Consider the following 121,896-nt stretch of genomic DNA (forward strand, 5'->3'; position numbering starts at 1 on the left):
GATCTCAATTACAGGAGAAAAACTATTAAAAATTCCAACATATGGAGGCTGAACAACATGCTGCTGAATAACCAAGAAATCATAGAAGATATCAAAAAAGAAATAAAAAAATGCATAGAAATGAATGAAAATGAAAACACAACAACTCAAAACCTGTGTGACACTGTAAAAGAAGTGCTAAGGGGAAGGTTCATAGAAATACAGGCATACCTCAAGAAACAAGAAAAAAGTCAAATAAATAACCTAACTCTACACCTAAAGTTGGAGAAGGCAATGGCACCCCACTCCAGTACTCTTGCCTGGAAAATCCCGTGGATAGAGGAGCCTGGTACGCTGCACTCCATGGGGTCGCTAAGAGTCGGACATGACTAAGTGACTTCACTTTCACTTTTCACTTTCATGCATTGGAGAAGGAAATGGCAACCCACTCCAATGTTGTTGCCTGGAGAGTCCCAGGGACGGGGGAGCCTGGTGGGCTGCCATCTATGGGGTCGCACAGAGTCAGACATGACTGAAGTGACTTAGCACACCTAAAGTAACTAGAAAAAAAAGAACTGAAGAAACCTCAGGTTAGTAGAAGGAAAGAAATCTTAAAAATTAGGGCAGAAATAAATGCAAAAGAAACAAAACAGACCAGAGCAAAAATCAACAAAGCCAAAAGCTGGTTCTTTGAGAGGATAAGTAAAATTGACAAACCACTAGCCAGACTCATCGAGAAACAAAGAGAGAAAAATCAAATCAATAAAATTAGAAATGAAAAAGGAGAGATCACAACAGACAACACACAAATACAAAGGATCATAAGAGATTACTATCAGCAATTATATGCCAATAAAATGGACAACTTGGAAGTAATGGACAAATTCTTAGAAAAGTACAACTTTCCAAAACTGAGCCAGGAAGAAATAGGAAATCTTAACAGACCCATCACAAGGATGGAAATTGAAACTGTAATCAAAAATCTTCCAGCAAAAAGCCCAGGTCCAGATGGCTTCACAGCTGAATTCTACCAAAAATTTGGAGAAGAGCTAACACCTATCCTACTCAAACTCTTCCAGAAAATTGCAGAGGAAGGTAAACTTCCAAACTCATTCTATGAGGCCACCATCACCCTAATACCAAACCCTGACAAAGATGCCACAAAAAAAGAAAACTACAGGCCAATATCACTGATGAACATAGATGGAAAAATCCTTAACAAAATTCTAGCAATCAGAATCCAGCAACACATTAAAAAGATCATACATCATGACCAAGTGGGCTTTATCCCAGGGAGGCAAGGATTCATCAATATCCGCAAATCAGTCAACGTAATACACTACATTAACAAATTGAAAAATAAAAACCATTTGATTATCTCAATAGATGCAGAGAAAGCCTTTGACAAAATTCAACATCCATTTATGATTAAAAAAAAAAACCCTACAGAAAGCAGGAATAGAAGGAACATACCTCAACATAATAAAAGCTATATATGACAACCCCACAGCAAACATTATCCTCAATGGTGAAAAATTGAAAGTATTTTCCCTAAAGTCAGAAACAAGACAAGGGTGCCCACTCTCACCACTACTATTCAACATAGTTTTGGAAGTTTTGGCCACAGCAATCAGAGCAGAAAAAGAAATAAAAGGAATCCAAATTGGAAAGGAAGAAGTAAAGCTCTCACTGTTTGCAGATGACATGATCTTCTACATAGAAAACCCTAAAGACTCCACTGGAAAATTACCAAAGCTAATCAATGAATATAGTAAAGTTGCAGGATATAAAATCAACACACAGAAATCCCTTGCAGTCCTATACACTAATAATGAGAAAATAGAAAGAGAAATTAAGGAAACAATTCCATTCACCATTGCAACGAAAAGAATAAAATACTTAGGACTATATCTACCTAAAGAAACAAAGACCTATATAGAGAAAACTATAAAACACTGGTGAAGAAATCAAAGAGGACACCAATAGATGGATCAGAAGAATCAATATAGTGAAAATGAGTATACTACCCAAAGCATTCTATAGATTCAACACAATCCCTATCAAGCTACCAACTGTATTTTTCACAGAGCTAGAACAAATAATTTCACAATTTGTATGGAAATACATAAAACTTTGAATAGCCAAAGCTATCTTGAGAAAGAAGAATGGAAGTAGAGGAATCAACCTGCTTGACTTCAGGCTCTACTACAAAGCCACAGTCATCAAGACAGTACGGTACTGGCACAAAGACAGAAATATAGATCAGTGGAACAAAATAGAAAGCCCAGAGATAAATCCATGCACCTATGGACACCTTATCTTTGCCAAAGGAGGCAAAAATATACAATGGAGAAAAGACAATCTCTTTAACAAGTTGTGCTGGGGAAACTGGTCAACCACTTGTAAAAGAATGAAACTAGAACACTTTCTAACACCATACACAAAAATAAACTCTAAATGGATTAAAGATCTAAACGTAAGACCAGAAACTATAAAACTCCTAGAGGAGAACATAGGCAAAACACTCTCCGACATAAATCACAGCAGGATCCTCTATGACCCACCTCCGAGTATATTGGAAATAAAAACCAAAATAAATGAATAGGACCTAATTAAAATTAAAAACTTCTGCACAACAAAGGAAACTATAAGCAAAGTGGAAAGACAGCCTTCAGAATGGGAGAAAATTATAGCAAATGAAACAATGGACAAAGAATTAATCTCAAAAATATACAAGCAACTCCTGCAGCTCAATTCCAGAAAAATAAACGACGCAATCCAAAAGTGGGCCAAAGAACTAAACAGACATTTCTCCAAAGAAGACATACAGATGGCTAACAAACACATGAAAATATGCTGAACATCACTCATTATCAGATCAGATCAGATCAGTCGCTCAGTCATGTCCAACTCTTTGCGACCCCGTGAATCTCAGCACGCCAGGCCTCCCTGTCCATCACCAACTCCCGGAGTTCACTCAGACTCACGTCCATTGAGTCAGTGATGCCACCCAGCCATCTCATCCTCTGTCGTCCCCTTCTCCTCCTGCCCCCAATCCCTCCCAGCATCAGAGTCTTTTCCAGTGAGTCAACTCTTCGCATGAGGTGGCCAAAGTACTGGAGTTTCAGCTTTAGCATCATTCCTTCCAAAGAAATCCCAGGGCTGATCTCCTTCAGAATGGACTGGTTGGATCTCCTTGCAGTCCAAGGGACTCTCAAGAGTCTTCTCCAACACCACAGTTCAAAAGCATCAATTCTTCGGTGCTCAGCCTTCTTCACAGTCCAGCTCACATCCATACATGACCACAGGAAAAACCATAGCCTTGACTAGACGAACCTTTGTTAGCAAAGCAATGTCTCTGCTTTTGAATATGCTATCTAGGTTGGTCATAACTTTCCTTCCAAGGAGTAAGCGTCTTTAATCATGGCTGCAGTCACCATCTGTAGTGGTTTTGGAGCCCCCCAAAATAAAGTCTGACACTGTTTCCACTGTTTCCCCATCTATTTCCCATGAAGTGATGGGACCGGATGCCATGATCTTCGTTTTCTGAATGTTGAGCTTTAAGCCAACTTTTTCACTCTCCACTTTCACTTTCATCAAGAAGCTTTTGAGTTCTTCACTTTCTGCCATAAGGGTGGTGTCATCTGCATATCTGAGGTTATTGATATTTCTCCCGGCAATCTTGATTCCAGTTTGTGTTTCTTCCAGTCCAGCGTTTCTCATGATGTACTCTGCATATAAGTTAAATAAACAGGGTGACAATATACAGCCTTGACGAACTCCTTTTCCTATTTGGAACCAGTTTGTTGTTCCATGTCCAATTCTAACTGTTGCTTCCTTATCAGAGAAATGCAAATCAAAACGACAATGAGGTACCATTTCACGCCAGTCAGAATGGCTGCGATCCAAAAGTCTACAAGCAATAAATGCTGGAGAGGGTGTGGAGAAAAGGTAACCCTCTTACACTGTTGGTGGGAATGCAAACTAGTACAGCCACTATGGAGAACAGTGTGGAGATTCCTTAAAAAACTGGAAATAGAACTGCCATATGACCCAGCAATCCCACTGCTGGGCATACACACCAAGGAAACCAGAATTGAAAGATATATCTGTACCCCAGTGTTCATCGCAGCACTGTTTATAATAGCCAGGACATGGAAGCAACCTAGATGTCCATCAGCAGATGAATGGAAAGGAAAGCTGTGGTACATACACACAATGGAATATTACTCAGATATTAAAAAGAATACATTTGAATCAGTTCTAATGAGGTGAATGAAACTGGAGCCTATTATAGAAGTAAGCCAGAAAGAAAAACACCAATACAGTACTAACACATATATAGGGAATTTAGAAAGATGGTAATGATACCCCTGTATGCGACACAGCAAAAGAGACATAGATGTATAGAACAGCCTTTTGGACTCTGTGGGAGAGGGCGAGGGTGCGATGATTTGGGAGAATGGCATTGAAACATGTATAATATCATATGTGAAACAAATCACCAGCCCAGGTTTGATGCATGATACAGGATCCTGGGTCTGGTGCACTGGGATGACCCAGAGGGATGGTATAGGGAGGGAAGTGGGAGGGGGGTTCAGGATGGGGAACATGTGTACACCCATGATGGATTCATGTTGTTGTATGGCAAAACCAATACAATATTGTAAAGTAATTATCCTCCAATTAAAATAAATAAATTTATATTAAAATAAGTAAATAAAATATTCTGATCAGGGATTTAAAAATATGCTGGAATTTTAAAATAAAAATCTACATGAAAAAAAAAAGCCTAATGTTGATTGTTCAATGATATCACATGTGTAGTTAATAAATATTGATAACAAATTAAAAAAAAAACTAACAGTGCAAAAATAAGACAACCATTTCCTCTGATGTCTTTAAACTAACAGGCCACAGAAACACATATGAAGTCATTCTAAACAAAATAAACACAAAATTGCATTTGAATCTAATCAAATCTCCTATTTCTAATTCCCTAATTATAGAAAATATGAGATTATAAGTGAATATTCATGAAGTATATTGTCACCCTGCTTATTTAACTTATATGCAGAGTACATCATGGGAAAAGCTGGGCTGGAAGAAGCACAAGATGGAATCAAGATTGCTGGGAGAAATATCAATAACCTCAGATATGCAGATAACACCACCCTTATGGCAGAAAATGAAGAGGAACTAAAAAGACTCTTTCTTGATGAAGTGAAAGTGGAGAGTGAAAAAGTTGGCTTAGCTCAACATTCAGAAAACGAAGATCATGGCATCCGGTCCCATCACTTCATGGGAAATAGATGGGGAAACAGTGGAAACAGTGTCAGACTTTATTTTTGGGGGCTCCAAAATTACTGCAGATGGTGATTGCAGCCATGAAATTAAAAGACGCCTACTCCTTGGAAGGAAAGTTATGACCAACCTAGATAGCATATTCAAAAGCAGGGACATTACTTTGCCAACAAAGTTCCGTCTAGTCAAGGCTATGGTTTTTCCAGTAGTCATGTATGGATGTGAAAGTTGGACCATAAAGAAAGCTGAGTGCCAAAGAATTGATGCTTTTGAACTGTGGTGTTGGAGAAGACTCCTGAGAGTCCCTTGGACTGCAAGGAGATCCAACCAGTCCATCCTAAAGGAGATCAGTCCTGGGTGTTCATTGGAAGGACTGATGCTGAAGCTGAAACTCCAATACTTTGGCCACCTCATGCGAAGAGTTGACTCACTGGAAAAGACTCTGATGCTGGGAGGGATTGGGGGCAAGAGGAGAAGGGGACGACATAGGATGAGATGGCTGGATGGCATCACCGACTCAATGCACATGAGTTTGGGTGAACTCTGGGAGTTGTTGATGGACAGGGAGGCCCGGCGTGCTGCGATTCATGGGGTGGCAAAGAGTCGGACACGACTGAGAGACTGAACTGAACTGATTCATGAAGTGATAGGAAGTATGGAATAAAGAAACATTAAATGAAGCCACAGGATAAAATTAGTCAACCTCAAAATGTGGAGAATTCTATAGAAGAGAATCTAGTTTCTTCCTTAAGTATTTTATTTGGAAGAAAAAAAGAAGTGAAACATTGATTAAAAAGAAAGCCTAAGAAATATATCAACTAAAAGCAATGTATAGGCCTTATTTGGATCTTGGGAAAAAAATACTTTTAATATAATTAAATTGAGCATAAACTTAAAATCAGATGATATTAAGGAGTTACTGTTCTCTCTGTCTGAGATGTTGTACTACTTCTCTGTTTGTATTTTCAAGTTCTTAATTGTGAACTATCTTCACTGAGATATCACAGGCAATATATGCTATCTGAGAGTTTTAAAACACTGAACAATTTTTTGCTTTTTTTGTGGATAGGACTGAAGAAACAGTACCTAGAGAAAGATGATAGTTAAAGAAGCTTGATGATGGGTACGTGCTAATTCATTATATTATTTTTCCTAACTTGAGTGTATTTAACTATTTGCATCAGTTCAGTTCAGTCACTCAGTCGTGTGCAACTCTGCGACCCCATGGACTGCAGCATGCCAGGCCTCCCTGTCCATTACCAACTCCTGGAGTTTACTCAAGCTCATGTCCATTGAGTCAGTGATGCCATCCAACCATCTCATTCTCTGTCGTCCCCTTCTCCTCCTGCCTTCAATCTTTCCCAACATCAGGGTCTTTTCAAATGAGTCAGTTCTTCGCATCAGGTGGCCAAAGTACTGGAGCTTCAGCTTCAGCATTAGTCCTTCCAATGAACACCCAGGACTGATCTCCTTTAGGATGGACTGGTTGGATCTCCTTGCAGTCCAAGGGACTCTCAGGAGTCTTCTCCAACACCACAGTTCAAAAGTATCAATTCTTCGGCACTCAGCTTTGTTTATGGTCCAACTTTCACATCCATACATGACTACTGGAAAAACCATAGCCTTGACTAGACAGACCTTTGTTGGCAAAATAATGTCTCTGCTTTTTAATATGCATAGTTACATTTATTTTAAAAATGGTAACTACTCAAACTGAACTAATTATGTTACTTATATTCAATAAATGTTAGCTATTGTTAAAATTTAGAAGAGGGGTCTAAAAATGCTGGGAAAGAAGGTTCAAGTCATCATCAAATAAAGAAGCAAAGGCAAGTGGTCAGAGTGAAGGAAACTATCAAAGTTGGCTAGGCCACAACTTGTGAGTAGCTGAATTACCAGTGCAAACACCAGAAAAGAGAGGACAGTTGTTTGTAGCTACACTAAACTTAAACACTCAAATTCAATATGTCTAAAATTGAAACCATCTTCAATTCACAAAAAACATTTTACCCTCTACAAACCAGAAACCTAGAAGTCAACACCTGATCCTCTTTCTCTTCACCTCTCATGCGTCTTGAATTCATCACTTGTGTGTGTCTTAAATTCCTTCCCTTCTTTTTATCACAGGGATCATCACTCTGGTCCAAGCCACATAATTTATTGTCTGGGTTACTCCAATAATCTCCAAGGAATTATTTTACATTTACTCTTGCTTCCACCCTACATCTGTTTTCACGTCAGCAGCTTGAGTTTTATGTTTAAATATTTTAAACGTGCACATGATTACATCAAAACTCTGCTTCAAATTCTTCAAGTACTATGACCCCATCCACACATACCTTCTATACATACATCACATCTCTTTGGGGGTTATAGCCACTTTAACTGCTTAGGATCCTTGAACATGCCATACTGTTTCCAAGTTGGAACTTCTGCATATTGTGTTTCCTCGGTCTAGAAAGCTTACACTCCTATTATTCTCTTCACCAAACAGACTTCTACTAATCTTTCAGATGTCTCTTGAAATATGCTGTGCTGTGCTGTTCTTGGTCTGTCGGTCATGTCCAACTCTTTGTGACCCTATGGACTGCAACTCTCCAGGCTCCTTCATTCTTGGGATTCTTCAGGCAAACATGCTGAGTAGGCTGCCATTCCCTTCTCCAATAAATATTATTAAAATTACTAAAATTAAGATATTATTTTAATAGGCTACATGTTTCATGAGGGTAGAAACCTCTCATATGAGAAACCAAACCTTTCATTGTGCTTCCCATAGTATCCCTTCCTCATAGTATGCCTGATAATTGATGCTCCATAAATAATTGCAGAATATTTACAGAGGCCCTAATTCTGACTAATATAGTCTCACATTAGCTAAGGTGTTAACTCATACAATAATCTCCCAGGATAGGACAGAACACTTTCAAATTCTGTAAACTGGAGACACTTAGTAAATGTATATCTAGAGTTCAAGGAGGAACCAATCTAGATGGGGTTTGACAAAAACTTTGCACTTTTTAAAAATTGAAATATAGTTGATTTATGATGTTGTCTATGTTGTCTATCTATATATGATGTCTATATATATATATAATTTTCAGATTCTTTTCCCTTATAAGTAATAACAAAATATTATTTTCTCTGTACTATACAACAGATTCTTGTTGTCTATTTCTTGTATAGTAATGTGTATATGTTAATCCCAAGCTCCTAATTTATCTCTCCACCTCTTTTCCCCTTTGGTAATCATCTCTTTGTTTTCTATGTCTGTGAGTTTATTTCTGTTTTTTTTTTTATGTAAGCTCACTTGTATAATTTTTTATTTTTAGATTCTACATATAAATGATATCAAATGATATTTGTCTTTCTCTGACCAACCTAGATAGCATATTCAAAAGCAGAGACATTACTTTGCCAACAAAGGTTCGTCTAGTCAAGGCTATGGTTTTTCCTGTGGTCATGTATGGATGTGAGAGTTGGACTGTGAAGAAGGCTGAGTGCCAAAGAATTGATGCTTTTGAACTGTGGTGTTGGAGAAGACTCTTGAGAGTCCCTTGGACTGCAAGGAGATCCAACCAGTCCATTCTGAAGGCGATCAGCCCTGGGATTTCTTTGGAAGGAATGATGCTAAAGCTGAAACTCCAGTACTTTGGCCACCTCATGCGAAGAGTTGACTCATTTGGAAAGACTCTGATGCTGGGAGGGATTGGGGGCAGGAGGAGAAGGGGACGACAGAGGATGAGATGGCTGGATGGCATCACTGACTCAATGGACGTGAGTCTCAGTGAACTCCGGGAGTTGGTGATGGACAGGGAGGCCTGGCGTGCTGCGATTCATGGGGTCGCAAAGAGTTGGACACGACTGAGCGACTGATCTGATCTGATCTGATCTGACTTAGTATGACAATCTCTAGGTCCATGCACATTGCTGCAAAAGGCATTATTTCATTCTCTTTTATGATTGAGTAATAGTCCATTGTATATATGAAGCACTTCTTCTTTATGCATTTATCTGTTAATCGATTTTTATATTGCTCCCATGTCTTGGCTATAGTAAATTGTGCTGCAATGAACACAGGGGTACATGCATCTTTTCAAATTATGATTTACTGTTAATATATGCCCAGGAGTGGACTTGCTAAATCATATAGTAGCTCTATTTTCAGTTTTTAAAGCAACCTACATGCTGTTCTCCATAGTGACTGTACCAATAGACATTTCTCCAAAGAATTTTGTATTAGCAATAAGACTGTTTTACAAATAGGCCAGAGGAGATAATGTCCTATATTTGAGACTAATAAAGAAGTCTACCAATTTAAGGTTATCAGTTTTGCAAATGAAATTAAGAGGACAAAGTACATCAGGAATTCCTCTGAGCATGCTCTGAAGAGTATGAAAAAGAGACTTAGGAGAATAGACACAGAAGTCCAGTGGTATGATGGAGGCTTTCTCAGTTATTCACTGGGAAGCCTGATGCAGGGGTGGTGGGGAGGGGATATAAAGCAAAATTTCTAATTAAATTGAACATGAAAAGTTAAGTTCTGTCTGTAAGTAGATGGAATAGAATTATAAAAGGCCACATATGCTTGCTTATAGAAGCAAGACTTCCAGGGACAAGAAGCCTTGTGTTAGTCTCTCTGTGGCTCTGAAAGCAAAAAGAAAAAAGATTAAGCCTCCTTGTGGAGATCATGTGATGACTTTCTGATCCAGCCAGAGGCAGCATTTCCATGGAAACTTCTCTTCTCTTCCTCTCATGCACACACTGCTTCCTTCCACCTAAAACGGCTACTTGAGTCTCAAGAGAGTTGTAGGGCGGCCTCAATATTTTTTCTAAATAGCGAGACAAACTCAAGCAGAATGGGAAGAGAACAGAAAGGCTGACATTCCAGCATCACATGTAGCAATGACCTTCTCTGCATCCCTGCTGCTTTTTCAGTTTTCACCTTCTTGCCTTGTTCTGCAAGTTCAAGGGGCCACTAGCTTTAAGTATGGAACAGGATAAGGAAAAAAAGCCTCACAGGGACAACTTTGACTTGACTGCTCTTATCTTCTAGCTCTTCAACTCACTTTAGTTCAAACCACTTAGTTTTTAAGCCCCTCCATGGATTGGGTCCCTGGTGCCTCAGATGGTAAAGACCACCTGCAATGTGGGAGACCTGGGTTCGATCCCTGGGTTGGGAAGATCCCCTAGAGGAGGGCGTAGCAACCCACTCCAGTATTCTTGCTTGGAGAATCCCCATGGACAGAGGAGCCTGGCGGTCTACAGTCCCTGGGGTCACAAAGAGTCAGACATGACTGAGCAACTAAGCAGAGCACAGCACATGGATTGGGCCCAGGTTTAATTCCTATGGCGTGGGTGCATACATGAAGCTCATGCTCCTACTCAGCAGATGAAAAATACAGCTCTCATCTCTCTACAGTTTCCCCTGCCTGAAGTATTGTCTCCATTCTCATTTGTCTTTCCAACTTACGCCTATCCTTTAAAGCTTGACTCAGAGAATACTTCTATTAAAAAACTCTTGCATTATTATTTCAAACTATTCAATCTTTTCTATATCCTCAGTTCTCAAAGATGTCTCTCCATTAAAAGTCTGATGTTTTGATTTTCTTTATTATTATTATTATTATTTTTACTTTTCAATATTGTATTGGTTTTGCCATACATCGACACACTACTCATTTAAAAACTAGTGTAGTGGTAAAATGATATTTCTATCCATGCATTTCAGTTTATCTAGCTCACTGTACTGGAGAAGGCAATGGAACCCCACTCCAGTACTCTTGCCTGGAAAATCCCATGGATGGAGGAGCCTGGTGGGCTGCAGTCCATGGGGTCGCTAAGAGTCGGACACGACTGAGCGACTTCACTTTCACTTCTCACTTTCATGCATTGGAGAAGGAAATGGCAACCCACTCCAGTGTTCTTGCCTGGAGAATCCCAGGGACGGGGGAGCCTGGTGAGCTACCGTCTATGGGGTCGCACAGAGTCGGACACGACTGAAGCGACTTAGCAGCAGCAGCAGCAGCAGCAGATCACTATACACAGAGAGACAAAAAAATCTTGAAAGAATTTGCATGATCAATAAAAATTTGTTGAATAAAGTATCAGACCTTATTCGCTCACTCACTGCAATGAGAACTCCTTTGCAAGACCAAATTGCAAACAAAACTTCAAATGAATTACTGATTTCTAGAACTTATGGGTGAAACAAGGTGGTGAAAGCATTAAAATAAGAAAAGTACAAACTATTATGTATATAATACTATATATAAATAAGCAGAAATACATATTGTGCAGCACAGGTAATATAGCCGATATTTTATAATAACTTTAGTATAACACTAAAATATTGAATCACTATGTTGTATACCTGAAACTAATAAAATATTGACAACCACCTACACTTCAATAAAAAAGTTTCCTTTCTAATGTGTGCTGTGTTTTCAATTGCCCAGTCTTGTCTGTCTCTTTGTGAGCCCATGGACTATAGCCCACCAGCTCCTCTGTCCAAGGGATTTTCCAGGCAGGAATACTGGAATGGGTTGCCATTTCCTCCTCCAGATGATCTTCCCAAGCCAAGGATTGAACCTATGTCTCTTGATTCTTCTGCATTGGCAGACAGATTCTTTACCACTGAGCCACCTGGGAAGATTTCTTTCAAATATTCGCCAGAAAATGTTTCCAAAGTAAAGCCGACGACCCAGCTATCAAAGTGACATATCCTTAGCAATATTCAGAAAATGAGCAATTAGACAGCAAGCAGCAACTGGCATCAAGATAATCTGGAAGTGTATCAGAAAAAGTTTTAATCTTCTGATACTTTGTATAAAATAAATAAGCTTCAAATATAAGACATAATCTCCAGGCTCTGAAAAACGTCTCTTCCTGCAAAGCCAAATACTACCAATGCCTTGGCCTATTTATTATTTAGGGTCTTTGAGAAACAAACCATCTTACGTCCAAAATCTCTAACAGTACCTGAATTGTCTTATAAAGAGGCTCTATTCCTGGCATGCCTTCTTATTTTCAAATTGAAATATCACTAGTTATATAGTCAATTAACTGGGTTTATGTAGATCAGATGGTATTATTAGTATTATTCTAACCATAAGACTTAAACTATTAATGGTGAATAGTGTTTCTGACTTTAACATAGGCCTATCCCACTGATGGGATATATGCCAACTCCAGAGAAAAGTTAGTCATGTGGTTTTCAGAAGATGAAAGCTTAGATAAAGGCTGAGAGGGTTTAATGCGGGAGGTGGGAGTGGTATTATATAGATCTTAGCCAAAACATGTGATAGTCACTGAGTGGGGAGCTGGAAAGGGAAGAGTGTGGCTCCATTAACCAGCTCAGGCAGACCGTGTGAGGACCGGAGGAAGAATGCTCCTGGCTGCCCTGTACTGCCTACTGTGGAGTTTCCGAACCTCCGCTGGCCACTTCCCTCGAGCCTGTGCCTCCTCCAAGAGCCTGACGGAGAAGGAGTGCTGCCCGCCCTGGGCGGGCGATGGGAGCCCCTGTGGCCGGCTCTCAGGCAGGGGCTCCTGCCAGGACGTCATTCTGTCCACGGCACCACTCGGACCTCAGTTCCCCTTCACGGGGGTGGACGACCGCGAGTCTTGGCCCTCCATCTTTTATAACAGAACCTGCCAGTGCTTTAGCAACTTCATGGGATTCAATTGCGGAAGTTGTAAGTTTGGATTTAGGGGACCCCGCTGCACAGAAAGGCGACTTTTGGTGAGAAGAAACATCTTTGATTTGAGTGTCCCAGAGAAGAACAAGTTTCTTGCCTATCTCACTTTGGCAAAACATACCACCAGCCCAGACTACGTCATCCCCACGGGCACCTATGGCCAAATGAATCATGGAACAACACCCCTGTTTAATGACGTCAGTGTTTACGACCTCTTTGTCTGGATGCATTATTATGTGTCAAGGGACACGCTGCTTGGGGACTCTGAAGTCTGGAGAGACATTGATTTTGCTCATGAAGCCCCAGGTTTCCTGCCTTGGCATAGACTCTTCCTGCTGCTGTGGGAACAGGAAATCCAGAAGCTGACCGGGGATGAGAACTTCACGATTCCATACTGGGACTGGAGAGATGCAGAAAACTGTGACGTTTGCACAGATGAGTACATGGGAGGGCGCAACCCTGCAAACCCTAATCTACTCAGCCCAGCATCCTTCTTCTCCTCTTGGCAGGTAAGGTGTGCAGGACATACAGTATCAAAGCTTAAAAGAACCTTAGCCACCACTTCTTCTGGCAGGTCTTCAGAAACCTCCTTTTCCGTCTGTTATTCTCCTGCCAAGCCTAGAAAATGTCCCCTGTCAAAAGCTCTCAACATACTTTATAATTTTCCTTTATAGCACACTTCACAATTGCAGTTCCATAGAGATTTGTGCGGTTCTTTGTCCAATATCCTGTACTTGGGTCCTAAAATCTAATGAATAAAAAGTACCTGGTTCATCACTCTATCTCCTAGCACATAATACGATGCCAGGCAAATTGTAAGAGCTCATGAAGTATTTGTTGAACCAATGGATGAATGAGTATTTAGATGATTAAGTAAAAAAAATGATTTAGGTCAATATTTCTGAAATTTTATTCCCAATAAAATTCAGTGTATAAATTGAAAATACAAATCTCTGGCCATATCCCAGGATCCCTATTGATAAGAATATTCAAAGGAGGGTCCTGGGAAGACATCATTTACTAAATGTCTATAGTGATTATTACCATTAGGAATTTAGGGGAATATTACTTAGATTAAATCTTTTAAAAAAATATGAATACTCAGGCTTAAACAGGTAAACAATGAAAATAGCTAATATTCATTGATCGATTAGCAAGTGTGAGGCCCTATTCTGAGTGGTTTTGTGCATTAATTCATTTAATAATCTTACTAACCTTCCCCATGTTAAAGATTTAAAAAAAAAACAACAACTGAGGTTTAAAGATATTATGTAACTTGTACAGGATATCAAAGCTAGTAAGTAGCAGAGACAAAATTTGTTCTCAGGCAGCCTGGTTGCACAACCACACTATACTATTTCCAAGGACCTATCTGTGATGATATCTTTAGCCAAAGGATCTGACCCATCCTGACTCACTTTTTAAAATAGGATGCAGAAGAAATAAGCATTTTCCCTAAACCTGTGTAAACTTTTGAGGTATAGGATAAGAGATCGCTATTTTGAAATTTAATTTCTATTTTTCCTATTCTGATTTTTTCACTTGGATTAGGGGCAAAAGGTAACAAAAGAAATATGCTTTTAATTATTTATTATTTTAAAACTATAAGGTAGAAGGAATGCTTGTCTGCCTGTGTTCCAACCATTTCTAACACAGCACTTTTGACTAGCCATGCTTTATGGAAATAAGCTCAATATTTAAATAAGATGGGAAGAATCTTGCCTTCTCACCTGAACTCTGCAATTTTGAAATGTGAACTGCTTCCCAAACATTCCCCCTCCCCCACCCCCACCCCCCAAACCCCACACTAAGTTACTACAACTTCCAAATGGACCTATTGAAACTCATTGAAAATGGCCACTGTAATATCTGGTGTCACTAATGTCAGCTATTTACCAAAAGCAAGGAGTGTATTTGTGCAGGAAAGGCTGGAAAAAATGTGCTTCAAAAAAATCTATTTCAATAAGCCTTCAGACCTCCTACCTTAATCTATATAGTGCAAAACTCATCTAACTCTCACATCCTCTGTTACTGCTTAAAATACTGTTAAGCTTGAACATGGGATTTTTCAGTTAGTTATAATGCTTTCCTTAACTGTACAGCTTGTCTTGACCTAGAAAAACTGGTGGATTATCTAAATTACCAAAAAGTTACAACATCCACACTGAAGCTTCATAGACAAATACTAATTGGTATTTAATTACATGTATTTGTGTGTGTGTGTGCTCAGTTGTGTACAACTCTTTGTGACCCCACAGGCTGTAGCTTGCCAGCATCCTCTGTCCATGAAATTTTTGAGGCAAAAATACTGGAGTGGGTTGTCATTTCCTCCTTCAGGAGATCTTTCTGACCCAGGGATTGAACCCATGTCTCCTGCATCTCCTATATTGGGTGGCAGATTCTTTACCACTGAGCCACTGGCTCACTGGCTTCCCACTGGCTACCTGGGAAGCCACTTAATTACATGAGAAGTACCAAATTATGTTAACTTTTTCTATTCATTTATTGATTATTGAGTGGAATTTTTCTCTTTTTTCTTTATGATTATATTCAATTTTACTTCTAAACAGTTTTTTGTGTGTCTAGTATGTAAACACTAGGTTAAAATAGTTGCAGCATTAGATTTAATATCATTCTATGATTAAACCACTGTGGAGTAACTGGTATTAAAAATAAAATTAGGAAATACAGGGGACAAAGACCACTGAAGAAAAGTGAGCAAACAATACTTTAAGGAAGGTGGACTGAGTGAACATTTATGCCCACCTGCTGTGAGCAGTGTTGCTACCTGTGGTTACAGTCAAACTCAGTTCTAGTTGGCTGTTTCCATTCCTTTGCACATTTCTGGTTAAAGTCCTTTAAAAATGAAGATCAGTTATTTATATCGATTTAATGCAATTAAATCATGCAACTGACCTAACTCCGAGAGATAGGGAAGGACAGGGAAGCCTAGCATGCTACAGCCCATGGGGTCGCAAAGAGTGGGACATGACTCTGCAACGGAACAACAACAGCAATGCAGCCATTCTCAGTATCTTCTAAATCACTCAAGAACCTAAAAACTTTTATGTGCTCCACCATCTACCTTCTGCCAGAAAATCATATTCAGGAGGCCCACTGTGAAGTTCAAGCATCTGTATTTTTAAAACCTTCTACTGTAATTCTAATGCAGAGCCAGCCCTAAGAATGACTGATTTAATTAATATGGAAATTGTTTGGGTATCTTTTTCACTTTACAGACTTAGGTTCTATAATAAACATATCACTAATTGAAATGCTTTTGCCTGAATCGAACACTCAAATAAAAAACTAGACTGTGTGAGATGGTGAGACTAAATAGCTTCCACACTTGGTGAATTCATTAATATCTTCCTAAGTAGTTATACTCAGCCCCTTTGGTAAAAAAAAAAAAAATACCTTCTGCTTTTTCTTGATTTAAAATATCTTTTACTTCACACACAAAAAATGGAGTTTTCAGAAATTCACTGAATTTATTAACTCTTAGCTGAGAGACCACAATTGGTCTGTAGTGTTGTACCTACATTTTGTAAAACATAGTGAGGCCCCCAAAGGTAAAATACTTTGCCTAAGGTGACACAGCTGAGGACGGAAAAAACCAGTGCCTTTGACTCCAGTGCTATTTCAAGTCAACCACGCAGTTTCCTATTTATAAAGGGCCATTTAGGCTGAGAAAGGATCAAAAGAGCCGCTAATTCATGGATGTAAATTCTGACTTGTAGTCGCTTTAACTCTCTTACAGTTCAGTTACACAACTGCGGCAGATATTCTGAAGTAGTCCCTTTCATTCACTTTATAGTGAAAATATTCCATTAGGTGTTTATTTATTCACAGCCCTTATTCAGGTAGAATTGACCTTCACCCTTGTGTACTATCATTACACTTTGTACAGGTTTTATAACATACTAACTATAATTCTTCAGGTTTTCAGACCTGTCTTTATCTAACAGACTGCCAACTGTTCCAATGTAGAAACCATTTCTAATTTATTTTTATATCCACAGAACCCAGGAACATAATATATACATAGAATGGGCTTTATCAGTATATGCTAAATTGAACAAAATTGAAAACCATAGAAACATTAGCTGCAGTGCTAACACACATAAAAAACTAAACTCTGTATAGACATAGCTAGATTTCTGGAACCTTAAACCATAACCATAACCTTAACCACTGGATAACCAAGACCAAGAAAACAATGATGCCAAAAATAAGCAGCAACTTATAATCTGGAATAAAACATTTTTGGTAGCTTTCTCTAGGTGTGTGTTTGTGTGTGTGCAAAAAAAGAAAGCACACATAGAGAAGATCAAGCATGTTATAACCCAATCTGAGTTTTAAGTGAGACTAATAATATTTACTGACAAGGTTTATTATTAAATAAAGTAATACATTAAAAAGCATTACTTAATTACTAAATGTTACTTTTTATAGAAAGCTTATTTTCAGTATTCATATCTTCTGTATATTTGTTCATTTATTTATTTATTGGTTTGTTTAATTCCAAGAGCCTTTAAACTAGAAGCATGTTTAAAGTGCTCCTGAATTAAAGCAGTTCACTGATTTTGGAGGTGGGGGGTGCGGCGAACTGTGCTCAACACAATTAGATCCAATGTTATGCAAGCAGCAGATGAGCTAGCTGTAAGAAGAAAAGGTATTTCAAGAAGAGCTGTTATGATGGATCAAAATAAAGAGGAAAAAACATTTCGAGATGATGGACATGAGTGAAGTATGGCCAGGGAATTCACTCATCAGGTGAAAAGCACATCACATGGAAGCAAACAGTAGGAAGAAAAAAAGTTACATTTCAGCAGAGAGTCATGGGTTTTAGGTAACCATGGCAATAGCTCTGTGAAATAACAGCTTCTCTTTTTTTCTTTATGAAAAAGATTCTGTGGAATGTCATATGTTTTACATTCTTTTAGATAAACCTCTAATGCCATAATAGAATTTTTGCTCCTAACGCTTTTAATAACTGGGCTTTTTTTCCTGCTATTTCTTTAAGTTTAAGAGAACACTAAGCTCACCTTCTCCATTAATCCGTTTCTTCTTTTTTTTTTTTTCATTTGACTTGGGACACTTGATTTTTCTCTACATTATATAAGTCACCTTTGTTGAAACAGAAAAAGAACAAATTCCTCACCAGAAGACTTTTGTCACCAGATTCTACCTCTGCCACTTGTCAGATGATATTGGACAAGTTATTTGTAATCTTTGACCTTTGGCTTCTTTTCTCAACAGAAAAAAATGGGGTGCAATTAAGATATATGTGTGCTTTCTGTGCTAATGAAAATACTAAGCTGAATGGAAAGCAGATTAATGAAGTGGAAGGGGATAGTCTTTTGAGCCATAAAAACATGACTTTTGTAACTCACTTAGCTACAAGATCCTGGAAAAGTTACTTAATTATCTGAGACCTTTTCCCCCTGAAAATTAGAATAATATATTTTAAAGCATTATCCTGAAGGGATTCAATGAAAACTGTTAATGTAAAATGACTAGTTTAGTACCTGACATATTCTTTGAATTTTAAGTATGGAATTATTATCACAATATATCCTCATATGATATATTGATGATAGCTATTATAATAATGATTATTCATCCTGTGTAATAGAGTCAGGGTTAACAATTTGGTGGCCTGCCCAATAGTCTTGTATGCAATAATAATATAATAGCTGTCATTATTAAACACTCTCTACTTGGCATTATATACTAAGTGCTTTACATAGGTAAAATTATTGGATCCTTCATAAAAAGTTGTTATAGTCCCCATTTACAGATGAAAAACCTTGATAGTAGGAGATTATGTAATTTGCTCAGTTTGGAAACCATGTCTGATTGCAATCTCCATAATGATAGCTAGTGCTAATACTTTCTCCTACCCTGCCTCCCCTTTTATATCAAATATAAGAACAATAATTTGAGATTTATTTCAAATTATTTCTGGAACTGGGGTAGATTTACTCCTTGTTACTAAGAAATTTAGCCATCTGAACATTTAGTCACTTGGCAGTTGTAATTTAAGTAAAATAGTTTCATTCAAACCTCTCTAATTTAACTGAGTCTATTGCAGGAGTCTTCTAGGCAGTAGGATTTTTTAGATCTTTTAAAAATATCTGGATATGATTACTTTTTCAAACAGGAATGAAAATGCTTCCGTCTATATACATGCTGTGATGGGTAGTTAATTAACACTATAAAGGGATCCAATATATTACATTTAATGCAAAAATTGTTGTTGTTCCATCCCTAAGTTGTATCTGACTATTTGCTACCCCATGGACTGCATGCACCAGGATTCCCTGTCCTTCAGTATCCCCCAAAGTAAAGTAATGTTTCTGCTTTTCAATATGCTGTCTAGGTTTGTCATAGCTTTTCTTCCAAGGAGCAAGTGTCTTTTAACTTCTTGGCTGCAGTCACTGTCTGCAGTGATTTTAGAGCCCAAGAAAATAAAGTCTGTCACTGTTTCCACTGTTTTGCCATGAACTGATGGGACTGGATGCATGGTCTTAGATTTCTGAATGTTGAGTTTTAAGTAAGCTTTTTCACTCTCTTCTTTCACCTTTATCAAGAAGCTCTTTGGTTCACTTTCTGCCATAAGGGTGGTATCATTTGCATATCTGAGGTTATTGATATTTCACATGATGTACTCTGATATAAGTTAAATAAGCAAGATAACAATATACAGCCTTGATGTACTCCTTTCCCAATTTTGAACTAGTGTTATATATATTTAATGCATATTTAAATATGAATAATGTGTTTAAGTATATTTTAAAAATAAACACATGTAAATATGATATATATTAACATTATATTTATTATTTCATATTACAGTTGAAGAAATTGAGACTTAGCAAGCCTAAATAATATATTCATTGACACATTGCTAGTAAGTCGTTGAACCAGAATTGAAGCCCACACCAATGTGAATCTGGAACCTAATTTTTTTTCTAACACACAATCCTTTATTTAGTAAGTGATATCTTTGTGACTGGAAATTAAAAGCTTCTCCAAGTGTCTGTTGTGTAACATAGTAGCAGCCATTCCTGGGGAGCAAGGCTCATTCAGTTCTATTTGATGATGATTTTACTTGATGGCATTTGTGGTCAAGAACCTGCCTGCCCATGCAGGAGACATAAGATGCAGGTGTGATCCCGAGGTTGGGAAGATCCCCTGGAGGAGGGCATGGCAACCCACTCCAATATTCTTGCCTGGAGAAATGGACTAGGAGCCTGGTGGGCTGTAGTCCATGACATTGCAGAGTTGGATATGACTGAAGCGACTGAGCACAACAACATAACTTGATTTTACATTCTTATAGACTGCCAACTCACTGGAGTAGGACACTGATAGGATTACCTTGATTATTCTTAACAGTGATATAAACAGTTAAGCAGGAAGACTCACTTTTAAAGTTTTGTTCCATGTACCTTGCCTGTTGCCCATAAATTAATCATGATACAGGGCTTTAGATCCTACCAGCCTTTTACACACTTCCACACTCAGTTACCTTATCATTAAAATAGGAATAAAATGATATCAACCTACAAGGTGATTTGTGAATTTTAGAAAGTGTACACAGAGATGCCTTTCCTGTTGAGAGTGAGGACTCAATATATGTTTAACACAAATACATTTTTGAAAATATCTTTTAGGGCCAATGTTGGTACCAATAACAGAACTAGGAAAAAATGGTGTTCAACACATGTTGGTAGTTGAAGAGTCACTGATTCTTCCATTGATATTTTTTTTATTATTCCATCAAATATTTATAGCGTCTCTATTCTAGATTCTGGGGAAGAACAAAATTGAAAAAAAAAAAAAAGTTATCTTCATGGAGATATTTTAAAAGGACGTGCTACTGACTATCAAGGGAGATTAAAATGAGTCAGGTTTGAGTTTGACAAACAACCTTATTATCTACTCAGTGGACATAGGCCTCTTATGGATTAAGTGCCGTTGTGAATAGTCACAAATGGCAAGGTGAGCTCTCCTATACTTTATGCTTCGGTTTAAGTTTGTTATCTTGCTACCTGTTTAATTGCCCTCATGGAATTTAAGGCATCGATGATTTTAAGTTGAGGAATTAACTTACATACCACTGAGAAAAAAATCTAATTAAATTATAATGTGATATTTTTAATCACTTAGAATTTTTATTTTGTATTTATTGAAAGAACTCCTTTTGACTTGTCAAATATTTTGATCATAGTTTATTCTTCTGCTAGCATATAAGTTAGCACTTCCCTGGTAACTCAGATGGTAAAGAATCCACCTGCAATGCAGGTGACCTCAGTTCGATTCCTGGGTCAGGAAGATCCCTGGAGAAGGGATAGGCTGCCCACTCCAGTATTTTTGGGCTTCCCTGGTGGCTCAGACAGTAAAGAATCCTTCTGCAATGTTGGAGACCTGGGTTCAATCCCTGGATTGGGAAGATACCCTGGAGAAAGGAACAGCTAACCACCCCAGTACTCTGGCCTGGAGAATTCCACGGACAGAGGAGCCTGGCAGGCTACAGCCCATGGGGTCACAAAGAGTCCGAGATGACTGAGTGACTTTCACATATAAACGAAATTGTAAGCAAAGCAATTTGGCGAAGTATCTCAAACTTCTTCAGATTTTAGAGTTGGACAATTTTGAATTACTTTTTAAGTCATAGTTGACCTTTTTATTTTTTTTTACAAAATATTGATTTAACCTTGAAGACTAAGTAGAATATCAGATAAACGGTAAGGAATGGATGTGCTTAGGCAGAAACAAAGGCATGGGATGGAGAAGCACAGGTGATGCGCAGAGAAGAGTAGCCAGTCTGACTTGGTCTAATTTGTAAACAAATAGAGATTCAAGATGTATTCTGGAGGTAGAATTGACAAGTTTGGCTGATGATTTCAATGTGAAAAATAAAGGGGAACAAAATACAGATGAGAACAGTCTTTGGCTATAAAATGAAGATTTATGGACTTCTGGTTTAAGTTTCAGGATAGTTGATATGACTGGAAGTATAGGGAGAGGAATACAATTCTTTAACCTTGTTTTAATTTCAAGTTTTTTTCATTTTTTAACTTCTTTTTACATTGAATTTTTATAGTAAAGTGGCTCAGTGGTAAAGAACACACTTGCCAGTGCAGGAGACACAGGTTTGATCCCTGGGTCAGGAAGATCCCGTGGAGAAGGAAATGACAACCCACTCCAATATCCTTTGGCGGGAAATCCCATGGACAGAGGAGCCTGGTGGGCTGAAGTCCATGGGGTCAAAGATTCAAACACAACTTAGCAACTAAACAATAATAACAACATAGTTGATTTACAGTGTTGTGCTAGTTTCAGGTGTACCCCAAAGCGATTCAGTTATACGTGCATATATATCTTTTTTCAGATTTTTCCCCTTATTAGCTATTATGAAGGAGCAATTTTTTTTTTTGAAATACTACATTTGACATGCCTGTGAGATAACACTGAAATATGAAGTCAGAGGTGGATATACAGGGTTAGAGCTCAGAAGAGAGCTTTTGAACTTGAGATAGGAATTAGAAAGTTCTTATCATGCAGTGGCATGTAAGCCATGAAACTGGTTATTATAGCCAAGGAGGCAGATAGAGGAAGAATTAAAAGAAGAGGGTACAGACCTAAACTCTGGGCCATGGCTAGCTTCACAGGCATATGCCCAGTGAAGATACACAGTGGATGTTTAGCAAATGTTTGTCAAGTTAATTTTCCTAACAAATATTTGACAACAATTATATGAAGTAATTATTATTATTATTTGTTAGATGAGATCTGTGGAATTTATTTTCTTAAGTGGTAGATGCAAGACTAGAACTGTGGTCTGAACTGTAACTTTCATGGGTTACAGTTACTCTGCAAGCATCAGAAAGCTGCTTCCTTCAACAGTTTAAGACATGAATCTCCTGATGATTAGACTTCCAAATATCCAAAATCCAAATAAGGAATCCCAACCTCCCTACCTTCCCCCTTTTACAAAACTCTTAACACAAAGGCGTTCTGTGCAGATCGTCTGCAGCAGACTGGAGGAGTACAACAGTCGCCAGGCTTTATGCAACGGGACGTCTGAGGGACCATTACTGCGCAATCCTGGAAACCACGACAAAGCCAGGACCCCGAGGCTCCCCTCCTCGGCTGATGTGGAGTTTTGCCTGAGTTTGACCCAGTATGAATCAGGTTCCATGGATAAAGCTGCCAATTTCAGCTTTAGAAATACCCTGGAAGGTAAACGCTTTTTCTTTTTTTTTCACTCATTTAAATTTTCCTTTTTTCTGAATTTATGTTTACAAACTCTTATCCAAAACCCTGGGCCCAGAAGTGTTTGAGAATATGATAATATAAATAAAACCAATCACTCTAGCAGAACGTGGGTGGCACACATATTCCAAAACATGAATAACTCTTCAGCAAATTGTATGACTATACCTACTGTGGCAATAAACAGAAACAATAGGCAGCCTACTGGAGAATAAAGTCAGGTTTCACCACTTTATGGGTGCCAAACAAAACAACACATTGTTAGAACTGTTGTATTTTGGAATCATAGATAGAGGACTGGGGACCTATCATATTTTTCTAATTTTTAGTATTTTTATCTAGTTTAAAATATTCTGAACACAAGCTTCTTTGAGACAAGTCCATGTTCTTAACTATAATAAGGATAAAATCCAGAGGTCAGGTTAAGGTCCCATCCTGTTATCCCTCAAGTTTTCTGTGCTTTATCAGAGATCCCCTCTCATAGCCTCTTCTAAGGCCTACTTACTTCTCCTGCAAAGCTCTCAACCTTGCTTGCACCTTCCCTTAAGTACCTGTTCATCCTTCTCTGCTCAGCGACATCTCAGTCATGAGAACCCATCTCCGCCACTTCAATTTTCACTGTGGAAACAAACCTACAAACAGAGAAAATAGGAACATTCACTCAAGTTACAGATTTAATTTGAGTTCCAGGAAGACAAAGGCTGCCAATTCGTGGCAAGGCAGATACTCAAAATTTACCACTAGATATTTTATCTCTCTGGTACCTTATCGTGGAGATGAAACTTTCTCTTTTCCTATTTCCTCCTTAACCTCCTTAACTTTTCACTTGATTCTCGTCATTGTGGTTTCTGCTGTGTCCTCTAACTTCTGTTGCTGAGCTACACAGGATAGTTTCATTGTCTCTTTCATTTTCCTGGATTCTTTTAATCCTGAACACCTTAGAGCCTTGCTTTTTCCCAGAAGAATTTAAATAAGAAGAGTATCACACTAAAGAGAACATGGTGCAGCTATTAAAATAAAAATTTTGTTTATTTTCCTTAAATAGTGTTAGTAATTAATGTTTTCCAATAATCACCATGTGCAAGTCACCATACCAAAGATTCTGTGTAGCACTGTCTCAATTCTTACAACCATCCTCTGAGGAAGTAGCATTGTTATTTCCAATTTAAAGAGAGGAAACAAGATCAGAGATATTAAGTACTTTGGCTACCATCCATTTGCTAAGTGGCAGAGCTAAATATCGGAGAGGGCAATGGCACCCCACTCCAGTACTCTTGCCTGGAAAATCCCATGGACAGAGGAGCCTGGTAGGCTGCAGTCCATGGGGTCGCTAGGAGTTGGACACGAGTGAGCAACTTCACTTTCACTTTTCACTTTCATGCATTGGAGAAGGAAATGGCAACCCACTCCAGTGTTCTTGCCTGGAGAATCCCAGGGACAGGGGAGCCTGGTGGGCTGCCGTCTCTGGGGTCGCACAGAGTTGGACACGACTGAAGCGACTTAGCAGCAGCAGCAGCAGCAACAGAGCTAAATATATTCCTGGATTTGCCAAGTGCCAAAATCCAAGAGTCCTTTCTATTGCACTCTGATGACCCTGAGTGAGTTGAACATTTCTTGAAGGCCAAATATCAAGCTGGTCCTACAATAACATAACACGAGAAGGCACTGTATGGTACACAAGAGTCTGAAGCTACAACTAAGAGAAAGGCACACAGACAAGTTGGCAGTCACCGCATGGGACGACTGGGCACACTGTTGGATTTTGTAGGGGTTAATAGCTAGATTCCAGATGTTGACTTAAAGACATTATAAAGCAGGACTTGATTCTTAAGGGATTTACAGTCCATTGCAGGCTCAGTCAGTTCAGTCGCTAAGTTGTGTTTGACTCTCTGCGACCCCATGGACTGCAGCACGCCAGGCCTCCCTGTTCATCACCAACATCCAGAGTTTACTCAGACTCATGTCCATTGAGTCAGTGATGGTGATGAATCCAGCCATCTCATCCTCTGTCATCCCCTTCTCCTCCTGCCTTCAATCTTTTCCAGTATCAGGGTCTTTTCAAATGAGTCAGTTCTTTGCATCAGGTGGCCAAAGTATTGGAATTTCAGCTTCAGCATCAGTCCTTACAAGGAATATTCGGGACTGATTTCATGTAGGATGGACTGGTTGGATCTCCTTGCAGTCCAAGGGACTCTCAAAAGTCTTCTCCAACACCACAGTTCAAAAGCATCAATTCTTTGGCACTCAGCTTTCTTATAGTCCAACTCTCACATCCATACATGACTACTAGAAAAACTACAGCCTTGACAAGACAAAGCTTTCTTGGCAAAGTAATGTCTCTGCTTTTTAATATGCTGTCTAGGTTGGTCATAACTTGTCTTCCAAGGAGCAAGCATCATTTAATTTCATGGCTGCAGTCACCATCTGCAGTGACTTTGGAGCCCAGAAAAATAAAGTCTGTCGCTGTTTCCCCATCTATTTGCCAAGAAGTGATGGGACGAATGCCATGATCTTAGTTTTCTGAATGTTGAGCTTTAAGCCAACATTTTCACTCTCTTCTTTCACTTTCGTCAAGAGGCTCTTTAGTTCTTCTTCACTTTCTACCATAAGGGTGGTGTCGTCTGCATATCTGAGGTTATTGATATTTCTCCTGGAAATCTTGATTTCAGCTTGTGCTTCATCCAGCCCAGCATTTCTCATGATGTACTCTGCATATAAGTAAAATAAGCAGGATGACAATATACAGCCTTGATGTACTCCTTTCCCTATTTGGAACCAGCGAACTAAAATGGACTGGAATGGGTAAATTTAACTCAGATGGCCATTATATCTACTACTTTGGGCAAGAATCCCTTAGAAGAAATGGAGTAGCCATTGTAGTCAACAAAAGATTCTGAAATGCAGTTCAGTTCAGTTCAGTCGCTCAGTCGTGTCCAACTCTTTGAGACCCCATGAACTGCAGCATGCCAGCCCTCCCTGTCCGTCACCAACTCCCAGATCCTACACAAACTCACGTCCATTGAGTGGGTGATGCCACCCAACCATCTCATCCTCTGTCTTCCCCTTCACCTCCTGCTCTCAATCTTTCCCAGCATCAGGGTCTTTTCCAATGAGTCAACTCTTCGCATGAGGTGGCCAAAAGTATTGGAGTTTCAGCTTCAACATCAAACTTTCCAATGAACACTCAGGACTGATCTCCTTTAGGATGGACTGGTTGGATCTCCTTGCAGTCCAAAGGACTCTCAAGAGTCTACTCCAACACAACAGTTCAAAAGCATCAATTCTTTGGTGCTCAGCTTTCTTTATAGTCCAACTCTCGCATCTATACATGACTGCTAGAAAAACCATAGCCTTGACTAGACGAACCTTTGTTGGCAAAGTAATGTCTCTGCTTTTTAATATGCTGTCTAGATTGGTCATAACTTTTCTTCCAAGGAGTAAGCATCTTTTAATTTTATGGCTGCAGTCACCATCTGCAGTGATTTTGGAGCCCAAAAAGGTAAAGTCTGACACTGTTTCCACTGTTTCCCCATCTATTTCCCATGAAGTGATGGGACCAGATGCCATGATCTTTGTTTTCTGAATGTTGAGCTTTAAGCCAACTTTTTCACTCTCCTCTTTTACTTTTGTCAAGAGGCTCTTTAGTCCTTCTTCACTTTCTGCCATATGGGTATTGTCATCTGCATATCTGAGGTTATTGATATTTCTCCAGGCAATCTTGATTTCAGCTTGTGCTTCATCTAGCCCAGCGTTTCTCATGACGTACTCTGCATATAAGTTAAATAAGCAGGGTGACAATATACAGCCTTGACGTACTCCTTCTCCTATTTGGAACCAGTCTATTGTTCCATGTCCAGTCTGAAATGCAGTACTTGGATGCAATCTCAAAAACAACATAATGATCTCTGTTCATTTCCAAGGCAAACCATCTAATATCACAGTAATCCAAATCTATGCCCTGACCAGTAATGCTGAAGAAGCTGAAATTGAATGGTTCTATGAATACCTACAAGACCTTCTAGAACTAACACCCCAAAACAGATGTCCTTTTCACTATAGGGGAGTGGATTTCAAAAGTAGGAAGTCAAGAAATACCTGGAGTAACAGGCAAATTTGGCCTTGGAGTACAGTATGAAGCAGGGCAAAGGCTAACAGAGTTCTGCTAAGAGAACACACAGGTCATAGCAAACACCCTCTTCCAACAACACAAGAGAAGACTCTACACATGGACATCACCAGATGGTCAATACCAAAATCAGATTGATTATATTCTTTACAGCCAAAGATGGAGGAGTTCTATACAGTCAGCAAAAACAAGACCAGGAACTGACTGTGGCACAGACCATGAACTCCTCATTGCCAAATTCAGACTTAAACTGAAGAAAGTCAAGAAAACCACTAGACCATTCAGGTATGACCTAAATCAAATCCCTTACAATTATACAGTGGAAGTGACAAATAGATTCAAGGAATTAGATCTGAAAGAGTGCCTGAAGATCTATGGACGGAGGTTTGTGACATTTACAGGAGACAGGGATCAAGACGTTTACAGGTTATTCAGACATATTTTCTAACTGTGAGAAAGCACGAATTTTGTTATTTGGGAAATTGGGCTGATCTTAAAAATAAGGTAGGGATCCTCATTTCTCTGGATCTCAAGTCAAAAAAGAAAACTGCTTGAGTCATGTCAACAGAGCCAGTGGCTTTCAAATAAGTTTCTAATGTGCAGAATCAGTAGAGGACATCAGGCTTATTGTAAATAATTTGTTAATACTAATAAGTTATGTTTGTAAATTATTTTTTTCCTATAAAGCATTCTTATGTACACATGCCGGAGTCCAGCTCCAGCAGCCAGGGATTCAGCCTGAAGGGGTGAGCGGTGTCGGCGAGAGAGAAACTGAGGCAGCCTCTCAGTTTTCTTGGACTGCCTGTGTATTTCAAGCTTATGATTCTCTTTTGTACTTTTACAAAAGCATTAGGTCAGAGGTTTGATATTTTTAGTTCCCATGGACCCAGATTTATTTTTCTCCAAAAATCATTGTTGCCCCTCAAAAGGAGTTCCTTCCTCAGCGATTCTCTTTTCTACTTTTTCTCATGTGTCCTTGTGAATACACTGTAACTCATGCTAATGTCTGGGCTGCATACCACATTCCTCAGTTTATTTCTTGTCTTTCTAAGTCCTATTTTCCCCTAGTATCCTAAGCTCACCATTTCTTAGAAGGGGCTTCTAGCTAATAATATCTCTAAAGTCCCTAATTTCTATAAGCTATAGTAGAATATGCTAACACTACAGCAATCCTTAAATCTTTAGCTTCTAACTATTTTAATTATTCCGAAGCCCTAAATTCAGCAAACTCCTTTGCCACAAACTTTTCTCACAAATGGGCTTCAGATAGCAATCCCTCCCATGGCCTCAAGCTGTGGCCTATGTGCTCACCCTGGAACGCTTTTTTGTAAAAGTCCTTGAACAAATGTCAGTGATTAACTTTATGAATTATTCTTTGAGCACAGCTGCAGAAAGCTTTATGCCTTCCCATGCTCCTCTCAAAAACAATAAGCACCTTAATATTCTCTTCAGTCAGCTCAGCCGAGGAAAGGGAAAAACAAGTCAGAATCACAAAGCCTAACTCCTTCATTCCAGGTCCATGCCTACAGAACAAAGGGAGGGGGTTTAGGGCCGTGCCTCTATTTTGTCAGTAATGCCCAATGCGGCTCCCGACATACACACAATCTACTATTCTTTCTTGAGGAGAGAAAAGACATTATAGAACATAATATTAATAAATATTCAATGTGTGTTTGATGATGAAAACATAAATATTATCTAAAACTCTTCCAATTGCACTTAACCCAACACTTAGTTTGTCTATACCGATTGTATGAAGCCTATTTACTGGTAGCAAGATGTCAGAAAACATTGATCTCAGCCACCACCAAGAGCTTTTCCTTACAAGGGACATAGTTATTTATTCTTATCTTTAAACTTTTACTAAGAAATAATGTTAAGCTTACAGAAAAATTACAACAATAAAATCTGTAAAAAACCATACATATGCTTTCTATTCAGATTCACTTACTGTTTACATTTTAAGTTTTTTTTCTTTCTCATTCACACATATACTTTCTACTCAGATTCGCTTACTGTTTACATTTTATCTTTTTTTTTTTTTCCTTTCTTATTCTGAACCATCTGAGGATAAACTGCATAGATACATTGTAAGGGTAAAGAATACTTTACCCTTGGATATTTCACGGTATCATTCTCTTATATAAGCACAAAACAGTTAACAACTTCAGTAAATTCTATACAGGTGTAATGCTTTAATCTGCTGTTTATAGTGCAATATTTTTAATTCACTAATAATATCCTTTATATCATTTTTTCTTCTCTGTAACAGGATCTAGTCTAGGGTCAGGTGACATTTAGTTGTTCTGTCTCTTTGAGCTTCTTTTAATCTGAAATATCTTCACAACCTTTTCTTAAATGAGATTCATGATTTTTAGAGAATATAGTCTCCCAATTTTAAATAAAATGTTCCTACTTTTAGTGGGTGGGCCTCCCAGGTGACTCAGTGGTAGAAAACCTACCTGCCAATGCAGGAGACTCTGGAAATGTGGGTTCAGTCCCTGGATCGGGAAGATCCCTTGGAGTAGGAAATGGCAACCACTCCAGTATTCTTGCCTGGAAAACTCCATGGACAGAGGAGCCTGGTGGTTGTAGTTCATGGAGTTGCAAAGAGTTGGACATGACTGAGCATGCACACAACACATTTTAAATAGAATTTTTAACAGAATGGATCCAGGTAGTATATTCTTAGCCAGAATTTTATAGAAGTGGTTTTGTGTCTTTCTAAGAGAGTATGACAGCTGAAGGTACACGGTGAACATGTCTCACTTAGGAGACATTAATTTGATCACCTGCTCTAGGTGTGGCCCAGATTCCCCACTGCACAATAACCGTTCCAGATTTCACCACTGAGCATACCTTTAAGCTGATTCTTGTGACGCTCTGTCTCTGTTTCATGACCTATCATTTTTAGCGTTTTCTTTCTTTTTTTTTCTGGTGCAAAAAAATATTCTAGATTCATCTTGTGCCTACACTGCCTAAAGCCTGGAATCAGCCATATCTCCAAGAAACATTGGTTCCTTTCAGTGGGGAAGGATAAAGACAAAGATCAAGATCGAGAGAATAGTTTGCTCACTGGAGAGACAGAGTTCATCTCAAAACCAGGATAGGAGCTAAGGATTAGAGGTGTCTTGGACTTCAGAGAGTGCTCAAGTGGGTACAGCTGCCAGGAGGACAAGACTGGAGAAGCTGGAGCACAGTGGAGTTGAACTGTGGGTTTTGATTGAACCTCACAGTTATTGCTGCCTTTTCTTTTTTCTTTTGGGTCTTGTTAGAGGTATGTAATGTACTTCCCATAAAACAGATTCCCACAGTCAGTCCTGGGATGGAGGAACTGCAGCTTTCCTCTTAGATTTAAATGCTAAAGATTGAAGATGTGCGATTTATGAATTGCATGAAAGATACCCAGAAAGCAAAGAAAAATTAGCATGCATTATAAAAGGTAGCCTTCTGATTAGGTGGTCCCTGTGGAGTATGGGCTATGGATTCAGAGAAGAATCTTCTCATGTGCAAATCTCTGATACCCATGGTGTGTTGCATTACACACTTTATAATAATGTTAATGCAAAATTCATACTGGAGTGTATATTGGAGGATGGGTATGGGTTGGCAGTTTAGCAAAGTAGTAAAGGCAGTCAAGGTGACTGGGATTTGATTTAAATTCTACCACTTCCTACATCTGTTACCTTGAGTAAGCTATTTAACTTCTCAGGGCCTTAATGTCATCATCTGGAAAATGTAGATAAGAATAATAACTTACAGGGTTCATGTAAGGATTTAATAATATAATACATGTAAGGAACATATAAGATTTCTTCAATAAATGGCAGCTATTATTATGTTAAACTGGAATTAGTTTTTGACAACTTGGTTATCAGTCATTAATTTTTCTGACAATTAGCTTAGACTGAGTCCTGAGAAAACAGATTATGATGTGTGAGGTATAGAGAAAAACATAGAGAGGCGCAAGGACAGAAAAGAAAATTTCTTGAGATTGACTCAGGGAAGGAGCATTTCTGGAGATAAAAGCTATTGCTTTTCAGGGTGAATTCCCAGAATCAAGGAGGAAAGAGCAAAAGCAGTTTCTGTTACTTAAAATAGAAGAAGGTGCAGGAACAAGGAACAACTCTAATTGAATGGTATGTTTCAGCTTCAAGCACATTGCAACATAGAACCATGGGACTTATAGTTCAAAGACTCTTCTCAACATATTCATTTCAACATCTCGCATTTTGCTGACATGTCCACTCTAATGGTATGTCTATGTGACCATTTAAGGATACAGATCAACCTATCTCATTAGGGAAAAAAAAGGAAGTTCTTTAGGTTAAGATGAAATCTAGTTGCATTCAACCGGTACTATGGAAAATTATGAAAGTTCAAAGACATACAAAGATGACTCTTACACACTTTCTGACCTCGAGAAGCTCACCGTCTAGTGAGAAAACATCACACAAATCCACAAGGAAAACACAATATGATGGTCAATATAAAATGAGATAGGAACCCAGAGCTAAACCAGAACTATCTCACAAGCTGGTGAAACTGGAACTGACAGTTGAAATATCAGTAATTTCTCACCAAGAAAAGAAGGGAAGGAAAAGCATTTCTAGTAGAGGGAACAACTTATGCAGTGAAATAGAAGTATGAAAACATAAGTGTAGATAAAACAAAAGGATAAAATATATATGGCTAGAATAGTGTCTATAGTGAAAGTGAAATTAACTCAGTCATGTCCAACTATTTGCAAAACCATGGACTATACAGTCCATGGAATTCTCCAGGCCAGAATACCGGAGTGGGTAGCCTTTCCCTTCTCCAGGGGATCTTCCCAACCCAGGGACTGAAGCCAGATCACCCACGTTGCAGGTGGATTCTTTACCAGCTGAGCCATAACGGAAGCCCAAGGATACTTGAGTGGGTAGCTTATCCCTTTCCAGTGGATCTTCCCGAACCTGGAATCGAACTGGGGTCTCCTGCATTGCAGATGGATTCTTTATCAACTGAGCTATGAAGGAAGCCCATGTTTATAGTGAGAAATAGCAAAGACATATAGAAAGCAGATCAGAGAAAAAGCAAGGGAATTCCAAAAAAAATCTACTTCTGCTTCATTGACTATGCTAAAGCCCTTGACTGGATCACAAAATCTATGGAATCTTCTTAATGAGATGGGAATACCAGACCACATTACCTGTTTCCTGAGAAACCTGTATGCAGGACAAGAAGCAACAGTTAGAACTGGACATAGAATATGGGACTGGTTAAAAATTAGGAAAGGAGTACATCAAGGCTGTATATTGTCACCCTGCTTATTTAACTTATATGCAGAGAACATCATGCAAAATGCTGGGCTGAGTGAAGCACAAGTTGGAATCAAGATTGCTGGAAGAAATACCAACAACCTCAGGTATGCAGATGACACCACTAAACTGGCAAAAAGTGATGAGAACTAAAGAGCCTCTAGATGAATGTGAAAGAGAGTGAAAAAGCTGGCTTAAAACTCAGCATTCAAAAAACTAAGATCATGGCATCCAGTCCTATCACTTCATGACAAATTGATGGGGAAAATATGGAAACAGTGTCAGATTCATTTTCTCAGGCCCCAAAATCACTGTAGATGGTGACTGCAGCCATGAAATTAAAAGATGCTTGCTCCTTGGAAGAAAAGCTATGGCAAACCAAGACAGTGTATTAAAAAGCAGAGATATCACTTTGCTGGCAAAGGTCCATATAGTCAAAGCTATGGTTTTTCCAATAGTCATGTATGGATGTGAGAGTTGGACTGTGAAGAAGGCTGAGCACTGAACAACTGATGCTTTTGAACTGTGGTGTTGGAGAAGACTCTTGAGAGCCCCTTGGACAGCGAGGAGATCAAACCAGTCAATCCTAAAGGAAATCAACCTTGAATATTCATTGGAAGGACTGATGCTTAAGCTGAAGCTCCAATACTCTGACCACCTAATGCGAAAAGTTGACTCACTGGAAAAGACCCTGATGTTGGGAAAGACTGAGGGCAAGAGGAGAAAGTGGGTGACAGAGGATGAAATGCTTGAATGGCATCACTAACTCCATGGACATGAGTTTGAGCAAACTCAGAGATAGTGAAGGACAGAGAAGCCTAACGTGCTGCAGTCCATGGGGTAGCAAAGCATTGGACACGACTTAACGACTGAACAAAAACAACAATAGAAGGTGTAGAATATACTAATCAACAAGCTGTGGGAGGATGATGAATGGTGAGGACTTTATCCAAGGTAGGATGAAGGCGATGAAGATGAGTTGGTTGGAGTATAGAAACTCTTGTAGACTCTAGAGTACAGAGTATCATAAACACTTGGTGACTATTTTAGGAGGCAGAAAGGTAAGCATCAGATTGAGAATTATGAAACTTCTGCCATTGACTTCTAATAATGGGTCCTTGTTTTGTCCTCTTAACCTGTACAACACTAAAACATCTAGTTTATGTAGCAGCTCTTCTAAAAAAATCCCTTCTTTTATGATTCTCTGGAATCTTTTTTTTCATGCAGTCTATCTACCCTTTCTATTTTATTGTGACTACTGGAAAGTATCTTACCTTTTCATTTGCCAGAATTTTTTGAGGAGCAGTCTGGTGGTAGTTTAGTTTGTCAGTCATGTCCAACTCTTGTGACCCCAGGGACTGTAGCCCACCAGGCTCCTTTGTCCATGGGATTTCCCAAGCAAGAATACTGGAGTGGATTGCCATTTCCTTCTCCAGAGGATCTTCCTGAGCCAGGGATCGAACCTGAGTCTCCAGTGTTGCAAGCGGCCTCCTGCATTACAGGTGGATTCTTTACCACTGTGCTGCCAGGGAAGCCAGTCTAGGAAATGGTAAGTCAGTTCTGGGTTTTCATGAAAGATAATGGAAATTTTGAAATTTTGAATAAAGTCTTAAGGTAACTGTTCATACCAGAAGAGAAAGGTCAGTGACAGGTCACAATGATGTCTCAAAGGATGTTCTAGTTTCCAGTCTCCCTGCCTGAGAAATGGACTTTCTTAGTATATCCAGAAATGGTCAAGCAAACTCAAAATATAAATTAAACTGAGAACTACTGTGTAAACCAGAATGCCAAGATTTGTTAAGTGCGATGAGCCATTCTAGTGATGGCAAGGCTCAAGCTCTTCCTTACCCATCTTCTTTACCAGTGCTGAGAAAATAAAAAAAAACTAAGTAGGTTGGTATAGATTGGTGTACTCTGACTTAGAATGAGGTGGAAGATTTTGAGAAAGAGTTCATACAGACCAGGAAAATCTTTCTTTGCCTGGATTACTTAACACCCCAGAATTATCACCTTGCCAACCTTGTTGATATTCTGAACAGGCAATGATCCTGATCATAATAATAACAATAAAATCCAACTTTGTTGATATTCTGATCAGGCAATGATCCTGATCATAATAATAAAATCCTCTGTGTGCCAGACTTCTCATTTCCCACATGCTATATCACTTAATCCTCACAACACTATTGCAATATTTAATATTCACAAATTAAGCTGAAGCACCATCTTCAGTGAAGTAGTTATTCCAATGAGTTTAGGAGACATCCTGTCTCCTTTTAGTTGAATGAGCTGATTCAACTAATTTGACCCGAAGAATATTCTTTTTTCTCTTTACTTCAAACTCTCAGTGCAAATAGGATCCTTTCTATTATATGTAAAAAATTTAAATAAGTATCCTGGATATTATTGTCTGAGTGAATTTGCTTTGAATTGGGATTCTTTCATTAGAAGGTAATGTTACCTTTTTAAAAAGCCTGAAATAATAGGGAGTGCTACATTAGAGAAAGTACTAAGTCATTTCAGTTGTGTCCAGCTCTTTGCGACCCCATGGACTGCAGCCTGCCAGGCACCTCTGTTCATGGGATACTCCAGGCAAGAATACTGGAGTGAGTTGCCATTTCTTTCTCCAGGGGATCTCCCCGACCCAGGGATCTAATACAGTCTCTTACTGTCTCCTGCATTGTTAGGTGAGTTCTTTACCACTAACACCATCTGGGAAGTTCAGAGAGGAAAAATATCTCATACTGGGACAGGGCCATTTAAAAGGGATTGAAATACTAATTTTGAAGGCATGTAGCAATATACTTGAGCATCAATTCTAACATTATGAGCGTCTTCTCCCTCATTTAAAAATGTATTTAATAATTACATATCGAGGCTATTGTAAGGATGTACACACCCGTACCTCCAACTGTGTATATAAGACATGTTTCTTTTTCCCCCTACATCTGTCTTCTTTGCAATCTCATTAGTCATCCCACTGTCCCTTATAATTAGGCATAGGTTACTAGTTTAATGATATGTATTTACTAATAATAGTTTTCATTTAGGTTTTTTACCTTTGGAAGGTAAAAAATGGCAAATAGCCATTTTCCACAGGATAATATTTTTTTTCCAATAAATATTTCAACTTAAAGGCCTAGAAGACCTTTAAGGAGAAAGTTAACAATGTATCTTTTCTAAATGTAGAGTCAGGCATTTGGTCTGTGGAGATTTCACTTCCTTGGGACAAATCTTGGGGAAAATGCCACCACTCATTAGCAATAAAAACACTGCAAAGAAAAATTAGAATTCTATTTTATGCATTTGTTCACTTAAAAATTATGAGTTGGGAGACTTGAGGAACCAAATACAATTTGGCTATGCCTCATGTATTTGTATGACTGCTTTATAATCTTCTACAACGATTGATCTAAAATCCTGTATTTTGGTTTCAGTATCTACTTACACATCTTATAATGTATGGAGAATGCCAAAAAGCTTTTTTTTAATGTGGGTTATGTTGATAGCTACTTGCCATTTTTAAAACTAAAACATAAGATTTGTAAATATTTATATAATAATATTAGTCATTCCATGCTAATATAAATACCATAATTTTATTTTTAAAAAAATAGTGGCATGACACTGATTTATATATTTGCCAAAAAAAAAAAAAAAAGACATCTGGATTCTATGTCTGCTTCCACATTCAACATATTATGACAAGATGTTTAATTGAAGACCTTGAAGAAAATCCATCTTCACACATACAAAATTGGAATAGGAACAGTGTTTTAAAAATATTTTTTGATAATTCTGGATCTTCTTTATCTTTCTCTACCAAAACTTAACTAGTATAATTTCTTAAATGTTCAGTTGTACTGTCAAAGCTGAAAGCAAATCAATAAGCTTTTTGTATTTGTTATATTAAAATTTGTTGATCTAGCTTACATTATGAATGATTTTTATCATAATTAGTTTGTAATATCACATATGGATCATTTGCAAAATACAGGTTCACTGCAATATGTAGATCTTTCAAATGCTGACATTTCTCATTGTACAATACTAAATGTCAAATTTATTAATATCACCAACAATCTCATGAAGAATGTCTTTAAATACTGAGAATCTGGCAAAATTACAATGATGGAATAAAACATTCCAAAATTCTAATTTTCGCTTGAAAGCTAAAATTTTCTCATTAGCAAAAAATATTATCAGTTGTGTTAAGTGACATACTTACTTTGAATACATTGTCTACCAAACTGCCTAATTCTGAATAATCATAGTTAATTTCTCAAGTGTGCCTTCAGGTAAAAATGGCATTCCTTGGAAAGTACTGTATATGGTTACTTCAGTTCTCAGCACAAGCATAAGGGCTTTTACTCTAGGTAACCATCATATTTCAAAATGCAGCAGAAATATTATATATGTAAAATATTACATGTGTATCCCATTCTGGCTTCCCTAAGTTGGCAGAGCAGAACTTAGAGCTCTGACACACTTCTAATCCTGCATCTGTTTCATGGTCCAGCACTAATCACTCTACTCTATGTGGGATGCTTAGAAGAAATTCTTTTGTGAAAACAGTGGACATTTTAGATGGCCAAAAATATAGAAGAATCATAGTCAACACACTAATAAAAGTATACATTTCTACTTCTGAGGAAGTAGATTAGATATACTTTTCCCTATTCCTCTTTGTTCTCTGACATGAGTCTCAGCAATATATTTCTGAATGTGTCTCCTCAGATAAAGGAAATAAAAGCAGAAATAAAAAATGAGACTATCTCAAGCTAAAAATCTTCTTCACAATTAAAAAAAGCAAAATGAAATGACAGTCTACTGAATGGAAGAAGATACTTGCAAATCATATATTTGATAAGGGGTTAATATCCCAATTATACAAAATTCATACAACTCAGGAGAAGGAAATGGCAACCCACTCCACTATTCTTGCCTAGAGAATCCCGTGGACAGAGGAGCCTGGTGGGCTGTTGTCCATAGGGTCGCAAAGAGTTGGACACAACTGAAGCGACTTAGCACGCATGCATGCATTGGAGAAGGAAATGGCAACCCACTCCAGTATTCTTGCCTGGAGAATCCCAGGGACAGAGGAGCCTTCTTGGCTGCCATCTATGGGGTCTCATAGAGTTGGACATGACTGAAGCAACTTAGCAGCAGCAGCATACAATTCAAAAACAGCAAAGAGAAAACAAAAAACACAGAACCTAATTTAAAAATGGACCGAGGAGTTGGATAGACATTTTTTCAAAGATGGTCAACAGGCAGAAGAAAAGATGTTCAACATCAGTAATTATTCAGTTCAGTTCAGTTCAGTCGTTCAGTCGTGTCCGACTTTTTGTGACCCCATGAATCGCAGCACGCCAGGCCTCCCTGTCCATCACCAACTCCCGGAGTTCACTCAGACTCACGTCCATCGAGTCAGTGATGCCATCCAGCCATCTCATCCTCTGTCGTCCCCTTCTCCTCCTGCCCCCAAGCCCTCCCAGCATCAGAGTCTTTTCCAATGAGTCAACTCTTCGCATGAGGTGGCCAAAGTACTGGAGTTTCAGCTTTAGCATCTTTCCTTCCAAAGAAAGCCCAGGGCTGATCTCCTTCAGAATGGACTGGTTGGATCTCCTTGCAGTCCAAGGGACTCTCAAGAGTCTTCTCCAACACCACAGTTCAAAAGCATCAATTCTTTGGCACTCAGCCTTCTTCACAGTCCAACTCTCACATCCATACATGACCACAGGAAAAACCATGGCCTTGACTAGACGGACCTTTGTTGTCAAAGTAATAATTATTAGGGAAATGCAAATCAAAACCACAATGAGATATCACCTCATACCTGTTAGAATGGCTTTTATCAAAAAGGCAAGAAATAAAAAGTACTGGACATGGGTTCAATTGCAGGTTAGGGAACTGAGATGCTGCAAATAATGTGACTTGGCCAAAAAAGAACGTTGAAGAAGATGGGGAGAAAAAAAGTACCCTCTACAACTGCTGGTGGGAATGCAAGTTTGTACAGCCACTGTGGAAAACATTATGAAGATTCCTCAAAACAATTAAGAATAGAATTACTGTATGAACCAGCTATTCCACTTCTGCATACTTATCTGAAGAATAAGAAAATATCAATTTGAAAAAATATATCCCCTGAGTCTGCCTTCAATGCAGGAGACCCGAGTTCAATCGCTGGGTTGGGAAGATCCCGGGAGAATGAAATGGCAACCCCGGTATTCTGGCCTGGAGAATTCTATGGACAGAGGAGCCTGACAGGCTACAGTCCATGGGGTTGCAGAGTCGGACTCAACTGAGCAACTAACACTACTTATGTTCATATATTCATTACAGCATTATTTATAAGGTATGAAAACAACCTAAATGTCCATCAGTGGATGAGAAGTAAAGATGAGATAAACACACACACACACAATGGTATATAACTCAGCCTTAAAAAACAGAAAATTTTGCCATTAACAAAAACATGGATGAACCTTGAGGGTATTAGGCTATATGAAATAAGTCAGGCAAAGACAGATATTCTATTATTTTACTAAAAAAAAACCAAAAGCCAAATAAATAAAAAGAAAATAGATACAGTGAACAGAATAGTGGTTACCAGAAGGGAAGGGGTTGAGAGAGAGCAGAAAGGGTAAATGGAATCAATTGTATGATAGATGGAACTAAACTTTTGCTATAGTGTGGACAGAAGCTCGGAGAAGGCAATGGCACCCCACTCCAGTACTCTTGCCTGGAAAATCCCAAGGATGGAGGAGCCTGGTAGGCTGTAGTCCATGGGGTCGCTAAGAGTCGGACTCGACTGATCGACTTCCTTTTCACTTTTCACTTTCATGTATTGGAGAAGGTAATGGCAACCCATTCCAGTGTTCTTGCCTGGAGAATCCCAGGGGCGGGGGAGCCTGGTGGGCTTCCGTCTATGGGGTCGCACAGAGTTGGACACGACTGAAGCGACTTAGCAGCAGCAGGACAGAAGTTGAATATAATGTTTAACACATGAAACATATAACATCACAAACCAATGTTACTTCAAAAAAATTTTTTAAATAAACTTTTTACTCTTAAATCTCAAGAAACTTACTTAGGAAAATCTGGTCTTTTAAAATATCACAGCTACAAATGCCAAGGGTTAACTCTAGTCTTCATCTTTTTAGAGCCAATCAATTTCATGCCAGAGACTATGAATAATTATCCTTGCCTTTTAAAAGTGAAATATAAGAGGATGAAAGTGATTATTTATTTATTTAGGTCAATTTCAGCAGAAATTTATATTACAGCTTTAGCCGGATCCAAGGGAATACATGTGAAATAGGAGCTTATCTTCAATGCTGAATGTGTGGTGAGATACCACTTTCCTCAAGATAAAAGCTATTCAGTTGTTTTTTTAAAAAAATTCATTAAGGTTACTACATTGTACAACTCTAGGGGCAACATCCAGATTTTATTGTATTGTGCTAGGGAATATATTATCATAAAATACAACATAAATGGTACTCCCTAGGGTTGTGTATTTTTATTGTCCTATAAATCTATTCTGTCTCAAAAATTAAAACTCAAAAAGAACTAACAGCTAACATTTATTGAGAGGTTACTACTAAATAAGGTGTTTTAGTATACAATTTATCTGCCTGGTATCAGCCTTGATTTCTATTATCCCCATTTCATAGATTTAAAAAAAGTATGTTGGAAGCCATCTGCTTGCAGCACATAAATCATAAGAGCTGAAATCCAAATGTAGATCATAAAACCTTGAATACAAATGCCGAATTCTGAGCTCATAATCTCATTGGGAAATGCTTAGATATATTATAAGGATACTCTGATCCTTGAAGAATGACTGTTACTCACCTCAAGTCCCTGTGCCCAGGGCACAGTGAGGCTAAATGGTACCAAAACATCAGAGTTTGAAGGAGACAGAAGTTTATTGCAGAAGAGGAGTGGTTCACGCCGTAAAAAAAAAAAAAAAAAAAAAAAAAAAACCCAAACTCCCAGAAGCCTTTCAGCAAAGTCCTTTTAAAGGCAAGGTGATGGAGGGACGTGGTTAATTGTTGCATACTTCTTGTTCTTGCAGCTGACCATGTGGGTCAGGTCACGATGTTCCTGTAAACCTCCAAAGCAACAAATGCTATTATCTGTTCTGCAAAATTTTATCTAAAAGTATAATACTCCTGAAGTTTAACAACCAGAGAAGGGACTCACAGAGCCTCCCTCAGATGTCAGAACAGGCTCCTTTCACACCTGCGGGGCAGCCGGTGCGAGGCCGGGCAGGAGGTCACCTCCACCATCGATGCTCCTCACAGTAGCCCACAGGCCCCCACTCCAGCTTGGGGCTGCTCGCCGGCTGTCACTGAGGGCGCCTCTGTTTCGCAGTTTTTACAAGCCAAACAAAGGGGCCCTGCCCTGCCCGGTGTCAGCGCTGGCAGGCAACTGGGCCAGGTTCCACAGACTGCCACCCTGGGAGACTGGTGCCATGGGGACCACTGTGACTCTAACCGTTGGTGGAGGGGACGGCTAACAGCACGCTGACAGCTGCTCCTGTTACACACTCTATTGAGCTCGACTTGAGACGTTGTGTAAGTCATTGAAGTTCACAGAGCACATCTTTTTCGTTTATAAAATGGAGATAGTATTTCTGTATTATCTCTGAATGTCCATGTATCAAATAAGATTATTGCTATTTAGTCAGTAAGTTGTGTCCAATTCCATGGACTGTTGTTGCCAGGCTCTTCTGTCCATGGGATTTCCCAGGCAAGAATACTGTAGTGGGTCACCATTTCTTCCTCCAATCAGATAATGTTTGTTAAATGTTAAATATTACAATGAAGAAAGTACTGTTTAGGATTTATTCAAAGTATTAGAATTGTTACCTTTGGTTATTAATTTTAACCTTATCTGTATTTATTTTTCTTTTCCATACTAGAATAAATTCAGAATCTTGTGACAGTGACTTCACAGTAGGTGACTTGAAAATAAAAGCTTTGAAAGCTTGTGAACTTGAAATTATAACTTAGGTGTTTAAAAAGGTAGAAAAGAATATATTGATAAAAAGGATCAGTTGTAATAAATACTTGAAGTATGGTAATTAATCAGGATAAGAAGCCCCATTTATATATACACCAACAGCAACTGTGATTTTAAGTATCTCTTCTGAGATTCCTTCCATATGCCGTGAGTTTCATAGGACATTGCTGAATTAGTCTATTTCTCCTGTTAAAATATTGTAAGAAAAAAACCCCAAAATAATGTGACTGAAAAAGTGGTTGCTTATTTTGCTCTGATGAAACAATGCAGAGGTAGATGATCTAGAACTGGTAGTACAATTCTATGGTCCTTGATTCCCAACTTCCACCTCTAGAAGGCATTCTAATGCCTTCACTCTAATCAGTAGGAAGCACACAAAATGGGGAAAGGAGCACATGCCCATTCCTATTTAAAGACCTACGTTGGATGAGTTTTTTATCAATTCTATTTTATCCCCATGGTCACACAGACATGGCCACACTTAGCTCTAAAGGGAAACTGGAAAATAAAACCTCCAGCCAGTAGCCATGTGCCCCACATTTAGTATAGTCATTATTTGGAAAAGAAAGGAATTAGTATTGGTAAAAAAAAAAAAAAAAAGTAGCAGCTTCTGTCACAGTGCCTTTTCCTAGTGTTCATTGAAGTGCATAAAATTAAAATCATATACCTTTACCACAGTATTATGTCTGGGTTTCATTTAAAACAAAACTAATTCTCTACTGGTAAATGAAATGCCAAGATATTCTTTTACTCCAGACTTTTCAAGTTATTAAACTTATGAGCATTTGTTTTACAAATGGAAATTAGAATGTATAAGAGAAACATGTTAAGATATTATAGACTGAATGTTTGTGTTCTTTCCAAATTCTTGTGTTGAAACTTTATCTCCTCCCCAGTGTGATGCTATTAGAAGTTGGACCTTTGAGATTCAATTGGGATTAGATGAGGTCATGTGGGTGGAGCCCTCATGAATAGGATTAGTGCCATTGTAAGTGACAACACAATTTTGCTTCACTTCTCTGCTGTCTACCATGTGAGGGTATACCAGAATGTAGCAGTTTGCAACCTGAAAGTGCTGTCATCAAAACTTGATCATGCCAGCACCCTAATCTCAGACTTTCAGCCTCCAGAACTCTGAGAAATAAATTTATGTTGTGTATAACACTCAGTCTATTGTACTTTGTTATGGTAGTCCAAACTGACAAGTCATAGAAGCTGTAACAAACAAACCCAATGGCCTAACCTAATAAAAATGGGTTGATTTCTTGCTCATGCCGAGTCCAGTGTGGATGTTAATGGCTGGTGAGCAGTCTTTCACATGACCATTTTAATGGCTTCTCTAAACCCCATCTCCCTGATGATCTTCTGCATCTTCTGGGAGATAAGGCAAAAGCGTATTTGGAGGGTCCCAGAGGAGGAATTGGAGAAGGCAATGACACCCCACTCCAGTACTCTTGCCTGGAAAATCCCATGGACAGAGGAGCCTGGTAGGCTGCCGTCTATGGGGTCGCACAGAGTCGGACACAACTAAAGTGACTTAGCAGTTAGCAGAGGAGGAATATATGGGCCAAACCTGAAAGTGATCTACCTGCCTACTGCCCACATTCCACTGTCCACAATTCATTGACAAGGCCAAAACTGGGTATGAGTTTGGTTGTGAGTAGGAGTTTGAGGAAATGGGTTTAGTGAACATATTAACAGATGTGTGTTAGGTCTTTCTGTTTGAGCCTTTTCAATTTTTTACACTTTAGGATCTAGTAATTGCTTGGGATTTTAGTTTTGGTCTAGGACGCCTCACTTATGTTGAAGCCTCAATTCTTGACTGAGAAAAAGTAAATTATTTTCTCTCACGTGCCATTATTTACTTTTCTCCATTTTCTATAAAATTTTCCCACTTAAGCTCGTTTTCCAACAAGTATAAAAAGGCTATGAAATTCTGTTTTCCTTAGCCATTCCATGTCCTTTTTTTCTATGGAACTTCCCAAAATATATTCCATTATTTATGGGTGAATAATTATTTATATTAATATGGTTTGTTTGAGAAAAGAATTGCCTATCTCTCCTCTCCTAACATCTATTATCATCTACATGCTGAGCAACACCATACCTATTTTTCATACAAGCTCAGGGTCTTCTCTATATGTAATTAACTATTCCCTCAGGAGAATATTGATAGGATCACCTATTAAATAAAAGCATAAGAGCCAATTCAGGGCCAAGATCCATTTTACTCAATCATAAACCTTGGAATACTAAAGGCATGTTCCAAAAATTTCAGCTTAACTGATTTTATAATTATGCTATTGTACTTGGAAATTGTTTGTAAAAATAAATCAAGGACTTAAATTTAAAATAAGGTCAAATAAAATTATGCTAGCAACTGGAGTTACATGGTTTTAGAAAGAAAAATATTCCATATTTATTTATTCAACAAACTTTTATAAAGTATCCACTCTGTGCAGGCACTTTGCTATTCACTAGGAATTATTGTCGTTTAGTTGCTCAGTTGTGTCTGACTCTGCGACCTCATGGACTGCAGCATGCAAGGCTTCCCTGTCTTTCACTATCTCCTGGAGCTTGCTCAAACTCATGTCCATTGAGTTAATGATGCCATCCAACCATCTCATCCTCTGTTGCCCCTTCTCCTGCCTTCAATCTTTCCCAGCATCAGGATCTTTTCTAATGAGTTGGCTCTTCAGGTGGCCAAAGTATTGGGACCTCAGCTTCAGCATCAGTCCTTCCAATGAATGTTCAAGGTTGATTTCCTTTAGGATGGGCTGGTTTGATCTCCTTGTAGTCCAAGGGACTCTCAAGAGTCTTCTCTAATACCACAGTTCAAAAGCATCAGTTCTTCGGTGCTCAGCCTTCTTTATGGTCCAACTCTCACATCCATACATGATTACTGGAAAAACCACAGCTTTGACCTCATCCATCAGAGGGCAAACTGAATGAAAACCACTAGCACAGAAAACTAATCAAACTGATCACAGGGATCACAGCCTTGTCTAACTCAATGAAACTATGGCCCATGTAGGGCCACTGAAAGCAGATGGGTTATGGTGGAGAATTCTAACAAAACATGGTCCACTGGAGAAGGGAATGGCAAACAACTTCAGCAGTCTTGCCTTGAGAACCTCATGAACAGTATGAAAAGGGGAAAAGATATGACACCAGGAATAACTAACAAATATGATGCAGATGTTTTTGTCTTGGAATTTACAGTGTAATTAAGAACTGGGTGGTGAATAACTATAATCTAAAGAAAATAAATGACTAAAAGCGGGGAATTATGAGTATTATTAAATAGAGGGGACCTAAACAAGTGTTTACTGTCAGAGAAACTCTGAGGATCTGATATTCTCAGAGATGAACTGGAATGTCAGGTAAGGTCCAAAGGAAAAAAAGGGAAAAAATGCAAATTTTTTCAGTCTGCTAAAAAATAGTCATGGAAATTCCCAGAGTCCCTTGTAATTAAAAACCACTGCCGACATCAATGTAGCCCTACATTTTCAGTTCCTGACAGCCTTTCATATCCATTATCTTAATTACTCCTTTCAAATGACTAATAACATATTCATTATTACACTCGTAGATGAAGGACTGAGATTCAGAGAATTTAACTTGACAAGGTTACACAGCTAATAGGTAGTAAAGTTAGACCATCACCAGGGTAGGTCATATCCCCAAGTCTTCCAAATAGAGTTTTATAGGAACCATAAGGTTGTGGTTAACAGATTTGTTGTTGTTGTTTAGTCACTAAGTTGTATCCAACACTTAGAGGACAAAGCTCCTCTGTCTATGGGATTTCCCAGGCAAGAATACTGGAGTGGGTTGCCATTTCCTGCATCGGCAGGCAAATTCTTTACCATTCAACCACCAGGAATCCCAGTTAACAGATTGCTGCTGCTACTGCTGCTGAGTCGCTTCAGTCATGTCCGACTCTGTGTGACCCCATAGATGGCAGCCCACCAAGCTCCCCTGTCCCTGGGATTCTCCAGGCAAGAACACTGGAGTGGGGTGCCATTTCCTTCTCCCATGGTTAACAGATTACCTGGGTTAAAATCCTGATAACTATTACTTACTAATTAGTTGACCTTTGGTCACTGTCTTGACTTGAATTACTTCATTTACAAACTAAGGAAAATCACAATACCTACCTCATACATCGTTGTAAAATTTACGTTATCTTTACAGATATCTGTAAATGCGTATCTATTAATGGAAAATTTTCATTAAGTGATAAAGTCACTCTCTTGCATGTTGATGCTTAGTCTATTTTTTAACTCCATTTAGAAAGTAAATTCTAAACAATGGAATAGACCAGTATTTGAGACCTCCAGTGGACAAAAAATGTTTCAGAAACATTATATATTATATATTTCAGAAACGTTATATATATAAGATCTAAGCTGAGCTGATATCCAAATTGTAGCAAAATGATAGTACTTTCTACTTAGAAAGATTCATAAAAGCAATCTTTGAGATGGAGTTATATCTCTAGTCTAGAAACTTTTTTAAAATGAAATACCAAAAATTTAAATAAAGACAGAGTCAGTATTACTGATTTTTCTTTTCACCTTGCACTCTGCATGGTATTGATGCTGGTAGACAGCCCTCTAAAATAGGAACTAGGATCCTGCATGGCTAAAAATAAAAGCAGAAAGGAAAAGAGCAATTGCCTGGGAAGCTGATGGATGGAGTGGGGTGATGGAAGAGGAATTGACAACAGCAGCAAGTGACAATGAATATCAAGGGAAAAGAAGGAAAAATATAGTCTACAAACATTTGACATTCAGCAAGGGAATTGCATTTGACAGAGTCAAACACTGGATAAACATCTGACCTTGTGTATTGGTGGCATTACCAAATAATTCCAAACTTCTCTGTGTTTTGTGACAAAAATCTGATTGATTCAACTGACTACATGCCTTTGAAGTTCTATAACACAAAGCTTTTAAGGTAGTCATCTAAAGACAGTGGGAATGTCCATAATATCAAGGGCCTTCTCTATGCTTAAAGAGTATTTTATAGAAAACGGGGCTGGATACGATGCCTTGTGTTTTTTTGTTTGTTTGTTTGTTTTAAGTTTTTTTTTAACGTGGAACATTTGTAAAGTCGGTATTGAATGTGTTACAATATTGCTTCTGTTTTATGTTTTGGTTTTTGGCTGCAAGGCATGTGGTATCTTAGCTCCCTGACCAGGGGTCGAACACACAACACCTGCATTGGAAGGTGAAGACCAAAGCAACTGGACCACCAGGGAAGTCCTCGATGCTTTGTTTTGTTTTTTTTCCCCACAACTTTTTTCATAAAAAGAATTAAGGGAATTCCTTAAAAAGAATTAAGGGTACTGTTATAACTAGAAAAAAAGATCTGCTGTCATCTTAATGTATTTATATTTCAATACAATTAATAAATCTGCACCGAGTAAGGGAGTATAACAGAATGATTGAGAGCAGAAATCTGCTCGATAACTAGCCCAAATTCTGGCTTCACCACTTACCAGTTGAATGACCTTGGATAAACCAGTGAATCTTTCTAAGCATTAGTTTCACCACCTGAAAGTTGCTTCAATTGTATCCTCTTTACAGAGTTACTGTGAGGATTGTTTCATAACTATGTAATAAAACAGCCCACTACACAGTAGTTGAGAGCATAGTAAAAGCAGTAATCTCTGTTGCCAAGTGGTAATTAAGTCATAACAAAGATATGAATTATACTTCCATTTATAATTAAACTATGAAGATGAGGCTTTGTAATTTGTTAGCCTAGGGAAGACTCTTTTTTAAATTGAAGGTTGATGAATGTAAGCACACCTATGAAAAAATTCAAACATTTTCAAGTGATTTTAATCAAAGCATCTTAAAAATAATTACCCTTAGTATAAATAGAATCTTTACTAATTATACTTTCCTGCAGCTAACTTTGTATGCTAAGTTGCTTCAGTCATATCTGACTCTTGTGTGACCTCATGGGCTGTAGCCCATCAGGCTCTTCTGTTCATGGGATTCTCCAGGCAAGAATCCTGGAGTGGGTTGCCATTTCCTTCTCCAGGGTATTTTCCAACCTAGAAATTGAACCTACATCTCGTCTCTTATGTCTCCTGCATTGGCAGGTGGGCTCTTTACCCCTAGCACCACCTAACTTTATTTGATGTTGATTTTTTTTTCATCTGTGCATATGTATGCTCTTACACATTCATAGCAATAACTCATATACAAGTTTATAGATATGAAAGAGGAGAAAAACAATGATATAGGGAGAAAATATGGGATTTGAAATGAGATGATTGATACAGTTTTGGAATTAGCCATTCAGAAGACATGTGACTTTTAATGTGTCATCTAGATTTTCAATCTCATTAACTTTATTTGTAGCATAAGCATGCTGAGCTTTATTCTGTCTCCTTTATGTGAGGAACATACAAGTGTGTGCTAATTCATACCTGCTTTGAGAGTTGACAATACCTTTTCCCGACCCTTTACTCAATGAGACCCAGTTGGTACTTTGAAAGAAACAATCATGGGACTATTTACATTATGGAAATTGACAGACAGTACAAGTCGATATATTCTCCACTACCACCCTCATTTTTCCTCTGAGATAAGGTTAATATTTTTCTAGTACATTACTGGGAATGTCAAGTGAAAAAATGCTTTATGAACTCTAACATGTTATGCAAATATGTTATAATATTCATTACAGAAAATTATAAATAGAGTGACAATCTGTGAGTTGCATATGAAAGTATCATTAAATGATCTTATCTAATTAAAAAGCAGAGACATAAATGAGCTTGTAGGATACATTTAAATGATTTAATAGACTTCTGTATGATAGAAATGCCCTATCAAATCAAGCTGATGAAGGAATATTATATATAGAAATTTTGCAGTATGACTAACCATCCTTGTTTGCCCGAGACTATGTGGTTTTCCAGAATTAAGATGAGCTATATAATTTCCAGAATATATCACAAAATGAAAACATGAAGCAGTTCATTCAAAAATTATTAAAAATTTCAAGATAGCAACAGCAAAGCATTAAACCAGATATAGATAGGTTTGTGTGAGGAACACTCAGTTGCAATAAAGCTGGCTCTACCTAGGACCCAGGACTTTTAGTGCTAAAATCAGAATAGACTGGGGGAAACAGAGACTAAGATGGTTGTGACTCTACCTTTGCTTCAAAAATAGTTAGCATTAAATTAACATTAATGTATTATCAAAGACTTATCACACCTAATGAAGTATACCAACTGTAGGAGGTACTATCAATTCAGTCATAAGTAAGGACAAGGAAGAGAAGACAGCTTGAATACCACTTTGCCTATAAGACGTTTGCTTGATTCAGTCTGTGCCATTTAGTGAACTAAATGATTCTACTGTGACTCCTGAGTTTTCCTGAATGCACAAGTCTAAGAATATGGAATGCCATTTAAAATTTTACCTTAAAACAACCTTCAGACAAATTGTAAATGAAGACTGAACCATTATGATTAATGTGTAAGAAAATTTTATAGATATGATTATAAACTGGAGATAAGATCTAAGAAATGTTGAAAAAAATCACTGGATAATGTAAATCACATGTATACTGTGTAAATATGTATATAAACAAAAGGATTACATGTCATTTTCTTTGCATACACACACACACAAGTATACATATACACACATGAACATTGGTGTTACCAAGAGGAGAAATCAGTCTGATATTTAAAATAAACCATTTCAAGTGATAATACAGAAAATAATTCTACTTTCTTTATTGAGTTCATGGAGATGACTATAATTTTGACTGGTTTCACCATTGTCTTTGGGCAAACAATGAAAATTAGAGCAGCAGTTCTCTAATGCAGACTTTAGTGTGCCTTAGAACCACGGGAAAGACTTTTTAACACAAATGGTGAGTCCCAGTGACTTTCTGATTCACAGTTTTTGGTAGCGTTTGAGTGTTTGCATTTCTAAGCAATTTACACAATTTGTGGATCATTTGTGACCTTCTGTGCTGTGTGTGCTGTGTCGCTCAGTCATGTCCAACTCTCTGAGACCCCATGGACTGTATGTAGCCCTCCAGGCTCCTCTGTCCATGGGGATTCTCCAGGCAAGAATACTGGAGTGGGTTGCCATGCCCTCCTCCAGGGGATCTTCCCAATGCACAATCGAACCCAGGCCTCCCCACTACAGGCAGATTCTTTACCAATTGAGCCACCTGGGAAGCCCAAGAATACTGAAGTGCGTAGCCTATCCCTTCTCCAGAGGAACTTTCTGACCCAGGAATCAAACCAGGGTCTCTTGCATTGCAGGCAGATTCTGCACCATCTGAACTGTGACCTTTTAACTGCCATCTAATAATTACAGGGTAAACAGTCACCCACAACCGTGTTTGCTTCATTGCTTTGTTCCCCATAGTTGAAGAGACTTCCTGAGTCAAATTAAAAATATTTTTAATAAACATAAATGCTAATTAATTATGACTGTAGAGCTAGCACTTTGTGTAAGAAACCTTGAAGTTGGAATGAAAGTTAATGCTTCATTGTAACTAGGGACTTGCACAGGTCCGAGGATCCTTTTTGATCTACAGTATTATATTTCTGCTGCAAGTCATCTAAATTATAAACTTTTGAAAAGTACTCAACCATGAAATACAACCTCGTAAAATCATTGTGTGTAACCCTGTGAGGCTATGTACTTCATAGTTCCAGAAGAAAGCTGCACCAGGAGAGTGAATTGGAATATAGCTGGGGAGGGTAGGGAGGGGGGAATGCTATCAACCGTCCCTTCTCTTTGATCTTTACATGCATCAATGTACATTTTTCTATCTTCTGTTTGGTTTTTTCCTCCAGTTATATCCCTGAAACTCTATGAAATGTTAAAATAGGTTAGAGAAGCACTTAAAATTAAATAAATTCAATGTACTCTGTTCTAAAAATTTAACCATGTATTTTTTCACATTTTAGACTCCAACAGACATGATAAAATGTAACATTTATAGCCCAGCTTCCTAGAAAGGAGTATACTGAATTAGATAATACATGTGAAAACGCCTACCTAGTGCCTGCTTTGTAGTAGTTGCTCAATTTTTTAAAACATCATTTTCATGGGTACACATTGGAGCAGTCATCAATATGAAAATATTTCAAGGTAGAAGTTCATGATGTGGAATTTTAAAGACAGAAGCATTTTTAGACTGTCACAATATAGGAGGAAAATATTTTAGGTGAAGAAAATAATATATTCAGAGGTAAAGTTTTTTAAGTGTGAGTTCAAGTTTAGAGGTTAGAGAGCAATTTTGCCTAAATCATTGAATTTCCACCCTGTTTGCACATTAGAACCACCTGGGGAGTTTTTAAAACTCCAAGTGCCTAAGCCCCACTCTGTACCAATTAAATCTGAATCTCCAGGGCTCAGAGATAGGCATCAATATTAAAAAACAAGCGAACAAACACAAAAACTCTCCAGAGTGCTATTGGGAAAGAAACGAAAGAGAAAGATAGATGGAGTGACAAGCTGAAATTTCCTATTGTTATCATCAGCCTGAAACTGTGTTTATTAATTTCCCATAGGAATGTAGCACGCAGACGTGAAGGCATAACAAAGAGTAATTTGGGCAACTGTCACTGCCCTTCACAAAGAACTTTGAGCCATTTTGGCATTTGTGACTGCTAACAAGGTCCCTGCTGGCTTATTAGACTTTCCATCCATGGGGAACCCTTGGACAAGAGAGAGGCAATAATGCATTCTGCACCTTGCTGATGATAGTCAACGGATGAGAATAGCAAGTCACTAAATTCATCTCATAGGGCATAATAAAAGGTTTTCAAGGTGTGTCAGCAAGTCAATATGAACACTACCCTGGTTTAGTGTGCAGAAAAGAGCATGGCATTTGAAATCAGTCAGAGCCATAGTCAATTCCTTGATTACCTTGGTTTCTAGCTTGAATTTAAGTGTGTTTTTTTAACTTCCATTAAGTCTTCTCATCTGAAAACTTGGGACAGTGATAATATTCACCCCTGGGATTCAAATGAGATCATGTACATGAAAGATATTTGAAAAGTTTGATCTATAGACTAGAATTCCTCTTGGACTCGCTCTTCCAAAAGGGAATAAAATCTTGGCAAAAGAAACTACTGATGTTGGTGTTATTTTTTCTATTTTTTCAAGGTGATTCACCAGGCAAAAAATGAATTGTGGGAAGAAGTAAAATAGAAAATAAATTATTCACATTTTATATTATTTACATCCATGACATTCTCTTTATTTGGTCACTTAACAAGTAGGCACATAGAGCTCTTTAAAGGTCCCTTGTAGATTTTATGGAGAGCACTGTTATTTTTCCTCCTCCCAATCTTTACAGGATGGTATCAGTGAAGAATTGAGAAGTATTTTTTAAGGCTTTTTTAAAAATTGATGTATAGTTACTGTATAATATCATATGTTACGGGTGTACAACATACTGATTCACAATTTTCAAAGGTTATCTTTCATTTATAGTTATTATAAAGTATTGGCTATATTCCCTGTCTTGTACAATATATCCTTGTAGCCTATTTTACACCTAATAGTTCATACTTATTCACCTATCCCTATACCGGCCCTTCCCCCCTTCTCTCCTCACTGATGGTTTCTAAATTCTTCTCCATATATGTGAGTCTGCTCCTTTTTTGTTATACTCAGTAGTTTGATATATTTTTTAGATTCCACATATAAGTGATATTATACACTATTTGGCTTTCTCTATCTGACTTATTTCATTCAGTGTAATGCTCTCCAAGTCCATCCATGCTGGTGCGAATGGCAAAAGTTCTGTCATTTTTAGGGCTGGAATAGTATTCTACTGTGTGTATACAAACACACACATATATACATTGTATCTATCTGTATATACATATAATATATATATATATACATATACACACATATATACATATACACATATACACATATATATATACATATACATATGTTGAGAAATATTTTATATTTTCTTTTAAATACAAAGATGTGCAAGGTTCTGTTTCTGACTATGGAAAATCAAAGCAAACTCTTTGGTTTCTGTTTCTAAGGACTTTCCAGTCCTATTTTAAGACATCAGATACACATAGTCCGTTTAAAATTGTTAATATAATCAGATTGTCTGTATTAACAATTTGGTATTTATCACAAAGAGGTTGGGTGTTTGTCCAACCTATACCTTTGAACTATTTCTGAGCACATAACACCATATATTCTGACAAACCCCACATGCTTCTCATTCAAATACCCTTCATAAGAACATTGGAGACTTTCCTAGATGCATCATCTGGCAAGTTAGCAAAAAAAATGAGTACAGAAACTCTAGCCTAGCTGAAAACATGCTTCGAATAGCAATCTAGTTTTCAAGATCACCCTGACGCATCTATTGTTGGCTGAGGGCAAGCAGGCAGGCTTTTGTAGAGAAATCGAGTTTAGGAGAGGTTTCCCAAGTGGTGCTAGAAAGAATCTGTGGCCAGTGCAGGAGGTGGAAGAGACATGGGTCTCATCCCTGGGTCAGGAAGATCCCCTGGAGAAGGAAATGGCAACCCACTCCAGTACTCTTGCCTGGTAAATCCCAGGGACAGAGGAGCCTGGCAGGCTACAGACCATGGGGTCATGAGTCAAGAAGTGTGTGATGCTGGGAAGGATCCTTAAGGTGGAAATTTGTGGCAAAAGCAGTTTTTCTGCAGTTGGGGTGGCCCATATTCTTGGTTAGCAGCTCTCTGGATAGGCACCGATTTCTCAGATGCAGCAAACTTACACAAATGATAGGTGCTATTCAGGAAGCATTTGTCTTGTGCTAGATTCTATACTAATTGTAGCACACTTGCTATAAAAGTGAGAGAAATTGTTTGATAAATAGACAAATAGATGAGGAAACAATGGAAACACTGAGAGACTTTATAGTGTTTGGGCTCCAAAATCACTGCAGATGGTGACTGCAGCCATGAAATTAAAAACCGCTTGCTCCTTGGAAGAAAAGCTATGACCAACCCAGACAGCATATTCAAAAGTAGAGATATTACTTTGCCAACAATGGTCTGTCTAGTCAAAGCTATGGCTTTTCCAGTAGTCATGTATGGATGTGAAAGTTGGACTATAAAGAAAGCTGAGCACCGAACAACTGATGCTTTTGAACTGTGGTGTTGGAGAAGACTCCTGAGAGTCCCTTGGACTGCAAGGAGATCCAACCAGTCCATCCTAAAAGAAATCAGTCCTGAATATTCATTGGAAGGACTGATGCTGAAGCTGAAACTCCAATACTTTGGCCACCTGATGCGAAGAATTGACTCACTGGAAAAGATCCTGATGCTCTGAAAGATTGAAGGCAAGAGGAGAAGGGGACAACAGAGGATGAGATGGTTGGATGGCATCACCGACTCAATGGACATGAGTTTGAGTAAACTCCGAGAGCTGGTGATGGACAGGGAGCCCTGATGTGCTGCAGTCCATGGGGTTGCAAAGAGTCAGACAGGACTCCGTGGCTGAACTGACTGACTAAGGGTATGAGAGATGGGTATTAATTATTCCCTCTTTTACCAGTGAAGAAAACAAGGCTCACAAAACATAACGAGAAAAGTAATACTTTCAGTAAGAAACGTAGAATTGAAACCCAGTTTGGTCTTCTCTAAAAGTCTTTTCTCTACAAACAGTATCTTCAAATTGCTAAAAAAAAAAAAAAAAAACACCACTACAGGTTCACTAAGACACTTTAAAGGTTACCTCGCACAGAGAGTTTTAAGAAAATTTATTTCCAGATCTTTCTTCCAAATATACTTTACTAAAATGACTCTGAATGAAAAATCTCCTGAGATTCTTCTTTACCACATACCCTTGCATAATCTCCCTTCAACTTTTCAGAAGAAAGGCGTACCTCTAGCCTATATCCCTACTTATCACAGTACACTCCCAGAAGGGGTAAAATCATACGAGGTACTAAAGCAGCAGAGAACTCAGAATATTGATGCCAGTGTTGCTGGAATGAATGGCTCTAACGAAAAGTAGCGAGTATCTTGAAAGTTAAGTGCTTTGTAAACAAAAGCACTTATAGCTACTTTCATCAGAGAATTTTTGTTTGAGTTGTCAGTGATGGATTAGATTATTTTCATGCTGAATCAGCTATGTCATTTTTGGCATATACTAAGAAAAGACTTTAAGTAATTAAGTGAAATTCCTATAAAAATCTTTTTATTACCATCTAGTTTTTTATGAGAATTAAGTTTTCAGGACTAATGGTTTTTTGTTGTTGTTTGTTTGTTTTCTTTTTTAATTTGATTTTATTTTTTAACTTTACAATATTGTATTGGTTTTGCCATATATCAACATGAATCTGCCACAGGTATATATGTGTTCCCCATCCTGAACCCTCCTCCCTCCTCCCTCCCTGTACCATCCCTCTGGGTCGTCTCAGTGCACCAGCCCCAAGTATCCAGTATTGTGCATCGAACCTGGACTGGCGACTCGTTTCATATATGATATTATACATGTTTCAATGCCATTCTCCCAAATCATCCCACCCTCTCCCTCTCCGACAGAGTCCAAAAGACTGTTCTATACATCAGTGTCTCTTTTGCTGTCTCGTATACAGGGTTATTGTTACCATCTTTCTAAATTCCATATATATGGGTTAGTATACTGTATTGGTGTTTTTCTTTCTGGCTTACTTCGCTCTGTGTAATAGGCTCCAGTTTCATCCACCTCATTAGAACTGATTCAAATGTATTCTTTTTAATGGCTGAGTAATATGCTGAGCCTTATTCTTTCTAGCAACGACTGTTGTAGGGTATTGTAGATATCTGCGATAATTTTTAACTAAGGGACGTTAGTCACTCAGTCATGTCTGACTCTTTACAACCGCATGGACTGCACCCCACCAGGCTCCTCTGTCCATGGGATTCTCCAGGCAAGAATACTGGAGTGGGTGAGTGAGTGAGTGAAGTCGCTCAGTCGTGTCTGACTCTTTGAGACCCCATAGACTATAGCCTACAGGGCTCCTCCATCCATGGGATTTTCCAGGCAAGAATGCTGGAGTGGGTAGCCATCCCTTTTCCAGAGGATCTTTCCAACCCAGGGATCGAGCCTGATCTCCTGCATTGCGGGCAGATACTTTACTGTCTGAGCCACCAGGGAAGCCCTTTTAAAGAACAATCTTCCATAAATATTGTTAATAAATGAATTTTCAATAAAACTTTACTTTTTACATTTAATAACTTATTTTGTAAAATATTTAGTGTTACATCGTTCTAATAAAATATGTATTACTAAAATTTTTAATGACAATCTAGATTATATTGTCACATGAAGTTTTTAAAAGGTAATTTTAACTTTTATACCTAGTTTTGTTTCAGAAAAGTATGATAGGCTGATGAATTTTTAAAAAATATTTCAAGCATAATATATAACATTTTGGCATATTCCTGTGGGAAAACAGAACAAGAACATGAGATCTAGTGAAAAAAAGGAAATCCTATAAAATTTCAGACTATAATAGAAGAGTTTGTTTAGGTACTTTTGATATGGATGATGGCAAATATCAAATCATTACACTGGATACCTTTTTATAAAGTGATTTCAAATTTTTATTTTAAAATTTATACTATTTGCAATATCTACACCTGAATTTTTTCCTCTAAAACTATTTGCAATTATAATTAAAGCAATTTAGAAGCTACTTAAAATATGTGAGAGCATACATAAAAGATGGTTTTAAAGCTTTCATTTTGTTCTACTCAAAGATAAAGCTTAAAGACCATTGCTCTACAAAAATTCCCCCCATGATATATGACTTATTACTAATAGAAAAAGCAATAAACCAATGCATTTAAGAGCTTAAGTTCTGGAATAAAACAGGTTTATGTTCCAACCTTAGCTTCTGTTGTTTGCTTTTTAATCTTAGACAGTTTGCTTAAACTCTCTAAACTGCTTTATCCAAATCTACATAACAGAGATTATGAAGATATCTAATTTGTAGAATCATTCTGAAGGTTACATGAAAATAATCATGTTAAGCTTTTAGAAAAATCCCTGCACATGTTAAGAACCATGTATATACAATCTTGGGCTTCTCAGGTTGCGCTCGTTGTAAAGAATCCACCTGCCAATGCAGGAGAAGCAAGAAATGTGGATTTGATCCCTGGGTCAGGAAGATCCCCTGGAGAAGAAACGGCAACCCACTCCAGTATTCTTTCCTGGAAAATCCCATAGACAGAGGAGCCTGGTGGGCTACAGTCCATGGTCCTCAAAGAGTCAGACATGACTGAGCAACTGAGCACACACACACATACACAATCATAAAAGTTGTCATACACGAGCAAAGTCAGAGGGGAGAAAGAAGTGTGTGCTCTTGGGCTAAGCTTCCGGAGGTAGCTGGGCTTGATACTGTCTCTGAGAATGAATATAAAAGCTCAAAAGGAGGAGACAAAAACATCAGCTAAAGGGGCAGAGATACTGTCACCCACAAATGTAGGAGAAAACAAAGCATTGAACTCAAAAGTCAAGAGCTGCACTTTAAAAATGGAGCTGACAACGAAATAATCCTAATTGTTTGAAAGGAAGCTAGTTTCCCTCTGCCTCCTATTGTCTGCACTGTTTCTATCCTACCTTTTAAAAAAAATTATAACCTCACAGTTTCTGTTTTCCTGATAAGGCTAAATTTTGAAATTCAATATGTCCTTGGCATTTTCCTTTAGCTTGGTTCTGATTTACAGTTTAACTCTGTTCCTCCCTCTTTGTTTGATTTTAAATCTGAGTTCTATTTTTGTTTTGTGTTTTCCCTGAATGGACACTGAAATGATATCATACTTCACCTATTCCCTGGTAATGTATGGGAGAGAACACAGAACATCAAGAGCTCAGATATTGCCGTCTAACTGATATGGGTTAAAATACCAACTCTGCTACTACCTTGCAAGCTTGGAAAACTCAGGACTTTTCTAAGCTTCATTTTTCTCTTCTTTCCAGTAGGGATAATTTCTAATCAGTAGAGCTACTGCAAAGACTGAAGGACTTATGTCACAGAAAGCATTTAGCTCAATTAATATACAGAAAAAAATAACTCTTATCATAATTATTATTCCTGGTGCAATGAATAGAGCCGTTTAATGGAGTCCTGATTAACTTGGAAATATTTTGCAAAATGAAACACATTACCCGAAGTCCTCCAGACTGTCAAAGATGAATTGTAATGTCAGTGGTCACAAGTTTTAATTTTTCTCTGGAATCAGAAATAAAAAAAGTAACCACCAGAACTAGAGGGCAAGAGGACACATAACAGCTGGAAAGATCTGTTTTTAAGTGCTGGTACAGACTGAAGTGAGAGTGACTATGCTGATTATTACAAAAAGATCTTATTACTTTTTAGGATCTAAAGGAGGAATAGTAGGCAGAAGCAACAGGATGGAACACAGACTGGCTTAGCCAATTCCATCTGGCTAATCAGTCCATTGTGACCAGATTAATACCATTCAACTCTACAAAGATTTACTAAATGCTCACTGGGTATCTAGAATATGAACAATCCCAATACAGAATGCATTTTATGATTGACTTTATTGTTTTGAATCAGGCAATTATTTTTCAAGTGCAGTTGTAAACCAAATGAGAAACTCACTTAGATTTTCAATCATTAAAACAAACTACTTCCCCCCCCCTCCAATTTTCTTTTTGCCAACAGGATTTGCTGATCCAGTTACTGGGATAGCAGATGCCTCTCAAAGCAGTATGCACAATGCCTTGCACATCTACATGAACGGAACGATGTCTCAGGTACCAGGATCTGCCAATGATCCCATCTTCCTTCTTCATCACGCGTTTGTTGACAGGTTGGTTGGCACTACATAAATTACGTGCTTATTGGTTTTAAATGTAGTGGATGTCAAGAAGATGTACAAAAAGCCAACAGGTCCATAAAAAGATGCTCGGCATCACTAGTCATTGCTGCTGCTGCTGCTAAGTCGCTTCAGTCGTGTCCGACGCTGTGCGACCCCATAGACAGCAGTCCACCAGGCTCTGCCATCCCTGGGATTCTCCAGGCAAGAACACTGGAGTGGGTTGCCATTTCCTTCTCCACTGCATGAAAGTGAAAAGTGAAAGTGAAGTCGCTCAGTTGAGACCGACTCGTGGTGACCCCATGGACTGTAGCCCACCAGGCTCCTCCATCCATGGGATTTTCTAGGCAAGAGTACTGGAGTGGCTTGCCATTGCCTTCATCACTAGTCATTAGAGAAATGCAAATTAAAACCAAAATGAAACAGTACTTCTTGCTTGTTAGAATGGCCATCAACAAAAAAACGAGAGATAGACACTGGCCTGGATGTGGAGAAAGGGGAATCCTTGTGCAGTGTTGGTGAAATTTGTAAATTGATATAGCCATTATGGAAAATGCTATGGAGGATCCTCAAAAAATTAAAAATACAACCGCCATATGATCCAGCAGTCCCAATTCTGGGAACGTATCCAAAGAAAACAAAACACTTAACTCGAAAAAAGCACTCCTACCTTCATAGCAGCATTATTTACAATGACCAGCATGTGGACACAACATAAGGGTCTATCAATGGATGAATGGTTGAAGAAGTTGTTACCATCTCCACCTCACTCATGTTCCCAAGAACATGGATATAGTATCAAATAAGTAAGTGGAAGATTATTAAGCAGATTTTATTGTTTTCTTGGCAACTTTAATATTATAATAGAATTAAGTAATATCCCATATCAAGTTTTATTCAGAGATCAATTTTCAAGAAAGTATATAAGTACCAAAATTATGATAGCAAATAACATCAAAACCACCAAACCTAGACATCAAGGCAGAAGGAAGAGTGTTGGGAATAATATCCTACCAGAACAGATTAAACTCTGTTTGCTGTTGTTGTTCAGTCACTCAGTCTTGTATGACTCTTTGCAACCCGATGGACTGCAGCATGCCAGGCTTCCTTGTCCTTCACTGTCTCTGGGAGTTTGCTCAAACTCATGTCCATTGAGTCAATGATGCCTCTCACCATCTCATCCTGATTACTGAGTCATTTTTATGTCATATTATCTTTGTGAATTTTTGGCATTTTTTTGATCTTTGGTGCCATCCTGTGAACTTTAAAGAAACCTAAATTTCCTAGATCTCTTGATGCCCCAGGCAAGAAACATGCAAACTATGGCTTTTAGGCCATATCTGTCCCTTACCTTATTCATAAATAAGATGTAATTGGAACACAACCACAATCATTCATCTACATATTGTCTATGGCTGTTTTCGTGCTAAAATGGCAGAGTTGAAACAAGACTATATGGCCCACAAAGTAGAAAAGATCTAGTTTCTGGTCATTTACAAAAAAAACATTTCTTGACTCCTGCCAACCACCGAATTCCATATTTATAAGCCAGGTGAGAGAAAATGATTGATCTTTATGTAGCCCTCCTTGATCTATATTTATAGAAAATGCTATAATTTAATTCAACGTTTAGAGGCATGTTTAAGGGAGGTAAAGCTATTAGGAAGATATACAACATTTAGAATCCTCTCCCACCTATGAAAACTAAAATTTTCTTCTTTCTTAGAATTATTTGTTAATCCTATCTTATGGCTTCTCAGTTGTGTCCAACTCTTTGTGACCCCATGGACTGCAACATGCCAGGCTTCGCTGTCCTTCCCCATCTCCTACAATTTGCTCAAACTCATGTCCATTGAAACAGTGATGTCATCCAATCATCTCCTCTGAAAAGCATCTTTACGAAGAAACATAGAGACCTGTGGATTGCTGCAACATCTGAGCCGTCCTCTTAGTTCTCGGCATACAAGTTGCACTTTCCAATCAGATGGTCTATTTACTACTGTTCAATTATTCACAAACATATTTGTTGAATGCCTACTGTGTGCTGGATACCTTTGCCTGAATGTCCCACACTCATTACTGCTGTTATGCATTGCTTTTACCAGTTTCCAAATCTGGAATGTCTTTTCCATGACTAAACTATTTTCTATGCAATCTTCAAGACTATTTTCAATTTCTGGCTCTTCCATAATGAATGACCAGACCATGACTGTCTAAAACCATTTCTCCCATCCAAAGGCATGTTGGAGCTAGCCGCAAATCACTAGCAAGGTTGAATTATGTACATATTTTCACAACTTTGCATTCGGTGATCTCAAGCATAGCTAGAAACCAGTGTTGGTAGGAGTATTTACATCAGGAAGCTGGCAAATGCTACAAATCAAGGCTTTCACTCAGAGAGCTGGTGGTTAAAATAATGGCCAGCATAATCCTGCTCCTATCTGTTAACTCACATCACTTTCTCTACTTCTTATTTTGAACACATCATTTATATCATTCTTATTGATTGTGTGCTTTTCTTATTGATTGTGCTTTGTCTCTACCACTAATCTCTGAGCCACTATGGCAGGACCCACGTCTGGAATTATATCTGTTGTTTTGTTTTTCCCCACAACATTTTGTCTACTTTGTAATTAGAAGATCTGTAATAAATTTGTATAAAATAAATAAATAATTGAAAAAAATCTTAGCAAGTTACTTTCATCATAGCTACAAAGGAAATTATAGAGAAGTCATTTTAGCTAAAAAATGTTTTTTGCAAGTCTGGTAAAGCACAAATCATCCAAAGCTATAAACTTGCTTCAAGATTTAGCATGTTTCTAGACCATTAGACCTTGTTCTTGGCATTGGCTAAACAGAATAATGAGATAAGATCACTGGCTTAACAAAGCTTAGTCTACTGGGAAATACAAACAAGTAAACAACTGTAGTATATTATAATTCATGTGATCATTACAGCCATTCTTGGAAAACTACATAAAAAGGATGAAACATGAATGGAACCCTGAAGAGTGGCAGGCCTACAAGACAAAAAGGATACTCAGGATCGGGAGAATAACTCTTACCTCATTGAAACCAGGCACAAGCCAGAAACATGAACTGAAGAAGAAAATGGAAACGTAGGATCCAAAACTAGGAAAATATGTCTCAAAGCGCATGTTTAGAGAAAGTGAGAAGATTCCAGTAACAAATTAGCTTACCACCAAAACGTACCATTGTTGGGCAAGTAAAGACATCAGTTCCGTTCAGTTGCTCAGTCATGTCCGACTCTTTGTGACCCCATGGACTGCAGCACACCAGGCCTCTCTGTCCATCATCAACTCCCGCATCTTACTCAAACTCATGTCCATTGAGTCAGTGATGCCATCCAACCATCTCATCCTCTGTCGTCCCCTTCTCCTCCACCTTCAATCTTTCCCAGCATCAGGGTCTTTTCCAATGAGTCAGTTCTTCAGATCAGGTGGCCAAAGTATTGGAGTTTCAGCTTCAATATCAGTCCTTCCAATGAATAATCAGGACTAACTTCCTTTAGGATGGACTGGCTGGATCTCCTTGCAGTCCAAGCGACTCTCAAGACATAGAGTAATTCCAATTCTTTCCATCACTTTAAGTTAAAAAAAAAAAAAAGAAAGAAAGAAAAGAAAATCAGAGAATGAGACTTCTGTAGTGGTTCAATGTTTATGAAGCCACCTGCCAATGTAGTTGATACATCCCCGAACAGAGAAGATCCCACATGCCACAGGGCAATTAAGCTGGTGAGCCACAACTGGTGAGCCCGTGAGCTATAACTTCTGAAACCCTTGCATGCTAGAGCCTGTGCTCCACTGCAATGAGAAGTCCATGCACAGCAATGAGAGCATAATCCCTTCTTGCTGCAACTAGAGAAAGTCCACAAGAAGCAACAAAGATCCAGCTCAGCCAAAAATTTTAAAAATAATGAATTAATATTTTTTTTTCTAAAAAAGTAGGAGAATGGATCTAATACAATAATTCTAAAGGATAATATGTATTTAGCTTTTACTGTGTGCTAGACACTGTTCCCAGGTGGCTCAGTCAAAAAGAATCTGCCTGCCTATGCATGAGACTTGGGAGACGCAGGTTCGATTCCTGGATCAGGAAGATCCCCTGGAGGAGGAAATGGCAACCCACTCTGGTATTCTTGTCTGGAAAATTCCATGGACAGAAGAGCCTGGTGGGCTACAGTCCATGGAATTGCAGAAGAATTGTACATGACTTCCGACCGAGCATGCACGCATGTAGGCGCTATTCTAAACTCTTTACAAGTTTTATTTCATTTAATCCACAACAAGTCTGCAATGTTCTAGTATTATCCTTACTTTATATTTTAAAAATGAGAGTTGGAGAAGTTCTGTAATTGTCCCAAGATATATAGCTAATAAGAGAGCAGAACTGAGAGTTAAACAATGCAGTCTTACTAAAGAGCCATGTTCTTAACCACATTGGAGAATTCTTGGAAAGTCCAAAGATGAGTTTTACTTTTGACTACTCTTCAGTTCAGTTCAGTTGCTCATTCGTATCCGACTCTGCGACACCATGGACTGCAGCATGCCAGACCTCCCTGTCCATCACCAACTCCTGGAGTTTCCTCAAATTCATGTGCATCAAGTCGGGGATGCCATCCAACCATCTCATCCTCTGTTGTCCCCTTCTCCTCCTGCCTTCAATCTTGCCCAGCATCAGGGTCTTTTCCAATGAGTCAGTTATTCGCATCATGTGGCCATAGTATTGGAGTTTCATCTTCAATATCAGTCTTTCCAATGAATATTCAGGACTGATTTCCTTTAGGATGGACTGGTTGGGTCTCCTTGCAGTCCAAGGGACTCTCAAAAGTCTTCTCCAACACCACAGTTCAAAAGCATCAATTCTTCGGCACTCAGCTTTCTTTGTAGTCCAACGCTCACATCCATATATGACTACTGGAAAAAGCCTTGACTAGACTTGACTTGATTTGACTACTCTTAGATTGAGGATAAATCATTTTCATTAAAAATTCATTCATTCATCAAACATTTTAAGTTTTTACTATATTCTAGATACTATGCCAGTAACTGTGCCTTTTTATCTATTGGTATGAATAAAAAGGCCTGACCTCCAGATGCTTTGGTGGTGTTTAGTAGCCAAGTTGTTCCAACTCCTTGCAACCCCATGGACTGCAGCATGCCAGGTTTTCTTGTCCTTCACTATCTCCCAGAGTTTACTCAAATTCATGTCCATTGAGTCAGTGATGCTATCCAACTATCTCATCCTCTGTTGCCCCCTTCTCCTCCTGCCCTCAATCATTCCTATCATCAGATCTTTTCTAGTGAGTTGGCTCTTTGCATCAAGTGGCCAAAATATTGGAGCTTCAGCTTCAGCATAATTCCTTTCAATGAATACTCAGGGTTGGTTTTTTTAAGATTGACTGGTTTGATCTCCCTGCAGTTCAAGAGACTCTCAAGACTATTCTCCAGTACCACAGTTTGAAAGCTTCAGTTCTTTGGCTCTCAACCTTCTTTATAATCCTTCAAAAAGACAGGAGACAAAAATAAATAGTAATATAACACTTTCACCTGCATCTCCTGCAATGCAAGCAAATTCTTTATGGCTGAACTGCCCGGAAAGCCCATGAAAAAAATGTAAGAGGTATGTGAATCCAGAGAAGGAAGAACTTAACTTTGTCCTGAAAATTAAATGCTTTCTAAAGAAGACTATGCTTAGATTGATTCTTAAAGATGAGGAGAAATTACAGACATGACAGGAAGGTAAGGAAGTATATGTCATACTAAGGAAACAAAATAGATAAATTGTAAGATAGACGAAAACAAACTGAGGTATTTGGCCGGGCTGGCTAAAGAATAGTTTTCCATGAGCGAAAATTGAGAAAGCTAAGGTCAAATTTGGGGAAACTTGCATGTTCTTGATTTCTTTGAAGGACTTCCTTTAAAATTCTATTAAAATATGTTAGTTTTTCTTTAATTTTAAATTAAATCACACATACAACCTAAGGAATAAGCAAATTGAGGAAAATTGCCTAAAGTCTATACTACCATCTAAGTACAATAAATGAATTTTAAATGTTTAGAAAATTTTAAAAAGTAGAGAAAGAAACAAAGTAAGAGAAGTTTCACATAACCATTTTCCTTTGGTATTTCCATAAAGAAAAATATTTGTCTGATATGCACAAAGTTGTCTTGATTCTATACTTTTCCCTCTATTTAATAATCTGTATCAGGTATATTTCTACATCAGTACATACAGATCTATCTCTTTCTTTTTAAAAGCTTCATAGAATTTCATTTTAAGCCACATATTGGGGGAAAATATTTGTAAAACACACATATGGTCAAAATAGTTATCTAAAATGCACAAAGAATTCTTAAAATTCAACAATAAGAAAATGGTCCCAAGTAAAAAATGGGTCAAAGTCTTAGCAGACGCTTCACCAAAGAAGATATACAATGGCGCACAAACACATAAAAAAGTGTTCCATGTTATATGTTATTGGAGAAATGCAAATTATAACACAGAGATACCACTATACACTTAGAAGAACTGGGAGCATCTGACAATACCAAATGTTGGTGAGGACATGGAGCTGTGAGAACTCTCAGTCATTGCTGGTGGAAATGCAAAATTATGCAAGCCACTTTGGAAGACTGTTTGGTAGCTTCTCATAAACTAAAAATACTCTTACCATAGGATCTAATAAACATGCTTCTTGGTATTTACACGAAGGAGTTGAAAACCTATGTGCACTTAAAATCCTGAACATACATGTGTATAGCAACCTCCAACTTCCAAACTTGGATACAAACAGAAAGTCTTTCAATAGGTGAATGGATAAATAAATGCAGACAATAATATATTATTCAGTGCTAAAAAGAAATGAGCTATCAAGGCATGAAAAGACATGAAGAAACCTAAATGCATATTACTAAGCAAAAGAAGCCAACCTGAAAAGGCTATGTATTGTATGATTCCAACTATAGAACATTCTCAAAAAAAGCAATACAGTGGAGATTATGAAATGATCAGTTGTTGTCAGTGTTAAGAGCAGCAGGAATGAACACAAGTAGAACACAGAGGATTTGTAGGGCAGTAGAATTTGTATGATAGCATAATGCTGTATGATAGCAAAATGATGGTTACATCATTATACGTTTGTCCAAACCCATAGAACATATGAGGCCAAGAGTGAACCTAAGGTAACCTATGGACTTTGCTTGCCTGTGGCATGACTTTGTAGGTTCATCAGTTATAGTAAATGCACCACTCTGGTGGGGGATGTTGATGAGGGGGAGGTTATGTGTGTGTGGTGGAGGGAGAGGTATCTGGAAATCTCTGTCTTCCTTTAATTTTGTTGTAAGGCTAAAACTTATCTTTCAAAAAGGTGTTTAAAAAGAGGTAAGTATGGCTGTAGCCAACTTAGCACTTTAAATAACTGAAATTATGACTGGTCACAATATACTGTTGTTGCCTAATATCAAGCAATACACCATCAAGACTCATAATCAGAAATGTGACGTGGACAGTGAGGCATTGATGAATCTCTAGGAAACTGTCATAAAGCCCAGAAGTTCAAAAAAGTTAATGGCATTGACTTATACCAATTTAACCTAGGTAGCCTGAGTTGGAGAAGGAAATAGCAACCCACTCCAGTATTTTTGCCTAGAGAATCCTGTGGACAGAGGAGCCTGGTGGGCTTCCATCTATGGGGTCGCACAGAGTTGGACACGACTGAAGCTACTTAGCAGTAGCAGCAGCCTGAGTAGCTTCTTATTTGAGAATGTTTCTCATGCAACTCATCAAACGTAACTAATAAATGAACCTAAGTATTTCTAGCATCTCTCTTCTTGTAAGGTGAAGCAACAAAACTCTGTTATTTTCTGAGAACCCTCTAAGAAATCATGAAGGTAATTTAAAAGATACTCTACAAGATTTATTTCACATTTTCTATATGGAGGATCTGATTTGAGCAAGGCAAAAATCGAAGGAGGAAACGTGGGCATGAGTAAGTAGGATTATGAATGGCTGAGAAATAATATTTCATTATATTTTTAATCAAAGTGTCAATAAAACTTTTAAAAAGACAGTAACAGGATTGTAAAGAATCTTCATTCTAAGTAAGGAACAAGAAACATTTGCTTTTCTCTCTTAAACAATCAAGATTATAGTAAAGGCTACATAAGTCTCAGAAAATTCTTCTAGTTAGACACAAAATATCTGCTATCTAGAAAGGTTTTTTTAATCTTTATATTGTAGGCAAAGGTTGTAAGCAGTAAGCCAGTGAGTAAATAAATAAGTAAATAAGTCTGTCAGTAAGTAAACCAAGTCAAAATTGAGACCATTTTAAAGTTTTAAAAAATTTTATAACTTATTTTTCAAACTTAGGTATTATAAATAAAATTCACTTTCCAAAATTTATCCTTCATTAACTCCTTCATATCCTGGAACACAATGGCACTTTAAGACAGATTCTAGGGACTCCACAAGGTCAACACTAATTTCATTATAATATTAAGATGTCATGGCTGATTCATGTCAATGTATGGCAAAACCCACAATATTGTAAAGTAATTAGCCTCCAATTAAAATAAATAAATAAAATTTTAAAAGATGTTATTATCATGCAGTGTTAATCTAGTCACTGTTTAAGTGATTCAATAAAATATTTTAAAAAAATAGAATTTCATTGTATTGGTTGCAACATTCTTTAGTAATCAGACTCAATCCCGGGGTCAGGAAGATCCCCTGGAGAAGGAAATGGCAACCCACTCCAGTACTCTTGCCTGGGAACTCCTGGAAAATCTGGAGAGAGAATCCTGATGGGCTACAACCCATGAGGTTGCAAATGAGTCAGACATGACTTAGTGACTAAACACAACAACAATCACTTATTAACAGGCATTTTGATTGTTTCTTTTTTCTATCTTTTTTTGGTAAAATAATATACATATATTATTTAATATAATATTTATTTATAAAAATTAAATCATATATATATGACTTTGGACATTTGTGAGCATAGCTAAAGAATAGATTTTTCATATTGGAATTGAAAGGTGAGAGGTTAAATACATTTAAAATTTGTCAATATTTTAAAATTGCCATTCAAAACTGGTTGTGCTACCTATTTACACATTTCCACAAATAAAGTGTGTTGGCCAACCTGTACTCTCATTTACACTATCTATTCTCAAACTTAATAATCTTTTGACTCAAGTGGAAAAATATTTATCTGTATTTTCTGTCTCCTATGTGTGTCTATTTACATTCTTTGCTATGTTATATTAGGTTAACTTGTCACTTTATTATTGAATTGTACAGGATCCTCATAGTTTCTTAGTTGGTCTTTTTTGTCATTATCTTTATGAATATTTTCTGCAGTTGTTAATTGTCATTTGGTATGTTTCTTGGTATTCAGAAGTTAATATATGACCTTTTATATAATTTTTCATATTCAATGTTTATAGCTTCAGAGTCTTTAACTCTTTGTTCTTCAGTATTCTTCTTTGTCAAAAGAATGGACTGATCTCAAACTCCTTGGTTCTTTCTCAACTTTACAGTCCTCTGGATAACGTGCTTTTGATGAGATGACAGTAGAATGCATTAGGACAATTACAGGGCTTTAGGCGGGTTTCTTAGGACATTGTAATCATGCTTTTAGTTAATGATTAATAGGTAACTGGCAAATAGATAAGTCCAATTTATAGTGTAAATTATTTTTCTCTGCTATAAAGATTAAGGTCTGACAAAGGACTCCATTCTGTTCTCAGATCTGTAAAAAAACTTTTCAAAAGAAGAAAGGATTGAAGAGTGATTCTCTTAAAAAAGCAAATAGTTTGGAATGTTGTTTATTCTTTTTCTCTAAGAAGATCAGACTTTGAGTATGCTAAAAACAGAGACATTTGAAACTTTAATGCAACCTAAGACTACAGCACCCATCAAGCCAAGCTGATGTTTTTAGCTATGGAATCTGGAATGTTTATGCCCATAAATTCCTCCGGAAGGAAGATGAACATTGATGCCTGAGGGTACTCTATGGATAACTGTCAGAGAAACAGAGAGAGCTTTAGAAATACTTCCTTTTCCTTAATACCTCATTACTTAGGAGGGCTCAAGTGGACAAAAACATGCACATCTCTGCATGCATGCATTCATTCAGCTGTTAATTCAACAAACAATAAGTCCTCTCTCTGTTTTGTGTGCTATATTATATATTAGGCCACCAGGATGCAGCAGTCACTAATATTATTCCTCCCCACCTAATGCCACTGACCCAGACATGGAAAAGTAACATAAAAGAAAATGTAACTTCTGCAGGGGTAGTGGCTTAATAGGCCGGAATATATGAGAGTGAAGAGAAGAGCATCAAGGAAGTAGAGGCCACAGGATGGTCCTCCTCAACCCCTGGATCTGCAAGACCAAGCAGTCTGCCAAGCGCAGAGCAGAAAGTCATGAATAGTTGTTAGAGTCTACTGTTTGGAATTCATATGACTGGTAACTTTATGAAGAATGAGTAAGATTTTGACACGTGAAGTTTGGTAGTAAAAAATGTCAATTCATGAGAAACAAACCAAAAAAACTCAGAAACTTCAGGAAATAGGTCATTGTTAATACCCAAATAAAATACTGAAACCACAGCTTAACTCGAGTCTTCTCCATTGCAGGCTATCTCTTTACCATTTGAGCCACTAGGGAAGCCCTAATGTGAGTGCTTCAGTTCAGTTCTCTTCAGTTGCTCAGTCATGTCCAACTCTTTGAGACCCCATGGACTGCAGCACACCAGGCTTCCCTGTCTATCACCAACTACGGAGCTTGCTTAAACTTGTGTCCATTGAGTCAGTGATGCCATCCAACCATCTCATCTTCTGTCGTCCTCTTCTCCTCCCGCCTTCAATCTTTCCCAGCATCAGAGTCTTTTCCAATGAGTCTTTGCTCATCAGGTGGCCAAAGTATTGGAGTTTCAGCTTCAGCATCAGTCCTTCCAAGGAATATTCAGTGTTGATTTCCTTTGGGATTGACTGGTTGGATCTCCTTGCAGTCCAAAGGACTCTCAAGAGTCTTCTCCAAAACCGCAGTTCAAAAGCATCAATTCTTCGGCACTCAGCTTTCTTTATGGTCCAACTCTCACATCCATACATGACTACTGGCAAAGCCATAGCCTTGACTAGATGGACCTTTGTTGGCAAAGTAATGTGTTTGCTTTTTAATATGTTATCTAGGTTGGTCATAGCTTTTCTTCTAAGGAGCAAGCATCTTTTAGTTTCATGGCTGCAGTCACCACCTGCAGTGATTTTGGAGCCCCAAAACATAAAGTCTGTCACTGTTTCCATTGTTCCCCCATCTATTTGCCATGAAGTGATGGGACCAGATACCATAATCTTAGTTTTCTGAGTGTTGAGTTTTAAGCCAACTTTTTCACTCACCTCTTTCACTTTCATCCAGAGGCTCTTTAGCTCTTCTTTGCTTTCTGCCATAAGGGTGGTATCATCTGCATATCTGAAGTTATTGATATTTCTCCTGGAAATCTTGATTTCAGCTTGTGCTTCATCCAGTCCAACATGTTGCATGATGTACTCTGCATATAAGTTAAATAAGCAGGGTGACAATATACAGCCTTGATGTACTCCTTTTCCTATTTGGAACCAGTGTTTTGTTCCATGTCCAGTTCTAACTATTGCCTCTTGACTTGCATACAGATTTCTCAGGAGGCAGGTCAGGTGGTCTGGTATTCCCATCTCTTTCAGAATTTTCCACAGTTTGTTTTGATCCACACAGTCAAAGGCTTTGGTGTAGTCAATAAAGTAGAAGTAGATGTTTTTCTGGCACTCTCTTGCTTTTTCGATGATCCAACAGATGTTGGCAGTTTGATCTCTGGTTCCTCTGCCTTTTTTTAAATCCAGCTTGAACATCTGAAAGTTCACAGTTCATGTGCTGTTAAAGACTGACTTGGAGAATTTTGAGCATTACTTTGCTAGTATGTGAGATAATTGCAATTGTGTGGTAGTTTAAACAGTCTTAGGCATTGCCTTTCTTAGGGACTGAAAAGAAAGCTGAGCTTTTCCAGTTTAATTTGCTGGCATATTGAGTGCGGCACTTTAACAGCATCATCTTTTAGGATTTAGGATGTGAGTGCATGCTACACACCACATGTTCAGGGCATCCATGGACTGACCCATTTAATAGTTACAGCAATCCTACCAATTAAGTGCCATTATTATCCCCATCTTAGGGACGATCGGACTAAAGTACAGGAAGTTTAAGTAACCTGTCAGGATATAAACCCATGTTCTCATCCTGTACTATTTACTGCTTCATAAAGGGTTTGGAGAACAGAAGAAGTATATGTCTATATAGAGAGAGAATCTAATATTACCCCAACATAAGAACAGGAGCTAACAGAATAGGTGGTTATCTTGAGCCCTAGTCAAGCAGTGTGGTTACTGCAGCAGGAGGCCAATCAACTAAGCAGAATTAGATGGTGAAAAATTTAGCAACCTCAAACTGGACAGGGTGTGGGGCAACAGGGGGAGTGTGAGGGTCGGGGAAGGGTGCAGGGGGCAAGTGGAGGCTAGACAGTGAGGAATGGGAGATGTTAAGCATAACAAAAACCAGACCAAATATTTGGAATAAAGGTTGCAGTTTAGAGTCCCCAGAAGCTTGAGCCTGCAGTTTTAACTGATTCTTTTTAAAAATTGTATTGAAATATAACTGATTTACAATGTTGTGTTAATTTCAGTTGCACAGCAAAGTGATTTAGTTTTATATATATAAATGAAAAAATATATTTATATGTTATTTTTACATTTTTCTTCATTATGGTTATTACAAGATGTTGAGTGGAGTTCCTTGTGCTATACAATAGGTTCTTATCTATTTTATATATGGTAGTACATATATTTTAAACCCAACTCCTAATTTATTCCTCATCTTCTTTGTCCTTTGATAATCATAAGTTCATCTTTTATGTCTGTGAGTCTATTTTGTAAATAAATTAATTTGTATCTTTTTTTTTAGATTCCACATGTAAGCTATATCATATATTTATCTCTGTCTTAGTTTATTTAGTATGAGACTCTCTCGGCCCATTCATGTTGCTGCAAATGGCATTATCTCATTCTTTTATGGCTGAGTAGTCCTGGGTGTTCTTTGAAAGGAATGATGCTAAAGCTGACACTCCAGTACCTTGGCCACCTCATGCAAAGAGTTGACTCATTGGAAAAGACTTTGATGCTGGGAGGGATTGGGGGCAGGAGGAGAAGGGGACGACAGAGGATGAGATGGCTGGATGGCATCACTGACTCGATGGACATGAGTCTGAGTGAACTCCGGGTGTTAGTGATGGACAGGGAGCCCTGGCGTGCTGCGATTCATGGGGTCGCAAAGAGTCGGACATGACTGAGCGACTAAACTGAACTGAACTGAACTGAATATTCCATTGTGTGTATACTACACATTTTGTTTAGTCACTAAGTTGTATCCAACTCTTTTGCAACTCCATGGACTGTAGCCCGCTAGGCCCCTCTGTCCATGGGACCCCAGGCCAGAACTGGAGTGGGTTGCATTTCCTTTTCCAGGGGATTCAAACCTAGGGATTGAACCTGTGTCTCCTGCAATGGCCGGTTATTCTTTACCACTGAGTCACTAGGGAAGCCCATACTACACACACACACACACACACACACACACACATACACACACACACAGTACAGAAGTCTGCAACCACATTAGTTTTTGCCCAAAATAGAATAACTTATCCTTAACTTTGCAAAGGTTTCCAATGTAGACTCTAAATTCTTCAAACATCACTTGGACATACCCTGTGGCATATCATGTAATATATTTTGATGATATTCCATGCATCTAAAATGTCATATTATATGTCATATGTCTTTTATATATATATATATATATATATATAAAACACACCTTCTTTATGCATTCATGTTAAACCCTCCTCTGATGTGGGTAGGGCTCATCTTTGCTGAGCAGGCAGCAGGCACTGACTCAGGAAGTAAATGTGGCAAAGTTGGAGAAGGCAGGAAAGGACACCCAACCTCTAGAATCTCATAGCATAGTTCCTAGACTCTAAGAGTGGATGAGAAGTCCTGTAGCGGAAGAACCATGAGACCTGGGAGCAGAAGGCCTGTGAGCGCGTCCTGGCTTTGCTTTGAGATACAAGTACAACCCTGGGAAGGTGGCTGAACCTCTCCCCACCTCTGTTTCCTCACTCACAGTGTGGTAATATTATTCCTTTTCTCATAGGAAAATGACTTTGCAGTTTATAATGCATTATATACAAGAACTAGGGCTTCCCTGGTGACTCAGTGGTGAAGAATTTCCCTGCAATTCAAGAGACACAGGAGACTCGGGTTCAGTCCCTGGGTTGGGAAGATCCCCTGAAGGGAGGGCATAGCAACTCACTCCAGTATTCTTTCCTGGAGAATCCCATGGGCAGAGAAGCCTAGTGGGCTACAGTCCATGGGGTCGCAGAGAGTCAGTCACAACTGAAGCGACTGAGCACACACATATGACTAGTTCTTGTAAAGAGAGTAGAGTATAAGGCACTTTTGTGAGCATATGTAATACTTTTGTTCTTTGCTCTATTTTCAAGTGCTCTCTGGGATCAACAACACTTCCTCAGTTCTCCTGTAGTCTGTCTCTTGAGGGCATGGGAATCCCAGCTAGGTACTAACCTGAAACAAAACATTCCAGGGATGCCAAGCCTGCCTCACTCCTCAGCTACAGATTAACTATATCTTTTGGAGTGACTTCTTGGCTGTGATTGCTGATGAGGCTTCCTTTCCATTCTATTCCTCAAGCCTCCCCTGGGTCATCTTGCTAAGAAGGCTGCCCCGACCCACATGCCTGCAAACCAAATGCCTTGCCAACGTGGCAGCTCAAAAATAGTCCAAGCAGAAAGCAGATCCCTGGAGCTTCAGGAATGAACAGCAGATTGCCTGCCTGCTGGTGATTGCAAGGCTGAAGCTTGCTTAAAAAGACAGAAATCCCAGGGTTAGGGAAGGAGGTGAACTCAGAAACCAGAGGAGTGTCTGAAATTCTGCTGTAGGAATCAGATCAGATGGTAGAGGAGGACCTCCCTGTTTCTTGGTTTCTTTTCATACTTTTGGATTCTACCGGCTTTAAAGATGCTCCCTGGACTTAAATCCCCAGAACAAATAGAAAGTTATACCATTATAGTCATGCTTATCCATATTTCCACAACTGATTTTGTTGTTGCTGTTATCATTGGATTTAACTCTGATATCAGTTGCTTTGACTAGACGTATCATAGGTTTGTCTGTATCTCCCACTCAATTTTGAACTCCTTTAAGGCCACACCTGGGCTTCCCCAATGGCTCAATGGTAAAGAATCCACCTGCAATGCAGGAGACATGGGTTCAATTCCTGGTTCAGGAAGATCCCCTGGAGGAGGGCATGGTAACTGACTTCAGTATTCTTGCCTGGAGAATCCCATGGACAGAGGAGCCTGGTGGGCTACCATCCCTGGGATTGCAAAGAGTTGGACAGACTAAAGTGAGTGAGCATGCACACATGTGGCCACATCTATGCACTGATCATCTGTAGCATCTCAACACACCAAACTCCTAACAAAGACCCTAGCACATAGGAGACATTCATGAAATACTTATTAAAGCATTGTTGTACTTGATTAACTGATGAAGAGGCCATGTGCTATAAATAAGGTAAAGAATGACCTTCCTACAATGTGGGGAATCTCCCAACTCTTTGCAGAATTAGTATGTCTTAGTAGTAGGGAAATTAAATTGCTAAAGTTAAAATCATGATAACTTAAAAGTTCCAAATGAAAGACAATAAAGAAACATGAGTTGTGACTATTATTGCTGAACTTTTAAATCTGAAACAGAGTGTTACGAAATTGAGGCCCAGAGAGTATAACTTAACCAAGGACACACTTTTTTGCAAAGTAAAGGGAAGAGTGTTTCAAGGTCTTGTGGGGAAGGGTAAGAATGGAATATCTAATATGACAGGGGAGATTTAACCAAAGAAGGCAGAAGTAGTGTGACTATAGGAAGCTACTCACCATAATCATATAGATATCCAAAGCTTAGGCCTGCTGAAATAGCACCAAATATCAGATTCAAGGGATGAACAGGACTGTAAAATTTATCAAAAGGTCAAAAATCAGGAGACCTGGAGGCAGTCAATCATGTGATTAAGGTCACAGATTTTAGCATCAGATATGTGACATTTTGAATCCCAAGGCTGCTACATCTAGCTACATGATCTCTGGCAAGCTATTTATTCTCCTCTAAGTCTTACTTTCCTCAGCCATTAAATTCTGCTAATATTGGTACCAATCTGAAGTTGTAGCTTTAATAGTTAATATTGTATTTTTATAAATGCATATTCAAGTTGCTGGCACACAATTACAAAATAGACAAGGTATTTGACATTAGGATGCTTACATTCTAATTTTCTCACAATTCTGGAGGCTAGAAGTTTGAGATCACTGTACTGGCAGATTTAGTTTCTGTCTCCTTGGCTTGTATATGGCTGTCTTCTCTCAATATTTCCACAGGATCTTCTCTCTGTACATGTCCATGTCCTAATTTCCTCTTCTTATAGGGACACAAGTCAAATTGGGTAGAAGACCACTCTAATGGCCTCATTTTAACTTAATTACTTCTTCAAAGACCCTATCTCTATATAGTTACATTCTATGGTTCTGCCAAAGAATGCTCAAACTACCGCACAATTGCACTCATCTCACATGCTAGCAAAGTAATACTCAAAATTCTCCAAGCCAGGCTTCAACAGAACCTGAATAGTGAATTTCCAGATGTTCAAGCTGGATTTAGAAAAAGCAGAGGAAGTAGAGATAAAATTGCCAACATCTGTTGGATCATAGAAAAAGCAAGAGAGTTCAAGAAAAACATCTACTTCTGCTTTATTGACTATGCCAAAGCCTTTGACTGTGTAGATCACAACAAACTGGAAAATTCATAAAGAGATGGGAACACCAGATCACCTGACCTACCTCCTGAGAAATCCATAAGCAGATCGAGAAGCAAGAGTTAGAACTGGACATGGAACAACAGACTGGTTCCAAATAGGAAAGGAGTATGTCACTGTATATTGTCACCCAGCTTATTTAACTTCTATGCAGAGTACATCATGAGAAACGCTGGGCTGGATGAAGCACAAGCTGGAATCAAGATTGCTGGGAGAAATATCAATAACCTCAGATATGAAGATGACACCACTGTTATGGCAGAAAGCAAAGAAGAACTAAAGAGCCTCTGGATGAAAGTGAAAGAGGAGAGTGAGAAAGTTGGCTTAAAACTCAACATTCAGAAAACTAAGATCATGGCATCTTGTCCCATCACGTCGTTGCAAATAGGTGAGGAAACAATAGAAACAGTGGTAGACCAATTTTTTGGGCTCCAAAGTCACTGCAGGTGGTGAGTGCAGCCATGAAATTAAAAGACGCTTGCTCCTTGGAAGAAAAGTTATGAGCTACCTAGACAGCATTTTAAAAAGCAGAGGCATTGCTTTACCAACAAATGTCCATCTAGTCAAAGCTATGGTTTTTCCAGTAGTCATGTATGGATGTGAGAGTTGGATTATAAAAAAGCTGAGTGCTGAAGAATTGATGCTTTTGAACTCTGGTGTTGGAGAAGACTCTTGAGAGTCCCTTGGACTGCAAGGAGATCAAACCACTCCATCCTAAAGGAGATCAGTCCTGGGTGTTCATTGGAAGGACTGATGCTGAAGCTGAAACTCCAATACTTTGACTACCTAATGTGAAGAAATGACACATTTGAAAAGACCCTGATACTGGGAAAGACTGAAGACAGGAGAAGGGGACAACAGAGGATGAGATGGTTGGATGGCATCACAGACTTGATGGACATGAGTTTGAGCAAGCTCTGGGAGTTGGTGACAGACAGGGAAGCCTGGCGTGCTGCAGTTCATGGGGTTGCAAAGAGTCAGAGACAGATGAGCGACTGAACTGAACTGAACTGAAGGTTCTGTAGATGCGAACTTTAACATATGAATTTGGCTTGGGGGAGCATAATTTTCATCCTAACGAGTGGTGAGTCTGGAAATCTAACTGTAGTAGACTTTCTAACTATACTAGTAACAGAAAAGGAATTGAAAATGTTAAATTAGGTCAAAGTTTTTTAAATGTGGTAACAAACTAAAACAGAAAGGACAACAAATTTTTTGAGGAAAAGATTTAAGAAAAAGATCTTTTTGGAATGGCTTTTCTTTCCATCAACAAATAGAAAGAGATACATGCCTGAATTATAATTTAAGGGAAATATTGCTAAGGAAATAAGAAAAAACAGCATTGAAATGAAGCACATTGAAATGCTTTAAAAAATAAAGAAAAAAGATAGACGGTTTTAATTCTAAAAGATAATCATCTAGAGTAGATTATCCCATATTTTTCCCAAAGAAAAAATTAATCGAAGAATGATAACTAATGTGCAAACTATCAATAAGAAATTCTATATTCAGAACCTCAATTGTCAAATTATTCATAAAACGTCTTTTTACAGTATGCATTTGTTTTATTAAGGTGATTTAGATGATATGAAGATTTCTGGAAATATCAAAACAAAGTTTTTGCACGTAGGATTGGCAACGCTGAGAACAGAGAAAACCAAGGATGTATGATACAAATGTTATTTCCATCCTGAAGTCAACAACCCCCAAGAAAACTATTGTCAAGCACAAGATGTCACAATCTAGAAATAGCAGTGAGGATGAGAATCTGTTGGAATCTCAGGAAAGACATGTTACTAGACTCACAATGTCAAAAATGTCAGTAATGAAAAGAATTTTCTACAGCTATATCCTTAAACGGAGGAGTTTATCTGGAGAAAGAGAAATATTTACCAAAAGAAAAATCGTTTCTGTAAAACAAAAGGCTCACTTCCTCAAAAATGGAAGCAGCAGAGTCCCTTTAATTTCAGGAGGGGAAGAAAAATCAGAACAAGTTTTCAGATTTGTGTTGTGGGGGTGTGCTAATGTCAGTTACAGCATGGAGTCTGGTGGCAGAATTCTTAGCTCTCTCCCACAGGCAGTTAATTTTTGTCTGATGACAGGGGTGGTGGTGAAATGCTTCCCCCTGCTGAAGGAGGTCAATGAGAAGATGTGACTATTGTGGTCTTCTTTAGAGCTGAAACCAGGCAATCAGAGGCTCCTAATCTACTTGCCCATATTAGGAATGGACAGTCTGACTACCATTCATTGACAGTGGGAGCTATGCCCAAGACCTAGGCTTGAGATAGTTAGTTCAGTTGCTTAGTTTGTCCGACTCTTTGCAATCCCATGGACTGCAGCACACCAGGCCTCCCTGTCCATTGCCAACTCCCAGAGTTTACACAAACTCATGTCCATTGAGTCAGTGATGCCATCTAACCATCATCCTCAGTCAGCCCCTTCTCCTCCTGCCTTCAATCTTTTCCAGCATCAGGCCTGCCAGGATGCTCTGTCCATAGGATTCTGCAGACAAGGATATTGGTGTGGGTTGCTATACCCTCCTCCAGGGGATCTTCCTGACTCAGGGATCAAACAGAGTTTCCTGAGGTCTTGCATTGCAGGCGGATTCTTTAATGCTGAGCCACCTGGAAGCCCCCAAGACCAGCCTCCGCAATGTAGATCCCTTGGGTATTAAACCCTCCACCTACCAGTCAGAAGTGGTCTGACTCTTGCTTCTGGCTGTCCCAGCCCCCTGCTAAGGGGGTGAGTTTCAGATTACATGGGGAAAGTTCCCAAGGTGGTTTGTGAACCAGCATCTTCCATTTCCCAGTAGCTTTCTTCATATGAAAGAAAGATCTGGGGTCTGAACACAGTCAGTTATCACCTTCGCCCCTGAGCACAGTGGGCCCTCCAGGTGCACCTCCTTCATCTTCAGAACACAGGCAGGCCTCCCAGTCTTTCCATAGGCATCCAGTGGAGTCCTGGAGAAAAGGACTGGCAAGCGGTTGTGTATTCCTCCGTCTGGGATTCCCAGGACTCCTAAACTGTTCCGTAGCCCACATGTAGCTTAATCAATTTGTTAAAATTTCAGTGTTTCCCTCTTGCCCAGTTTAATGACTTTTATTCTGCCAAAGGTGAAACAGTTCACATATCCTGTCTCCCCTCAACATTTTTTTTTTATCATCCACCGTAATCAGTTTGCTGGTTTCATTGTGACTCTAGCTCTTGGATGAGACAAACATATGTTTGTTTGTTTGTTTGTTTTAATGATTTTTCTTCTTATTGTTAAATTAGGAGCTACAACCTCTTGCAACATTTTACCTCTTAAGCAGAAACAGAACTGATTACTGACAAGTATTAATTTTGTCTTCTCAGTTACAAGTAAAGGCAATGCTAGTGTCAGTGGTGAGTGTAAATATGGAAGCCATCAAGCAAAGACCTTGGGACAGAGACTAGGGAGTGAGGAATCCTGAGAGATCAATGAATAATAGCTAAGACATAAAAGTGTGTTCAGAGGCGGAGACAGAATTGATGTCAGAGGAACTGCTGAAACAGAGTGGTGTAAACTCAGGAAGCAAAGTTCATGAGTAAGTACAAAAGCTCAGAAACAAAAACAAAAAGATGAAAAAGAGTCACGTGCTGCTGTGGCCCCAATTTCCATCCAAGATATTTCTCGTGGTGCACTGTTATTACGATGGGATTGACATGAGAGAGCTGTGTTCCCCAGCTCTGTCAGTCTTGTGGGCACGTGTAAAATTAGAACAAAGATGGAAAATGGAAACATCATTGAATAGTGGTATTTTATTTGCATTCTGATCTTTGGCATCATACGACTGCCACATATAGCTCAGACGGTAAAGCTCTGCCTACAATGTGGGAAACCTGGGTTCGATCCCTGGGTCAGGAAGAGCCTCTGGAGAAGGAAATGGCAACCCATTCCAGTACTCTTGCCTAGAAAATCCCATGGATGGAAGAGCCTGGCAGGCTACAGTCCGTGGGGTGGTAAAGAGTCAGACACGACTGAGCGACTTCACCTTACCTTAACCTTACCTTATATCATCGTAGTCTAATATAAGTAAGAAGGTTAATCATCTAGGTCTGCAAATTTGACTTTTGAGCACTGGAAATTTCACTAGTGCAACTCAAGATGTAATTTTTAGTTTTACTTCAAAAACAGATGTGTGCATCTGTTATTAAAAAACTTGTATGCTTGGAACAATTTGAGTATGTGAATATACTTTTTCACCTGTAAAATATATGAAATCTGCTGCTGCTGCTAAGTTGCTTCAGTTGTGTCCGACTCTGTGCAACCCCAATACATCTCAAGTATTTGTGGTACTGTCCTATGCCTTATATCTTCAAACTATGCTCTATGATTACTCACTGGGTTTTTCTTAACTTTGTATGGAAAAAAAATTAACCCATAATCAATTAGCCAATAAGAACTTAATTTTCTGTAGTTTATTATGAAAAATGATAAGGATTTGTGTGTGTGTTTCATATCAGATTAGAGAATTAAAAAGTAAACAAAGAAATTGAAAGAATATATCCAGGGAAAGGAAGTAGAAGAAGCAGTACCGCTTCTAAGGCTGAGGGGAGATATGGCGATGGTTAGAGATAAGTGGCATTTGGAAGAAGTGGGGTACAGTTCATGGGGTTGCAAAAGGGTCAGACACAGCTTACTGACTAAACAACAAAACACAGAAATGGACTCAGACTTCTGACAGAGGGTATTGTTCAGCTAGAATAGGTATTTCGTGGTGTTTTGACATTGGAAGAGGGGCCTCACAGAGCAGGAATTCAAAAGTTTCGTTGGGGGTTCTAGTCAGCTGGTCTTCAGCATTTTACAGCACTAGATACCAGACTTTGGTGGGAGGTGCTAGCCCAACAATGTAGACACTTCTTAGACGGAATGGTGATGATGACTAGGAGTTTAGATAAAAAAAGCTGGAGGCTGGACTCTACTGCTCTTCTCTTAAAAAAAAAAAAAATTATTGGATTATAGTTGTTTTACAGTGTTGGGTTAGTTTCTGCTGTACAGCAAAGTGAATCAGCTATGCCATATATATATGCCCCCTCTTTCTTGGATTTCCTTCCCATTTAAGTCACTACAGAGCATTGAGTAGAGTTCCCTGTGCTATATGGCAGGTTCTCATTGGTGATCTATTTTGTACGTAGTATAATTAGCGTATATATGTCAATCCCAATGTCTCAATGCATCCTACCCCTCCTTTCCGCCTTGGTATCCATATGTTTGTTCTCTATATTCTGCTGCTGTTCTGAGGGTAACAAGCAGTTGCTGAAATAAACGAGGATGAACAAGTCCCTTTGCTTCTTCCAGTCTACTAGCAGTGTCTGTCAGGGATCCATTTGGCAAAGGATGTGTGCAGATTATACAGTCCCATTCCCAGTAGAAGTAGAAGTATCTTTGGGACTGAGAAACACTAGCTAATAACAAGCGGAGCCCATCCATTGGCTATTTAATATCGAACTTTTATTCCTAGAGAACCTGAATTTTAAGTTGTTTTACCTTTCTCTGGTTACAATAGTCTTCCACTAATTCATTAGTATTTAATGTAGAAACACTAAAAACGCCCCTAGAGAATTCCCTGAATATCTTACATAGTGCTTCCTGCACTACTGTGTGGAAGAAACTCAAATATACCTTAATAATCAGGATAATTTAACATAGAATCATTAACCAATATAGTAATCCTCTTTCATATGCATATACTCAGTATCATGAAGCACCTAAAATATTTTTCAATTAAATTTCCAATTCAATGAAATATTTCTATGTACCCATGTGGAAGCAGTTCTTCTATTTCAGAAAATTAATACCTAAAAACCAGACAATTTCAAAATGATAGTGACAGGAAAAACGTTTGTAAGTGTGTTATAAGATGTTATTGTGAAAGGAACCATTCCATTTCCACTCTTATTTCTAGTGCCTGTAGAGAATATACACAGAATTTCAAAGCGTATACTGTCTTTCAACAGTATATAATTTCAAATCTTCCCTTGTAGCTCAGTCGGTAAAGAATCTGCTGGCAATGGTGGAGACCCGGGTTCGATTCCTGGATTGGGAAGATCCCCTGGAGAAGGAAATGGCAACCCACTCCAGTATTCTTGCCTGGAGAATCCCACGGACAGAGGAGCCTGGCGGGCTATAGTCCATGGGATTGCAAGAGTCGGATACAACTTAGTGACTAAACCACCACCACCAGTGACAGTTTTAGTAGTGAATCATGTTTTTGGGGTTTCCTTCATAGCTCAATTCGTGAGTCATCTGACTACAGTGCAGGGGACCCGGGTTCGATTCCTGGGTTGGGAAGATCTGCTGGAGAAGGCAATGATAACCCACTCCAGTACTCTTGCCTGGAGAGTCCCATGGACAAAGGAGCCTGGCAGGCACAGTCCAGGGATCGCAAGAGTCGGACATGACTTAGCGACTAAACCACCACCACTGTCTTTAAAAGCATTTACTGTCTTTATAAAACAGAGGACCTCAGCTCTTTAGGATGCGAGTCCTCACTGGCACCTAACTGAATCTTCAGTGGCCAATTCATCATTTTATCAGGCTGGTTGCTTTTAGATAGGAATACATGGTAAAACTAGTGAATTCCATAGGAAATAGCTGTGTTGCATTGGTTTTGCTATGAGATGGATTCTGTACTCAGAAGTAATGTTGAATGGGAGAATGTAGCACTAAAGAAACATTTCATGGGTCTATGGGTGGTGGTAGTTGCAGAAGTACAGAGAAAGTACAGTTCAGTTCAGTTCAGTTCAGTTGCTCAGTCATGTCCGATTCTTTGTGACCCCATGAATTGCAGCACGCCAGCCCTCCCTGTCCATCACCAAATCTTGGAGTTCACTCAAACTCAGGTCCATCAAGTCGGTCATGCCATCCAGCCATCTCATCCTCTGCCGTCCCCTTCTCCTCCTGCCCCCAATTTCTCCCAGCATCAGGATCTTTTCCAATGAGTCAACTCTTCGCATGAGGTGGCCAAAGTACTGGAGTTTCAGCTTTAGCATCATTCCTTCCAAAGAACACCCAGGGCTGATCTCCTTCAGAATGGACTGGTTGGATCTCCTTGCAGTCCAAGGGACTCTCAAGAGTCTTCTCCAACACCACAGTTCAAAAGCATCAATTATACACAAATTTTCATCTGTGCTGGTGAAAGCAGTTGTGGTATACTTTATGATGATAGGAATCCAATATAATCAACATACCAGGTAGTAAATTATGCTCTGCTTCCAAAGGTTGTTACTTGATCAGAACCTCGAAACAGATCCCTGGTGTTAGCAGATTTGGCAGTCAGTGGTGGTAGCTAGGTCAGCCTTCCTGAGAAGGAAAACCTGTATGAGCTATATGGTTGAACCCATGTCCTGGCCTCCATCTCTGCCACTGTGGCTACTCTGTACATGAATGTATTGAGCAAACATTGTTGCAACTTGGCAAAGAGGATGGATGACCTCAACAGAATATAGCAGTTTGTCCACGTTATTATTGATAGTGGTAGGGTATATTTGGGTCTGTAAAGCAATAGTATAATAACTATCACAGGATCTAAATATAAAATATTTTTCTATAGCATCTAACCCCCTCAATAAAAATTCCCTCAGAGACTCCTCCCTTGAGAATTATTTCTATGGACAAAAGGAAATGAAGTATTCTTCAAAGTGTCTTTCACTCCTTCTTAGACTGACAAACCCCAAAGATTTTGGTATATCATGATGAATCATGAAGCTTCTTCCTATTGGCCTACAGGCCTCTAAATGCAGAGAAGGGCAGTACACAACCTTTGAGGAGAGAATGAAAAGTAGATACCGTAACTCAGGGCACCAAGAATTGAAGGCAAAGTATACGTGCCAGCTCCTTAAGATATCCCTGCGTGGAATTGTCACAAATGTACCCCACTCCACGGAGCCTTTGTGTAAACTAGAATCTCTTCCTTGAAATTCTCCACCAGCTTCTCGGTCTTCATTTATCACCTGGTCTTCTAGCAGCATTTTGATATTCAGCTCAAACACTGTTACTTTCTATTTCCTTTCAATAGAAGCTGATCACTTCCTCCTTTTTACTGTCTTTTACTTGTCTCTATCCTAGTGTAGATTAAAATAGCATATTCATATATCTGTCTTCCTTTCCAGACTGTGTGCTTTTAAGTGCAGGAAATATATTTTTAAGATTTTTATGTGCAAGAATCATAGTAGCCACTCAGAAATATTTGCTGAGTTTTTAGGAGGTATTTGAATTTGGGGATTAACAAATAGTAACTCTTAATTGCAGAAGGAGAATGTGCTGAATATTCTGTTCTATTCTAGGCAGGGGATGGACAGTTAACATTGTATTAGCTGCAGTTGAAAGGGACAGTCTGTTTAGAAAAGAAAATTGCTTACTCAAGTAGATTCAATTTGGGGCAAGACACCCGATTGTCATGGGAAGTTTTGTTTAGATAGGTAGAGACTCAATTCTAGAAGAACTTCACAAATAAGTTAATAAGATAGTAGCCAGATCAAGGAAACATGGCAGAAAAGAAGCAGAGTTATTGGAATAGATATGTCAACAAACGGTCAGGGTTAGTCTATGGTAGGACTTAAGTTCTATTGTAGTCATGTCCCAGGTCTTCCTGGGCTTCCCTGGTGGCCCAGGGTAAGGAATCCACCAGGCAATGCAGGAGACACAGGAGTCAGGAAGATCCCCTGGTGAAGGAAATGACAACCTACACCAGTATTCTTGCCTGGGAAATCCTGTGGACAAGAAGCCTGGTGGGCTATAGTCGATGCTGTCGCAAAGAGTTGGACACAACTTAGCAACTAAACCGCAACAACAACAATAACCAGTTCTTCCTACTGAGATCAAGATCAGTCCTCAAAACTGGGACAACCCTGAACTCCGGGCAGAAATTAGCAAGATCTGCGTGAAAGGGGCCTGTTGGGGCTGGAAAAATAGGTCAGTGTTTATTTACATTGTCTACAACGAACATCATAATGATTATTTTGTGGGCAATAAAAATATTCCATTTTTTCTCAAATCCATGCAATATCTATCAATATATGTTTTGCTTTTGTTTGTTTATCGATTTATTCACTCTTCCAATCATAACGTCATGAGATTTTCCCCCAAATACCATCTGTGATGCACATCGTCAAAGGTACCAAAAGAGGTGGCCCTTAAATCCTCATTTCTCTAGTCTAATATCTAAATAGAAAATCTTTTCATTTTTCACACTGAATAAACAGTATCCCCAGGTAATTTTGCTATTTTTCCATTTTGCACATTTTATTTGGCCAGATGTTGGCAAATAGGTGATGGAAATTTTTCCTTATTTTCTTTAAAACAGGTTACTCTATCCACCAGACTTTTAGAAAAAACAATCAATTTTCTTTTTATTCTTGCTTGATTTGATGCAGACAGCTAATATGAAAATGCAATTTTTCTTCTTCATTGCCTTCAAGATATAAGGTGTCATGATTCTTCAAGTTATAGTAGTAAAATAAACAAAGACAAAAAACACAACTTTTTTTCATCTGTGTTCAGGGAGAGACTGTCTGAAATCGTCTGAGATAATTTTTACCTTTCTCCACAGTAATCAGTATGCATCCCACTGTTACAATGCCACTCTTTCAAAATGAATCAAAAGACATAAAAATAAATATTGTGGAAGCAATTAAAGCAATCTCTTGGGATTTTGTTTTTACCAAAACACAATTACACATTTTAAATTTTATGAGAACTGTGAATGGCTTATTTTTTAAAAATCAATTAGTCAGTAGCTTTGCAGCTCCACTCAGCTTGAGATACTTATGTTCTGTTCAGTGTCTGTCTCATTCATTTCATAAATCAAACCTAACAAAATAGGTTATTTACTGTAAAAGTGCTTTTCAATCCTTGCTGCTTAAATCCATTGGATACCTTTTTAAAAATACCCAGATACAGACCTGAGACATAGAACTTCTTAGTTAATAAATATGGAAGCTTGGGCATCAGCATTTTAATGTGCTCAGAACCACTATGTTCATGCCCTAGATGAATAGGTTGAATAAGCACCGTTCACATTACCACAGACTTAGCAAAAGTTAATTTTATGAACACAGATATCCACCAACATACAGCATTCTGTTAACCTCCTCTTTGTGCACCTGGACTTCTTTCTTTCAAGCTTGTAGTTTAATCCCTCAGTCTTGTCTGCTTCTTTTCCAACCCCACGATCCACCAGTGTCTTCTGCTCATGGGATTCTCCAGGCAAGAGTTCTGGAGTGGGTAGCCGTTTCCTTCTCCAGGGGATCTTCCTGACCCGAGGATCAAACCCAGGTCTCCTGCATTGAAGGTGGATTCTTTACTCCAGAGACACAGGAGAAACTCTTCATATTGAAAATCAAATTCTTCCTTGTTGTGAAGGATATTTGGCTAGGATGCTAATATATCTTGCCTGACTCTTCTTAGCCTCTTTTTCAAGAAGGTTGAGGCTATTTAAACCTCTATCACGATTTAAACCACTGTTTAAGTCTGCTTGATTTTAAAAATATCAAGCAGACAGACTACCTACAACTATAACCTTAGCACTCATCTGCCCCTGACCCACGGAAATTAAATTTGGTCCTTCTGCAAAAAGAAAAAAATTGTAAATAGTGCCAAATATGACTTGACTTAAGTATCTAATGTAGCTAGGTTGTGGGGGGTGGGGGGATATTATTCATACGAAGGGTTGGAAGAAATAGGAAGACCCAGGAATGACTTTTCAATACCTGTGAATTTAGGTAAGTCAAAGTCAAACCAGAGTCCATCACGTGCCTTTGAATGCTTCTGTTTGGATCCCTGGATTCTGCATTTAAGATTTACCTACCAAAAGCCAGGGCAGTGTTGAAACTTCATTTACTTGTGACTACATTCTTTTGTTCCAAGCTGAAATTCAATTTTGCAAATGTGTTTGTTGACCTAACATCAGTGAGTAACAACAGAAACATTTGGAACGTCTTAAAACATATGCCACTATTGTTGTACTGAATTTCTTCTAATGATAATTAAAAATTATTCTCATTATTTAATCCTATTATTCTCTTTAGTTAGGAGATCATGAGTGAACTCCATTAATTGATTTTGGGATGTTAAACCAAACTTGAATTCCTAGGATAAATCCCACTTCGTTACTCTGTATAATTCTTTTTATGTATTTATGGATTGGGTTTGGTGGTATTTTGTTGAGTATTTAAAAATTGTATTCATAATGAATGAAAAGACAAATAGTGTATCCCACACACAAGGAAGGAAAAACAGTCAGTGGAAACTGTGACTAAGGGAATCTAGACGTTAGACTTCCTAGGAATATACTTTAATAAATTATTTTAAATATGTGTAGGGAGCTAAAGGATACCATATATAAAGAATTAAAGGACAATATAAGAAGGGCAACTTACCAGAGAATATTAATAAAGAGATAAATCTTATTAAGAGGAAATTTTAAAGTTAAAAAATGATAGGTACTCAATATATACAAATGTAGTTTGTGACATACTGGTGTAAAGATGAGAAAGTGTTCCATAGCAGCATTCCAGGTTGGGGGACAGATCACTGACCTTTGTAAGAAATATATCATCAGTTTTTCTCAAGTTGAATAGGAGATTAGAGGAGTAGGAAAGGAAAGATTAGGGCATATTCGTAGATGAAGATTTCAGCTGCAGGAAAAAAAAAAGTGACTAGATGGGTATATAACTACTATTTTAAAGAAAATCACACAGAAAATAATCTCTTCTTCAGTCCTTGACCTGTGTTTTCCTGGGCTCTTTCCTTCCAGCCGTCAGAATCATTAGTTGTGATTAAGATGTCAGGTTGTCAGCTCCAGATGAATTTACTTTCTAAAGGATGTTTTACATTGTCTTCTTTGTTCATTATGCTAGTCTTGAGCACATTATATATTTTTTCATCTAAATGGCTAATGATATTAGTATTATTACTTTATAAATTATTTATGCATTTCTGTTGCATATGTTTCTATAATTGTACAACATCATAAATACTCTTAGGCGTGCATGGAATATTTTCTGTTCATTGAAATGCAGTACTTGAGCTCAGAATGATTTTTTTCCCTCTGCCAGATGGCATCCTTGGTGTTCAAACATTTGTGATCTTCTTTGCTCCCTTATCTCATTTACACACATTACCTTTGATTTTTCTTACATTTTTAGTAGAGGCTGTAAGATACTTAACTGCCTAGAAGTATGCGTTGCCTCTAATCTCTCCAACCAAAAAATCCTCTAATTCCCTCCAACTAAAAAAAGTGTGACACTTTCATATAAATCCTTTTATGCATAAGTTATTTTCATGTCATTCACCCTCTCAAATGGCAACACAGACTCATTACATCTGGAGAAGTGCAAATGCCTTAAGCTGACAATCATAGATTTTTGTCCTATCGGCTCACTTTCCTCATTACTCCCTTTTAAAATATATATGTACTGAATTAACTTATTCAGTTTTCTCATTATATGTTCTGGAAAAGAGACAGAGACCAGCAAATATGCAGGCCAGCTATGGATATTGATAAATTGACAAATATCCTATTAGTGAGCCAAGATGAAAAATGAGGATCTTAGTAATTTCTATTAACATGGACTCTTAGAGCCAGCAAGGGAAATAAAATTGATTTTATAGTCTTTGTTTAACTGTGAATGCATGTTATCTCTAGGTTGTGATGTAGTCTATGAGGTGAAGGAATAATTCCATAACTTCTCTGAATTCCTATCAAACCAATATCAATTCCATGAGAGGCTGAAATTATACAAGCTGTGTCTGAAGGGCACTGTGCTAAAATGGTAGCAATATCCTTTGTCTGGAGGAAGGTGTTATCTCTCCAAATGAAGGAGTTCTCTATCTATTTAGTTTGATGGACTTCCCACTGTGACCATCAGAATGAGGTGGATCCTACCATAATCAGTAAAGCCATTAACATCATATTGAAAGTGATGTTTATATAAGCTTGCGTTTGTGCTAGGTCACTTCAGTCGTGTCCGACTCTTCACGGCCCCAAAGACTGTAGCCTGCCAGGCTCCTCTGTCCATGGGATTCTTCAGGCAAGAATACTGGAGTGGGTTGCCTTTCCCTTTTCCAGGGGATCTTCCCGACAGAGGAATCGAATCCACAACTCTTACATCTCCTGCATTGGCAGATGGGTTCTTTACCACTAGTGCCACCTGGGAAGCCCCTATGACATAGACATAATCGTATTAAAACCATAATTCACAGGGAAAGTTGGAAACCACAGAGTATTGTCTAGTGTTCATGAAAGGAATGTTAGGTGGGTGAAACTGTATGCTAATTATGCCCACCTTGAGCATATTGTTATTACCACAAAGGATGACTTTTAAGTATCAATACCTAAAAAGGCTTTTCACATCATATACAGGTCCTAGAGCCTTGACTAAAGGAAAGATACAAAAACAATATGTGTAAATGGTATAAATCCTTCCTAAACATTGCTTATGGGAAAGACTCTGCCTTTTGTAGCCTTTTATCTTCCACATTACCATGTATACTGCCTGACCTGCCTGTATGGGGAGATGCTCAATAAATCCCCATTTAGTGAATAAATATTCACTAAATATCTGGAGAAGGAAATGGCTACCCACTCCAACATTCTTGCCTGGGAAATCTCATGGACAGAGGAGCCTGGTGGGCTTGCAGTTTGTGGGTCACAAGAGTCGGACACAACTTAAATACTAAACCACCACCACTGTTCACTGAATATGTACAATATATTATCCATATCCCTCTGGGATTGTTATTTATCCAACATTTATTGAGTGCCAGCTGTGCACTGGAGAAGGAAATGGCAACCCACTCCAGTGTTCTTGCCTGGAGAATCCCAGGGACGGGGCTGCCTGGTGGGCTACAGTCCTTGGGGTTGCACAGGGTCGGACACGACTGAAGTGACTTAGCAGTAGCAGAAGCAGCAGCTGTGTACAGATGCTATTCTAAGTTCTATGAATATAGCAGTGAACAGATTGAGCTTTCATTTCTAATACTCAGTCACAGAAAATCTCTGAGACTCAAAATCTCTTTCCAACATTCTTTTTCTTTTCCTGACTAAATTGGAAAATGTGCAAGTCACACAGGTCTACTGTGTGTGTGTGTGTGTGTGTGTGTGTGTTTGCAAAACGCACAACTGGAAGCATTTACGGGAAGTGCTAAGTGCAGTAAACCTGAGTTTGAGTCCTGCTGCTACATTTATTAACTAAACAAACTGAGGAAAGTTATTTAAACTCCTGCTTTTTGTTTGCTTGTTTTTTCTTTTTCCCTGTATTTTAATGTGAATACCACCATGAGGCCATACTTTGCTAAGGCTAAGAGCTAGTACTGAGATCAGACTGCCTAGATTTGAATCCTGCCACTCCTGCATTTGAATCCTTCCAAATCCTGGATTTGAATCCAAGCTATGTGATCATGGGCCATTGTCATAACCATTCTGTGGTTCAGTTTTCTCATGCACAAAATAGGGATAACAACAGAACATTCCTTATGGAATTATTTGGGGATTAATTGAGTTCCCATATAGGAGTACCTAGAATGGTACCTGATATATAGTGAGTGTTATATGAGCTAACTCTCACTACTGCTACTGTTACTAAGACCTCTCTTGCAGTATTGGTGGAGAAATAATATAATGATATATATCAAAATCCCAAGCCTAGTACTAGATACATGACTACGTAATAAATGGGAATCATTACTGAATTGCTTAGTTGTTTACAAGCATCACTCTGAAGAGTAGAAAGTGATGGAAAAGTTAAGAGAAGAGAAATTTTGTATGAAAGAGAGGCATCGTAACTACCTGCAGAAAAGTAGTAATTGTCTGCATAGGTTTTACTATTGGTCCACTGTTACACTGTGCGATCTTCAATAGACAGAAGTAATAGATGTTGATTTATTGTTATCTAATAATATACATATCCATTATAATTGCATTTAGAAAATTCAAGTTCAGTCATGTTCACTCCTTATCAGGTGTACTTAGATGGCAAATTAACTCTGAGAATGGAATTAAAATTACTTCCCCATCCCTACTTCTTCCATCTCCTTGGTGGACAGCTGATCTTTTACAGTCTGACTCTTCTCACCTTTCTTGTCTCACTTCCTGTTGATCCTGCACAACTCTATATTCCACTCTGACACAACAAGCCACTTTCATTTTTCAGTAGCATGAGTGCCCAGGCTCCCTGTTGGTCTGTGCAATGCCTTCCCCATAATCTATCCATCCAGTTTAAATATCATCCCTGCTGTGAAACTTTCCTTGACTCCAGCAGTTAGCTGCTTCTTCTGTAATCCCATAGGTTTTATACACATGCCCCCTCCAAAGTGTCATTTACATTGCTTTGAAATTTTATTTATCTTTTTATCATGGAGTGAGATCCATGAGAATCGGAACATTACTTTTCCATCCTTGGAATTTAACATGTAGTGGGTTCAAGATACAATATTTAACGAATTACAAAATGGGCACCATAGTGAAAGGAACAAGGTAAGCTTTATTAGCACAACTTCCCAGGTAAGAGCACAGAGACTCTGAAGGTCAATCAGTAGTGTCTACTGAGAGCCACATGAATAGCCTTCCTCTCACTTACACTGAGCATCAGCTGAGAGGGCTGACCCTTTAGGATACCTTTTTCACAAATTCACTCTAACTAGCTCTGGTCTGTGAGTGCAGCTTGGCTCATTTGATTTCAATCAATTTTTGTCTAATGAATTTTCTCTCAATTCTGGGTGCATGTTATCTTCATATGGGAAGCACTATGGCTTGCTTTTTTCATGTTTTTTAAAATATTTATTTTTAACTGGAGGATAATTGCTTTACAATATTGCTTTGGTTTCTGCCATGCATCAGCATGAATTAGCCATAGGTTTACATGTGTCCCCTCCCTCTTAAAGCTCCCTCCCACTTCCCACCCTTTCCCATCCCTCTAGGTTGTTACAGAGCCTTGGTTTGAGTTCCTTGAGTCATGCAGCAAATTTCCATTGGCTGCCTATTTTACATATGGTAGTGTACACAGTTCTTAGTAGTGTACCTTGCCACTTTATGATACCAGTAAATATTTATGGGAAAAGAAAAAAACAGTAGCTTATGAAACTGCCTTTTCCTCCCCTTAGACTTCTAGTTTACTGTTTTTTTTTCAGTTCGCTATCATTGATATTTTGGTTTGTACCCTAAGTTCCTTCAAGTTTTATCATTAGCTTAAATGATTGTAATCTGGTTTTCACTCCGTACCATTCCCCAAAGACTTCTTTGCCTTTTCCTCAACTAAGCTAAGAAATTGTGGAGTAGAGTATATATTTGGAATTATAGTCAACTGAGGTTGAATTTTTTAGCTGTATAGCAGGCTTTTCATTTGCAGCTACTCATTCCTAATAATTTATGCTCTTAAAGTGTCCATTTCTTTTAAAAGTATTGCTTTTCAGTAAAAATTTTCAAATACTCCTTAAATGAGTTCTATAATATCATTAGCCAGCAACATGAAGATGAAGAATTACTGGGACACTGTTATTTCAAACCCAAAGAAAGGCTCCAAGTCTTTCCAGTGGTCTCAGCAGAAAAGGAAGGAGGTGGGAGGAGAAGGGGATGACAGAGGATGAGATGGTTGGATGGCATCACTGACTCGATGGACATGAGTTTGAGCAGGCTCTGGGAGATGGTGATAGACAGGGAGGCTGGGTATGGGGTCTCAAAGTTTTGGATGTGACTAAGCAACAGAAAAACAACAACAACAACAATGCTTATTACATGCCAGACACTGTGCTAACTGGTGTGGGTCAGAGAGTAACTCCACATTTAGAGACAACCAACTCAAAATAAATCATCAGCATCTCTTGGATTTCTCCTTCTCTCAGTTCTAATAGTTAACCACTAAGTAAATGATTCTTTAATTCATACTCTTTCAGAATTTGATAAAATGTAGGCTCTCTCCCAAAAATACTACAAAATTCTCAAATTTTACCTATTTTTGATCTACACAAATCTATCCCTTTTGTTAATGAGAAGGCACTGTGATGGCCATTTGGTCTGCAGTGACCAATAAGACAATGTAATTACTCTCCCTGGATTCCCCATATACTATTGGAGAATGACACAAAATCAAATAATTACAATCTAGCATGACATATGTAATGATCAAAGGAGGGAAACAGTAAATCTGATTGATGTTTTTATACCCTAAAAGCCTTAAAGAAGCAAAGGATACAGTGGCAAATAAAAGTTTAAGGAAATCATAAGGAAAGGGGTTTCCCTGGTGGCTCCATGGTAAAGAATCCACTTGCAATGCAGGAGTCATGGGTTCGATCCCTGCGTTGGGAAGATACCCTGGAGAACAAAATGGCAACCCACTCCAGTATTCTTGTCTGGGAAATCCCATGGACAGACGCGTCTTGGTGGGCTGCAGTTCTTGGGATTGAGAAAGAGTTGGACATGACTTAGCAACTAAACAGCAACAGCAAAGGAAGAAGAACTCAAAAACAGACTCAAAATTCAAGAACACACACAAAAATGCCATGTGGACACAGTAGGGGAAGGGGAGGGATGAACTGAGAGATTAGCACTGACATGTATTCACTACCACGTGTAAAATAATGGCTAATGGGATCCTGCTGTATTGCACAAGGGGCTCAGCTCAGTGCTCTGTGATGACCTGGGGGGTGGAAAGGAGTGGGGCAGGCGGGAGGCCTAAGAGGGAGGGATGTATGTGTACATAGAGTTGGTTCAGTTTGTTCCACAGCAGAAACTAATGCAACATGGTAAAGCAATTATACTCCAATAAGAAACTTAAAAACAAAGTAGCTATAATTTTCATAAAAGTAACAGCATTCTGTATTCTATTATATGTATTATTCTAAGTAATTTTACATATATTTATTCACTAAATACTTACAAGAAACCCTTCATATAACATGCTGTTTTGTATTAAACCACTACGGCTACCATGACATAGTACCATAGACTTGGTGGCTTAAACAAGAGAAATTTATTTTCTTGCAATCCTGGAGACTAGAAATTTCAAGATCAAGGTATGGGCAAAACTGGTGACTTTTGAGACCTCACTTCACGGTTTCTTCTTGACTCCCTTTTCCTTGTGTCTTCACAGGCTCTTCCTTCTGTTGTACCTGTCTGTGTCCAAATTTCTCCTCCTTATAAGGGCACCAGACATAATGAATTAGAACCAACCCCGAGGATCTCATATTCACTTAATTAGCTCTTTAAAGACCCTATCTCTAAATACAACCACTTTCTGAAAACCCACATGTGTATTTTGGGCAGGCACAATCCAACCCATATTGTAGCTGTCATTTTCCTGGGAAGGAAACTGAAGCACACAGAGGTGAAATAGTTTGCCCAAGTTTCCACAGCTTCTGAGCATCACAACCAAAATCTGAATCTGAGCAATCCAATTTCAGCATCTGTGAAGCTAACTTCTATAATTAATTCACTCTCTGTTCATATAATTTCTTTAAAACAAGAAATAAAATTCACTGACATATTTGTTTGTTAAGTTAACTCCATCCTTCTTGTGATACACCAAAATTCCCAAGGAGTAGAAATATAAAACCTCTGTTCTAAGGGAATTCAAATTGGCTCCTTATATTAAACTTCCGAAATGATGGCTTCTGATGAGTGCAAGAACAACAACAACAATTACCCACTGTTGAGTGCTTACTGTGTGTTGGCACTGTTCTGGGTGTACTGTACACCTAATCTCAGTTATATCTCACGGCATTTTGAAGTTTATTATCCACATTTTACAGATGAGTAAACTGAGGCTCACAAAGATTATCCTCTCTCCTCTCACAAAACCAAAACCAGAAATACGAATCAAGGTCTCTCAAGAAATTTTATGTTTTGGCTTCTTTTGGGGCCCCCAAATCCCAGCACCAAAACTGGGACTTTTTATTGAACCTTTGGGCTTCCCAGATGGCACTAGTGGTAAAGAACCCCCCTGCCAATGCAAAAGACATAAGAGGTGAGGGTTCACTCCCTGGGTTGGGAAGATACCCTGGAGGAGGACATGCAACCCACTCCAGTATTCTGGCCTGGAGAATCCCGTGGATAGGGTCTCTCGAGTCTGACATGACTGAGAGCGACTTAGCACGCACTCAGGCATTGAACCTTTGCTTATAAACGGTTAAAGCTGGATTTTTGCCCTTTTGTCCGCACCTCCTGCAGGGCTCCCCTGTGTTCACAGCATGCGTTGCACCTCTTCCCTTAGCTCCTCTTTCTCCCACGTGCCTGCAGTGAGTGTCAGCTTCTAGATAAGGCTCAGCACTTCCAGAGTCACTTCACAGGTGCTCACTGGCCTCCCTTGGGAGGAACTCTCCATTGGTCCTCAAGGACAGGTCAACGCACAGACCCAGAATCCGTGCCAAGGCCATTCTCTTTGGCCCCCTTCTCTGTCGCCACTTTGTGACCTACTAAGCCAGTGCTGGTCTATGGGTTCTCATGGCCTTTGGGAGGAAGTAAAAAGGTTCCACAAATAAAAATCACGTCTTTAGACTATCGATGTTAATATTTCACAACTCTTCTCTCCACTGTTGAGACACTTTGTAATAAAATGTTCATTTCTCAGGTAAAGTAAAAATGACAAAGGATACCTAGTTCTCACTTCTGTGCACAGCTCTAAAATGCTTAGTGTGTGCTAAGTCACTTCAATCGTGTCTGATGCTGTGCAACACTATGGACTATAGCCTCCCAGCCTCCTCTGTCCATGGGATTCTCCAGGCAAGAACACTGGCATTGTTGCCATGCTCCTCTCCAGGGCATCTTCCCAACCTAGGGACCGAACCCGCATCTCAAGTCTCCTGCATTGGCAGATGGGTTCTTTACCACTAGCACCACCTGGAGTAAAGCATTAATGCTTTGTCCATCTTTCTGCTTTAAATAGTAATAAATAACATTTCGCTTGTTAGTGGAAGAATATTTAACTTGGAATAGAACACCTGGGCTCTGGCCACAGCTCTGCAAGTTGAGTATAATTGTAAAACTAACAGAAATCTGACATGAAACACTGGATTCTCTGCCACAGTCTTGTTGGGTCAGCATTGGCAGAGTTTCAACCCTTTGAGTCAATGTTCTCTTCTGTAAAATGGGATCAATATAACAGTTACCTCCTTGATTTGTTGAAGCTTACGTCAATAAGCAACATACACCGAGAGGTTGTGTTAAGAGAAATGGCTTTATTAAGAACTCATTCTCCTGGGTGAGATTATAAACTCAGGAGGGCGGCAGCAATGATCATGTAAATATTAAACACCTACTATGTGTTAGGCACAGAGAAAAGGAAGATTAGAAAGATGAGGTTTTGTAGCTAGGAGATAGCACTGATATTCTCCAGTGTACTTTTGCTTGCTCTGAAAACAATGTCTGTCTCATTCTAGGTTTGTTCCTCCCACAGGGAAAGAAAACAGGATGACTATAGACTATAGTGGATGACTATAGACTATTTTCTATTTTCAGAGATAACTTCTGAACTGGAGTCTTTAACTCATATTCTAGCATCTGTTTTTCTGTACGTTTCCAGTCCTGTCTCCAAACCCTGCCCCCGAATGCAAGGCTTAGTCAGTGACAGAAGTAATTCAGGATCCACTTGGGGAAAATAAGGAAGAAAAAAACCAAGTCCCCGGCAGAGGTGACTGGAGTGTCAGAGGAAAAAGCAGCCCGAGTATATCAGCCCAAAGACCTGGGTTCTTATCTGCCTCCAGGGCCTTACCGAATTTCTCCAGTTTCCTTTCTTCTGCTTCTGTTTTGATTGTGAGTCCCCTTTAACCAGAAAATGTGGAGTCTTCTGTGATGCCTCACTCCTGAGTTGTACCACTTGGAAAGCTACACATTTTTTTTTTTTTTTAACATAGATACATTTTCTTGCTGATTTCCTCCTCCCTTGTTCCCTGCACATCAGTTCTGACTATCCTCCAGTTCTTTCTTCACAGTGCAATCTGTGTACTCTTTAAAAAATTATCTGTTCATGTTATCTCTCACCACTGCAGAGACAAACAGTGACTTCCTATTGCTCTTAGGAGAAATTGCAAATACTTCTTGCATGTCCTCAACTGCCCTTCTTGATTTTGACCCTGATTCCTCTCTAGCTTCATCTCAAACTGTTCTCTCCATAGATACATTGGTCACTCTACATATTCTGGCTGGACAGATATTTTTATTCCCAAAGTTACAGATCAGTGGAGAAGGGTAGCATAAGGAAGAGATGTTAATGTCACGATTTTTGAAGATTCTGTGTGCTGTGCTTTAAGATGCTTTTGAGATATTTCAATGAGGGTGCCAGATGGGCAGCTGGAAATTTGGGCTGAGATTTAAGACCAAGATTTACTCTGTAAATATAAATTGAGAAGTCATCAGCTGTAGATAATAAGTGAAGCTACGGGAGGAGTGAGACAGATAAGAGAATGTAGCCTCCCATTGAAGGTTCTTGCAAATTCTATTCTTTTTCAGAAAAACTCATATACCACTTCTCCAAATAGTCATCCTTTAACACCATCAAAGACTTTCCCAAAGGCGGCAGAATCAATCAGACCTCTTCACTAAATTGTATTGCCAGGTTGCTTTTGTATCTTTCAGTCTGTAACTAAAGATACATTTCTGAAATTACTGGTTAGTATCTATCTCCACCACTAGATCTAAGTACTACAAGGACACAGAACTACATCAATACCCGACAAAGAGCCAGTTTATAGATGCGTATATGTATTCAACTATTTATGAAATGGTTGAATAAGTCAATGAAAAAGAATTCTATTGTTTTTATACAATTGTGTTGTACCAGTGAATGTACTAAAGCAAATCAGTTCCCTAATATCCAATCACATTAGGTTTCTTTGTTGTTCTATTTTATTTTATTTTATTTTTTTAAATTTTATTTTATTTTAAAAATTTACATAATTGTATTAGTTTTGCCAAATATCAAAATGAATCCGCCACAGGTATACATGTGTTCCCCATCCTGAATCCTGTTGTTCTATTTTTAAAAAGGAAATTTAAGAATCATTTTCTCTTTACATACCAGAGTTTGCATATATCTCACATCCAGTTTCCCCTATTCTTAATTTACATCAGTATGGAAGTTTTGTCACAATTCAAGAAACAACTTCACTATATTATTATTAACTACAGTCTATTAAGATTACTTAGTTGTTATCTAATATCTCTTTGTATTTCAAGATCCCATCCAGGATCTCATATTACATTTAGTGATCATGTCTCCTCCCTCCTTCTTGACTGTGGCTATTTTTCAAGCTTTGCTTGTTTTTGATGACCTTGACAGTTTTGAGGAGTACTGCTCAGGTGTTTTACAGATTGACCCTCAACTGGAATTTTGTAGACTGTAGTTACTTGGGGAGGAAGAGGACCGAGTGGAAAGCACTCTTCTCTCCCCATCATATCAAGGGTACACGCTATCAACATGGCTGACCATGGGCAGTGTTTGCTTTGGTCACTTGGCAGATACCATATTCACCAGTTTTCTCAAACCTAAGGACTTCCCTGGTGGCTCTGATGGTAAAGAATCTGCGACCTGGGTTTGATCCCTGAGTCGGGAAGATCCCCTGGAGAAGTGCATGGCAACCCACTCCAGTATTCTGGCCTGGAGAATTCCATGGACTGAGAAGCCTGGCGGGCTATAGTCCATAGGGTTGGCAAAGGGTCGGACATGACTGAGCGACTAATACTTTCACTTTCAAACTCCTAAATGGTTCCACTGCCCTTCCATATTGCGCTCTTTGGGGGAAAGTTACTACAGACACCCCATACATAAGGAGCGGGAGTTACGCATTGCTCCTTTATGTACTCAAAATGTCTGCATCTGCTAAGTCACTTCAGCCGTGTCCAACTCTGTGCGACCCCATAGACGGCAGCCCACCAGGCTCTGCCGTCCCTGGGATTCTCCAGGCAAGAACACTGGAGTGGGTTGCCATTTCCTTCTCCAATGCATGAAAGTGAAAAGTGAAAGTGAAGTAGCTCAGTCGTGTCCGACCCTCAGCGACCCCGTGGCCTGCAGCCTACCAGGCTCCTCCATCCATGGGATTTTCCAGGCAAGAGTACTGGAGTGGGGTGCCATTGCCTTCTCTGGAGAAGAACTGACTCACTGGAAAAGACCCTGATGCTGGGAAAGATTGAAGGCAGGAGGAGAAGGGGATGATAGAGGATGAGATGTCTGCATAATTATTTGGAATTCTTCCACATGGTAGATGTAGGTAGGTATACATATTATCAGTTTGCATTCATCTATATTTATTTTACACTTTTGCTTACAATCGTTTATTCCATGTCTCAAATTGATACTATTCCACAGAGACTATTATTTTACACTGTTGCTTATAATCAAACATTTATTCTATGACTCAAAGTGCTACTATTCCTCAGAAACTATTTGTCTCACAGATCTTTTAGTTATAATCCACTCTTATCATATTAGAACTCTGTTGGTATCATGGTAGAGTACAGGAGAGGGAAAGTGTCCTATAGTATTCTGATTAAATTTCAATCTTTTAGTTGGCCAGTGTCTTCGGGCTATGACTGTCATGAGTGTTTCTGCAGTGGTATAGCTTCTTGATTTTTCCACCTCTGATCTCCCTTTTTAGTTGTCATATTCCCAATCTGTTTCCTAGAAGCCCTGACCCATGTAGCCTTAAATGAGACAGGAAGGCTGGAAGAGGCTGGACTGAGGAGTTCCCTTCCCCCTACTGGAATACTACTCTGGTGGTTATTTCCTCTGGATTGAAGGGCTTTGGTGTGGAGAAGACCTCTGTGCGTATTTCACAATGGATACTCTTTCCCTCCCCCAACACAGCCAGGAGAGGATCTTTCTCAGATCTTTATTGTGAAAACTGGACAGAGTTCCTGGAAGTAAAAGCCCCACATGTGTGGGAATCCCCCTAAGACTATGGGTCCCAGGAGTGTCTCTCATCACTAGCCGTCCATCTCATCACTAGCTTCTCTCATCACCAGTCTCCAGGCATTTATCAAAGTGTTTGGGTTTATGGATCTAGCTTCTCCTCCTGAAAAGGGAATAGCAGTTGAGTTCCTCTGCTTGCAGTTATCTCTGCAGTTTGGGGAGAAGTAGTCTGCTCTGTGACCTCGGTTCTCTCATAAGTCCAAGAAAAGTTATTGATTTTCCACTTATCTAGCTTTGTCTTATTGTAAGGATGGAAGTGACCAGACATCCGTGCTATTTTTATACATAAAACACATTCCTCCTTGTTTTTGTCTGTGATCAGCTTAACCTTTTCCTAAACCCTCTCTTGTGCATTTCATTGTTGCCCAGGCTTCCAGAAAACCATCTAGATGCAGGTTAAATAAATCTTTGGTAAGAAGATAATTTGCTTCCCAAAATGTCAGTGTGCTTATCCAAGTTAAACATTAGTATTCTGATGTGAGCCATTCTAGACATGGTGTGATGAAATTAACTGAAGATGAGAACCACTGATGAAGAATTTAAACAGGATTAATACCTTCATTTTAAAAGGTGGATAAGGTAGGTGAGCACATTAATGGTTTCATCCATTATATCTCTTGGTGCTAAGAATTGATGTCCTTGTCCTATTTAGGTAAAGAATTTTTATTTCTTGGCAGAAATAAGATTATATATAAACTGAACTATAAGAGTAATTTTTCTCAATTGACAAAAGGCACAATGTCTGCCTGAAGCTCTTATATAATAGCTCATTGTATATTGGACTGTTTCTAAATCAGCCAAAGTTTAATAGGGATGGGGAGAGATTAATTATCAGAGGGCCTCCTTCTCATTAAAAAATAGATTTACCACTTGCAAACTGCTGAATATTGTTTCTGCTGCTGCTGCTGCTAAGTCGCTTCAGTTGTGTCCGACTCTGTGCAACCCCATAGACAGCAGCCCACCAGGCTCCCCCGTCCCTGGGATAATATTGTTTAAACATGTTTAAATATAACTTCAACATTTAATACTAATAAAAAGTCTTATAAAATAGTGTCTATGTTATAATTCTTTTTGTTAAAATATATATATAGTGTTATATTTGCATATTTAAAAAACTAACAGAAATATTAAGCAAGTATGTGTGTTTTTTTTTAATTTTCTCCTTTTTGCATGTTTCTATTTTCTGAATTTTGTGTAATGAACAAGTAATGCTTTCATGAAAAGAAGAAAACCATAGACATCAAAATAAGAAGAGTAGTTCATAAAATACAGGACTTGAAAAGAATTTGGGATTTATTTGTTAAGCCAGTTAAGCCAGTTTCTAATTTCTTCACTTGAGGAAATGGAGGTACACACCAAAAAAAAAAAAAAAAAATTCCTCTTGAATACTGTTTCCCCATTGCTGCTTAAAGAATAATAACCATTTTAAAAGAGCTAGTTCAAATATGCACAGCTTTGGCATTTCTGTGATAGCATGTCTCACATCTCTCACCAGCTGTAACTTCTAGTATAACATGAATCATGAAGAAGAGAAAGATGCTGTGGGGTGAAGACGGCGTCTCCTCACCATCTGTCCAACGCTTAGCCATATATTTCAGTTGTTGTTGCTCAGTCACTAAGCTGTGTTCAACTCTGAGACCCCGTGGACTGCAGCACACCAGGCTCCATTCCTTCATCGTCTCCCAAAGTTTGTTCACATTCACATCCATTGAGTCAGTGATGCGATCTAACTGTCTCATCCTCTGTTGCACCTTCTCCTTAGATTTCAGTCTTTACCAGCATCAGGATCTGTTCCAATATCTTACTTATGCTATTTTAATTAACCCTTTAATCTTTTCAATTAATTAATTTTTATTGACGTAGAGTTGACTTACAATGTTTCAGGTGTACAGCAAATTGATTAGTTTATATTGTACACACACACACACACACACATATATATGCATACATTGTTGTTATTTAGTCACTGAGTCATGTCCAACTCTTCTGCAACCCCATGGACTGTAGCCCGCCAGGATCCTCTGTCCGTGGGATTTCCCAGGCAAGAATACTGGTGTGGGTTGCCATTTCCTTTTCTTAGTGATCTTTCTGACCCAGGGATTGAACCCGCATCTCCTGCATTGGCAGTCAGATTGTTTACCACTGAGCCACCAGGGATGCCCATGTGTATATATACTTTTCAGATACTTTTCCATTATGGGTTATTACAAGACATTGAATACAGTTCCCATTAGAGGTTATTTTAAGACATTGAATACAGTAGGTCCTTGTTTATCTATTTTATGTATAGTAGTATATATGTGTTAATCCCAAATTCCTATTTTACCATTCTACTCCCTCCCCCTTTAGCAACCATAAGTTTTTCCTATGTCTGTGAGTCTATTTCTGTTTTATAAATAAGTTCATTTGTATCCTATTTTAGATTCCACATATAAGTAATATAATATGATATTTGTCTTTATCTACCTATTTAATTCACTTAGCATGGTAATTTTTAGGTCCATCCATGTTACTGAAAATGGCATTATATCATTCTTTTTTATGGGCTGAGCAATATTCCATTGTGTGTGTATATATACATATATATATATATATATATATATATATAAAAATATATATCACATCTTCTTTATCCATTCATCTGACATTTAGGTTGCTTAATTAATCCTTGCAATACCTTCATGACTTAAATATCACTCTCATTATTCAGATGAATAAAAGAAAAATTAAACAGGTTAAAACATTTTAGAGTTTTAAAGTTGTCTTAACGTTAAGACAACTTTGTCAAAACCCACAGAACTTGAGTTTTACGTAGGTTCATATTTCTTCAAAACTAAATATATAGTAAATACTCAGAAAATGTATTTAATAATCGAGGTATTTATCAGCAGCCTACTTATCCTTCAATTAATTCACAATGAAAACAACTGTGACCACAACTAGCATTTGAAGTCCGGATTTTTTAAACAAATAGAATTCTTTTTCATCACCAAAAAGCAATCATCACTGCTGCCGTCTGGCTTCCTTGTTCTCGTCTTTATTGTACTTCAAAAAAAAATTTTTTTTAAACTTCTCTGTCTACTTGAAACATCACTTTTTTTTTTTTTTTTAGATACCAGCTTCTTGCACAAAACTTTTGCCTCCGAGCTTTAATTCTAGAGCTAAATAACAATAGCTTATCTATTTAGCACTTTCCTAAAAACTACCACGTTGGAGAATTTGTTTGGAGACAGATGGGATAGATATTATTACTTTCATTTTAAGGATGTGAAGGCTAAACCTTCAAGAGTTTCTGTGATTTGCTTATGAGCTTATGCAGTGTATACAGCTCTTAAATCACAAATCTCGGACCCAAGGGGAGTTTTCTGACCCCAGATCTAGTGTTCTTCCCTCTGTGCTATGTGGTCTGGTCATACAAAGGCATTGTCTTTGTCACCCCTGTAATTATCCACTACATGTTCTGTTATACTTAGTTTCACTTCCGTCCCTACTGGACAGTTTTGATCTCTTAGCTTTTTAGCTTTTGTTCCTGTCAGGGTTTTTCATTGCTTGCAACAGAAACTCACTCTGGCTGAATTAAAAAGGGAACAAATTTGCTGAAAGAATAATGGATAATTCAGGAGATCGTGGAGATGCAGGTTGAGAAACAGGTAAGAACGAGAAAGGAGGGCAGCAGCCAAATCATCTGCCAAAGCTGTGCTCTCGAACACAGGCTGCCTCTGGGCAGCACTTACCTTTACTGATACCTCTGATCTCATGCTTATAAACAGGATGATGTTAGCACCACTGCCCTTGCCCACTGCTAGAATGCTTTTCCGTTGTCCTTGCTTTTTCGTATCAGTATCTCCTGTTTCAGTCTTGAATGGGTATGTCTGATTGGCTGAGTATTGATCATGTGGTCATACTTTAGCTTTCTGGGAAGCTGGGAAATGGTAAGTGCTAAGTATGTTTACCTTCTGTCATGGAAGGTGAGCTCTTTTTCTCAACAAGACTTATGAAGTATGTGTGCATGCATGCTAAGTCACTTCAGTCATGTCCAACTTTTTGTGACCCCATGGACTGTGGCCCACCAGGCTCCTCTGTCCATGAGATGCAAGAATACTGGAGTGGTTGCCATGCCCTTCTCCAGGGAACCTTCCCAACCCAGGGACTGATGCATTGCAGGCAGATTCTTTACCGCCAAACCAACAGGGACAGCCCTCATTAAACATATACTTCTCTAAATATAACAAGGAGGTTGAAATAAAGTCCCCTACCATGATCAAAAAATAGCCAACTTCTAATACTGATTCCAATTTAGTTTTGCATGTTCTTTCTTTGGGTGAACTTTCTTTGAGATAAGAGACATATATTATTTATGACTATGTCTCGGTTGTCACTCAGCCAATAATTACACTTGCTCTGTGGCATTCTGAAGGGTTTTAACTTGTCATTTAACTTTCACTTATCATCTAAGAAATTCCTTTTCCAAAATTATCCTCTAATATTTCTCTCAAATGAGTGGATTTCATCAGGGCCTGACAGCATGAACTGTGGCTTTACAAAATCTTTTCAAAGCATGAAAACTATGTTTGGTATATTTCCATGGCTTTAGATTTTAAGATATGCCTTGTTATTTTACTTTAAGAACTCCAGATATTTCTTCAACAACAATAGGTTTCTGATTCTGAATAATCCTTTCCTCTGCAGTATTTTTGAACAGTGGCTTCGAAAGTATCATCCTCTTCAAGATGTTTATCCAGAAGCTAATGCACCCATTGGGCACAACCGGGAATCCTACATGGTTCCTTTCATCCCTCTCTACAGAAACGGTGACTTCTTTATTTCATCCAAAGATCTAGGCTACGACTATAGCTACCTACAAGATTCAGGTAAAGCTCAGTTTCTTTCATATGAATTGCTCAGTCTGATGTGACCAATCTTTTTTGAGAGTGTGCAAAACCTTATGATTTTAAAGTGTTATCCCCCAATGTTTTAACTTGGAAAGTGCATTATAATCCTTAGTTCATCACTGATTTATTATTACATGGCCCAAGCTGAAATAATCTTTAAGCTCTTATCCATTGTGCTTAATATAAGGCATTCTGTGTGTGGCAACCTGGGAAGAGCACAAGAATTAAAATCAGAGAGTGTGAGACCTGATGCTAACAGACTTTGGTGTGACCTTGGGAATTCTGACTTCCATTCCCTGAATTTCAGCTTCTTAACCTAAGATATTGGGAATATAATACCTCAAAGAGATATTATGATAATTAAGGGCATTAAGAACCTAGTGCAGTCTGCACAAGAAAAATATCTACCAGTTTTAGAATCATCTTTGGGAGCTTCCTGCTAGAGTTATCAAGAAAACCTGTGAACATTTTGATATTAAATCCTATTAATAATAATAATGCTAATAGACATAATAATAATAATTGCTGTGACTATGATTAAGGTAGTGTTATAAAAGCCTAGGATTGTAACTATACCTAGGCTTTGAATAATCTTCCTTAGTTTAAGTATGTGTGTATTTTCTTGATAAATGAGGAACAGATAGCAAAGTTCCCACACAATCTGAGAGTCTACTCCATACTATACATGCATTATTAGTCAGAATATATTAGGTAAGTATTATTATCCCTAGAATAAGGTGAGGACATTGATGCTAAAACAATCTCAGTGACTTTCCCAGTATCAAATACAAGCATACGTAAGAGCCAGATTTCAATTCTACAGGGTCCTCTCCACTTAACAGAAGATGGTCAAAAGCAATAAAACAACACAGAGCTTGTGGATAAGAGGTATTCAACAAGCACTGATGTTTCATTATATTCATGGATAATTCATGAAAAGGTGAATAAATTAGTAAAATTAAATGAACAGATAAATGACATTTATCAACTTCCTACCTCTTGTTACACCTTAGTGACACATACATTAATGACATACCTCTAGCGTCAAAGAGCTCTAAATTCGGTGTACAAATCAGACCATTGGCAAAGAAACTATGAAACATCAGGCTGGGTTAATTGCAGTAAAGGAGTCATAAACAGAATACTACGGGAGCACAGAGGAGAAAGCAATGACTTCAGAATAGTTCAAACTAGAGAAACAAGATGAGGCCGTGAAAGGTGAGTGGGCAGGTACCAGATGGAAAAGAGTAGGGAGTATTCTAAACTAAAAGAATAACAAAATAGAGGTATAAAGTGTACTATATATTTCTGGAATGCTAAATTGTCCAATTTGAGAAGCATGAGCAACGGGAAATTACACAGATGTGATAAACTGAATCACTTCATAATAGCCAACACATTATGAATCTTTTTAGGTGTCATGAACTCTTCTAGATGTGCTGTATGCATTATTTGCTTTAACCTTCATAACTACCCTTATGAAGATACTATTATTTCTTTTTCCAGATCATAGATGAGAAAATAGAGGCGTAAAGCATATGAATAACTTGTCCCAGGCCATCTAGCTAGTATGTGGCATAGCAGAACCACACTTTAAGGTCAACAGGAGAATCTGTATTTTATCAATATTCTCTTGCCCTTTGGGGAGCCATTGGTTGGACAGATATGGGTTTGATTGACCTGTGCTGTTTTATCTGAAGATCATAGCCAATGGGAAGAGGACTAAAATGGCTGGTGGAGGAGATCTGCTGCTGCTGCTGCTGCTAAGTCGCTTCAGTCGTGTCCGACTCTGTGGTACCCCGTAGACGGCAGCCCACCAGGCTCCCTCGTCCCTGGGATTCTCCAGGCAAAAACACTGGAGTAGGTTGCCATTTCCTTCTCCAATGCATGAAAGTGAAAAGTGAAAGTGAAGTGGCTCAGTCGTGTCTGACTCTTCATGACCCCATGGACTGCAGCCTGCCAGTCTCCTCCGTCAATGGGATTTTCCAGGCAAGAGTACTAGAGTAGGGTGCCATTGCTTTGAAAACCTTAAGATCACTGTGAACAGGGTTAAGATGTGATAAGGGTGGAGTGTGGAGAAGTGATAAGGGGGGTGAATTCCTGTGAGTCAAAAAGAAGGGTCATCTCCAGTGACATGTTTCCCCTTCCTTCTAGAAACACCCATAGTGTGTAAAGAAAGGAACATGTTGATAACAGTCTTTCAAAGATTCACCATCAGGATTTTATGATTTCCATTCCCAGAACATAATAGACTCTTTCATGGGCTCATGCTTTTGATCACACTATTCTCTCTAGCTAAATTCTGATCCTCTTCATCTATTTGTCAAACTCTCAGATACAAAATAATTATATATATATATATGTATATATATATATATACACACATATACACACAGTCATGTTTAATCACTCCTTTGTTAGAATTGCATGCTAGTTTTTCTACATATGATTTGTCCCCCTCTCTACCTTGGCTGTTGTAGGAGGAAATGGCAACCCACTCCAGTATTCTTGCCTGGAAAATCCCATGTACAGAAGAGCCTGTTGGGCCACAGTCCATAGGATCACAAAGAGTCAGACAGAATTGAGCAACTTCACTTTCTTTCTTTCTACTTTGGCTGTAAGCCCTACAAAATCAGAATTGATATCTTGCAAGCTTCTCTAGTCTAAATACCAAAGAATATCTGGTATGGGGTAAAATCAATGAATTAAATTGAATACAAGTGATATTTATCATGAAGAATAAATGCATGTAAGTATGACTTACATGTAATTACACACAAATAAAGTATACTTAACCCAATCCAGTATTCTTGCCTGGGAAATCCCATGGACACAAGAGCCTGGTGGGCTACAGTTCATGGGGTCACAGAGATGGACACAACTGAGGGCCTAACACTTTCTTGTGTATAGTACAATACATATAAATAAAGCTTGCTAAAAAAAAATATCACACCGCTTAATACTCAGGTCATTTTTAGATATTTTTAATGTACCAGGAGAAATATCAATAACCTCAGATATGCAGATGACACCACCCTTAAGGCAGAAAGTGAAGAGGAACTAAAAAGACTCTTGATGAAAGTGAAAGTGGAGAGTGAAAAAGTTGGTTTAAAGCTCAACATTCAGAAAACGAAGATCATGGCATCCGGTCCCATCACGTCATGGGAAATAGATGGGGAAACAGTGGAAACAGTGTCAGACTTTATTTTTTGGGGCTCCAAAGTCACTGCAGATGGTGACTGCAGCCATGAAATTAAAAGATGCTTGCTCCTTGGAAGGAAAGTTATGAACAACCTAGATGGCATATTGAAAAGCAGAGACACTACTTTGCCAACAGAGGTCCGTCTAGTCAAGGCTATGGCTTTTCCAGTGGTCATGTATGGATGTGAGAGTTGGACTGTGAAGAAGGCTGAGCACTGAAGAATTGATGCTTTTGAACTGTAGTGTTAGAGAAGACTCTTGAGAGTCCCTTGGACTGCAAGGAGATCCAACCAGTCCATTCTCAAGGAGATCAGCCCTGGGATTTCTTTGGAAGGAATAATGCTAAAGCTGAAACTCCCATACTTTGGCCACCTCATGCGAAGAGTTGACTCATTGGAAAAGACTCTGATGCTGGGAGGGATTGGGGGCAGGAGGAGAAGGGGATGACAGAGGATGAGATGGCTGGATGGCATCGCTGACTCGATGGACGTGAGTCTGAGTGAACTCCGGGAGTTGGTGATGGACAGGGAGGCCTGGTGTGCTGCGATTCATGGGGTCGCAAAGAGTCAGACACGACTGAGCAACTGAACTGAACTAAACTGAATGTATTTCAAGCCTTCTATTGCACTAGGTATTTTTTAGGTGATTTTATTGGTTTATTTATTCCTTTTACATACATATGTTTAGTAACTGTCTTGTACAAAGCATTCTTTTAGACACTACAAATACAGTGGCAAGCAACGTAGTCTCCTCCTAATGAAAGAGAAAGACCTTAAACCACCACGTTCCTAATGACTCATTTATTTAGAGATGTGCCTATCTCTAGGAGTCAATGAAGTGACATTTCAGAGAATATCCATGACAGGAGGAATTCATTAGTTGAAAAGGGAGTCTTGATCATGAATTTGGGCCAGACTGCTAGGATAACAGATTCATTAATGAATTTTAAACAAATCAGGGTCGAATTTGAGTTTTCATAAGATTATGTTTGCTGCAGCGTGTAGTAAGTTTTATGGCAGTCGCAAAGCACATTCAGGGAGGCTGATGAAAATGCTATTACAAGTATCCAGGGGAGAGCTGAAGGAAATTTGAATTGCAGCAGCAGTGATAGGAGGCAAGGTAGAAAGGACAAAAGAATTTGAAGTTATTTTGAAAGCAAAATTTATGGAACTTGGAAAATGATTTATGTAATAGATGAGAAAGAAGGAAATATTAGAGATGACTTTAAGCTTTCTGGCCTATGATAAATGGTGATTGAATTCATTAAGGCAGTAACAATAGGAACAGGGCCAGACATGGAGAGAATCTCACGGTGGTATCCATTACACAGTGAAATGGGGTGAATGGCACATCAGAGTCAAGATGTCTCTGAGGTAGCTAGATGGCCTCGAACCTCAGAAGAGATTGGGGCCTGTAGATGCTGATGTGTGAGACATGAGCATATAAACTGCCAGTCTTTACAGTCCTTTATGATCACAATGCGGTAGTGACTTTCATGCTCCACCTCATTGTATGCATGCATGTGTTCATGCTCAGTTATGTTCAACTCTTTGCAACCCCGTAGACTGCAGCCTACCAAGCTCCACCTCATTGTTCCTTCCCTAATGTCCAAATGGGTACTCTTTACCGAAAAGGCAACAAGAAGTATTAGAGAAGAAAAGGGAAAGAAGTATCACATTAAGGGATTAATGGTATTTATTTTTTATTTATAGTTAGATTTTTTAAAATAAAATTGATTTTAAATGTTTTATGTATTTACAGTATTTTCATACAGCTGTGAATTTGCACAAGTTTTAGAAAAGTTTTGCTTTAAAATAAATAACAATTGTTGCCTATTTTCCATTTTATGAATTATTCTAGTGCTCCTATAGTACTTTCAAGGAGTTTAAGTTTTATCTCTATTAATTGCTAAACTTTAACCACCTTACTAAAAATGTCTTTAAATTTTTCAATATAATTTAGTTCAGGCAGTTAATTATTCATCATTTAGGCAGACATGTTTATAATTAAGGCTGCTGATAATTTCTTGCTTTAGTCAAACATTTTCTCTTATAATTGAATATAGCGATGTTTTAAAAAATTGAGTAGCAGATCATTTTTTCACATTCATAACTGGTTAAAAGATGAAACCGAAATGGGTTGAATCCTGTTGGCAAATGTACTCCTGCTTTCTATATGGTGCTACTTTGCTAAGAGCTTCCTTCTTCTAATATATTCCAAAAGACTTGACATTTGATTTTAAAAATGAGAGGAGGATGCACGTGTCACTTTCAATTCTGGTTTCCTTGGTGTGTATGCCCAGCAGTGGGATTGCTGGGTCATATGGCAGTTCTAGTTCCAGTTTTTTTAAGGAATCTCCACACTGTTCTCCATAGTGGCCACACTACTGTGCAGTGCCACTTTCAGGGGAAGAGGGTTCCCTTTTCCCCACACCATCTCCAGCATTTATTTTTTTGCAGACTTTTTGATAGCAGCCATTCTGACTGGCATGAGATGGTACCTCATTGTGGTTTTGATTTGCATTTCTCTGATAATGGGAAATGTTGAGCATCTTTTTATGTGTTTGTTAGCCATCTGTATGTCTTCTTTGGAGAAATGTCTGTTTAGTTCTTTGGCCCATTTTTTGATTGAGTAGTTTATTTTTATGGTATTGAGCTGCATGAGCTGCTTGTATATTTTAGAGATTAACTCTTTGTCAGTTGCCTTGTTTGCTATTATTTTCTCCCATCCTGAAGGCTGTTTTTTCACCTTGCTTATAGTATTCTTCTTTGTGCAAAAGCTTTTAAGTTTAATTAGGTCTCATTTGTTTATTTCAGCTTTTATTTCCGTTACTCTGAGAGGTGGGTCATAGAGGATCTTGCTGTGATTTATGTCAGAGAGTGTTTTACTTATGTTTTATAGGAGTTTTATAGTTTCTGGTCTAGGAGTTTTATAGTTTCTGGTCTTACATTTAGATCTTTAATCCATTTTGAGTTTATTTTTGTGAATGGTGTTAGAAAGTGTTCTAGTTCCATTATTTTACAGGTGGTTGTCCAGTTTTCCCAGCATTACTTGTTAAAGAGATTGCCTTTTCTCCATTGTATATTTTTGCTTCTTTTGTCAAAGATAAGGTGTCCATAGGTGCATGGATTTATCTCTGGGATTTCTACTTTGTTCCATTGATCTATATTTATGTCTTTGTGCCAGTACCATACTGTCCTGATGACTGTCAGTCAACCAGTTCAATTGCTCAGTCATGTTTGACTCTGCAACCCCATGAACCGCAGCATGCCAGGACTCCCTGTCCATCACCAATTCCCGGAGTTCCTCCAAACTCATGTGCATCGAGTCAGTGATGCCATCCAGCCATCTCATCCTCTGTCATCCCCTTCTCCTCCTGCCCTCAATCCCTCCCAGCATCAGGGTCTTTTGCAATGAGTCAACTCTTCACATGAGGTGGCCAAAGTATTGGAGTTTCAGCCTCAGCATCAGTCCTTCCAATTAACACCCAGGACTGATCTCCTTTAGGATGGACTGGTTGGATCTCCTTGGAGTTCAAGGGACTCTCAAGAGTCTTCTCCAACACCACAGTTCAAAAGCATCAATTCTTCGGCACTCAGCTTTCTTCACAGTCCAACTCTCACATCCATACTTGATGACTGTAGCTTTGTGGTATAGTCTGAAGTCAGGCAGGTTGATTCCTCCAGTTCCATTTTTCTTTCTCAAGATGCTTTGGCTATTTGAGATTTTTTGTATTTCCATACAAATTGTGAAGTTATTTTTTCTAGTTCTGTGAAAAATACCATTGGTAGCTTGATAGGGATTTCATTGAATCTTTAGATTGCTTTGAGTAGTATACTCATTTTCACTATATTGATTCTTCCAATCCATGAACATGGTATATTTCTCCATCTATTTGTGTCATCTTTGATTTCTTTCATCAGTGTTTTATAGTTTTCTATATATAGGTCTTTTGTTTTTTAGGTAGATTTATTCCTAAGGATAAATGGCTAAGCTGGTAAAGCGTCTGCCTACAATGCGGGAGACCAGGGTTCAATCCCTGGGTCGGGAAGATATCCTGGAGAAGGAAATGGCAACCCACTCCAGTACTCTTGCCTGGAAAATCCCATGGATGGAGAAGTCTGGTAGGCTACAGTCCATGGGGGTAGCAAAGAGTCGGACACGACTGAGCAACTTCACTTTCACTTTTTATTCCTAAAGATTTTATTCTTTTCATCACAGTGGTGAATGGAATTGTTTTTTTGCACTGTTTACAATAGCTAGGACATGGACAAACCTAGATGTCCATTGGCAGGTGAATGGGTAAGAAAGCTGTAGTATATATACACAATGGAATATTGCTCAGCTATTTAAAAGAACACATTTGAATCAGTTCTAATAAGCTGGATGAAACTTGAGCCTATTATACAGAGTTAAGTAAGTCAGAAAGAAAAACACTAATATGATATATTAATGCATATATATGGAATTTAGAAAGATGGTACTGACAACCCTATACGTGAGACAGCAATAGAGACACAGATATAAAGAAAAGACTTTTGGACTCTGTGGGAGAAGGCCAAAGTAGGATGATTTGAGAGAATAGCATTGAAACATGTATATTACCATATGTGAGATAGATCATCAGTCCAAGTTCGATGCATGAAACAGGGCACTCAAAACCGGTGCAATGGGACAACCCTGAGGGATGGGATGGGGAAGGAGATGGGAGGGGGGTTCAGGATGGGGAACACATGTACACCCATGGCTGATTCATGTCAATCTATGGCAAAAACCACTACAACATTGTAAAGTAATTAGCCTCCAATTAAAATGAATAAATTAATTTTTAAAAATGAGAGGAAGAGGCATGCACAATAATTGGAATATTTCATTCTGCACACGGGATTTGATGAGGTCTCTGTTGTTCGTGGATTTGTTCACTTATGCTTGCCTATGTGTATGCAAAGGTGTATCCTGTTCCTTCTGCCAGGAATGGCTTGCCATCAGCATCCTACATTCAAGTTCTAATTCATTCTACTCAGAGGGATAGTCTCCTAGGATGCCTTCTCTGATTCCCCAGACAGATAGAGGAGGTCTTTTCCCTGTGATCCCATTATATCTTTTACATGCTTTCATTAGAACAGCATTGTTCTTAAAACAATTTGTTTACTTGTCAGGCTCCTCTTCCAGTTATTGTTTCCTTCAGGCCAGGGGCTCTGATCCTTTCACATGTGTGAACAACCAAGTGGCATATATTGTGTCTCAGTAAATGTTGCTGTATGAATGAATAAATAAATAGAAGAATGAAAGATAAATAAAGATACACTACTTATGTGCGTGGATTTATCTCTGGGCTTTCTATTTTGGTCCATTGATCAATATTTCTGTCTTTGTGCCAGTACCATACTGTCTTGATAACTGTGGCTTTGTAATAGAGCCTGAAGTCAGGTAGGTTGATTCCTCCAGTTCCATTCTTCTTTCTCAAGATAGCTTTGGCTATTCGAGGTTTTTTGTATTTCCATACAAATTGTGAAATTGTTTGTTCTAGCTCTGTGAAGAATACCGTTGGTAGCTTGATAGGGATTACATTGAATCTATAAATTGCTTTGGGTAGTATACTCATTTTCACTATATTGATTCTTCCAATCCATGAACATGGTATATTTCTCCATCTATTAGTGTCCTCTTTGATTTCTTTCACCAGTGTTTTATAGTTTTCTATATATAGGTCTTTAGTTTCTTTAGGTAGATATATTCCTAAGTATTTTATTCTTTCCGTTGCAATGGAGAATGGAATTGTTTCCTTAATTTCTTTGACAAAGGAGGCAAGAATATACAATGGATTAAAGACAATCTCTTTAACAAGTGGTGCTGGGAAAACTGGTCAACCACTTGTAAAAGAATGAAACTAGAACACTTTCTAACACCATACACAAAAATAAACTCAAAATGGATTAAAGATCTCAACGTAAGACCAGAAACTATAAAACTCCTAGAGGAGAACATAGGCAAAACACTCTCCGACATACATCACAGCAGGATCCTCTATGACCCACCTCCCAGAATATTGGAAATAAAAGCAAAAATAAACAAATGGGACCTAATTAAACTTAAAGCTTCTGCACAACAAAGGAAACTATTAGCAAGGTGAAAAGGCAGCCTTCAGAATGGGAGAAAATAATAGCAAATGAAGCAACTGACAAACAACTAATCTCAAAAATATACAAGCAACTCCTGCAGCTCAACTCCAGAAAAATAAATGACCCAATCAAAAAATGGGCCAAAGAACTAAATATACATTTCTCCAAAGAAGACATACAGATGGCTAACAAACACATGAAAAGATGCTCAACATCACTCATTATCAGAGAAATGCAAATCAAAACCACTATGAGGTACCATTTCACACCAGTCAGAATGGCTGCAATCCAAAAGTCTATAAGCAATAAATGCTGGAGAGGGTACAGAGAAAAGGGAACTCTCTTACACTGTTGGTGGGAATGCAAACTAGTACAGCCACTATGGAGAACAGTGTGGAGATTCCTTAAAAAACTGGAAATAGAACTGCCTTATGATCCAGCAATCCCACTGCTGGGCATACACACTGAGGAAACCAGAAGGGAAAGAGACACGTGTACCCCATGTCCATCGCAGCACTGTTTATAATAGCCAGGACATGGAAGCAACCTAGACGCCCATCAGCAGATGAATGGATAAGAAAGCTGTGGTACATATACACAATGGAGTATTACTCAGCCATTAAAAAGAATACATTTGAATCAGTTCTAATGAGGTGGATGAAACTGGAGCCTATTATACAGAGTGAAGTAAGCCAGAAAGAAAAACACCAATACAGTATACTAACTCATATATATGGAATTTAGAAAGATGGTAACAATAACCCTGTGTACGAGACAGCAAAAGAGACACTGATGTATAGATCAGTCTTATGGACTCTGTGGGAGAGGGAGAGGGTGGGGAGATTTGGGAGAATGGCATTGAAACATGTATAATATCAAGTATGAAATGAGTCGCCAGTCCAGGTTCGATGCACAATACTGGATGCTTGGGGCTAGTGCACTGGGACGACCCAGAGTGAGGGTACGCGGAGGGAGGAGGGTTCAGGATGGGGAGCACAGGTATACCTGTGGTGGATTCATTTTGATGTTTGGCAAAACTAATACAATATTGTAAAGTTTAAAAATAAAATAAAATAAAATAAAAAGATACACTACTTGCTGTCAAGAGTTTGTGATCAAGTTTGAAAAGTAAGAAACATATATAAATAACTATAACACATAGATGATTGTGCCGAGTGTCACAAAGGAGCATAGAAGAAAAGAATCTGGGAATCCAGAAGAGAAAATTGAACAAAATCAGTGACAAAAACAAGTTTAAAGAGATAAAATTTTATTGCAAGCTGATTCATTTGAAATACTGATGGTACTACTTTGGAATAAGAATTCAGTTCAGTTCAGTTCAGTCGCTCAGTCATTTCCAACTCTTTGTGACCCATGAACCTCAGCATGGCAGGCCTCCCTGTCCATCCCAACTCCTGGAGTCTACCCAAACTCATGTCCATTGAGTCCATGATGCCATCCAACCATCTCATCCTCTGTCATCCCCTGCTCCTCTTGCCCTCAGTCTTTCCCAGCATCAGGGTCTTTTCAGATGAGTCAGCTCTTCGCATCAGGTGGCCAAAGTATTGGAGTTTTGGCTTCAACATCAGTCCTTCCAATGAACACCCAGGACTGATCTCATTTAGGATGGACTGGTTGGATCTCCTTGCAGACCAAGGGACTCTCAAGAGTCTTCTCCAACACCACAGTTCAAAAGCATCAATTCTTTAGCAATCAGCTTTCTTTATAGGCCAACTCTCACATCCATACGTGACTACTGGAAAAACCATAGCCTTGACTAGATGGACCTTTGTTAACAAAGTAATGCCTCTGCTGTCTAGGTTGGTCATAACTTTTCTTCCATGGAGTAAGTGTCTTTTAATATCATGGAGTAAACACCATCTGCCGTGATTTTGGAGCCCCCAAAAATAACGTCTGATACCATTTCCACTGTTTCCCCATCTATTTGCCATGAAGTGACGGGAGTGGATGCCATGATCTTAGTTTTCTGAATGTTGAGCTTTAAGCCAACTCTTTCACTCTCCTCTTTCATTTTCATCAAGATGGTCTTTAGTTCTTCTTCACTTTCTGCCTTAAGGGTGGTATCATCCGCATATCTGAGGTTATTGATATTTCTCCCGGCAATCATGATTCCAGCTTGTGCTTCCTCCAGCCCAGCATTTCTCATGATGTACTCTGCATATAAGTTAAATAAGCAGGGTGACAATATACAGCCTTGACGTACTCCTTTTCCTATTTGGAGCCAGTCTGATTTTCCATGCCCAGTTCTGACTGTTGCTTCCTGACCTGCATATAGGTTTCTCAAGAGGCAAGTCAGGTGGTCTGGTATTCCCATCTCTTTCGAAATTTTCCACAGTTTATTATCATCCACACAGTCAAAGGCTTTGGCATAGTCAATAAAGCAGAAATAGATGTTTTTCTGGAACTCTCTTGCTTTTTTGATGATCCAAAAGATATTGGCAATTTGATCTCTGGTTCCTCTGTCTTTTCTAAAACCAGTTTGAACATCTGGAAATTCATGTACTGCTGAAGCCTGGCCTGGAGAATTTTGAGCATTACTTTACTAGCGTGTGAGATGAGTGCAATTGTGTGGTAGTTTGAGCATTCTTTGGCATTGCCTTTCTTTGGCATTGGAATGAAAACTGCCCTTTTCCAGCCCTGTGGCCACTGCTGAGTTTTCCAAATTTGCTGGCATATTGAGTGCAGCACTTTCACAGCATCATCTTTTAGGAGTTGAAATAGCTCAACTGGAATTCCCTCACCTCCACTTGCTTTGTTCATAGTGATGCTTCCTAAGGCCCACTTGACTTCACATTCCAGGATGTCTGGCTCTAGGTGAGTGAGCACACCAACATGATTATCTGGGTCATGAAGATCTTATGAAGATCTTTTTTGTACATTTCTTCTGTGTATTCTTGTCACCTCTTCTAAATATCTTCTGCTTCTGTTAGGTCCATACCATTTTTGTCCTTTATTGAGCCCATCTTTGCATGAAATGTTCCCTTGGTATCTCTAATTTTCTTGAAGAGATCTCTAGTCTTTCCCATTCTATTGTTTTCCTCTATTTCTTTGCATTGATCGCTGAGGAAGGCTTTCTTATCTCTCCTTGCTATTCTCTATAACTCCGTTTTCAAATGAGTATATCTTTTCTTTTCTCCTTTGCTTTTCACTTCTCTTCTTTTCACAGCTATTTGTAAAGCCTCCCCAAACAGTCATTTTGCTTTTTTGCATTTCTTTTTCTTGGGGATGGTCTTGACCCCTGTCTCCAGTACAATGTCACAAACCTCTGTCCATAGTTCATCAGGCATTCTGTCTATCAGATCTAGTCCCTTAAATCTATTTCTCCCTTCCACTGTATACTCATAAGGGATTTGATTTAGGTCATACCTAATGATCTAGTGGTTTCCCCCGCTTTCTTCAATTTCAGTCTGAATTTGGCAATAAGGTTTCATGAGTCACAGTCAGAAGTCTTGTTTTTGCTGACTGTATAGAGCTTTTTCATCTTTTGTGGCAAAGAATATAATCAATCTGATTTCAGTGTTGGCCATCTGGTGATGTCCATGTGTAGAGTTTTCTCTTGTGTTGTTGGAAGAGGGTATTTTCTATGACCAGTGTATTCTCTTGGCAAAACTCTATTAGCCTTTGCCTGCTTCATTCTGTACTCCAAGGCCAAATTTGCCTGTTACTTAAGGTGTTTCTTGACTTCCTACTTTCGCATTCCAGTCCTCTATAATGCAAAAGGCATCTCTTTTGTGTGTTAATTCTAGAAGGTCTTGTAGGTCTTCATAGAACCGTTCAACTTCAGCTTCTTCAGCATTACAGGTTGGGTCATAGACTTGGATTGCCGTAATATTGAATGGTTTGCCTTGGAAACGAACAGAGATCATTCTGTCGTTTTTGAGATTGCATCCAAGTAATACATTTCGGACTCGTTTGTTGACTATGACTCCATTTCTTCCAAGGGATTCCTGCTCATAGTAGTAGATATAATGGTCATCTGAGTTAAATTCACCCATTCCAGTCAATTTTAGTTTGCTGATTCCTAGAATGTTAAAGTTCACTCTTGCCATCTCTTGTTTGACCACTTCCAATTTGCCTTGATTCATCGACCTATCATTTCAGGTTCCTATATAATATTGTTTTTTTACAGCATTAGACCTTGCTTCTATCATCAGTCACATCCACAACTGGGTGTTGCTTTTGCTTTGGCTGTCACTTCATTCTTTCTGGAGTTATTCCTCTACTGATCTCCAGTAGCATATGGGGCACCTAATGACCTAGGGAGTTCATCTTTCAGTATCCTAACTTTTTGCCTTTTCATCACCACAATCACAGAAAATGAGCCAATCTGATCACGTGGACTACAGCCTTGTCTAACTCAATGAAACTAAGCCATGCCATGCAGAGGTCACCCAAGATGGCCAGGTCATGGTGGAGAGGTCTGACAGAATGTGGTCCACTGGAGAAGAGAATGGTGAACCACTTCAGTATTGTTGCCTTGAGAACCCCATGAACAGTATAGAATAAGAATAATAAATAAGAGTTATAAATTACTTTTTATGTGAAAGGCATCATACCTAACGTTACACATACATTGCAGAATTTAAATATTACAGGCAAATTTTCTAAGTTTCAAGTTGGGAATTCATTAAATTAGGATAATGATTCCTAACTACCTTATGCATTTCTTGTATAGATAAATGGGCATGTGAATAATGCTTTGGAAATGACAGAGCACCAAACAAATAGAAAACTATATGATTATTCTATAGAGAATAGGTAACAAGAAAAATGAAATTTTAAGTAGGTAAAAATAATAGAAAACTTTTTATATTAAAAAATAATTTACAGGAGCACTATTGAGGCTGCAAAACAAACAACTGAGAAGGAAAAGTCAAAAGTTTAGATTGAAGCCATTAAGAAACATGGATTGTTTCAAAGAAGATAGTCCACTGATGACAGTAAAATTTAAAACTGCTTGAAATGAACCAAAGTAGAGAAATAATAAAATAAGCTGGAAAGGACACATAAAGAAATAGTATTTTAAAATTTTGAAAGCATTTGAGCTGAGCAGCAAGCAATAAAGAAAATCATAATTATTATGTAACGTCTATGTATCTGCATTTTGTCACAGTTAAAATGCATGCTATATTGAAGTGATTAATAGCAATGCAAGCTCAGCATTTGTAGTCTCATTTTCAATATGATTTTTAAATGTATTAAAACAGGTACTTTTATGTTTGATGAAAATATTTTTCACATTTTAAAATTTATTTTAGTTTTGTTAGCTTTTATTTCTTAGATTTAAATTAATATTAATTCAAAGTTATAAATTGTTGTTATTATTATTTACTCTATAATGTTAATTCTTTGGAGCTTATTGCCCCTTCATGATGAAGAGAAACATTAATTGGCTATATTTTTCAAATTATGCTTAATGGAACCTAAGAATATTAAAAGTATCTTAGTGACAGCTGGCAAAATGCTGTGTGAAGGACAGGAATGCAGAAGGTAACAGGAGAAACAGGGTCTGAGCTCTGTCCTGCTTAAGTCAGGGAAACGCCACTTTTTCCTCCTTTGAATGAAGATTGAAATATAATATAAAATTAATTTTTAACAAATTCTCTTGTTTTAATTGTTCTGAGTTCTTGAGTTTATGCTGAACATTGAGACTCTCATTTTACATTCACAACACATTGCTACCCATTCTTTCCTAGTTATTTTATAAACTAATACTCATTTTCTTTTTATTTGATGTAATTTTTTACGACAACACAGCTTTCTTATAACTGTAATTTCAGAGTATCTTAAGGTACTTACTCCATCTTTTATTACTGCAGGAATCTAATTAACCTTTAAAAATAATTAGGACTTTTTGAAGTGCAAATGTCAGAAACTCCATAGAAACAAGATTACATAAAAAGATAATTTATTGGTTTACAGAACCCAAGGAAGGAACAAACACTAGAAATATAAAAAAGACAAAAATGTAGCTGAGACTGAGAAACAGTAGGAACCAGGAAACAAGCAGTCTAAAGATTTATCTCCTCTCTCTCTCCCTTTCTCATTTTCCCCTCCCCACCCCTTCCCTAGCACTAAGACTGTTACCAGCTCCTGAGTCACTGGACTCAATTCTTCACAGTGAATTCTGAGTAATGGCCAATTCTGATTGGCCCATCTTGAGTCAGTGGTTCACTCAGAACTAATCAATTGTAGCCAACAAAATGGGTTATAAAAAAAGCTGTTACAGTTCCAACATCAGCCACAAAGGGAAAGTAAGGTTGGGGAACAGATATAGGCTCAAATATCCATGGCCTAGATAAGTTAGTTTATTAATTGGTCAAATAGCAGTCTTGGTATATAGTCAAATACATGCCCCATAATTTCAGCGACCAGAGCCGCTGCTTCCTTGTAGTTCTGTAAGACCTAGGGTGTACCCTTGATCACATGACCTGTGCTGGCTCACCAACATGCTATTTGCATTAGTTGAAAGGAGAAAAGGGAAAAGGAGAAGGCATCCTTTTTCTTTTTTAGGGAACTGCCCCAAAGTTACATGCATTACTTTTGCTTAAGACTTGAGTCACATAAAGTCATATTTTTTTTGCAAGGTAAGCCCAAGATACACTCTCTTCTTTCCTTTGTGTCACAAAACTGATATTTTAGAGTGTCTTGTAAATAATGATGGTTCCTTTAAAATCAAGCAACTCCAAGAGGAAAATGATGTGAGAAAGAAATGTAATCATAATGTAATCATAGAATACTATTAGGTTCAATTGTGAATCAAATTTAAATACTAAAAATAATGAAAGTCCTAGATGTGGATTTGGCCCCAAATCCTGATGTTATTATACTGAAAAGATGGAGAAAAGGGAAGTTGTGAGAGAGCTAAAATAATTGCTTATGCATGACAAACTCCAGAGATAAACTCAAGAAATTAAGAGATAGTAGTATTTGCCTATTATTTAGAAATATGGAGTCCAAATAACTATAAATAGCTAAAGGAGTTAGAGTAGCTGGCAGGGAGCAGGCACTATACAATTTACAGGTCAGATACTATCTATGAAGTTTGAAACATCCAAGCAAGGTGGTATTGTTTTCCTATTTTCCTGTTGAAGATACTGAAGCCTTGGGGTATTAGGTGTAACTTTCCCAAGCTCGTATAGCTAGTAAGTAGCAGAGCTGGCATTTAGACTTAAGCCTCTGACTCCAAAGTATGCAGCAAGGATGATGGTGATGATGATGATAGTAAAAACATTGGGATGTCTTTCTATTTCAGAACCGGACATTTTTCAAGATTACATTAAGCCCTACTTAGAACAAGCGCAACGAATCTGGCCGTGGCTCATTGGGGCAGCTGTGGTTGGGTCCGTCCTTACTGCTGTGCTGGGAGGACTTACTAGCCTGTTATGTCGTCGAAAGAGAAACCAGCTTCCAGAAGAAAAGCAGCCCCTGCTCATGGAAAAAGAGGATTACCACAATTTGATGTATCAGAGCCATTTATGAAAGGTTTAGGCAATAGAGCTGGGGCAAAAAACCTGACCTCGCTATAACTTAAATGATGTTAAAGTCCCCAGGGGATGTCCCAGCGGAAATCCTTGGCATGTGTCTCTGGAGACCCTTATCAAAACTGTTATCAATACAAAATGTAGCCCTCCTCCTACTCAGGTAGAAGCCACCTGTGCTTGCTTTGCTGGATTTTGATCATTCCCCGAAGGGTTCTTCTCAAGCTCATATTTCCATGGAAAGGATGCCATTTGGTAATAAGTAACTATAGATGTATCTGAATGAACGTGCTCTTGTAAAATATGGGAACGATTGTGATTCTTTTCCTCTTGATTGTGGAATGACTTGTTCCTTTTATTATCCCCTTTCTTTAATTTTAATAAAATAGCAACAAATTTACACTAATTGACTCCTTTGAGCTTGATAAATACATTCCAATTATCTTAAGAAAGCACAATGTTCCCCTTATATTTTACATTCTTGCTCCAAAATATGTTATGGAATTCAAGTAAAAAATAGTCTTCAGACTTTTCCTGCCATAATTTTGACTGTACATTTGAAGGTCATTGACATCAAGGACGTTTCTCCTGCAAAGAATCAAGCTAAGTACCTGCCTCAAGATGTCCTCACCGAAGGTGTTGACAATAAAGATAATAATCTTATTATAGTGCTTTTAAAATATCTTCTAAAAA

At 38.4% G+C, this 121,896-nt stretch overlaps 1 protein-coding gene across 1 annotated transcript; it reads left to right on the forward strand.

Annotated features, from left to right (window-relative positions):
- The first annotated feature begins 12,605 nt into the window (after positions 1–12,605).
- TYR (tyrosinase) lies at positions 12,606–121,602 on the forward strand. The gene is made up of 5 exons (XM_027532405.1): positions 12,606–13,486; positions 23,015–23,231; positions 58,413–58,560; positions 104,176–104,357; positions 120,978–121,602. Exons 1-5 carry the CDS (start codon positions 12,668–12,670, stop codon positions 121,202–121,204), a joined length of 1,593 nt encoding a protein of 530 aa, XP_027388206.1. The 5' UTR covers positions 12,606–12,667; the 3' UTR covers positions 121,205–121,602.
- Positions 121,603–121,896: the final 294 nt, after the last annotated feature.

Source organism: Bos indicus x Bos taurus, chromosome 29 (genome assembly GCF_003369695.1).
Source record: "Bos indicus x Bos taurus breed Angus x Brahman F1 hybrid chromosome 29, Bos_hybrid_MaternalHap_v2.0, whole genome shotgun sequence".
NCBI lineage: Eukaryota > Metazoa > Chordata > Mammalia > Artiodactyla > Bovidae > Bos > Bos indicus x Bos taurus.

Excerpts from the sequence above, each read along its gene's own strand:
- TYR (XM_027532405.1), top strand. The coding sequence starts at position 12,668 with ATGCTCCTGGCTGCCCTGTACTGCCTACTGTGGAGTTTCCGAACCTCC. Across the intron at positions 58,561-104,175 it reads CATCACGCGTTTGTTGACAG|TATTTTTGAACAGTGGCTTC; the intron begins GTTGGTTGGCAC and ends TTTCCTCTGCAG. Across the intron at positions 104,358-120,977 it reads TAGCTACCTACAAGATTCAG|AACCGGACATTTTTCAAGAT; the intron begins GTAAAGCTCAGT and ends TTTCTATTTCAG.